Source organism: Micropterus salmoides, unplaced genomic scaffold, assembly GCF_014851395.1.
Source record: "Micropterus salmoides isolate LMB-PRFRI ecotype aquatic unplaced genomic scaffold, ASM1485139v1 Ms_hic_scaffold_8, whole genome shotgun sequence".
In the NCBI taxonomy this organism is placed as follows: Eukaryota; Metazoa; Chordata; class Actinopteri; order Centrarchiformes; family Centrarchidae; genus Micropterus; species Micropterus salmoides.
Genome location: NW_024044570.1, coordinates 24,457,425 through 24,601,603, shown reverse-complemented (window position 1 = coordinate 24,601,603; position 144,179 = coordinate 24,457,425). Strand labels below are relative to the sequence as shown.

At 41.2% G+C, this 144,179-nt stretch overlaps 1 protein-coding gene and 1 long non-coding RNA gene across 4 annotated transcripts; one reads left to right on the top strand and one right to left on the bottom strand.

Moving 5' to 3' along the window:
* Positions 1-30,502: 30,502 nt before the first annotated feature.
* Positions 30,503-118,825, bottom strand: ldlrad3 (low density lipoprotein receptor class A domain containing 3). 3 transcript variants are annotated; one of them, XM_038705471.1, is made up of 7 exons: positions 118,427-118,825; positions 103,714-103,823; positions 83,909-84,055; positions 73,640-73,765; positions 70,979-71,110; positions 33,669-34,065; positions 30,503-33,007 (listed from the first exon to the last, which is right to left on the bottom strand). In XM_038705471.1, the coding sequence occupies exons 2-7, from the start codon at positions 103,772-103,774 to the stop codon at positions 32,803-32,805; spliced, it is 1,068 nt and encodes a 355-aa protein (XP_038561399.1). In that variant the 5' UTR covers positions 103,775-103,823; positions 118,427-118,825; the 3' UTR covers positions 30,503-32,802. The 3 variants fall into 3 exon arrangements, with proteins under 3 accessions (XP_038561399.1, XP_038561398.1, XP_038561400.1); XM_038705470.1 differs by having other exon boundaries at positions 30,626-33,007; positions 70,979-71,113; positions 118,427-118,822; XM_038705472.1 differs by lacking the exon at positions 103,714-103,823 and having other exon boundaries at positions 30,626-33,007; positions 70,979-71,113; positions 118,427-118,818.
* Positions 118,826-126,216: 7,391 nt separating this feature from the next.
* On the top strand, positions 126,217-127,140 carry LOC119893113. The gene is made up of 2 exons (XR_005442756.1): positions 126,217-126,852; positions 127,016-127,140. It is a non-coding gene; the product is annotated as an uncharacterized LOC119893113 (long non-coding RNA).
* Positions 127,141-144,179: the final 17,039 nt, after the last annotated feature.

Here is a 144,179-nt window from a genome sequence, read left to right as displayed (position 1 = left end):
TTTGGGTTTTGCTTATCTCACTGTACAGTAAATAAACAGACAAGGCGTTGGCAGCAGACATTCAAAGTGTAGGCCAACCGCTCCGTCCCTCCAAGTGTGAAGCTTCCAAACACACACTCAACGCTGGAGCTGTAGAGGCAGCCCCTGCCAGTGTTTATATTTAAACCAAGCATGAAGGAGTCAGATACCCCCTTCTTGTTGTTGTGACACGCCGCCAAAGACGATTCCAGCCTGGTGAATAAACGAGATTTCAGTAACGACTTTGCATTTCCAGTTTATTGTTCTGTAACATCATAACTGAGGAGATCAGGGGAGACTCCTACCAGCACTTTTCTTGGGGTCAGTTCATCTTCATCTTATCCAAATTCAGTAGTTGACATTTAATCAAATGTATTCAGTCATCAGTATGAGTTATGCGTTTTATATGTCAGGAAAATTATTGAACTTCAAGGAATGTATTATGATAGTTGTGAGGCATGATTTATGAACTTGACCCTTGGCAAACGGTTCGCTTGCAGTTATAAAATGTATTAGTAGCTTAGATAGGAGTGGAAGCCATAAACTGCTGTCTATCTAAAAACAAATACACATTACCTGACCTTACTTTACAGTAATAGCATTTGCTCAACACATACATACAGTATAATGTCCCATTCACATGCACACAAACGCATATTAGAAGTCAGTTGGCAGTTAAGGACATTCTCTTGCTATAATTTAGCGTGGGATATGACAGGCAGGTCTGCTCACGTCCCAGCACACAGCAGAGAAAGAAAGTAGCCTGCAGCAAGGATGGATTTGACTCTCTGAGTATGTGTGTCAGTGTCAGCAGAGCGTTGAGAGGAGAACATAACGCATAAATTTTATTTTTTGCTGTCATTTGTTTAGGATAACTTCCAGTGCTTGTTCAAACTTCAGTCTGGTTACATTTGCTCTGTAAAGTAAAATGCCCAGTTGTGCACAACAGGTTCTGTCCAAGGTGCATTAGCGTGACTAGCACAAGGGACGGCTCACAGGGCCTCAAACTGTGTCCCACTCCACCGACTCACACTGTCAGATTCTGTATTTTTACAAGTCTACCCTACCTTTCTTTGTGTGGATATGTTGGTCCTTATGGATGAAGACACCTCCCAGGTCTCACCCTTCCATTCTCTGATGGAAGAATGCATGCCCTGCGCACCCGAAAGAGAGGGGACGAGCCGATGCGTTCTGACAGCTCCGTCAAGCACAAGAAATGGCTGCTGGCTGTCCCTGATGCTGCTGGGTACCCCCACCCTGTTCACACACTCGAAAGAGTGTGGCCGTACACGCATGCATTCGTGCACATATGCCCACACAGCATGAATAAAAATAAAATTTTGGATTTCTTTTTGCAAAATTATTTCTTAATTCTCATTTCAATAAATTATTTATTTCTCTTTCCTCTTTCCTCGCACATATGAAAACAAGGCAGTGGGCAAGTTGAGACAGTTTCATACCAAGCCAAAAGAAAAAGATAGCCGAAGGGCATGCATTATTTCATATTAATACTGGCAGCATACATGTACATATATACATATTGTGTGTGTAAATATAAATATATATATGTATTTATATATAGTATAGTATATACTGTATATGCAGTGTTATGTGTGTTTCCTTTTTTTATGTGCCCTTTAATAAAGGTTCATGCGAAGATGCCAAGTCTGATAAGAGGTAAGGAGTTGCTCTCTCTAGCTCTACCTGTCATGCAGAAACAAAGTGACACATGCAGACGGACAACTGCACGCGCACACACACACATATACAATCAAGCACAATTGGACAAGCTGTCACCAATTAGCTGGTCTTCAGTCTGAAATGCGTCCCTGAATGTACAGTTAGACCCCCCCCCCCCAGACCGCAGCTTCCTGTACTGTTGTGTGTGAGAGATACAGAGGAGATAAGTACAGGATGTGAACAGCATAAGATAACATTCCAGAGGACCATCCTCATTTTTCCCAGTCATGTTTGCAACCACCACGTCTTGTGATTACACTTTGGTAACTATAAATCACATTGTCAAAACTCTTCACACAGTCAGCGAAACCTTTACAGTTGCAATCCTCTTTAGATACGCATGGTGTTCTTGAGGTTTTACAATCTGGCTTTAAAGAGGTCATATTATGCATATTATGCTTATTTAGGGTTCTACCAGTACAGGTTTACATGGTTTCATTTTAAAAAAACACCATGGATGAAAGGGAAGCGGCTGGACTACAAACGAGCTGTTTTCAAGCAGTTCAGAGCAGAGTTTTCTGTGGGAGATGAGAACTCACTTTGGGCTGGACTTGGGCTTATTCACTTTGCAAACCTATTACATGCACTAAAAAGGTATATAACTCAATAAAGGAGAGGGAAAAAGCCAAAAAGCATAATACCTCCTCTTTAAATTGCGACTTTTCCGGGTTGTAGTTTTTTATACGTACAGCATTTTGGTCAACCTAGTTGTTTTTAAATGTGCTTTATAAATAAAGTTGGATTGGATGTGAATGGAAACAGAAGTGAATGTGGACTGTGAATCATTTCATTGCTTTCACACAAAATCTATTCAGTGACCACTTTCTCCAAAATCCATGATCTCTTTTGTCATTACTACTCCACTACCTGCAAAACATTATATTTCTGCAGCACATTTTTAAAATGCTAATACACTGTGTCCAAAACTGGTAAAAACACATTTAAAACAGAATGATGGCAAATGTCCTGCATTTCTTAAGAACCAGACTGGAATATATAGAAAATCTTAGCAGAATATTTACAGTAAATTTTATGTTTACATCTGTGTGCATGCAGAACTGTGTGTAGTTTCTGAAAAAAGTGTGGGGTAGAACTGCAGTCTGAGTGCAAAGCAGGAAATGTGCTTGCATTTTAGCAGAATTGTTTCAGGGGGTTGGTACATGAACTCCAGAACCAGTGTTACTGTGTAAACTCTTGAGAAAACAGTAATGTTGCAGCACTGACATTGTAGGAATTAGTTTTTTAAATAAACTTTTTATTTTTCACAAGGTAATGACGTCAGAAAGATAATGAAGTACTGATTTGTGTGAAAAATCATTTAAACCTCAAAGATAAAAATTCATAATTTATGTAATGCTCCCTGTTGTTTGTGTTTTTTAGGTCTGTGTGTTATGAGTGACAATATATGCTTTCTGAGTGAGAACTGTTGCCAGTGTTTGGTCGAATTAGTTTATTTGAGTGGTTTGAGTGAGTTTGGAGGTGAGATTTACCGTTTGGCCAAGATGCATGTTGGTAATGCAGGCTGTATGAAGAATTTTTAAAAAGTGGCTTCAATTTCGCCCTGCATGTTGCTTGCATGTTAGCACTTGAAAAAAAATGTGAGTTTCACTGAATTTACAGTATGACTCTTTGACTGAGGATGAAGGCAGCCTGATTTGGAAAAGTGGACTAAGAAAGGTGAGAGGAGAGGGGGAAAATGAGAAGGCAGTAACAAGAAAATTGAGTGACCCTACGGGCAGTTGTTCCTCTATTTTCCCACCACACATTTCTCAAGCTGAAGTATGCACCGGTGCGGAAATATCACAGATAACAGTGTCATCTCCTTTGCATTTCTAACCTTTTAACTTTCTCTCGCTGGCTAGCTTCGGGGCATGTCTGAACTCTAACTGAAAATGCAAAATCGGTGGCAGAAACAACCTCAGTTTAACAGACAGTGGCTTGTAGATTGTCTTTCAATGGCAGGTTCTCTATCTCATGGGTGATGTAATCCTATTATTGTTTTAATTGTTTGTACTTTAAACTATCCTATATACAATGCAGAGAAGTATATGCCTATATTAGTTTAATTTTTTTCTCTATTACGATGATGGAAAATGATAAAAACGCAATAGTGGCCAGCTTAAGATCAATTATTACTTTATTACTTCAGTTCAGTTTTAAAATATTTTCAATTAGCTGAGATCATTCTAATATATCCCCTAAACAACATATTGGTACATGGCAGAAACGTGCAGTTCAAGAAAAATGAAACATCCGGATTTTACTCATTTTATTGGTGGTGTTTAGAATATGATTGCAATGAAAATAAATAAAATAATAATAAAAATTAGCTAAAACAGGAAAACACAGCTCTTACTTTACAGTAAGAAAAAAAAATACAGGGGCAGAATTAAAACAAACTTTCATTAAATAGAAAGAGTGAATTCAAATGAATTAAAATAGTTAAATTGAACCAGATGTAATTGTTTAGAATCTAATTTTAAATCTAATATCTAATTGACTGCAGTTACATGTGATAGTGATTGAGATTATTAGTGCTGTGTGAGCACTAATCCCTAGTTTACTTGTTGAAGGCAGCCTCTATGAGCCGTGACATGCTGTGATTGACAGGTAACCTGCAGGGGAGAGGTCCAGGTATGCACACAGCTCTTCCCTCCGTCTCCCCATGTGTGAACACCTGATAGCTAGTGACAGGCAATCACATAGCCTTGACTTTATTCTCTGTGGGTCTGTTTGTGTGCATAGGTGAAGACCAACAACAACAATCACTGCAGCAGCACAAATCTGTCTTCATGTAGACATATCCACCTTTATGTAAATAATTGGAGTTGACAATTATTAAAATAGTTGGAGTCTCTGTCGGTGTCTCCATTGTTATCCATTAATGATTTTTCATTATCGCAAGAATAGCTTTGGGCCTGGTAATCCTTTTTTGTTTTTTTGTTTTTTTTTTAAACCTGTCCTGCCCAGCAGCCTGGTATAGAGTATAATGACCTGGATACCATATTGTGCCAGACAGATTTTACTTTAACAAGAGAGTATTAAAATACTCCTTTGTCTGTTTTATTATAATGCCTGGTAATCCTGACAGCCATTACCTGTCACATGCCAATCTCCAAGACAGCATGAAAAGGTCCTACACATGCACACACACATGCGCACAAGTTTTACAGAGGACACGTGAACAAAAATGAAAGTATAATTTACTGTTTGCCCCCCCTGTTTAGACAGAGTATTTGTGTTGACAGACGGATATCTCTTAAGTCTGTTTATATTAAACACATGTGCATGTGCACACAAAAACACACACACACTACTGCCACCGTTAACTGCTCCAGTATCCAGTTACAGGTACTGAAGGAATGGGAGACATAACAAAGAAAGATGGGAAAGGAGGAAGAATGATCACAGGTTTAAAGAAAGTTTAAGCCTTCCCTTTTTGCAAGGCAGCAGAGTATTCTGATTGACCCTCTCTTCCTATGACATTGTGCTATCTTGGTATATTTGAGGTTAAACATTGTCTTTATGCAGGCACAGACAAATTAGCAAGAATCTAACTAGACAGACAAACAATCAGATATGTGGCTGATAAGATTTTTAAGCCAATTGTCTGAAAACTGAATTAGAATATCTCTTGAATATCTAGGTATAAGTTTAGTGTGTCAATCAGTCCATTATGCACAGATAGCCTCCACAAGAACTCAGTTATGCTATAAAGGTGACATTGTGAAGTGAATGACAGACTATGTATAATGTGCAAAGAGATCACAGAGCTGTGAGAATGAGCACTGGCTAAGTAAAGTTTGTTTGGGTAGAACAGTCTTTCTTAGCTCCTCCCTGAGGGGCAAATCTGCAGAACAGCTCTCTATTTTAGAGTGTTTTTAAACCCCAGAGAAGGGGAGGTTTTAATAGTTTTTTGCCTGCCTTGCACTCTGCAAGGTTGGTTTCGCTGGATACTAAAAAAAGTAAAGTAAAAAAGTTTTGAAAACATTTACTCGTTGATATATTGTTGAGTGAATTCTAAGAAATAGCAGAATGCTTGCTCTCTATTCCAATCCATAATACCCCAAAATGAAGACAAGAAGATGAAAAAAGTTGATGTCATTCAACCTGTCATAGCAAAACCTCACCTGGGAGATGCTTTAGATTAAATAGTCATTTATGGTGTAAATAATACAATTAATGATGGCTGAATTCCATTTAATTGCTTTGGTTTCAGGGTCCTGATATTGTGCCTGCTGGCTCACTGTCACACTGTCATGACTTACTGGGACACTTGAAACTTGTGATTGTACTCCAAGCTCGCCCAATGTTTTTACTGTTTAAAAAAAGTTTTACTGTTGTCTTATTTGCAACTCATGTTGATGGTGGTGAGGTTAAGACAATTTTCCACATTGCGGACAATAACGTTTCAAACCATATCCACCTCACCATTGAAACACTGTTCTGACAAACTTTCTCTTAGGGATGCACATATCCAATCCAGCTACAAATACTTGTCTAAAATATGCGTACATGCTGATGAAGAATATAAAAAAGTACTCAAATGTTGGAGGACTCTGGTTGATGCAACATCAAGTCATATGTTATACATTATAGTTATCTAGGCTTCAGTGTGAGTTACACTGATTCATTGAATGAATTGTTCTTTTGAATCACTACCTCAAGCCTCAGGTGTGCCCTACTTTAATACTGTACCCACCCTGCTCTTTTGTCAAAGAGTTTTCAGAGACTTGAAAGTGTTTGTAATCTCTGTGAAAATATGATCCCCAGATGTGTTTAGTGTGTCAAATGGATTCAGGTACTTCAATACATGTCTACTGAGAGTTCAAATAAATCCATGTGTACTTAAAATGCATAAAATAGTTGCTCTGTTTTTTCCATACAGTTGTAAATCATTGATTTCTATTGATTTCTGTTACTGATATTTTATGGGTTTCTCCTCTGCTCTGTGTGGTTTCGGGTTGCGTTTGTTAGGCTGCAGTCGTCTGACCTCAGGCGATACCTTTTTACTGCAGCATTACACAGTCACACGTCACAATGGCTAACCTCTGGCCACACAGTTGTTTACTTTTCACATTTTGTGTACTACTGCGATTCAGCGTGGTTTTCCTCCAGTGGAGACTTTGATACCTGGCCAACTTCAGTTAGTTTGAAGCAGATAAAAAAACAGCCACTCCTTAGAAACACAGACTCCATTTCTAAGAGGTAGGCAAATGAGAAAAACACACACCTTTTTATTACTGTAGATGCTGCTCGGTTGTTTGGTCGGTGAACAGACTGAGCCACATTGATCCTGTCATTAAGGAGGATGTGTAAGAAAGCACACTGTGACCGATGATTATGCACATTAAGAGATGTGTTTCATGCTCTTGAACCCAGGTTATGTAATAGTGATTCATCTTATTCAGAGGTTCTGTCATGTGCAAACAGATCACCAGTGTGCTCCTCTCATGCACTGGTATGCTATTAAGATGACATACCAGGGCAAGGTGTCAACGTGAGGGATGTATGTGGTTCCATTTTCTCTCTCTCCATCTCTCTGACTGGCTCTCTCGCTCTCTGTGGTTGATGGAGGTTATGTGAAAGTAGACAGATGGGGTTGGCAGCCAGACAACAGGCTGTTGTCCTCTGCGTCTGTTACTGGGTTCTCTTTTCTCACTCCCATGTACCCATGTGCCCCCTCTCCTCTACCTCCTCATGTAGGCCTGTTCTCTCCTTACTTCCGTTCACACTCTTTTCTCACCAACACTACCACAACTTCCACCATCTACACGTTTCCCCATATGTCTCCCACTCCCTCTATTTCACCCCATTCCCCCTCTCTCCATTCTTTTACCCAGTGCCATAATGGCCCCATGCTAACAGAGGCCTTCATTAAATGTCAATTATACACCAGAGACCACACAGTGGAAGGACAGAACACAATGATTTCTGACCCCAAAAGGTCAACATGCTTATGGGCATTCAGCTCTTGTTGGAGCACAGTCTGTCTACTCTGAGGTCTTAGCAGACTTTAGCTGACCAAGAGCTGGACAAAAACCCAACAATCCAATATGTTGTTTTAAAAAATCATATTACATTAATATGGAGTATTATTCGCAACGAACACATGATGATAAAAACAGAAAATTCACAACAGCAAAAGGGGCTGCATTTTGAAGTGCCAACTCCAAGGACAAAAAAAACAAAAAAACATCACAGTGTCTCCATATGTGCACGAGCATGGGAATATTTTGATCACACATCTGTGCATTCTGTGTGCTCCCTAGCGAGTTTCTGTGCGTGGGTCTCATACCGCAAAGAGGACCAGGCCAGATGGTGAGTGTTGGTGGGGGGGGGGTGCCACATGTTGTGAGTCTCCATTCAGACAAGCTGTGCAGTGTGGACATGTCCCCAGCTCTAAATAAACCTGTGGCAGCACCCAGGGTGGAGCCTATAGCACAGAGAGCGGTAGGTAGGAGAGTGAGGCGAAGGATAAAGCGAGTTAAGAGATTTCACCAGGGAACACATAAAAAGAGACTGTTTTTTGTTTTGGTTGCATACTGCGTGCTGTCACATATTTTGTCCCAGGATCCATGTCGGTCTTTGTATAGTTTTTACCCCATTGTACGTAACAGTGCAGCTCTACATTACTGGACTTCTACATAACTGCCTCCATCTTCTGACCCTGTGTGAACCGAATCCCCCTTGTCTGTTATGCATCCAAACAGGCTATTTGCACAAGACTTTATGTGTGTGGGAGACAGAGACAGGGGAAAAAATGGTGTGCATTTGCAGAAACAGACAATGAGACAATAACTGTGAGGGAGTGACAGAAAGATAGAGAGCCATCTGGCAATTTTTAGCTGGCCGCTATGAAAAAAAGAAAGGGGGGGGATGGCAAAGAAGGATTTTGTACACAGCCTCACATGAGTGCAGGATATTTCTGAAGGGAAATAAACACAGCGAGATTGAAATTCCTTTAATTTCTGCCAGAGCAGGCTGTATATAGATAAGAGCACCTCTATCACTGGAGAGAAACTGAGAAAGTTCCTGGAGCACATGTAAACCCACCGGCACAGCAGTTTTATCTTTTCCCCTTCTTTCCAGGGAAGTACTCCCAGATTACTAATGCATCTCCCTGTCAGCAAGGGCTGAAAATAGGTGAGCGCTGACCCATTTAATCAGATTTGTACTGACCCTTAACTAAGGTGAGAGCAAACGTTTGGTCAGGAGCTGCAGGAACAGCTCAGATCATGCGCGCCCTGTGGTCTTTCATCTGAAATTAAAGTGAGGTGAAAATTACAGGTAACATCTGAATGGGGCTGGTTGACTTTGGGATAATCTAATGTTTCAACACAGAGGTCATAGTATCCCTTTTGCAACACTTTCCCACCCTCCCTGCTCGTTTAAAGGTAGGACTCTACCGATTTTAGATCACAGATTGTTTGTCCAGCTAACTGGTTTAGTGCTTTCTCAAAGGTAGAAAGAAGTGACAGAGGGTAGATTCTCGTGGGAGACTGATGGTTAAGTTCAGCAGGCTCACTGACCCACATCCACCCTCTCTATCTTTCTCTATGTGCTTCTGGTTACCCCTCTGTGGCCCCTGGTCGCCACCTCTGGCCCTCTGGCCCCTTACGTCCACCCCCAGTGTGCTTCTGTCCACCCACTGCATCCCCTCAAAGAGCCCCAGGGTCAAACCAGCAGCAATGAAGGTGAAAATGCATCTCTTTCCTGGCCCGTTTGTTCAAGGCTGCCATTATACTGGGTGTGATCAAGCAACCAAGTTCAGCGCCAAGATAAACCAACCCCCACCCGTCACCCTCTCTCTCTGTATCCCCAGGGAGATGCACCCCCAGGCAGAGTGTCTTCTCTCTTTCATGGCACCCCATCCCTGGCAGAGGACCTGCTCCCTGTTTATTCTCCTTTCAATACCCCCTCTTTTGTATCCTCCTTCTTTTTGGTCTTATCGCGCCCTGCTCTCTACTCTTTCTCATAACCCTTACCCATTTTTTAGTTTGTTATCCTCCACTTTCCCTCCTCTTTCACCCGACTTTTATTTCGGCGTGCCTCTTTATTCCCATCTCATCTTTTCCCGTCTCTTTTATCTTTAATCTTCAGTCCCTCTATCTTCTCTCTGATCTTCTTTCCTCCGTCTATCTCTCTTTCAGTGTGGCCTAGACACCCCGTAGTCTGGAAACGGGCCCATCCTGGCCCTGCCCCTGAGGCCCTCCGCACAGCCCCGTGGGTAATGGGCATTGTGTATTCCCACTGATCCCTGACGGGGCCATATTGTGCCTCGGCGGGATGTCAGGAGCACAAAGCCAACCGGCCTGCCACATTGTCTCACACTCCAAATGAAGAAGTTCCTCCTCTGGCTCCCAACACAGCCTTGAAATGTCAGCAGAGAGGGAGGAGGTTTAGGGTGGTGGTGGTGGTGGTGATGTGTGTGTGAGAGTTGGGAGAATGGATGTGTGTAGAGGGGTTATTGTTGGAGATGAGGGTTGTGTGTTACTCATTAATGCACCAACACTCCACTCATTTGGATCTAAATCCCACAGGGAACTCTAAAAGACACACACACACACACTCTTGGTTGCTTACTTATATACATGGGGATGAACGCACACACACATGTTGGGCTTGGATTCCGGCTGGGAAACTAATTTATGAATGGGAGCTGTTTTGCTTTGTATACTTTCTTGTTTCTACCTCCTATCAAAACAACATGAATTTTAGAGTCAACAGTCACTCAGAAAAGGTTAAAAGGCATCATTATCTTTTCACCCGTACAGGTTTTTCTTTGAACTTGAACACAAGTTCATTGGCAATCTATCTGCTCAGTCATGCTGTCACAATTGCACACCGTGACTATCAAAGGTATGATTCAGATGCCGCTGATGTGCTGCTAGATAAATAGAGATAAAGAGCTTCACAGGCAGGTCTTCGCCTTCACAGCTATCATAAAGCAGGAGTGATTGGGAAGAGACGTGCCGTTCAGACCCCTCTGTCTGCTGTGTCTGTTTAATAGAAGTCAATATTAACTGTCTGGAGATAAACTGCAACACAGGCCCTGCTCTAATTTCCTGTAGATTTTAAAATCTCTGTCAGTTTGACCTTGAAATGATTGATTTCAAATTGCTTATTGCTTTACTTTTATCACCCAGTATGGCAGAATTTTTTTTTACTTTTATACCCACACTTTATGGTGAACAAAATTCCTTTTGATCCCTAAAAGATTGGTGATCAAATGTAGCCATCATTATTTGGGGTAGAAGAATGGGTGTATAAAAAGGCTGACTTGACACTGTGGTTCATGTCCTGGTAATACCAACATGATTGTTTATAAATGTTCACAAAGGCAATATGTCCCTAATTTTATTGTTATTGAAAGGTTTTAACCCTAACCATAGGAGCTGTACATCAGAGAATGCCCATACAAGTAGTTTGAATAACCCAAGAAGTCATCACTATGGGGGCTTGTTGGGTTTTTCAGAACAGGGATACTCATTTGCAGGGTAACAAGATCATTTAAAAGATCATTCAGTTCACCAAATCACACAACAAAAACATTTTATCTCCACTTGCAGACAGCTTTATCTGAAATCTAAGAGGATGGTTGTTTCCCGATGCCAAAGTTAAATTCCGGTTTGATCATAGATTATACTTTTATTGTATTTTATTCTTCTTTTATTCGTTGCACCACATTCCCTTGTGCTTCTGTGCCAACTTAAATTTGTATCATTTGTATAATAAATATCTTATGTTATGTTATGTTATGTCATCTTATCCCTTTAAGATTCATTTTGGTTGTGTAGACATATGGATGCTTGTATGATGTACAAGCCAAATTTCAGAATTAACGGCAATCTCCAAATGCAGGTGTTTTTTTAGAATCATCTGTTTGAATGTTTAGTTCCTCGTCCCGTTTTGCAGCTATAATAGAAGGATAATTATATATAATTTTGAGAAGATATGTTTATTTGAAAATAAAAGATGTTATGGCTGGAGTAAGGTAAAGAAGAATATGTCTTGGCTAAATATACTAAGAGAAATCTAAATCACGAACCTCTGAGTTGCTAGCTTAAATCCTGTGTACTTTCTGTGTCAGATATTCACGGTTCTCTGCCATTTAGATTGCATCCCTTATGAGACGAGGGGAATTAACCTGTGAATGGCACTTTATTTGGTTTACTTGTCTAAGTGCTAAAACAGCAAAGCAGCCACTTAATCAAATTATCCCTGCCTGTTGACATTGCACTTTGCTCTGCACAGGAATGTTGATCTCACTTAAACATACTTTCACATACTCACTGCCATCACATTCCAATAAGTGGGTTAACAAGGATGGTATTTGTGTAACACACTCGTTATGTATGTCTGCTAAAGCCTTATAGGAATCCCACTAGTACTTGAATGGACCAAAAGTACATGTGTGTTTTTATTTGCGTTGCGCTTCCCCAACAAAACGCTTCCACTGCAGTGTTTCAAGAAGCTTAAAGTGATGTTTGTGGGTGACAGGGTAAATGTTTGTATTTGTCTGCCAGCTGGAGCAGCCAGGTCAACAGAATGTCTGAGGGTATAGCCTGCAGGTTGAGTAAACTGCCCCCTCTGAATCCAGTGTGTGAGCTGTTGACACTGAGCACAGTTAGATTGGCTGTGGCTATAATATGGACATGGCTGGGCTCAGGGGGCTTGGCTGCGGGTCGAAACCTACTCTGCCCAGCTGTTCAGACGCCCTGGAGAGAGCCTGTCAGCATGTCTGAGCTGTAGAGCGCTAATCCTTGTAGCACTGGCCACGCCACGGCCCACTCTCATAAATGTTCGTGTGTGTGCGCGTGTGTGGTAAAGTGATGGCAAATTTTCAGTCTTTTCTTCCTTTTTTGTTTTTTGCTGAAATGTCTGAAATAAAGTCCCTTTGTCTATCCTGTCTCCTAGAAGTTACATCCATACACAGCTCATTTGCAACAGCACATACATTTTGTAAAAAAAACAGAACACTTTTGGGGTTATGTTTTGTATCAATGTAGGGATTGATTAATTATTGAAAAGTGGGTATGGGGTTTGTTGAACAGCATGAGACATGGTGTGTTTATTTTTGTCTGATTCTCTTTTGGCATTTTTGCCTTCATTGGATAGATGACAGTAGCAAGGCAGACAGGAAACAAAGGGGATGATGCAACAAAGGTCCACGGCTTGATATGAACCCCGGACATTGCGATATGTGGTATGTGCTTAACCGTTAAGCTACAGGGGCACCCTTGTCTTTGAAGCGAAACCACATCCTTTCCCTAACCTTAACCAAAATGCCTTTGTTGCCTAAACCTAACCACATGCAGGAATCTGGATGCAAACCCGGGTCCTCTTTGTCAAAAGTCACTTCACCTTGTAGGCTCACCGTTCATCCCAACCACCTCTTCACATTAGCTTACCAGAAAAATTGTTGTCAGGGAACATAGTCCATGCGGTAGTTACTTTTTCCCTCAGAAAATGACTGGAAAAAACGAAAAAAAATATATAAACACGTAATCCCAATGAGTCAGGGTCATTGTTGCAAAGGAAAACTAAGTGTGCGTATGTCTTGAAGTACACTAAGTTGAATCAGAAAGTTGTGAGCATGATATGAGTGGTATATTTTCATTTTTGTAGGATATTATACAATGTGCTGTGAGAATTTATTCCTTGTTTAAGTCACTCACCATTAGTACGCATCCTCTTCTTTTGTAATCTGGCCTCTGTACACCTCTTTATGTCAAATTGACACCATCTCTCTGTTTTACATTTCAACTCTCCCTCTATTCTCTCCGTCTCTCTCGCCTTCTGTCTCTCTCCCTCTCTCTACTTCTCCTTTCTCTGACTTATCTTTCCATTCTGCAGTAATGAGCGTGCTGTAGCTGCAGGCCTGTCCGTGCTCTGTGTTAATCCTTCCTTTCAGCTGGAGGGCCATTTAGAGCACAAGCACCCCGAGCCTTTTCCAGAATTTAATTAAACATTCTTGGTGTCGCCGCGTTACTTTGAGACATGCACACATTTCTTTATAAGAACTTTTTTTCCAGACGATCCCCACATGACAACTTTTATGTATTTGCATGCATTATGTCATTCCCATGTCAGTGTGTATTCTTTACCCCCAGCATCAGACTGGTGGAACTGATGTACATTAAGTTTACCTTCTCGCATGGTTGAAAAGTGCAGTCATCTATCACGATCACTTCAACTGTTTAATTTTCGGTAAATAAAAAAAGATAACTATCAATACAAAAACTGCCAAAGTGACACCTTACAGGTGCAACTGGAAGAGATTCTCTCATGACTCAGTTCAGACAAGATGAAGTATTGCAAAATAGCTGTGTTATTCCTCTACTTAGTGATTAGAGGAGGGCATATTACTATATATTTGACTGCAAGGAATTTGCTCCTGGCGTCTTTGCAACCTCATATGGCTGATAAAGTCTGAACTCCATAAATCAAATCAGCGTTTCACCTCAACCCAATGGCTGTATTGTGAACTGCAAAACGCCCATGCATGTACGCATGTTTGAGAAAATACACAAAGGATTATCTCCAGTAATGGAAATTGCTGTCCGGAGAGTGGCGTTTTGGTTGTATTTAACTTTTGTGATTTGGCTTATGTGTGCGTGTTGTTTGTGTGGTGGCTTGGCTTCCACTCCTCTGTCTTTCTGCAAGTCTGGTACAAGTCTGGCAGGTTGTCATGGCTTAATGACCAAACTCTCTGAGCACTAAACCTAATCAGGAGGTAGCAGAAGGCTTTTCATTTCTGTCACACACGTACATGTATAAGGAGGCATACATGTATGTATGCAGGCTCTGTGCACACACATGAACACCCCAATGTAGGCGAACTGTTGGACAGTTATAAAACATGCCAGTCAGTTATGCTCATCAGCCAATCAGGAGAGCCATTCGGTCAGCGCTAGTTCCCCCTCACTGTGAGTGAGTGTGTGTTATCTTCCCTGGACTAACAGAGGCCCTCATTCATATTCAGGTCTTTATAACTGGCCAAAGAAAGACTAATTTGGGTGGAGGTTTTTGGTGGAGGGGGCAGTATGGGCGAGCTGTATTGTTTGCCTAATCCGCGGTGACTGGGAAGTTGTACGTTGTGCAAATAACGCATATTTGAGCAGCTCTGCGCCCGAAGTAAAGCCCCTTCAGCCCAAAACGTTGAGATAAGCATTGGGCTTGGTTTCATTCAGAAAGCAAGGTCTTAACGGTCACTTTTTTGACTCTCTCTCATGCCTTTTTTGTTTTCCATCAGAGCTGCGTAACACATCAGATCACATTGGATATACTGGCATGGGGGAGGATTTGAATGATATCTTGGAGACAATTGTGGAATTCTTATCTTACCGCAATCTATCTTATCAGTGCCTGATTATGACATTTTTCTTTTATTAGATAGCAGACAGTAGAGAGTGTTGGAAGAGTTACTGTAGAATGAAAGAAAACAGTGGCTGTAGGCCAGGTCAGTTTTTGTTAAAATCATCTCTTCCCCTCTCTTGTTGTGCCCTTTTTGTCTTCCCGCTTCTTCTCTCTCACCTTCCCCACTATCTGAGCTCCATGTCGTGAAACTTTCAGTTGAAAGTTTCAGAAAAGCTCTCCTCGGATTAATTTAGTGCAATGCACCAGCATTTCTGTCCGGGCAAAAGTTGAGCCAGGTTCAACTTTTTTGCTGGACGAACATGCCATTTTTTGCTTTTCAGTTAGTCAGTCTGCTGATTGGATGAGGTCCAAGTCCATCAGTCTCACCCTGGGAAAAGAGGGCAGGGTGAGATACCACTGCGATGTAGTAATGATGATTTTTAATTTAAACTTTGCTGCTTTATGAGGGTGTGCCAGGAAAGACAGTGGTTTATTCTCCGACAGTAAAAGGAACACATGGGTAAAACTGTGCTCTGCAGTGTGGGCTGTGGATTTGTGTGTATGAGTGGGGCAGTCATGTGTTTGTGTGTGTGACAGTTAGTTGGCATGGTCAGGCCTTGACGTGGAGCAGCCAGGCTTTTGCCATGGCCCCAGGCCGCATTTGGAGTGTTTTGACAATGCATCAGTGTAAATCTAAATGTTCTGACGCACTGCCTTCTCCACATCTTTAAGTTTCCTTTCACATGGCCCAAGGCTGACTTTACTATCTTGCCCACTATTTGACTTTCAGATTAGTCACTCTATTACATTACCATTGGATTGGTTTTCGAACACTGCAGAATATTCTGGCTTGGAGCACATAAGTCAAACAGAGTGCACCGAAAGGTTTGATAAGGAGTATGGGACCAACAGCTAAATCCACTGTTTATTCTATAACGTTTTAAGGCTCAATAAATTCAGACAGCTGCAGCAGTTAGCACCATTGTGTTACCTTTTGAATTATTGTGATAGATCTCTGTATGAGAACTTTAAAGGCCTTGTGTAGTCCAGGCCTTTCCTAATCTCCCGTCATCTGCATAGAACTGCATAAAACTACCGCTCACAATGGCAGTGCAGATCAACACCAACAAGGCTAACTTGTCCAACAAAGTGCTGCTTTATTTCAGCCACCCTTTAAAACCCACAAGCTATAATCTATGGGGGGGTGGAGGGTATGTTGTTGTTTGGATTTGAGGTCTGAATCTCTCAAAAGCAGTACTCCCCTTTCTTCCCTTTTTGCTGTATTGAGGAATTCCCTTATCTTGCCCCACCAGTGGCGTAGCACAGAAAAGAGCAGGCCGCTCCATTGTCAGCCCCTTAGAGTTCCAGTCTTGTTTGATAGTATTTTTCTGCGGGTCACTTGACACCCCCCTCCTTCTTTTTTCCAACACCCCCTCATGCCCCCTCATTGTTTGCCTCTTCTATTATTCCCCTAACCAGATTCAGGGTGGGGATGGGGGTATTGAGAGCTTCATGAAGGGAGGATAGGGAAGTTTGTCATCAGTTTGAAACAGTGAAAGGCCCCAGTCTGCTAGCAGCCAGCCAGCATGAACCAAAAAGCCATGGAACCATATGGAGCCTCCAGACAATCAAATTACTTTTTTCTCCTCTCTACTCTACCCCTCCTTCTCCTTTCTTTCTTTCATTTTCTTAAAGAAATTATCGCAGACCTTTGCGTTTGTCACCCCAAGGCAGGGAGGGCCTTGGTGGAAGATGTAGCCAAATTCCACCGCTCCTAATAAGTTAATGAAATAATGAGATCATCCCTTGTCCATCACGCCCTTAAGAATTCTGGGGGAAATGCCTTGCTCTAAAGGTGGGGGTCAAATATGCCTGACCTCCATAGAAAAACCTGCTCTTTCTAAAATACAAATAATACAAAATAATAAGCCTATTCATGTTAAATAGCATAATTAACATTACAGATAGATAAATATGAAGTCTATTCACCAACATATAACTCTCCACTCCTTCAATCATTATGTTATTCAATTAACTGAAGCAACTGGCAGTGAAAAGTTTTACACTACTATGAATATTTTAAGTTAAGGCTGCTGACAGATATATTAGATTATAGCTGATGTGAAGGATGACTGTATTTGTACCTGTGACTAAATGATTTCATTCATCTCCTCCTCTAGGAGTTGCTTTCATTTGCCGTGGTAACAAGCGTTACCCCCCCCACCAGTCATTTAAATGGCAAGGTGAGCGGAGAATAGCCAAGGGGTGTTTCATTGGACAGAGGCACATGCACGTGTTTTGGGGTAGAACTCACGCCAGAGTCAATGCCTGGGTGGCCAATTAGCAAAAAGGAAATAAAAGACCCTGTGCCATCAACCAATGATGGCTGGGGGAGTGGAGAAGGAGGAAGGTTTTTTTTGCTCTATTTTCCTCTCGCTTTCCTCCCTCCCTCTGTTCCTCTTTTACTCTCTAACTTTGTCTGTCAACTTGGTGTCCACAGCAAAACTCTGTCAGAATACCCAATGAGGATTACTAGACTGGAAGCAGTGGGATTTCAAGGGTTGTATGTGCCTATGTGCGTTTCTGTATGCGTGTGTGGCCATGTGTGTGTGTGTGTGTGTGTGTCTCACTTGTTTGTGGAACAAAAATGTCCTAGTGTGTCCCTAGACAGACATTTGGCTGTGTCCCATTGGCCATAGAGGATTACAAACCCTCTCTTTGCCTCTTCACACTGGCCCACAGTGCTCCACTCCCCCTGGCTAATGACCCAGTGAGACACATTCATTCCTTCAAATAGACCTCAGATCTGGGCTCAACCCTGATATTTCCTCTATATAAAACATTTGAGCACCAAAGGCTGATTACCACAAAATCAAGGAAATTCAGAAATCACACCCATGAATTTTTGTGCTCTTCCTTACATGTTGCACATCTGGCTGCTTCCGGATTTGACAAATTGAAGTTGCAGAAAGCAGCTGCTAAAAAAAAGTTGCTTTTGTTGGCTTTGCTGAACAATGACCATTTAGTCTGATATATGTTTAAAGCCCCACAGAGATGAAACTCTTTCGTTATCTCAAGTTAATGGCTCGCAGGCTAATATTGATACTAAAGTCGTTGTGGGAGGCCCGAACATAGACCACTGTGCTCCAGTTGCTGTCCAGCGTAGTGCATAACTGGCTGCTCTAATACTTCAAGGGATCAACAAGGTGGTGGTTTAAGTACCTCCCAGGCCTGCCCATTAATGATTCGGGAATACATGGAGTGTAAGAGAGACCTGTGGGAGCCTGTCTTTTACTCTCCTTTGCTTCAGCCTTCACTTTCTCTCTCTGCCCCTCCAGATATTCCACTAAGCTTCCTGATGCCATGCCAAGCCCTGAGCGTCTTACTCCTCTTCCAGCAATACGGCCTATTTATACACATCAGATTTATAGAGAGTGGAACGCTGCCAATAGTGGGAGAAGCCGGGTGCTGCAAAAATGAGTTTTGATCAAAGAGGGTTAATTTTAATGTGGAATGTGAATGTTATTTTCTTATACTTTAAATATATATATATATATACCATTTGTTATTACTGAAGGAACCAGGAGAGGCTTCCTGCACACGAATGGCTCATATAATATTGTAGGTACTGCTCAGAATGATCATCCATGATGCCTTTTTGTCTTGCACTGCTTGTGTTTACTCTGCTGCAGGGGAGTGTTTTTTGTGGCACAAGTGAAGCTAACATTAGCTGGCTTCCCAATTAACCTTTCAGACAAACTGGTTGTAAATGCGTTAAAACGTACTGCTGCATGTTTTTGCTTATATTTGCTAATATGTACAGCATGTGCATGTATGGCAATCAGTGTTTCTGTGCTGTGCTGCACAAGCAGCCCGCTTTAATTTCAACAGCCTTGCTGTTGAAATTGAGAATAACTAATGAGTGTGTGCCGGCGGGTGTGCGTGCGTTTCTGTGCAAGCATGCATTTTTGTGTGTGTCTGCGAGTATGGGTGCGTGTTGAGGAGCGCGGGCCTGGAGTGGGGTGCTGCTACTGCATTTGGGTCTTTGTGGCTGTCTGTGAAGCAGGGTCGACCTTGTGGGGCTCTCCTCTGGGGCCCAGACAATGCCAGTGCAGGATTATCCACCCCGGGACAAAGTGTGTGATTACCATGAGAAAACAGTCAGCTCCAGCCCCATAGCCAAGGACTGCCAGGCCTGCTGGAGAGGTGGGCCGCCACTCATTAGCTGTAGGGAGATGCTGAATGCAGACGCACACTCACCGCCTTACACGCACACACAGGGAAACACAATGACACACACGAACATAGTGGTACGCATGCTCACACTGATACACATGAATGTAGTCACAAATGCAATTCGTAGCTCATGCACAGGCACACATACACAACAGTCAGGTTTACAGAAACTACATGATTATAAACTTTTCATAATTTATCCACACGTGAGCCTGTTCTCACTGGAAAGGTATACTTATTTGTTAAGTATTTGTAATGGAAGAGAATTGTTTCTCCTACATTTAATTTTTCATGCATGTTCTTCTAGTATTACTATTATTTTATATCCCTTTGCTCGAGGCCAGATGCCCAAAGCTGCCCTAGGCGGCAGGTCTCTGGACCAGCTGATTTTTTGTTGTGGTACTTCTCTGTTATTCTCTTTTATTAATCAATTCTTTAAAGACAACGGTTTGTTGTAACTCAGTTATTTGCTCAATCCCTCATCAGCAATATACAACGACAAAATTTATGATAAATATAAAAATATCAGAGCTGTTAGGACTGAACCAGCCACAGAAAATAATTTTACAATACATGAACACAAAAACTTCAAGTCAAAATTTTACAAAATATATGTCATGTTGCAATTTCACCGTTAACCCCATGAATATACAGATTTGTAGGATTGTTACAAAAACTGTGTCACTTTTTGAACAATACAATCTGTACAAAATCCATCCATCCATCCATCGTCAACCGCTTATCCTGCGTACAGGGTCGCGGGGGGCTGGAGCCAATCCCAGCTGACATTGGGCGAAAGGTGGGGTACACCCTGGACCAGTCGCCAGTCCATCGCAGGTGATAATGATAATCCTATTCTCTTATTGTTTTGAAAAAGTCTGTTTTGCAATTAAAGGTGGGATATGTGTTCCTGGAGAAATCCAACACAATGACAAATACCATGCTATACAGCGAACAACAACACAGCAAATAATGAAACCAGCAGGTTAGCAAACTGTCGCTACAGTTGCTGCTGTGAAGCAAACATGCACAGAAGATGAGATGGTTTCCTAGAGCCAGCACACCAGCTCCAAACAGGGATACTCACAGCTCTCCTGCTGCTGTAGCTCACGTCACAACAGCAAATCTTGGCCAACTAGAAAGTAAGGTGTATATCCGTGGGCACGTCATCTAACGTTACCTGACACGCTAATCATTGCTGGAACAGCTAGAATAGTGTTGTGTGGCATGGGCCTAGCCACTTTGTTTATTTCCTATTTACAGTGCCAGGGCTGTGTACAAACACCAGAATGGACATCTAGCAGACCCTGAGAAGTTATTCACTGAATTTGAAAAGTCTTAGTCACTTTAAAAAGTAACTAAGTTGTGTATTAAGGTTTTAATCTTAAGTATTTCAGGAGTTTTGTCTAATGTAATGCATAACAGTGGAAGACAGTGTCCTCCATTGAAAAATACATTTTCTAATAATTTGCATATTATTATTATTATTATTATTATTATTAGTTATATTGTAATACGTATCAGGACTAGAAACATATTCTAAATAATATTTTTTAGGGAATTCAGCCATTTTGCCCACCCATGTCACTCAATACTCCATGCTATTTGTGTGTATGTATGTGAATGTGTTGCAACGTGTAGGCAGTGTTGCTATTTTAATGTGTGTATTTGCATAATGAGCATCATCACCTTGAAACAAGTACGCTGTGCGGTTGCAGCAGGAGTGTGTGCTCCACAATGCACTGACAGAGATTGGTGTCCCATCCTGCTGCGATGACCCCAAAGAACGCCACAGGTCTTTTGTAGAATTTGCATCTTAAGCCCCTGATCAGCAGATTCCCCACCTCTTCACTGAAGAGTCTCTCTGTCTAGCGTGGATTAAAGGGATGAGCTGATACTCGCCTATCTCCTCATCCTCACCCTCTGTCTCCTCTGAGGAGGATGAGAAGAAGACATCTTTTGTTGGAGGGAGGCAACCCACTCGAGTTGAGCTGGAGTGGGTCCGCGATGGGGGAGGTTTAGGGGAGGAGAGGAGCAGACGGAGGGAGGATGGGAGACATGATTATTGATGAAGAAGACATTTGAAAAAGACTCCTACCAGGAGGCATCTCAATCCACAGTCACAAGAAGACAAGTGGACATACACCCTGAGAGAGAGGGAGAGATTATGAGTATATTGTTTTAACTGGGTGGCAGCTCTCGGTCACAGGGGAGGTCAAGAGTTCGGTCCCCTGCCACTTTGACCCCTCACAGTTACAGCATTTTTTTGTGTGGAGCCGCTCTTTTATATTTCTTTGTCTTTTACAACTCTGTGCTATTTTACGACCTCTTTGTTTCCTCATTGTTGGGAGGGATAGAAGCAGCAGCGGGCAGGACGGATTGAGCTGGTGGCAAAGTGTTACTGAAAATGACTTATCTTGCTTTGTTTGACATCATCTTTATTTTTGTGCTTATTATCTAATCTAATCCAATCTTTTTCCAATCCAATTCTCATCCACTTTCATTCTTTCTAATGGCACACTTCTCCTCCACACTTCTTTCCCTCTTTCAATCCATCTCTTCTCCCTTCCTGTTCTTCTTTCCCTCTCCAGGGTGGGAGACAGGTCACAGCTGTAGGGGGATGGCAAGCCTGTCACGTGCTGCTTTGTCTCTGGCCTTCACCAAAACATACCTCAACAAGTTACCCTGGAAACTGCCTTTGCTTTTAACCCACCCTACTGTAGTAGTAGAGGAAATGGCAGAATTCTTCCTCCGGCCAGTATTCTCCAGTGACTCCCCAAAAGGTCACTTTGCCTTTTAATTTCTCTCCTCTGGGTATGATTCATGATTTGCTCTCTTATATGGGCCGGTTGATGTTTATATTTGACTTCTAGAAGAGCTAAAATAAATTCAAATCTGATTGGACACACAGCTATTTATCTACCTGGAGACGGCTGCCAAAACACTATTCGCTGAAGCAGGAGTTAGTGAATGTCACGAGAGAGAAATGAATCTTACCGTGCAGCTCTATAAATATTTGACTCTCCTTCCTCGAGCCCTCACCGTGAGAAGAGGCTCTGCCTACTCCTGCTCTCCTTACCAGAGGGAACGGGGTGGCAAGTCGCCTGATTAATTGACTTAAAGAGAACATAGATCATGTTTTTTGGGAGACCTAGAAAAAGTTTGGGCCTCTCCTCTGTATCCTACAGAACATCTTATTCAGCAGTAAATTTGAGCCAGTTATCAGTGAAACATTACACCGTTAAAGCCTGTCCCGCTTCTTCCCACATTCCTTTGCAGTCTCTTCTTTGAACTGAGCTCTGCAGCCATGTATGGGTGTAGATTCTCTCTCAGTATCCAATATTGCTTTATCTGTGGGGAAGGGAAATTTGGGTATTTTTCAACTTGGGTAATGCTAACTTTGCACTCGCCACCTCCGTTGCAGAGTTTCGGGAAAAGCAACTTTGCGGCTAGTTAGCTAGTTGTGCCAGAAGAAGTTTGCTATGTTGTTATCTACAATAGCTAATCCAGGGGGCTGCTTTTCAAATAAACTTAATTTTTTTACAACTCGTACCTGAGTCTGACTAAAAGTAAACACAGAAAGCAACCCCTTAGATTAGCAATTGTAGCTAACTGCAGCTACTGGATCTACTGCCGGCTAACCAAACTAGCAACGTTTCCCTTAAGCTCTACAGTAGAAGTGGAGAGTGCAAATTTAGCATGACCCGTCAGTCTGAACTGCCACATTTTCAAGTCCAACTCCCAAAAAACACAAATTCAGAAAATAGATGATCAGATTAATTGTGATTGTAAAAGTGTTGGTACCTCTGTCAAAGACATGTGGGAAATCTGTGTGTGTCTATATATTGCTCTACTTTGCAATTTGCTTCCTGAGAGAATTGCTTTCACTTGAGTGTGCGTTTGAGTGTGTGCATGTGTGTTAGGCGTGCACACTATGAGATCATCTGTGAGCATCACAGATGGCCTGGGGTCCCTTTGCTGACATGACTCCCATTTATAACCATCAGGGGTGGATGCTGCACCCTTGCCTCTCTATCCAGCTCATTCTCCTCTTTCTCTCTCTCGGTCAGACATGCACACACACATACACACACACAAACTATGGACTAGTGCATTCTACCTAGCAACGCTCGGCACTGAATGGCATCACACTGCTCCGTGGTCCAACTCTATAGTCAGCGGAATCAATAGACGGCTGATGTTTGAGGATCTGGCTGCTGTCCACAAGGCGGACTGTTTGTCTTTGCTGATCTATCATCACAATCACCACAGTATTATGACATATTCCATTCATTGAGATGTCCAGATTTAGCTGGAAATTAAGGTGCATAGTTAATACTTTTTCACTGTTCACAAGGTTTTGAGAAATGTTCTGCTTTTCTTTTGGCATTAAATGCATAAAAATGAGACCAAATTAGATATTCTTTTGGAAACTCATCCTTCTCTCTATTCAACAGTTACAATGAATTTTTGAATTCCCCCAGTAAGGGAACTCAACAAGCTGTTATGCATGTCCCCCCCCCCCTCAGCCTTCCGATCCATCCACACAGCAACCAGTGCTCATGGAAGAAAAAGGATCAGCTCCTTCTGGTGTGTTCCCTCGGCCCGTTTAGCATAGGTCCCCACCCTGGGGCCTTCGGGCATGGCTCTGTGCCCTGACACCGGAGTCTGGGGGAATGTACACCCTGCTGAATGCTTTCTAATGGTTGAGAATGGTCTTTAATGAGCTTGAAGATGAAGCTCTCCGTATGCCGTTGTTCACCTGGGAAAATCACAATCTGTGCACCCCAAGGACTGGACACAGGCCTACATATATAGCCACACACACACACACACACACACACACAAACAGAAAACATGAAACACACATTCAACTGGCTTTTTGCAGCCTCAGCCCACTATTGTCCTTTTAGTGAATAGATCTGGAACGTGGTCAGTCACGGTTCCATTAGGGTGTTGTGTGTTTGAGGACTAATGGGTGCTTGTGTGCAGGTTTATAAAAAAAATGTTTTTTGTGTTTTGTGTTTAATTTTGTGCTCGTTTTCCCCAGTCTTGCAGTTACATCCCCTTCATCTAACATCTTCAAGGAATAGATATTGAATTTATTTCATTACTAATATTGGCAGTAGTAGAATACATAGAATATATAAGACGCAAAGGTCCCCCCACCTCTCTTCATGCTGGTGCTAGGCGCTAATTAACAATAGCAGTGCCACATATAACCCCATTCGTTCCCTCTCTCCACCCCTTCAGCCCGCTTTCATTCCACCAGTCTACTATCTGCCTCACAAGTCTCAGGGGTCTCATAATCTAGCACACTGAATTTGGACACTCTAATATGTGCTTTGTTTCTCCCAACCAGATCTTTCTCCTCATTAAGAATTTCCCTGTCCTCTAACCTTTTATGCATAAACCTTTTCCTCCTTCCTTTTACAGGTTCAGCATCATTTCTTTCTAACTTAACTTAAGTCTTTTATTCTGCTACTTTCCTTTTATTCCTCTATATGAATATTGGTGTAAAATCAAGGATGTTTGTTGCATGGTTTTCTTTTGATTATTTCTGCGTCCTTCATCCCCTTCTTGAATCCATCTTTGTATACATCACTCTGTGCATCTGCTTCTGTTCTATCTCACTGTCTGTCTCTATCCTGTCACCTCCATTTGTACCCACGCAGCTGCAGGATTCTCTAACATCCATGACCAGCAGTGAGAGGTGCTCTATCAGCAGAGGGTGTGAACGTGACCAAGCGGGGACTTCCCTCTCTTCCTTTGGGCCACAAAGGCAGGACGGCCTGCAACAGAACATCAGCACCAACAGAAAGGCACCCGCTTTTGTTTGCATTTAATGGATGCTGCCCATTCACTTATCCTCCCCTCCTTAATCTTAGCCCTCTTTATTTTTGGTTTCAGTCTGCTTTTCTTTAAGCAAAGCAGTGCTATAAAAGGGTTCTTTCTTTCTTTCTTTCTTTCTTTCTTTCTTTCTTTCTTTCTTTCTTTCTTTCTGTGCTAGCAGAATAAAATCTGCGCTCCAGTAGCATTACAGTTGAGTGCACATATCACACAAAAGTCAAAGGTGTCTTTGATGTCAACCTATGTAAATCTCCTACTTTATCCATCTTTCTTTCCTTGCAGATGTGCACTTAGCCCCCCTCCTCACCTGAGTTTCACTGTTCCACTTCACAGAGCATCAGTGGCCAGGTCAGCAGAGCACGGTGAGCCTCGGCTTGCGGGCCCCTGAATCAGGATTTCGGGGCCCCTACTGCCCCCCAGAGGGAGTGCCCATGAACGCAAGGGGACGGCCAGGGCCGCCCTGTTTGACAGCTCAACACACAGGGTCTGCTGGTGACCAGGGGGCCATCGAAGGGGCCAAACTATACTGCTTTAGATGGCACCACACCCCGGTTCCATCCCCCAAGCCTCCAGGCTGTTGTTCCCTTGGAGAAGAGGGTGTGTTTGCAGGAGAGACCAGGCGAGGAGAGGCAGGGTCCGGGACAAAAGACGGTCCTCCGGCCAGCACTGTTCTGCATGGCAGCGGCTGTATTCTTCTTCCGTCTTTTTTGCCTTTTCTTTTCTTTGGGTCAGCTGCCTTTGTGGGGATGTGATGGAGGCCGGGGGGCAGATATGATGGATGGAACTGGGGGGCCGCAGGGAAGACGGGGATGGAGGGGCCCAGTGTCGTGCTCCCTGTCTGAGAGGAACGTGCGAGGCCCTGGGTGGTAGGCGTACTTGGGCGGGGTGGGGGGGGGGGGATGGTTTCTACGTTGTGTGTTTCATTTTGAAGGAGTGTGGATGGGAATGGGGGTTGGGTGAAATCCTTGGTGAGAAGGAGCGTGTAAGGGATGCAAGGCTCCACGCAGTATCTATAGATGAGGACATACGAGTGAAGAAGGGTGTTGCTGCGGGAGGGGTGTTGTTGGAGATGAGGGTACATGTTCAGGAAAAAGAATCGCTTTTTAGCATCGTGGGGGATCCAGCTTCCCTGATGACTCTGCAAGAAGTCCACCACAAGCAGATCTGTTCTCAAGTGAATAAATATCAGCCAACATTGCAAAAATGTTGTATATGATGCACTTAAATATCAAATATCTTCAATCTATGATATTTTAATAGTGAGAGAGCAGGGACTAGTGTGTTGCACTGCCTGTATGTGTGTGTATGTTTGCGCTCATACTGGGTGCTGCTGTATGTGGAGCTCAGTTCTCTGGGGGTGGAAAGACAGATGAGGGTACAGAGTTGGGATATGGCCACAATATTTCATCATAGACAGTATAGAACCAGGGCTGGATAAATTGTTTAAAATAATCATGATATGGCTGTCCTTTGGCCAACAACACATAATACCACACACACGGTACATCATGTTATCAGTTTTGAAGCTTCACTCTGCTCATTCGTGCTTATGTTCAGGAAATCTTCCTTTTCATTTCATCACATCATATGGATTAGGAATACTGGTGTTCCCAAGGGATTACCATCCTCCGATGGCCTCCTTACTGCACCTTGCACTGTGGAATGTCCTCTCAGCAAATCATTGACAGCCTCGCTTCCCTCTCCCACTGTCCACCTTGCAATGTGGAATGTCCTAATCCATGGAGATACATGAACAAGTTGAATTTATAACCCTGGGACACCTTTCAGCAATTTGCATAAAAAAAAATCAACCCCCATTCAATCGACACCATTCAACTCAGAATTCCTTGTCATTTGACAGGTAATTGGAAAAATGAATGTAATGTCAAGTGACCTGTTTTTATCACTTAACATAAGCAGCTGGTGCCGGTACTTTATCTTATAAAGCAATGAATTGTTTTCAAATGCTTCAGATTGTTGTCAAGGTCACTGAATGGGGTTTTAAAACACTAAGTACAAGGTTGCTATTTTTGAACAAAAGTAGCAACCTTATACCACTCCCACCATCATCACATTAACTGGAGGTCTTTGTTGACACATACAGACCACCTGCTGCATCACAAAGCGCCTCTATGCCACACTTTCACTTTCCTCTCACCAAGAAAGATAGCAAACCTCCTCCTAGTGCATCACAGACAGGAACAAACAAACAAACAAAAGGGAGACGAGGACATACGCCAATCTTCCGCCCATCAGATACCAATCAGGGCCTGGCAACCTGCTGGCATCCCTCTGTAGGACTGGATCAGTATCTGGCAACATGCTGCTTGTCCAGTAGCCGGCAGCCTGGTGGCTGTCACCCAGTGCCCAGAGAGAGACATCCTCTTAGGGCTGGGACAAAGGTGGCTGGTCCTCAGGGATTACCCATTAGCATGCTAGTCTGTGTGTTTAACACTGGCCTGAAAGGAAAGGACAAGAGCCAGCACCCTGGCCTATTCTTAAGCAGGGAAGTGTTACTGTTTCAGCTGCTAATGCTGGTCTGACTTATGCATATATATGCATACATGCATATATATGAATGGAATTTTTGTTTCTATCGGTATGCTGACTGACATAATGACAACTCTACTGTCTGAGGTGAAATCTGATGGAGATAAAGTTGCATTGCAAAAACTTAAAACTTACTGTTTAGTCAATAACAAGTTCTTTTTTGTTTATTTAGAAAAAAGTAGTAGTTTTTTAAGTTGCATCCCATGAGGCTTTAAAGCTTGCATTTCATGGACCTTTCCTAGACTTTGTCCTAACCATGTGGCTGGCTGCCCTTTTGACCGTAGGCATTGGTCCTTTAGCGGTTATCAGACATCTACCAATTTTGGAGCAAAAAATACGGATTGTTTGTTGTCAGATGTGTAGAATCAGTGGGATTAGTACCTTTATGGCATGAAAGAATTGCATGAATCTCATAGAAAGGCAAGATGAATTTATGTGTCATTTGTCCCATTCTGGGATTCATGCCTGAAGTTTGAACACATGAAAGGCAAAGAAGCTGAAACCACGTGGTAGCTGAAGTTATTGCTGATTTATTCATTCAGAGAAACTAGCCAATTTCTCTAAAATGGTGATTTAGCTATGTGTGAGTTGAGGTAATCATAGTAAATTTTTTCTGTGTGTTAGCCTAATGATGCGTAAAGACGCCTGTATGGAAATGTGTATTTGTGAATCTTTGTGATTGTCCTCAGTGATTGTGTTTTTGTGTGTATGCGTGTCCGTGATTGTGAGAAATGCTCCTCTTTTCGTGCTGCTGTGTGTGTGATTATGTGCTCAGACTTGCTGGCTGGTGGCTGATAATAACACAAGAGGCTGTGTGTTTGTGGATCTTTTAGCTGAGGAGATTCCCACCGTGCTCAGCGTGTCTGGGCTCTGTGTGTTTTCTGAGGTTGCACGCGTGACTCCGCCAGCTGTTCTATTCTCCTGTTGGCCCCCTCAACCCTACCCAGCCCTTGTCCCTTGCCGACCCCTCCTTCCCTCTGAGGCCTGCTCTTCATCTGATAAGAGCCGCGCTGGCCAAACCCTCAGCAGAGCTCCTCAGAGCCCCTCAGAGCTGCTCCATGCTAACAATACACCCTCCTTCCCCATCCACGCTCACACCATTTACATGTGAAAACACTGGGTCTTATCTCCAGTTCACTGGAGCTATGGCACAACAGCCAAGTGCGCGTGTCTGTATGTGTGTGAGCAAAAGTGGCCTTGAGAGAGAGCAGCATGAGTGAATGCAAGCGAACGGTGAACTGGACACCTATGTGGCTAAATCTGTTTTTATATCCCTACTAAAACTTCATATCTCTTCCTTTTTCAAGCAGAGAAATATTGTCAGAAACCACATGAGCTAATTAAATATAAAGTGACCTCAAGAGTCTCATTCAGCAGTTGAAAGAATTAAGGTCTTTATTGTCAGTGGGATATAAGCCAGCTTTATCGCACTTGCACTGTATTCAGTAGCTAACGGCTACGGTAATGCCAAATGAAAGACCCCCAAGAGAGGAAAACTAGTCTATCTGCTCTGTCACCTTGGAATATTGCCATGGTGTCTGTTAGCAATAATCCTCATCTAAATGAACATTAATGTCACCAGTTTCCTCACTACTACGATAACAGCTGACTCCTCTTCCTATTGTCATCCTTTGCATCAGTTTTACTGTCCTCAGCATCATTACCCACAGAGGGCCCACATGGTCTCATCTCCTATGGGGCATAACTGAAGGGACAGCATCCTCTGCTCCAGCAACTCACTGTTTTGTAGGATATTTAGAAACTCCCTTCTGCCAATTCACCAGCTGCCGGAGCGCACAGAGAAAGGACAGACAGCAAAAGAGAAGCGTGTAGGCTTTTAATTAAAGTCTGTGTAGTTAAGGGCTCGGGCTAAGCAAACATGGGCCTCCAGCATCAGAGTTTAAGATGAGGTAAAAGAGAGCGGGGCGATGAGAGAAAAGCTCCTAACATTGGATGAGGGAGGAGGGGCGAGGGGAATGAAAATGAGAGATGTGTGAGTGTGAGAAGATAAAAGATGAGCAAACTGGGATAAAGGACTATTAGGAAGCGAGGGGCAGGTAGAGGGATGGGAAGGAAAGGAAAGGGGGGGATGCTTGTGTCCCCCGCTTGCGTGCTGTCAGAGATGGTATCACAGGTTATCTGATGTATCATAATGTGATACGGATATTGGGGTGGGAGGGGCAAGATGAGATGCAGGGTTTGGGGGGACATGACAATGGAAATAGGGGGCGACTGGTGAGATAATATTAATTCATGTATTCATTGAACTTAGTGACATAAGAGATGCAGATAGTTGCCATAAATCTAAGATATATGCAGCTCTTTACTTGAATGCAAACAATTTTACACACACAAAAAAGAATCAATAGCTACTTTGAGGAAAGTTAAATTTCGACATATTCAATTACAACAATGTAGCAGGACAGAAATGAAGAGCTTCAATTTTGCACCTTGGCTGATTCTGATCTGTGCTTTGTCCACTATGGTGACACGGCGACATCTATTGGAAGAAATATTGAACTGCAGTGCTCTGTTCAGCTGCCACTATAGTAAAACATTAATGCATGGAGGAAAACTATGAGTAGAGTACTTCACACCAGCAAAGGCTTTCTAAAAGCGATTTAAGGTTTCCAAATGTGGAAAGTAACAAAGTAGATTTACTAAAGTACTGTACTTAAGCACAATTCGGAGGTACTTGTACTTGTATTTCTATTTTATGCTGCTTTATGCTTGTACACCACTACACTTAAGAGGGAAATATTGTACTTTTTATTCCACTACATTTATTTAACAGATACAATAACTAGTAACATTGCAGATGACTTACTTTTGATACTTAAAGTACATTTAGCTGATGACACGTCTGTACTTTAACATTGTGGTATGCTACTCTTTATTAAGTCAACGATCTGTATACTTCCACCACAAACTGTTTCATTGTTTCCACCCACAGTGTAGATTGCATTCCTGCTACTAAATCTTTATTATTTATTAGATCTCCAGGAAGACTTGTACTTACAAGTTCTGAGGCAGAGATTTATATTACTTTCAATATACAGAATACAAGGGATAAAAAGATCATGATGGGCAATGTCACAAACCTCATGAGATTGAATCAAGATTAAAAAAAGGAATTTGATATTAAACATTCCTTAAAACACAACCAAGATATAAAGAACAGAACAGACAGACTGGTATACATTTTGTCCTGAGAAATGTTCTCCAGTTTTACGGCAAACAACATGAAACCCATAAACATTTGCACATTTTAATATAATAAAGATATAAACAGTTGTGACGCATAATCATTCCTTTGGAGGGCAATATCCTTGGGTTAAGGTCAAAAATGATCGTCTTTGGTTTGATTGTTTTTCTTGTGCCTGCATTATCACCGCTGGCTCTAGAGGAAAAGTAACTACATTTACACATTCATGTCTCACTTTAAACTCTACTTTTAAATAGATTTTGTTACTTTCCATATCTCCTATGTACAGTGTCAAACAAACCACTTTGAAATGAATGAACAAAAAGGTCAAAAGACAATAGTACATTTACAAACACTGATCCTTCAGGTATGGATTTCATCAGCCATTGTCTAATACTACTGAGGATGCTTTCCCAGAATGACATACAACCAGTTATATACATTAAAAAAAAAGTTCAAGCATAACTTGAACAATGTGATCTAAGACAATATTATTTTCATGTGAGCTAACTGTAAAATCTCAGACCAGGCTGCTGTTTCTTGAGGTTTTAAACAAGTGATTTGTGCCCTCAAACCTATCACATACAAAGGCACTAAAGGGCCAAACTGGCACAGAATAAGGCCTCAACAAAATCATTTGTATTTCTTTTTTCTTTTCTCTACATAAAAAACACTATTGGTCTTCAAACAGAAATGTAATAAAAATTCATCTTTGCTAACAGAGGTGGTTCTTCTGTGTAGAGGAATGATTTATGCTAAGAATATATACTTCTATATAATTTCTGCTCAACATTATTTGGAAAAATCCCTCTGGTCCTCTTCACGTTTCTAACTTGAATTTAACCAAATCACATAAAGAAATACTGTGAAACATATTGTGAAAAAAAGTACAAGAGTCTTTTAGAAATGTCTCTTAAATCAACAACTCAGTGGAAACATGTTGCTAATATGGGTTTAGCTTAAAGTACCATTAAAGAAGTCACAAGACGTTAATTTGTCCTACAATCAGTTCACTGTTTACACAAACACTGAAAACCAGATTAAAAAGTTTGAGTATCTCAGATTCAGCTGCTTTTGTATATCACAAGTGCATCTATACAGCACTACTGTATTGTCTATACGTGTATCAACTTCAGTAAGAATAAGCCAACATGTCATTGCTTAAAGAGTACAGTAAGTCATCAAATGTAGCAGTAATTCTCAACAGTACAGATTTTTATCTAGTATTTAGGTAGTTTACAATTTTAGCACAATAAAATCTCTTATTATTTCTTATAAACCCCACTATGGAAAATACTGTAAATGTGTAAGGTGAAGTGCAGTATGTGTACAAATGGTGCATGACTGACTCAGCTGTCCAAGCGCTACCACTTTACCATGATTATACCATAACACAATGACCATTTCAGGTGCTGCCATATTTTGCAGTTATCATTATATGATATGTTAATGAATGTGTTAACGAGTGTCAGTTTTCTGCCTACTGCTTTGGAGATGCAGGTCGTGGTCACTGATAAGTATCATGCACAGTATTTCTTCAAGGGGAGCACAATTCAAGTGAGAACTGATGAAAAATTAATTAATGTTTAAGGTGTAGTGCAGCCATGACCCCAGCTGGGGGAGCCAGCATACAAGATCAGTCTAGCCGGATGAGCTCGTCTCAACAACCGAGGCTGGAGCTTAGGACACTGTTTATCCTACAGTCTCTTAGTCCCTGTTGATTCTCCTCATCAGGTGCTGTGGACTGTCCTAGCTTCACGTGTCCCTGCAGCCTGGTCCTTCAGTCCTGCAGTGTCTATGTTCTCACTATTGCTATCAGTCAAGGGAAGTCAAGGGAGTGGCTACAGCTGGTCCGACTCCTCTCTGGAACTCCAACTCGGCGGCGTGCTTGAGACCACAGTTCTGGGTGTGGAGGGTGCAGAGGGATACCCTGCGGGGTGGCTCAAAGGGTCCTGTGGGCCCTCATATTGAGGCAGCTCGCCCTCTGATGGAAGCTCCCCATCTGAGAGGTATGGGGGAGGAGGGAGATCAAACCAGGGAGGCCGACTAGGAGGAAAACCAGAAGAAACAGAGCAAGAACATGATGTCAGGGCCTGAGCTATTACATAAGGACTGTACAATGCATATTTTCTGACTGGGACCAGAAGCTAGCAAAGATTTAAGATGTAAACCACATTCTGACAATAATAACATGATTATCAATATTTTAAGGTTCTGTCATGCATTGATTTTTTTTAAATGTTGCACATCATCATAAAATTTATCATTCTGAAGCTGGTTAAAGCAAAATATAGTGATTAGAATATATTAATCAGAATATACTTCTGTTCATCAATATAATTGGGCGTTTCAGCAAATGTTCATCATCTTTCTGCGTTTCTTTTTTTGGGGGGAATATATGATCAGCTTTTTAAACAGCAAAATTCCGCTTTTGTTTTAATAATAAATGAGCACTCAGCAGATTAGAGGATTCATTGATTGTGCATTACAAATCACATAAAAGCACCACTGAGACAGATTTATGATAGCATCTATTACAACAGATTTGGTGTGTGTCTGAAAGATTGTATTAGAAAAAATAGCAAACAAGTAAATTACTTTCCAATTGTATTATGTTGTATTAAAATGATTCACTATTTCTGCTTTAAAGCTAGCTTTATGGATACAGACAGTAGATTATAGCTGTTAGAATCACTTTTCCTTTCACCTGACATCCAGAACAGCTTGTGAGTATGACGGAGGCGAGTCCATGGAGAGGCCGGGGGGATACAGGGTCCCAGACAGCAGTCGCAGTGCCTGAGGAGTGGAGCTGTACTGGCCAGCTGCCATCGGGGAGCTGGGGGAGAGACCTGCACCTCCCGGATGGACATGGCCCCTGTCCAAGATGACCAGACGGGACAGCAGCAGAGGCTGGTGGTGGTGATGTGAACTCCCTCTTACGCCTCTGGGCAGCAGGACGCTCCGCTTCCTCTGGTGATGGAGCACCAAGGCCAGCAACGCCACCACCAGGACGAAGATAACGGCGCTGCCGATGACGGCATAGGTGATGCTGGGGTAATAGCGGAGACGGTAATCCAGTGTCACAAAGTCCTGCCCTGGAGCTTCTGTGGGGGAGAGGAAGGAGATGAAGAGCAAATTGGGGATGGATGATGTAGGAGGTTGGAGAAAAGGGAGGATGAGTGGTGGTGTGGAAGTTCAAAGAAGGGAATGGAGGGAGGAAGGAGGAAGGAGGGGGAAGAGGGAAACAATTTAAGGGAATAGGAGGTTGGGGATGAGTTGTGGAGTTGCAGAGCCAGGGGAATGGATTGAAGAGGGGGACATGAATATCAAGCAGTAGCCTAAATTGTTTTCAGGTTCATTCTGAAATGTGTTCTGTGTGATTCAATAGACTTGGCCTCTCTTGGAGATGAGAGCGCGACATAATAAGCGTGACAGCAGTGTCACTCTCCCACAAGAGCTTCCAGAGTCGAGGAGAACAAACGGAGCATCGTGTGCAGTGCAGAGGCTAGCTTTGAGATCCTCAGTTCACAAGTAGGGACCTCACGCTCTCTCTGAAGAAAGTGAAAGAACAGAGGGGGCTGAATAATACTTCATGAGGAGCAAACAGCTTACAGCAGTTTTAGATAACAGGACTTGAGCTGCTCAGCACTGAATATGAGAGAAGGCAGAGGAACACCAGGGGCCGTCACAGATTACCATGTTTGTCGCAGGGAAGAGGGCTGCAAACTACTTCCCAGGAACTTAAAGTTCACAATGAGAGCCGTGGCCAGCAGTAAGAAATGCAGAGCAGCCAACTCGCTGCCTGAAATGAGGAAAGGGACTACTGTAATGCCAGAGAGCACTGCAGCTTATTATTCCAGATGGGATGAGGGAATAGCACTTAAACATTTCCGCTGACTGATATTACAGCGTGAGAATTTCAATCAGGCACTTGGGGTGAGGCTCATGTAAATGCTGTTTCTGCTGCTTACCGGCAGACAGTACTGTTGTACTAAGGAGAGAGGGAGGGAGAGTGGAAGGAATCCTATTTATTACGGCGCTGCAGTAAGGCTTGTGCTAATGAGGAATGAGCTACATAAAAGTATTTTACAGTTGCCGTTTCTTTTCAAATTACACTAATGCCTCAGGGGGCTGTAAACAACAAACCCCAGTGTACCTCCTAAAAAACACTCACTGGAATACGTTCTGTGTTTGAGGTTTCTCTGTTGCTGTTTAACACACTATGTGTATTAACACCTAATATAAACTTAAAAGGACTCACATGTCTGTGTACTTGCCATCATGCAGACAGTTGAGGATACTGCCCAGAACGCTTGCCAGAAAATGACCATTATGAGATATCTCGAGGTTGAATCAATAGTCCGAAAATGCTGCCATCTGTAGGGATTAGATCACCTGAAACTGCAAAGCATGCAAGCCTTTTTTTTGAGCTTTTTGAAGTATTCCAGGCTTACAGACTTACAAGCTCTTGGGGGATATTGTGTTTAGCACAGAGTAGAGATTCTCCCCACATGTACAAGCTATAGCGGGGCATCAGAGAATTAAATGAAACGTGTAGAGCTCCACAAAAAGTCAACCAGTGCGACCCTGTTATACTGAGTTATAGGTCTGATCCACAAAGCTGCACCAACTAAAATGCCTATAAAAGGGAACTCCACATTCTGGTTCCCAATACATTAAGTAATATACTATTTCTATTAACTGGAATTCAAGTCATGCATTGATAGAGGTCACAATATGCTTTTTCACTTTATGCGGAGTGTTAGCTTAGGTAATAAAGATCGAGCCCATGCTCATGGCTGTACAGTAAATATGGAGCTACAGTGAGCTGTTGGCTAGCTTAGCTTAGTTTAATGACTGTAAACAGGACAGGGGGGAAACAGACGGGCCTAGCCTAATCTGTTTGTTTAATCTGTGAAAAACAAAACAAAGGACAAATTGAGATTTCACCAGACTATTTCTATGACTGGACACAGTGCTTTCCTGGAGTCCCTACTGGTTTTTATGTTTCTGATTTTGTACAGATTAACCAAACGAAATATAAAGCATTAATTTGTGGGCATTAGAGGTGCTCATAAACAGATTCTGTTTCCAGTCTTAATGCTAAGGTAAGCTAACCAGATGCTGGCTTACATTTACATTTTACTTTTATTCATTTAGCTGATGCTTTTATCCAAAGCGACTTACAATATTTTCTTCATATTCATATTTAACTGACAGATATGAGAGTGGTATCAATTTTCTTATCCAACAATGAGTTTTTAGCTTGTTTCCTCTGTCTACCTGACCTTGAAGGCCTGTGGGAGTCCTCACTGGTGTGTATGTGTGTGTGTGCGCGTGCACACATACTGTTAAATTCCCAACAACAACTAGCCTGGCATACAGCCTATTCATGTACCAGTGTGTAGTCAGGGGCCCCATGCCTTAATTAAATCTAATCTAATTCAGATGCTCCACCCGCCCGCCGCCCCAACCAGGCACCAGCCAATAAAACAAGCCCCCTCGACCCCTCCCTTGTGATTTAAAATTGGCCAGTCCTTCACGCTACCAATTAATTATGAACTGGCCTCTCAGCAGAGAAAGGCCAAAACAAAGAAGAATTATTTCCATAATTACCTAGTTAAAAAAAAAAGCACAAATAAAGAGATCCCGCCGCTGCCATCCTATGCTGCCTATCAGGTTTCAGTGCAGTCCTCTAGGAGCAGAGAGAAACACACACAAAAGGAACTCATAATGCTGTAACATTAACAATGGGAGCCTATTCGGTACATTAGCGATAGAGGCCTGAAAGGCTGTTTCAAATCACACAGGAGATGAAAAGACGGAGAGAAAGAGACTGAAGCAAGTTCCTTTTCTGTCAGAGGGGAGAGGTCCTGTATGTGTGTGTGTCCCCCCCCCGTGTGTACTGTTCTGTGTTTCAGCTCATTTTGAGCTGTTAGTTGTAGTTACGGCACAAAGAAAGGTGTGATCACCAAGTACAGGTGAGGGGGGTCTCACACTAACAATGGTAATTCTGATTCATAAGAAAAAAGTCCAAGAGTCTTACGGACACATGCACATTTTATGTTCTTTGATAACATAGGAAACGGTATTTCTATCTGCTTCTATCTGTACATTTCATCTCTTTCATCAAAGTCTTGGATAGCTGAGCCAGGGCTTGCAAGTTGCCTTCTTCACTGTGTTTCTCATTTGTTTACACACTAACACTGGACACAATGACCACAACCTGTAATTCATGTACCAGCCCTCTGAACCAATTCAGCTAAAATACAAGCACATTCCCTGCTTTACACTCAAGACTGCAGTTCTGAGCCACATTTTTCCAGAACACTACACACAATTTGGCACTGTCTTCATGATTAAAATCTTATGTGTTCACATGGCCATTCAAAATGCTGAATTTAAATGCCTTTCTATCCACTCGGACTCCTCACATGGGCAAACACATGTTGCACAATAGGCAATCAGAGCTTTAGCAATAAAAAGGGGCACAGGTGAGCTCTTCTGTTTTTGAGCAATAGATGCCAAGATAGGAGAGAGAGAGGCAAGTGGAGGGAAAGTAAGAGTAGGAGAATGCAGAAGTGCAAGACCAAAGAGAGCTGTAATCGCTGATGAGATCTGGACCCCTGTGGTCTAAGAATGAGGGAGGCTGGGCTGAGAGTGCAACTAAACTAGTGCAGGTTCACAGTAACTGTCATCCAGACTTTCCAAAATGAGAATAGGCAGTAAATACAATACTGTAATAAGAGTATAATATCACATATCAATACAATATTTAACATTGCAAGTAAGAAAGTATGTTCTATGTATGCATGACATTGGGAACTGTATTCCTACCTACACATTATTTACTGCCTGGAGATGGAAGGACTATGACCATGACCCCCATACATGTATACTATGGAAGCTGCATGTGCACATACAGCTGTAGGAGTTTTTCAGGGCTGGAGTGGCCAAGCCAGGCAATACTTCTCCTGCTGCTTGGCCAGGGACAACACTGCCTGCGATGCTGATGAGGTGCAGTGGCCAGACCGAAATAGAAGACAGGATGCAGCCAAATGTTCTTTTTCTTTATACAGGAGGCTTATTTTCTTTTTTCTATACTTTGTTACATATGAAGAACACCAACTGTGTTTGCTGAGATGTATACACTTTTTCAGAAAAAAACCCCACTCTGTTCTTGTATTTGTGTGTTTTATATGAGTATAAAAACACAACAGTTTAGTGTACAGTGAAAAATGCAAAAGGCCTACTGATAAGATTACGATAGCAGTGTTTTCGGCTCATCTGAGTTTTCCATTGAGCACATCAGTGTTCAATTGGTTCTTTGAAAGATCTATTCATTTGATGGTATGTATGTGTGTGTGTCAGTGAAATTTGAAGACAACATTTCACTTTGAGAACCCATAACAACAAACCCTCTCCTTTATTGAGTTATATACCTTTTTTGTGCATGTGATAGGTATGCAAAGTGAAAAAGCCCAAAGTCCAGCCCAAAGGGAGTTCCTATCTCCCACAGAAAACTCTGCTCTGAACTGACTGAAAACAGCTCATTTGTAATCCAGCTGCTTCCGTTTCATCTATGTGACGTCACAGGGATGAAAGCAAAAATAATGCAATAACATCATATAACGCTCGCCAAGCGGCTAGTCCTCAAAAACACGGTGGAAAAACACTGAGCTGCAGCACACACCTCCTCTCCTCCTCCTCCTCCTACAAACACTAGCTACCCTCCAGGCAGTCAATGGACATAAAGTTGTTACTGTGATGTAGAGACAGAGCTCAGTAATAACTTTATGGATGAAAAACACTTTTGTTACAGATTAATAACCCACCACTCTGAAACTCTTGCTCCAGTCTATGTTGCCAAGCTGGTCGGCAACATGTACAGCTGAAACGAAGTGGTGTTTACCGGCTTCATACCGACCCGCCCTTCTCTGCTTATGATTGGCTAGTAGTCCCATGTTCTGGTACAACCCCTAAAGATGATTTTGAACCTCAAAATAAGCATAATACCACCTCTTTAAGCAATTGAGAAAAACTGTAAGATTAAAAAAACAGTGACCTATGTCTAAGACAGGTAACTAAACTCAATGAACACTTTAAACTTTTACCGTCACCCAAATCTCTTGTGATGGGTGTGCTCACACTACATGTTACTCAAAGTGCCGGCTAGCATCTCTGACAGTGTTATTTTGTATCAAATTCATTTGATGGAGGTGTCATGACCAAAGTTGAACATCAAAGTATATTTGTGCTGTCGATCAATAGCAAAGTTGCTTGGACACTGTTTGTTAAAGAATATTCTTAGGTGTCTAAATTGATGTAACAGGGAAAGGTAAGACAGGTCTAGCTTAGAGACATTAGCTGACCCTACAAGTGTTCACAGACCTTCCAGCTCTAGTTATTTCTCACATGTAACTGTCCTTGTTAAGGAGTTAGACTGTTAAATAGTTGGACTGATAAAGTAGAGACAGTAGCTCAGGTGTCAGGCGAGCAGATCGGTGTTCTCTGGGAATCTGGCAAGTTTGAGTCTTACAAGAATGTTTACAAGAACTCAATGGCTACACAGGTTAGGGTTTAACTCATGGATAGAACAGACTCCAATATGACGAAGCATTGGAGTCTAAACATAAGATAGATTAGTTGTTCTTGGTTAAGGCCAGGTAAAGATGACCTAATAGGGAAACCTACAGGCACAAGGGGGAAGTCAGAGACATAAAAGGGACCAAAAGATGTTACCTTTCAGATTTGCTGTAGGCATTTGACATGTTCACATTTCTAAACACTGTTGACTTCAAAACGGGTAAAAAAAAAAAAGTCCAAAGTGAAGGAAGCCTTCCTTTTAGCTCATTCAACTTCATACAAGTGACATAACAAAAATTCTTGCTGCATGCCATGCCAGGGTACATGTTGAAGTAGATCAGTGATTTCCCAACCAGGGGTAGTTTTTGAAGTTGCCAGGGCAGAGTAGTCTAAAAATAATAGTTTAAACATTCAGCTTCTGCCAAGTGGTAGTTGTACAAATGCAAACTCACACAAAAACCAAACTTTCCTAAATATTGACATTTTAACCAAATAAAAGTTAATTAAGTTAATTACTATTGATGGCTAGACCCTTGCTTTGAATTTGAACACAAGTTTCCAAGAATTTGTTTTCTATTGTTGGACTTCAAGGCTGCTTGGAAGAAGTACAGACACTGTATTTCTATTGTGTGTGTACTCTGACCTCTTTTTGAAAATGAGTCTAATCTACCAGTGCTTTTATTACATGTTCATTATCATGTAACTTTCTCACTGAGCGCTACTAGCATTCGACGAGTGGATCAGTGAGTGGCAAAGATTAAAGGGAAATTACCAGCAATTTCATCTTGAGGGGGTGAACATTTTAGAGCATTTTCTGGGTGAAGCTGAATGTTTAAAATTGGCTGCCCATAGAATAACTGTACTTGTGTTTCACATTACAATAATAACTCACTCTGCAGCTCTCACTGTGACATTGGCACCTCTAACAGTGCTACTATACTGTATTCATAAACATACACAAACTCATAAACCTATATGTGGTGGCTTGGGGAGGTTTGAAAGGTGCAGCCTTTCAACTCAGCCATTTTAATTACACCAGAGTGCCTTCTCCCCACATCTCTCCTCCTCCTCTCCACCAGTCCTGTGCCATTTGTTCCCCCCTCTTGTTTCCCCTCTAATGCTTTCCAAAGCTCCCTCCTCTCCTCTCCACTCACCATTCCCCTCTGCTCCCTTCTTGTTGGTAATTTACTGTCATGGAAATGACATGTTCCTTGCCTTTATAATACACAACTGCACTCAGCCTGGATTACACACTCAATAGAAGGCTTATCAATGGCAAAAACCTATCAAATCTCTCTTTCAATCTTTCTCCACTTTCTCTTCCTATCCCTTTACACTCTCCCGCCTTGTTCCCTCTTTCACTGCCTTTTCTCTCTCCAACAGTCTACCACTCTTTTTTGCATTTCATTATCTCTCCCCTGCATCAATCTTATTACCCCTGCATGAGAGGAGAGAATTATAGGGACATAGAGGCCACAGCCTGCACAACAGTGGATAGAGGAGATGGGTTGAAAGAGGAAAGAGGCATGTGTGGACATGTCCAAAGGGAGTTTGAGGAGAAATAAGCATATACTGTCTTTTGAAGTATTGTGTGCACACATCTCACCTCCTCTACCACAGACTAAGAAAATTAAACTCCACACATGCTGCTCCAATCTAGCCTCAAATCTATTAAAAGAGACAGAGTCACACAGACCCCCTGCTGTATGCCTTCAGTACCAAGAATGCACTCTTTTTGCCTGGATCCCTTTTTGTGCCGTCTGGTCTCTTCTTCATCTTTGTGCCATACTTTCTAAATGTGTCTAACAACTTTCTTTGACAGTTTTCCCTTTTTCTTCTACTTTTGTGTGAAATAAAATGAACTAAAACGAGTACTGGCATTTGGGTTTAGGCAGGACTCAGTGAGGTCATACCAGGTAAAAACTAGAAACAGATTTATATATTGGTTTGTCAAATATTACTGGCCTACTTAAGCTTCTCATATACAGTGGGGTACATCATGGCCGATAAGTAAAAACAAAAGTTATACAATACCACAAAAGTGGTTTTGTATAATAAGCAGGGTTAGCTATTCAGCCGAAATCACATCAGATTGAATAAATGTATGTAAACAACTAGATTTTGACATGAAAATAATATTTTGGGTAACATATTTAGCATGCAGCCAGAGATAAATGAAAACAGAGACATACGATTATAGCTCTGAAATGTATTCCTTATTTCATTGTTAAATAACCACAGTTAAGGGATCCTTATCAAAATTGTGTTTGGATATGGCATGCTAATGCCACAAAACTATATCAAGATACAGTTTCTTTGGGCTCTAGTATATACTCATTCCTCTGTGATTTCTTCGCAATTTAAGTAGTATCTTATTCAAATTAATCACTTCAAATTCAAATCACATATAGCATGATAATGTCCACATGATGAAAGTGAAATGACTATCTCTAAGAACACAACTGTGTGCACCCATGTATTTGTGTGACTGTGTGTTTTTGCGGTATATGCTACTTACTTGCCAGCTGTGTAGCTGTGCTTGCTAGCTGTGCTACTTTACTGTAGCACTACTTTACTTACTTACTTTACTACTTTACTTTACTGTAGCACAGCTCAGGAGTAATAAGAGAGGAAGCTTTCACATCTAAATATCTCTTAGTTGAAATACAATACATACACATGCACACATACATTCCCACAAATAGGAAATTGTATGCAGCTACTGAAGCAAAGTGAGGGCCAATGTTAGTCCACAATAGGCTATTGAGCATGCAGTGATTAAAACAAGCTCTGAAGTACTCCGCTGTCTGTCTTTAATCAAACTATGCTGCAGATAAACAGCAGTTGGGTTGCTGAGATACAAGTTTCTTCTTTTTTTAAATGGAGCGCATTACTTTGTCCTGGTTGGCCTTAACTGTCAGAAAACGCTCATCTAAAGATGAAAGACCAAAATAAAATTAAAAGACATCGGGCTAATAACAGACTCTACATGTCTTAATTGCCACACTTAAAATGCATCTGAATAAAGGGAATGGAGATATTTCCCCCCTCTGGCTCATTCCTGAGGGAAAAGATAGTGCCTGCACAGATGTGCTGTACTTTCCCTGTGCACTGAAGACTCATTTCACATTCACAAAGTGCCATTTTTAAGTCCAAAGTGAGGGGGGAAAAAGTAATCATCCTGTGGCTTCGGCATTCGAGGGTTTGCTGTTACGTGTTGAGTATGGCTGTTTTTAGCTGATAAAGGTTGGTCCCTTATTGCATGCACATTGTCTAACGCTAATTACAGGTGTGGGAATGCTGGCTCATGTGGCAGCTCTGTTGCCACAGTTACGCCCATAACGACAGAGTGATAACATGAGGTGCAGATCCAGTGACAAGCCACGCCAGCTCATAGCTCAGCGCATTAAGTCCTGCATGAGTGAAGAGACCATGAGAAGAGAAGAGGTGAAAATTAAACCACTAGGGGGCAGACATCTCTCATGTTTATGTGGCAACACACACACACACACACACACACTTCATCAGTTAGTATTGGGCAGGCACTCAGAGCAGGGGGAGGGTGTGCATTAGGTTGAGAGGTGTTTGTTTGTTTTTGTTTTTGGGGGGGGGGGGGGTTGCCATCTGGCTTAAAACACCAGCAAACAGATGCGGTCGCACGCAATTAACATGACTCCCGACTTAGAGTGCATAACAACTAGGAACATACTGTACATTCATAAGGATATCTTACAGTAAGTTCATGGGAAATAAACTCATCCACCCACACGTCCACACACAGACTGCTTTCCGATGCTCATATGAGTAAAAACAGCAATGCAAACAAAATCCCAGAAATCCTTTCATCCTGGTCCAGAACGAACTAACTAAACCCATGCCACATGGTGGTGAAAAAAATGGGAGGGGGGTGGGGGTGGGGGGTGGGGGGTGGACTACAAACAGCAACTTGCGGGCTGTTTGGTGCACTCGTGCCTTTGGTGCACTCATGCCTTTGGTGCACTCATGCCTTTACTCTCTTCAGACTCCAGGCAAGGAATCTGGAAGACGAAAAACAAACTCTTAAAAGTGACTGTGGTGGCTGTAAACTTCGCTAAAAAGGATTATAAATCTCAGACTATGCCGCTTTTACCGTCTTTCTGACCCAATTTACACCTGCTTTTAAACTGTCTGCATCTGGAATATCACACAATCACGCCACTGCACTTACTCCTAGCAATTATTTCTTTCTTGTCGTCTGCTTTCTGCCTGCATTGTGATTTGCAAACATTTGTTTATGCACCCTATGCAAAGCAGGTGAGTAGGTGGAAAGGAGGGAGGTTCATCTATTGTCAACAAAAAAACATGTAGGTGGGGTGAGGTTACTGTACAGACTGTACCATTTCACTCTCTACAGGAAATGCCCGAAAACAACAAGTAGGTTTTACAGCAATTGTGTTCTGCTGCTGTTGACTCTGGAGATGAGAATTGTTCTTTTTTTGGTACATCACCTTGGCTACTAGCGGAGCAGAGCTTGTAATTGTAATTTTATTTCTGATTCATGAGCAGACACTGACTAATGTGATCCAATCACTCTGCAAGCCAGATCAACTCCAGAGGTGGTCTAGCTAATTCAGTCACATGCTGAATGTGTTTGTGTGCATTAGCACCATCCATTAACATACAACTTTCACCATCTAAAGACATCCAGATACAGATCAAACTTCCTCACATAAATGGGGTCCATGCCTCAACCTCCATCCCAGTTCACGCTTTCCCTATTCCACTTGAGATGTCTCATATAATGGTATATGGTGTTTGTTTGTGTGCTGTACCTTGCAGACGAGACATACCCACTCAGGCAACACTGATAAATGGCTTTTGATACAGGCATCCTTGCTAAAATACTGTGATACGCTAAGGTACATTTTATCTAGCAGAGACCTGGAAACACTTTATGTTCTCACTGCATGTTAGACCGAAGACTGTACAGGTCCAGTGTCCTTAATGAAAGGACATTAGGTTTTTCATTAGGTTGCTGCTTGACACAATGTATTTGCAGAAAATGAACTACTTTATCACTCTGACCTGCCAAAGCCTTTTGAGCAACTGCCTTCATGCAATCTTTTCAGGATGCATGCATTTTAATGAGAGAGGGAGAGAAAAAGGGGGCACAAGCTGGTTGTAGAACTTTTAGGAGTATTTAATCTCTATCACCCTTAACTTTAGCATGTGATCACCCTCGTTGTCCTCTGTTATGTTTTATTGTTTTTACAAACCCTTGCTGCCAACAAACTTCCCCCTGGTGTTACATGAAAGATTGATTGATTGAAAGCCGCTCTGCCAAGCCACACTGGAAAGTAGATAGGACTGTTCCAGATCCCTTCGGCAACCCGGTATTAATATTCATGTCCAATGCTGTCACCCCGTTCCTGTTGCTGTGCCCTGTCATGTACTATATGTCTGTTCTCGTTAGCATGCACAGAATTAATAGGCAGGCTGTGTGTGTAGTACTGTATACGCCTGCCTGTCTTTTTTTTTTATCGAAAACTTCTGCATGTCTTGATGTCTTGTATGAGCAATACAAGTGGCAGTGTATTTTCCTGTGTTTGTCTGTCTCTAATTCTGTCCTTCCGTTTGTCTGTATATCCCTCAGTGTTTGTGTGTGTTTGAGTGGCGCTTTGGGGAAGGGAGGTTTTCATGCTTCATCGGCTCTCTATTTGCCTGTCCTGTAATAACTTGTCTGCTCCATTGCTTGCCACTATCAGGCCCCCCCATAACACTCAGTCACAGCTTACTGTGGGCTGCTAGGAGAGTGGAGGGGAGGTGGGTTGGAGTTAATGGATGACTTCAGCATCTGGAGAACATCCATAGAGGAAGAGGAGGAAGGAGAGAGTAGAGGCATACATGTGAAGGACATGAAAAGGAGGCTGAAGAGAAGGTGAGAAGACATCTTTATGGGTTCCTCCTGTATATATGAATGTATGTGAATATATGGTACAGTATGTCCTTATAGATCCGTTTCTATATTATCTACTTGGATGGTGTCTTATAACCCAACTAGTGGTGGATTGCTGTCTTGACACAAAATACATTTCAATTTAGAAACGCTTATTGCCAAGAGTTAGATGAGAAGACAGATAACACACATCTGTATGACATATTGTGGTTTTACAGGCAGTTATATGCTGCACTACTTCTTGGCTGGGCGCAGCGACTTCACGATGTCTTGTCATCACCGTGACAAAGTTTTTTTCTCCATCAAATGACATACAACGTGCTAATTATTGCTTTAGCAGTGCAGGCTTGCTGTTTTCACCTGCTTCTATTGATCTAAGGTAACTGGCTGCTAGTTTCATATTTAGAGTACAAAAATCACAGTGGTATCCATCTTCTCAACTAACTCAGCAAGAAAGTGAATAAGTCTATTTCACAAAAATGCCTAACTATTCCTTTAATTAATTAATGAATTTACTCTAGTGATAAATTAATTGTTGTTATCATGATTGTAGTATATTACTAGTAGTTGCAACAATAATATCAGTAGCAGAAATATTATACGTGAAGAACAGGGAAAGAAAAACCTGGATCCAGATGCGTGTAGTTGTGTTAATGAATGAACAGGCTTTAGAATATTGGTGACAAGATGGCCTATAAATATCACCTTTGCTTGTGTATCACAGAGAATCAGACTTGGTAGGAGCTGCAAAAACAAAGACGCGTCACGCATTGTTCTATTTGTAACACCGCTGCATGCTTCAACTGAGGCACATAAGTAAATCCGGTGGTTGTGAAGGGTAGGCTATTTTTCCTGGAAGAGAAGGAAGAATAGGGAGGGTCAAAGGTTGCTCAGGATCGTTGGGAGGCTTTCACTACGAGCCCGTCCCACCAAACCTGATGAGTATGGTCACCATGGCAACTGTTCTTTGGGGCTGAAAGGTGAGTTAGAAAGAGGTGGAGGCTAGCAAGAGGGTGGACACAAACAGAACTCGCATAAGCCTGACGCATGCGCACAAACAGATAGAGCCCTTTGCCAAGATGTGATGGAGATGAGTGATAAGACTGTGGAGATTAAGAGTCTTGTTCAAGCCTGGGTGCATTTGCAGGGATGGACCGCAGGCTTTCACCAGCCTCCCTTAGGAGGGACAGGAGACTATTACAAACTGTTCCCCGCAGTTAGACTGACAAAACAGCCTGAAGGACGACATGCAGGAGTCACAGAGGAGACACAGACTCTTCTGACAGCCTCAGTGACAGGAGGCTGATCCGGGACAACTGATAGCTGAGGGAAAATTAGTTTTACTGACTTTTATACAATACTGTAATAATGTAGAACTAGTTGGAGTTGAATGTTCAAGAACCACTCTTGTTATGACAAAACAGAATATGAGTTTCTGAATGTGAGTAATAAATAGATTTTTCCTTCCTCTCTGATATATATTCTTGCCATGAGGATGATGTAACACCATAAAGTGTGCCATAATATGTTAAAATTGGTGAGAACAGAATTATGTAAGCACAGTAGTGAATTTAAATACCCTGCTTTCACATGTATCTGCTGTGTGTTCCAGAGGATAGACGAGAGCTACACAAATATTATGTAAGGCCTGTGGATGTGCGTCCCTAACCATAAAACACCTGAAATCTAAGTAAAACACCACATTACCTTTCCATTACAGCTGGCCTCTAATATAAGCTGGATTTATTAGAAGTCAGATACAAGGTCATCGCAAAAGGTAAGTAGTACCTGACCAAAAAACAACGTGATGAAAGACTGTGTTTGAGGTGGGGGAGGATAAGGCTGAGTTCATCAGCAAATGATGCTGTCACATGATTATTTTGAGAAAAACAAACTATTTTAGAGGCACACGGTAAAGGACTATTTATTTAAAACTAAACCCTATTACTGAGAATCTGGCAGCAGCAGCAGCAGGGTGTAACAGGAGCAGTCTTTTAATAACTGGTTAGTACAGGGTCTGTGCTGTACTGCCAGCGTCCCTGAGTTTCATGGACAGAATGACGTTGTTTCTTATTTCTTTGTTCTTATGTTCTCAGATGTTTTGTTCTGCTCACCACTAATTTAAATTTAACTGTAACCCAAAAACCTTTTTTTCCCCCAATGCTATTCAAAGCATTCAGATGATTATGGGTCATCAAGAGCCTGCACTGAAAGTATTTTTCATCTTTCAATCAATCAAATTAGACATAATGGCTAAAACTTTTCCAAAACACAAGGTTTTAAAAAAAGAAGTCTTTTTCTTGCCAATGCTACACAGGAAAGTTGAAACAGGTGAGACAGGTGGCGTTTGTGGTCACTGTTTGCTATTGCTGTGTGGTAATTTAACTGTCCATAGGGAGTGTATTTAAACCTCTTCATGGAAACCACAACATTTGAAGCCTGGGAGTTATGTTTTTGAGACCAACCCTGGAAGAATCTCACTGAGGTGGCATGAAAAGGTTAATGTGAATTATTGTAATTTCTTCCATTGAAGCATTTGCATTTTAGCAGCTTGCTCTCAGTTCTCTAATGGTGTCCTTGACTACACTAATAACGAAGCATCATGTTTTGCTAGGAAATCAATCTAGAAACGTGTTATGTTTACAAAATTGGTCCAGTAATGTGTGGTGTGCAGGAAAGGCCTAATAATTGTAAAACCAGTGGCATAGTCCTTTAAAAAAAAACTTGCTGTAAATATATTCATTCAGTACTGTAGCTGTCACTGCTGTCACAACATCCTTGTGTAAATGCCTGTCGTTAGACTGCTAGTGCTGATCCAGCTCTCTGTACTGTAGCAATCAGATCTGCACATGGTAACGGCTGCTTGTTTTAAGTTGAGTGTGCGAGCTTGCTGTGTAGATGTCACTTTTATTGATCACCTAAGTGGCAGTTAAGCCATCAGTCATTCTTAGGCTGCCACTTTCAGGTTCACCTGCTGAGTTTCTTCCCAAGTGCCCTGGTAGCTGGCAGGTCTATGGATGAGATTAAAGCTGGTTAAAAAGGGCTGCTGTGGTGCAGCTTATTGTATCAGTTTTGACATTTTCACACTCAAAGAAAGATACAGTGTCTGTCTTGTCTGTCTCCCGCCCTTGTGTACCTCGTGTTGGATCTGTGAAGCAAATTAGTGAGTATTATGGGACATCATTTTTTTTATTTTAAATCTTTTCTCCCTTAAGGCCTACCTCCAAAGCCACCCAAAACACACGTTCATGCACAGTGATTGCGCGGTCAGAGTGCACACAGGTAGGCAGGTAGGTAGGTAGACAGGCATCATGTCATTCAGACCAAATTAAAGTATTAGCTGTGTTTATTACAGTCCTGCAGCAGTCACAGATCTTTTCATTTTTGCGTCAGGGCATTTGATTTATTGATTGCTGTCGTGATGTAAAGAGAATTTCAACAAATATAACTAAGCAAAAAATAAAAAGCTTCTGAAATAAATTGCCTAGCCCAGCTTTAAAATCCAATATTTTTTATATTCAGTGTTCAATGTTCAGAGTAAAATAATGTAACCACATTTCAGCATCTATCAAAAGCAGAGCTTAATGTTCCCTTTCCAAATACACAAGATAATGTGTGATGATAAATTATATTCAATCCACACACAAACAGCAGAAACACAGAATACTGAAGAAAAACTATGCAACTGTCAACTTATGTTGGATTTTCATAGCATTACTAGTAACTGCTGCAGCACTCTCAGGTTTAACTCAGATACACTATGTGCACTCAAGAACACCACACACACAAACATAATCACACACAAGAACATACATGACCACACAAGCAATACATTCCACTTCGTAACCTTATCTACAAAGAAGTGGTGGCAACAGGAGGCTGTGTTTTTTGTAAATGAAGTTCCAGATGAGAGCATTTGATTTAGTTCTAATAGTGGAGATCACAGTTACACAGACAGGATTACTTAAGGTGTGCAGAGACCCTCTTTCTGAATTACAGTGTAGAAAACGGATAGTTGTAGAATAATTCATGTTATTTTCTTCTCATTAAGAGTTTATCATATCTCAAACCTGCCAACAACAGATTTTATGATCGACTGTCACTATGGATATTCTGGCCTGCTTGAGTGCACAGTAGGCAAGAAAATAAGACACAAGGTGGATATATAAAACTCACACACACAAACCCTGCTTTAGCAATCTATGCACACAGTTTGTATGTTTGCTTATGTGTGCATCCATAAGTATGCAGAGGGGCCAGTCAATGCTGTTCAAGGCCAAAGGCCGGCATGGACAGCCTGCTCCAGGCTTATCTGTCGAAGATACAGTGAACAGCGGCTCCCCACTCCACAGGCCCACTTTATCCTGGCAGGCCACGCTACGATAAGTCTGAGCTCAGAGAGCAGAGGGGTGCAGCGAAGGTTCTGGCTTCTGATCAAGTGGGATAAACCCTGCAAAGACACACACATACATACATACACATTCATACTGCACATACACACAGGAACAGATGTACAGACACGCAAACGAAAGATGTCTGCAAAGAGCATTAAAGTCTTTTGCAGCCATGCAGACACACGCACATAAGATCAGTGCCCACATACAATGCCAGTGCTCCCATGGTGTCAGTTCTGCCCTGTTCTTCTCCTGGTTAAGAAACAGAGCAAGACCCCTGATGCCCATTCCACCATCTAATCCCCTCTCTTCAACAATAGGCCTGGTCAGACTGGTGGAAGCGCGAGGAACCCTTGCGTGCGTTATCAAAGTCAAACAACAGAACAACACAGCCCATTGCTAAAGGTGTATGGCTGCTGCTCACATCTCTGTGTTCAGCTAGACTGGAAGCAATGGCCTCTGTCTGAGTGATAAGAAGTGGAGCACGATGGTCAGTTGTGCAGCTTGTACACATTTGCTCCGAGGGTGACAGTTAGGGCTGAGGAAGCATAGTAAATATTGGGGATCAGAGCCTAAGAGGGAGGCTGGTACCTGGAGGTCAGAGATAAGGCTGGTCCCAGGGAGTACTCTGAGATAGGTGTTTGAAGTCATGACCTTTTATGTATGAGAAGGCAAGTGGAGCCAATCAGTGAAGAATGCTGGTCATGAATGCTGTGCAGTCTGGATGAACAATGAGGAGCTGTGCTGACGAAATTAAGGAGGGAATAGAAAAAGAATATCCCAGCGGGAATCCTGGTTTGCCTCACCAGAAGGAATGCTAAGTATGTCACTATCTCTGCGTAGTCTTTTGCATACTGCCTACCTATTATTGTATCTCAAAATTTCTCCTGTCTCTCATCCTATTTTTCTCTCCCTGCACATGTATTTGCATTCTTCTTCTTGCACATCAAATGGAGCGCACAGGTGGAAATAGCTGACTGATGTGTTCTTGAAGACCAAAAAGACTGAGCGGCAATGTTCAATGAATAGCTAAGATGTGACGAAACAACATTCTTTGGCACATCTTCTCCTGGCCATTCACAGCACCACAGCTTCATTAACAAGAAGAAAGTAAAAGAAACTTGTCGCTGAAGCGCAAAGCTTGAACACAACACAATGCTCAATGCTTCTAAAAATCAATTATGCATGCACTATACTGTATGTGCTATATGCACAAGAGCCCTGTGGCTTGTTGGCTGAATTGAAGCAGTGGGGCTCAGTGTGTGTTTAACCTTTATGAGAGGGAAAGGCAGATTTCTCCTCCTACTATATAGCAAGGAGGAGGAGGATGCAAGTATATTTCGCTCATTCCTTCCCTTCCACTCTCATCCCCCGACTGCCTTTAGTTTTTTGTCCATCTTTATCAACAGCCTTATTTCCTTACTTTGATCACTAAACGCTCAATGAATGCTTGTTTTGCTTTCTCCCTCCCAGATGCCTTTGTTTCCCAGCTTGTATCAAACATTTCACTTTCTTTATGTCGATCCTTTGTACGCCTTATTCTCAGCAGGAGTCTCTTTTAATGGTTTAGGCAGCCACATTAATGGGTTCCACCAAATCAATACCAGCCAGCCGCAGTATATGGTAACGTACACTCATCATTTCCAACGTAAGCGATCCCCGTCCAGGCAACGGCACGCATTTGTTTCGTCGCTGTAATTAATGCTTTTGAAAGTATGCCCATTTACTTGAGATCCCATCCATCAGCACCAAGCTCAGGCATGAGTGCACATATTCTGTAACACAGAAACACAATCTCTCACCCACGCAACAACGAGACAGACCACACACCAAGCTGTGGCACACAGTGCAAGTGAGTCAACTTTATGCCTATCTAATTAATAATGCAGCTTCCAGTTATGCATCATATGCAACCAGAGGGAGTCGCATGATACTGTGCTAGAGAGTGTGATTATGTTGCATGCTGTGGGGTTTGTGTGTTGAGGCACAGCTTTCACAGCTGCAATTACAGTCACAGAATGCAGCAACACGACTAAAGCTGTGTCCCAGTTCCGCACTACATGCTACTACAGTATAAACACTTGTCCTCATAGTAATGTATTTTTGCAGTTAGTGTACAAACAGAAAAATATTATACTGTGTGCTAACAGGTGTCAATCAGTCAGACTTTGTTTGTTTTTCCAAACATTTAATACTTTCACAACCTCCCTGTCTGATCAACATAATTTTTTCCAGCAATAATTAGCTACTCAATTTTACTTTGTGCATGTGTGATGCACTGTGCTGAAGGATCATTTTAAAGATAAAACAAAGGAACACATGACATCCTCAAAACTCAGTAAGAACTAGCATGTATGAAACACAAGTCAAGATTTAGTTAGGCTCAGGTCTATATTGTCAGACTTAAATTGACTTTGATCAACTGTCCTGCAGGCACAGCCATGCCTTGAACCACACTGCTTGGCCAAAGCAGCATTATAAACTAATGGGGGTGATATGATATTTAAAAAAAGGAATAATTCTTTCTATAAGGTGAATTACCAACATGCTGTGGAGTCAATGCTTTATGCAAAATAAGCCCTGCTTTTAGAAGATGTGTAACTTTTTAGGAACCTGAGTTTTAAATGTTTTCCAGTAGATGTAGATGCTGCTTTGAGAAACTAGGCTAGCAACTATAAAACATCACTCGAAAGCTGTCCCTCAGGAATACACCCAGTTGGACTAAACATCCACATCTATTGTGCGCAGTCTACAAGGAAATCACCCATAGCTCAGCGCATACAAAGCAAAGGCATATAAAGTGTTTCAAAACAAGATGAGTGAATAAATGCGCATTATAGCCTGTGTGAAGTGCACAGTGTGTGGTTTTCTGTCTTATTGAAACATCTGAAAGATTTCCACTTTTCCAAATGCTATAATCCTGCAGTCGAAAAAGAAAAAGAGAACAGCCGTCCGGCTTCAATCTTCTTATACTTTCATCTGAGATTCTAGTTGGCTATGGGGCTGCTTTTGGAACCCACACACATCTGGATGACAGCTATGTAAGAATTTCTCATAGAGGGGTGGAAATTTGACCCTATTTTGGTATTTTTGTTCAGTATTTATACTGTCTGACATGGTTTTGTAACGCACTACTGCAGCCCTGTTTCCTGTTGCCCTGTCTACTGACAATCAACTGACCAAAGTCTGGCGAATTCCCAATAATGTCGATCAGAGCAATAAATGTGTCATCCACAAGTACCTTTCCATAACACACACTTAAGACAAACAGAATCACAGCCTTTCTTTCATCAATATCTCGTCACACTGACGTTACTTTACGGCTATTATAAGTAGCCAAAAACCAAGTGGACATACATGCTCATCAACAAATGTAAAGTTAAATGGTCAAAGTGCAATTATGTTTATGTGTGTATGAAACATATTTTTTAAAAAACAAACAGAAAGAACAAAGAAATATAGGTGAGATAGTTTTAGCTTTTTCTATTTTTTCAACTTAAATAGTTAACCAGGATCGCCAGTTTTCTAAGTGTATTTAAATAATTTACAAATGTACTGCATCAGATTCTGATTCTTATGTTGCTGATGATGTTTCCTACCAGAGGTTTAAGAAAGGTCAAAGTTAATCTGCACTTCAGCCAAAGGAGTCTTTAATCGATATGGTATCAAACTGCTCAAACTCTGCCAATAAAATTTAGAAGCTATTCAAAGTATAGTTGTTTAGAAATTCATCCAGTAATCATGTCTAAAAGGTCATGCAGATACATTTTACCGGCCCTCTTCTTGTAACAAAACTGATCTACTGTAAGTTTTATCATTTATAAAGCACTTTCAAAACCCTGGTTACACAAGGCATCGAATTGAAATCAGCGATACAGACATTTCTGATAAGCAACTCAAGCAGTAAGAAGGTTATTAAAACAGCAGACCAAAATATACCTGTCACGCCATACCGATCGATCACTGATAAGTATTGGTGTTACTCGGTGTACCATTGTTTCAAATGGTACATATATGTTCAGATTGTTACCAACAGAAGATGAGTCACAACTGTAATGTCAATACGTGTGTATTGTTGACCAAATAGGCATTTAGCAGAAAAATAATATGCAAAATGCTGCAGCGCAAAAGTGAGTGACTAGTGATGTACATTGATAGACTATACTGACCCTCATTACAGTGTGTTACTCTCATTGGGGCTCAAATTGTTTATTAATGTTATATAAAGCAATAAAAGATGTGTATTTATGAATGTAAGACTTTTTTTTGAATGTGACAATAATTAAGGCATTTCCAGAGCAATGCATTTTGTGCACAAAATTTGTTTTTCTATCTCCGTCTCTGTTGCAAACATATACTGCAATTTGAACTGCCCAGAAACTAACATACATTTACTACATATCTGCGCATACTTTTGTCCTGCAGGCTCGCTTGTCCTTGCTTGCACATTCTCTCCACCACACTAAAGCTGCTTTAGAGAAGGACCAAAGGTGAAACACAGCACAAAAATCTCTTTCTATTGCTCAGTGGATCTCTTGTTCTCACTTGCTGCTGGTCTCTCCCCCTGGCTCTCTCAATCTCCAGCATGGTTTTAACATGCCTCTGGCATGTGGGTGTCCATATGACACCATCAAACAATGAGAAGAACATAAAGAGAAAGAATGGGCAAGGAAGAGACACGGAGAAAAAAGAATGCAGAGGGTGTTCTAAGGGATGTTATAGGAGATGATATAAAAAAACTGCAGGAACAGAATGGTATTATCATCTCAAGCGTTGCGTTAAAGCCTTGCCCATCTGAACAAAGCGACAGGAGATTGCCAGAGGAAGCAAGAGCAGAGAAAGAGGCGAGAGGAGAAAGACCATGATGAGAGGAGTGTGGGAATGGGAGCCAAACGCCCAAACTGAGAAAAGTTGATGGGAGGCTAATGATACGTGAGCCAAGTAAGACAGAGAGACAGAGGAGGGAGCAACTAAGAAAGATGGTGCAGAATTCAATAATTACCATGAATGAGACCACTGTTGCATGCAGGGACTAATCTAGGCCCCCTATTCAATCTCTGAGCTTCAAGTATGACCCCGTTCAAAATCTCATACGCTGTAGTTTTTCTCTCTTTCGTCTGCTCTCCTGTCATCATTCACCCTCCTGTTCTCAATGTTGTTTGTGGTTTTCATCCTTACTTTCTCTTCTTTTTTTGTCTACTCGGCTTTGTTTTATTCCCACCTCGCCACTCTGACTCGACTTCAATCCACTCATCTTGATCACTCACTTTGTTGTTTCCTGTTCCCCACTTCCTCTCTGTTCTGCTTTTACCGTTGCTTCCTGCACCTGTTTCTCAGGTTTTTGCCTGCTTATTCCCATCTCTGCAGTTCCTCTCTTTACCCTCCTTAGTGGTTTTTCTTTCTCTACCAGCACCAATGACAACTTCTAGCTACCGTTTCCATCTCCCTGTTTTCTTCTGCTTCTTTCCTTCTCCCTTGATTCCCTGTCTTTCTACACAATGAATCCAGAGGGTTTTTTATCTATTTTCCACAATGGCTTTGCCACTCTCGCTAATCCCTCATCTCCATCAGCTTCCTTCTTGCTCTCTATCACTCTCTCCCTTGTGCTTTCCCTCCTTCTTCTGCTCCATCGTCTTCATGCTCACATTTTCCTCTTTTTTTCATCCCATATTCTAGCCCCTCACCCCTCTGACCGTCCTCTCACATTTCTATCTCTCACACTCTCTGACATGTAATCCCTCTTATCTCTCCAGGGGACTCTCCGTTTTCCTTCTTGCCACTTAAGCCTTCCTTCTGCATGCATTTCCATGATGGATGCACGCACACCAAACACATATGTGGACGTTCAAAGCTCCAAAACATACACGCACCATTGCACCCTCACCTTTATCACCACCCAAACACACACCTGCAGTCGATCACACCTTTATAATCAGTGTTGGGAATAACACATTACAAAAGTAACGCGATTACAGTAATGTATTGCTTTTTGCAACATACATTGTAACATAAAAAAATTTAAAAAAAAATGTAATATAATACCCATTACAATCTCAGTAACGCGCATTACAATGCATTTTAACCCGAAATTAAGTGGGGTTTTGTTTTTTTAATAATTCACCAACACCAAGAAACATTTCGGCACCAGAAAAACAAATCCATGAGTAAAAGAATAATGTTATTTCCTGTTGCAGGAATCTGATGGTCAAGACTGTAGGCTCCTCTTAACAAGACGGTAGCTCCCCTGATGGATCATGCGTAAATAGATTTCTATAGGCTTGTGCCTTCTATGTTTGTGCTTTAACAATTTAATTTCATGAGTAGAGAGGCTGCTGCCAGTTCAGCCTGACAGATCCTGTCTGAGAGTAGGGAGATTAAAAATAATCAATGGCAAGGGTTGATCCTGATTATTAGTAACCAATTAGACCGATGACTGATATGTGGAACCGATATGCATTTGCTGTAAAATGTTTGTGAACAGAAACTCCAACACAAGACTTTGTTAAAAATAACAAGATTAAAGTTAATTGTCATGTTTAATCTTTATAAATAGTAAATTAAATAAATTAGAGATCCATCCCAGAGATGATAAATTATCATAAACTTTGTATTTATTTTATATCGTTAGGATTTTATTGATACATTTACTGATACTATTTATTGGTTATGTTCTTCATCTATACTCTTATTGGTTTTTCATTACTAAATAACTGCCTTTAAAAAATGTTATTTAAAAAAGAATCAATTCAGAACAGTAATCAAATTTAATATTTTATAGAGCACTGCGCTCCCAAAATGCAGGGTTACTTGTGGTTCCTAGAGTCTCCAAAAGTAGACTAGGAGCCAGAGCGTTCAGCTATCAAGCTCCTCTCCTGTGGAACCAGGTTCCAGTTTGGATTCAGGAGGCAGATACCATCTCCACATTTAAGAGTAGGCTTAAGACTTTCCTCTTTGATAAAGCTTATAGTTAGGGCTGGCTCAGGTGAGTCCTGAACCATCCCTTAGTTATGCTGCTATAGGCCTAGACTGCTGGGGGATTTCCCATGATGCACTGAGCTCCTCTCTCCTCTACTTTCTCTCCCTCTTGCTCTTGGTGGGAACTGTTGGGCTTCGGTAAATAACATCAGAGTACGGTCTAGACCTGCTCTTTTATGAAAAGCGCTGTGAGGTAACTGTTGTTGTGATTTGGCGCTATATAAATAAAACTGAATTGAATTGAATTATAACTTACTGTTTTTAGAGCAGCATCAAAAGTAAAGTTTAAGCAAAGTCACCTTTATAAAATCAGTATTTCATTGGAAACAAATGGAACATGTCAAATAAACTATATTCCTGACATCAAAATACTAAGTCAAGTTTAGATTCAAGACACCAGTCAGTTTCAGTCTTCCTCCTCCCTCTGCTGCTGCTGGTAGAGAGGAGCTGGTTTCTCTTAACAAGCAGCTGAAATTTTGTTTTAGCTTGTTTATGACAAACTAGCTACTCGCAGAGCTAGCACATGTGCTTGTGTAAAACCAAAGCACAGCTGCGCTGGATGAGACAGAGCCGATTAAAATACTGTTCTGTACATGTTCCTGCTTGTTGTTCTGATGCAGTAAAAGACTTTTACTAGTACTGCTGGCTTTGCTGCACTTACAGTAACGAGCGTAGTTACGGTCAACTTGTGTAATATACACTGATCCCCGCAAACTAGCTCTCCGTGTGTATGTAAGCAGCGCGCTGCTGAGACAGGAGGGAAGGGGCTGCAGCGTGATGGCTCGCTCGTTCTAATGGCTACTTCCGTGCAATAGTCAGTGTTAATAGGCTATTACTCAAGACTTGTAACCAATCAGCTTGTACTGTGGGCGGGACATTGCACTCACCACTCCGTGGGCTGGAGCCACAGTCCATGGCTCGAGCAGACAGAGAGCGGAGGCTGCATCAGAGCCGAAGGAGCGCATTTTTTAATTAATTAATTACATTGGCTATCTGTTTTTAAAATGACCGGTGCAAATTATTGGAAAAATGCTGAATATCGGCGCCGATAATCGGCCAGACCAATTATTGGTCGACCTCTTTTAAATAGCATTTAAAATGACTCAAAAGTAACGCAAAAGCAGTGTAAAGCATTACAATTCAGAGACAGTAATATTGTAATCTAACCAATTACTCTCAAATGACAGCAACTAGTAATCTATAGTGTATTACGTTTTGGAAGTAACTTGCCCAGCACCGTTTATAACTGCCATGGCTCTTTGTCTCTCCAGCAGCACCTTCAGCTCAACCATATCACGGATGAATGCACACTTACAGTATTGGAAGAAAATGCATTTGCAGAAAATAACGCGGCCCATTATAGTGAGAGCTATCTGACACCTAATGCATCACTCAAGGGCGTCTATCTGTTTACTCCGAATAGCTGCACACCATTTTGGTCTATTGTCACTTCAGTAGATGCATGTGGGGATCATGCTGCCTCTTAGTAATAATTAACACTGGATTAGTTACTGTCAGTTAACCAATACATACATTCATGTCAGGGAGAAATCTTGCACGAAAAGGTAATGCAGCATTCATGAAACAAGAAGGTGTTCTTAGTGATCCAAAGCCCCAGCAACATGACAGCCAATGAGTGGGATTTTGTAGCATTTCGGAGTGACATTTAGGGGGCCAGTTGTTTTGATAAGATGCAAGGGAGCACCTGTTGTCAGTGTTGATTGCTCCCATTTTATATCTAGTCTATATTTCAGCTTCTGTTATTTGCTTTAATACACTAGTCTTTCATCCCTGCAAAACGGTGACACCAAATGGATGGTGGAAATTATACTGAGCTCTGGGCATATAACCGTGTCTTAGAACTGTATCTAAATATCGCCAGCATTCATCAAGGCTATCAAACAGAATTAAGTCATATTCAGTGCACCTCTTTTTCTGCTCTGGTTTCCTAATTTTCACCATTTAAAATTCAATTTAAAAATGCAAAAACAGCATTTTTCCCTTCTCTTGGGCTCCAAAGAGCCAACAGAAAAAATGTCTCTTGTACAAACTTATGGAAACATTTCTCAGAGAAACCAAAAACAAGGACTGATTAAATTTTCTTTCAAGTTCTTTTTACTGCACACTGAAGCTATTAAGGACTTCATTAATAATTGGTAAACTTTTGCAAAGAGGTAGTCAAAGTATCTGCTACCACCACTTTACAGCTATTGACGACTTTAGCAGGGTGACAAACGAGCAGCCAATATCTAATAGTGGTGCAACACTTCTTGGTCTTTCTTTAATGTGATACTGTTCAAGAAAGATAATGACCGTGTGAGCCTCATTGGAGTTTTCACAATGCAGACTTTTCTAAAATAGCTAGAGCGCTGTGAAAAGAGTGGAGGTACTGTAAATGACTAAAGTGATTTTGACACATAGAAATGGAAAGAAAAAAGTAAGAGAGGGAAAGCTCCATTCACGCACACTTTACATCGTGATCTCAACTCCTTTCTGCTGTCAGCCAACCAGTGAGTGTGTATGAGGGGCCAGAGAGGGACACATCTTTCAAGCCAAGTGTCGATGGAGCACGGAAACGTTGCAGCTGAGGCCAGGCTTAACGCACTCTGATGCAAATTTGATGCTCAGAGCAGCACAAATCAGTAATAATGAGCTTGTTTTTTTGCAGTTCTACATTTTATAGAGTTACTTAAGCAATCTAATGTCTCAAAATCAGATAATTCACCATGACTCAGTGTTTTTGGCTGGTGCATGGCCATCATGGACCAAGCCAGCTCAACCAGAGATTGATACGTGTGCTATATTATCTCTTAAAGGCAAACCTGAACTTTCCTCTTAGTCATCCATCCAAAAAGCAATTAAAAGTAGAAGTGCAGTAAGAATGGCAACAAGAATTGATGGGGAAAAGCAATCATGGAGAGACACAAACAAACAAACAAAAAAGCACCCTCATTCCAAGTACAACTCTACCCAATAGCAACAGTAGAGCTATTGTTTGGAGTGAAATTCCTCCACTAGTCTGTGGGTGCAGGTCGTCACTTGACCACCATCACCATGGAGACTGAATGAGGATAAGTTTAGGAGGGAAAGGTTGTTAATTTACAGGAGCTTTTTTACAACAGCAACGGCTGACTGGAAATGATTCAAGGACGGGGATGATTCATGCAGACTCTGGTCCCCGGAGTGACCCCCCTGTGTGGCCATAGCCAATGGCAACAAGGCCCTTAAACAACGGAAGCACTGAAAAGACTGACACTTAGCCTTGGTGAGTAGGAGAGAGGGAGGGAAGGGATGACAAGAAATGAAAGATGAGACATATTCTCAGATAAAAGAGCAGAGAACACACACTACTAAAGCAGAATGCACACAACAGATGGGCGGATTAACTATGGTGTTTACTTCCAGATAAGAACCCATGGACAACAACAGTGTACTGTACATGCTAAATGATACTGCCAGACCTCCCAATTTAAAATACACTCTTACTATACTAGAAAATTATTCTATCTACAATTTAAATTACGGAAATAGGAAGCTACGCCCTCTCAGTTCAACGCTGCCAGCAGCACCTAACAGCATCTTTCCAACTGCTTGTCTTTCTCTCCTGCAGACCCACAGCCGAGAGCCCCTAAACACTGCTTTGTGAACATGCTTTAGGCAAACAAAAGCAAAAACCTGAAACCTTTCCAGAGTTCAAATCCATGGGCGGTGACATGTGCAACTTTCCCTATTTGTGCCTGTCAAATGTGCGTTGGCTCTGATAAACTGGCACCATTACATTCTCCTCCCACACCTCAGTCTACACTACCATTATATTCCCCAACGCCATTTCATGCTCCCTCCCACATCTTTCTCTCTCTGCCAGCGCTCTGAGTGCTACTGACGAAGGGCATGAGCAGACCAACATCTCAGCGTCGCACACGTCTCTACCACAAAAATTGCACATGGATTAACTTGTCATTTTAATCTATAGCACCTATATTATTCGGCCCCAAAGTCTGGCAGAAATCAATGGGGGGGGACGTGGCTGTGTGAGAAGCTATTAGCAAGCTAAAAGGATACTAACAGTGAATACAAACTGAGGGACTTTTAATCACTCTGACATTCTTTGTTCTTTATATATCAGACTTACTATTTATTAATGTCTAGTTTACTGGCGACACTAATGGAGAGGCAGGAGTTACTGCTAGATGTCAGTAGACAGTCACTGTATATACAGCCCTGTCTGAATTACTGGTGTTTATTGGCCCTGTAAATGGCAGGGCTGTGAAGACAGGTTGCTGAATACATAGTGATTATGCAAAACAGCAGATGTAGTGCTAGTAGATCTATGGAGTAGTTCTTATGCAGCCTTAGGAGGATATAACAAATAGAAAGCTGCAGATTACCCTCTGTGGGAGGGGAGCATCCCTGGAGTTTAAAATGAGGGATTTGACTTCTCAGAGTCAAAGCAGCACTCCATACACAAATCAGAAGGTTAAAACTGTGTTTTGTACTGTTGGAGGGAATAGAGAGTTTTACTAGATATGTAGTGATGGAGGCCGAAATAAAGCTTGTGATCATATCAATGTCTATGAAGATTCTCAGTCATCCAGGTCATAGTTATCCAACGAAGGTTAAAATCAAGGGCAACTGGACTTGGTTGAAGATACTGGAAGACGTTTCGTCCCTCATTCAAAGGACTTCTTCAGTTCTGACTGACTGGCAGGGAAACTCAGCTATTTAACCTCAGTGGGGTCGTTGGCCCGGGTCATCGATACCGCTGGTTCGTTAGTGTTCCTTGTTGCTGTGACGACAGTCGTTACAGTCGTTAAGACTACCTGTGGCCAAGACTGAACGACCATCGTTGGTATCTTCACCTGAGGTCAATAGGTTACGTTTGTAGAGTTTCCTGGGAAGTGATGAAAGGACAGCATTGTAAGTGGGGGATAAGTGGTGGCGTAGACCCCCTCCGCTGTTCAATGACGGCTTCTCAACCCTGGTGTAGATGCTTCCTTGACACCTCTTTCAAACCATCCATCTTCTCTGTCTAAAATGTGCACCTGGTGGTCCTCAAACGAGTGTCCTCTGTCCTTCAGATGTAAGTAGACTGCAGAGTCTTGACCTGAGGAGTTGGCCCTTCTGTGTTGAGCCATGCGTTTGTGTAGTGGTTGTTTAGTCTCCCCAATATACAGGTCTGTGCATTCCTCACTGTATTGGACCGCATACACTAGATTGCTAGATTGATTGTGATCATATCAATGTTTTAGCTGGACAGACATTGTTAAAATAAGCCAAATTCCCTTGACATGCACTGTGAAACAAGTGATGCTTGCTGAAAGGTCTATCAAAATGTCCAAAAGAAACTGGCAAGTTTAATTATACAGTCATGTTCTCCAAAAAGGCTTGCTGTTGCTTCATTGTGCAGATATTGTACCATATTTAGTGCGGGACTTAATTTCCATCAAACCAATCTGGGTCAAGGGTGATGTCAGCTGCCAATGTTTTGACAGTCCATTCATGTAGCAGACTAATGTTAATTGTCAGCTTGCTGCCCAACATCTCACTCTGACTGACAGGTCTCTGAGGATCTGTTGACCAATGATTACTCTGATGGGGTCACTATTAAAACAACCTAATGCAACAAAATGTAATTAGCAGCAGACGTTGTGTGTCACACTTAAAATTGCTCCCCAATGTACCAAGGAGTGGGCTAGGGTTGGGCAATCGTCTCTATTTTCATATCGTCTGATCATGGCTACTTGAGATCACCGATTAGCGATCTGATTGCCAGGCGGGCAATGTTATGTTGCAAGTCAGTGAAATGCCAGCATGGAAGAAACGGGGTTATTAGCTTTAAGAGAACCAACCAGAAACATCTGTAAATGCATAGTTTAATTAATTACCGTGTAAAGGCCCATTTATACTCCTGCGTAGGGTCTACGTGCGTACCTATGCTGTAGGCTATGCACGTAGCCATGCATTTATACTTGTGCGTAGGTGTGTCCGTCATTCTGCAATTACACCCCCACACGCTAGTCGGCAGTAGCGCTACCGAGTTGACTTTTGCCGGCCGAGCAGGCTAACTTCCGGTTTAGCGCTCCGCTAATGTAAATGAGGGTAAAATTGTAAACGTGCTGGTGTAGCCTTTTCAAATGTTACCGACCGAATGGATCACATTCTGATAGCGAAACGACGCATTTCGCTCGGGTTTCGACGGTCAAATATATTGATTCACTGTGTTACAGCTGCTGTTTTGGCCGCTTGTAAACGTTACTTCAAAGCGCTGGGTACTTCCGGTCGGCTCGGAGGCATTGCGAGGCTACCCAGCCGACCAATCACAGAGCTTATGGTCCGCGTCGACTCGACGTGTAGTTACATTTTTGAGGAGGTCCACGTCAGGCGACGGCGTAGCCTCTGTGTAGCACCGTCACCTACGCTGTCGATTCGACGCAGAAGTATAAATTAACCTTAACAGTAGCGCCACGCACGCACGGAGGGGAGAAGGGCCTTAACAACCCAGCTGTATTCTAACGTTAACATAACAGTCTCCGACACTGACAGCGTCGTGTTAAGAAAATAGATAGACTAACTTCTCAGAGTTAAGTTTAATGCATTCGTTTTTCTATAAACACACAGCTCTGCTTCAATGCGTTTGTGTGTGTGTGTGTGAGAGAGAGAGACAGACAGAGAGAGAAGAAGTGAACAAGCGGAGGTGCTGAGTGATTTTATGCACTGGCCGCATCTCCACAATGAATTATGATTTTACTCTTATTAAATAGTATGTGGCGGTGGTCAGCATTGATATTGTGGCGTGTCGCCACAAATAAATCAATGAATGCGAAACACTGCAGTGTGGTGCAGATTATAGAGACTGTTTTAATGTCATCTTAGTTCTGATAGTGAGTTAGTTAAAATCACCTTAATATCACATGAAAAACCAATCGCTGATCATCCCTTCAATCATTGATAAGCGTTCCAATCGCCAATCGGAACAACTCTAGGGTGGGCGTTAGGGGACAGGCAACAGGAGGAGAGAGTGAGAGTTTAGCCGCTTTCATACGGAAATCAGCGTGTAAAGAATATCCGCATATGTCGCAACAGTTACAGTTTTCCTGTGTGAAAAGGCCTTTATCCCACAATCATGTGTGCTTTCACATTGCGGTCCAGCATTACAGGAACCAGCGGTGTGCCGCGGCATGTCGTCTGTGCCTTTTCGCAAACAGATCGTTCCGTCTTTCTGTCTCGTGTCTGTCACCAACTTTCCCTGCTCAGAGGCGGATAAAATCTGCTATATCCCATAAAATGCAGCAAGCCGGTAGATTGGCGCAATACCCCTGTGAAATAAGGCAGCGTGAAAGCTAGTGTTAGAAGCTAATTACAAACGTTGTACTAGGAGTGTTTTTAGCTTTTAGCTGGCTTGTTGGCGGTCAGTGTCTGACACACTGTCAGATCTTCTAATGGTCCTGCTCTCCTCCCCAGAGCTCAAGGAGAATGATCCATAGGGCTGTATAAAAAATGCTGATCCCACAAAAGCTGTGATGCTGTAGCACCTGGACTCTGTCAGAACCAGGAGGCCAGAAGAGGGTGACTATAGAAAGTGAGCAGTCTGAGGAGGAGGTTTAAGAGTAAGAGTAAGCATAAGTATGAAGATTTAAGTTGAATGATTAATAAGCATCTTGTAAGTTTATAAAACAATTTGCTGTTATGTTTACAGTACATTTAATAGCAATAATATAATTTTGCTTCAAATTTCACTCTGACCTCTTCTTTAAGTTTGTATTTGACATAATTTGCCAGTGGATTTTTTCATCTACCAGCCACCTTGGCAGGTGAGCCAAAAAGTTACTATACATACACATTGAGGCAGTGTGTAAACAAAGGCTTCTTTTATTATTATTCCTTGAGCAATAATTTTGTTGAAAATGCACTGTAATTTAAATCCCATGTAAACACATTTCTCCAACAAACAGTGTCAATTTCATCCAAGATATGTCCTGATTGTCAACATTTTACTCTGCAGAATTGATGTTGCGTCTTAGATTCAAAGAAGCCTAACTGATGTTTTGATGCTGTGAGCCACAGAAGGTGTAGTCTTTACGAGTTTAAGGATTTATTTGCCTTTTATTTGTCCAATTATTGCACTGATATTAAAATAAATAGTCTGGAGGAGACGCAGCAGCAAAAGCATAAATCTTACTCATGTGGTGTTAGAAAGCTACACTACATCCAGACACGTGCAGGATTGTAGAGCTTTACTGTCACAGCATTTTTATGCACAAGAACATAACCAAATGTGGACATGTCTATGTCTTGTCCATTGAAATAACACACTGAAACACATGCACACACACAACCAAAATAAATGCCATTGAAGCCTTTGACCGCACAAAGCATACCTTATCTTCAAAGACACACAAAGCCAGTGAGAGCTTTTGAAGCCCTTAAACCATCCTCTGCCCCCCTGTTTCTACCGTCACATCACTTCCATTTCCCCCACTCTGTTACTTTTTCTCTCCCAGGACAACTTCAGTAAAGAAAAACGCAGAGATGAAGCATCTTTCTTTGAGGTAGAGGTGATGTGAGAAGGAATCACTATCACAGTCACCACGCCATGTGATACTCTTTGTCTGCTTGTGTTAATTAATGCGTAATGAGAGATGCGTGCATTTTAAATGATTGACTTTTCTTAAATGACTCTATGGGGGTGATCACCCTCTTTTCAAAAAGCATCAGTCCTTATGTCCTTAAACTTGTCAGTGCCATGACCTTCAGAGAGTTTCTTCTGGAGGTTGCATAGTTATTTTTTGCAATTAAATATGCAGAATAATCACTGTGATTCTGTTTGTGTGTGTGCTCATGCACTCACGCACATGCTGCCTTGGATATGCAGAGTGGCTCTCCTGTTCTCAGCAATAGCTCCACCAGCATCTGGCCAAGTCCCTGTGTGCCCTGCGGCGGCGTTTCAACAACAATTTGTAGCGGGGGCAAACATGCGCTCCATCACGGCACTCTCTATCCCCTGCTATCCGCAGACTGGGAGACTGGGGAGAGCAAAGAGGAGCTCAGCTTTGCAAAACTACCTTTCATGTCATTTCTGTTTCTTGAGTTACACTGCTCGGCCTCGGGGCTCGACATGAGATGGATGCTGCTCTCATCCTCTCCGGCTTATCGCTACCCCTCACTCAGTTCTATCCAAATCCCTGCCTTTCTTTACCAAATCACCTGTCTCTCTTTGCTAACCTCCATCTTCCTGCCTAATGCTATTCTCCCTTTGTGGTTCACTACATTATGTTTATGTGGCGTTTGGTGCTTTCCATTTCTTTATCTCTGTTATCAGTTACAGGCTCCCCATCCCACTCCTTCTATCTCACTGTGCAATGATTGCACCAGTGCACTTATAGAAGATTGTGTATTGTTACATTGCACTGTTTGCCACCTCTCTGCTATTTCAAAAATCAATTACCCATCAAATAAAATGATAAACAGTAGAAGCAGCTCTGTGCTGCTCTGTCTAACTGTCCCAAATTGTTTAAAATCATTCTGATGGTAAATAAAAACACTGGCGGCATAGAAAAGCAAGGAGGATGGTGCTGCTTCTGTAGATCTAATTATCTGACACCTCTAGGGCAGGATAACCAAACGCTACTCCATATATGCCATGATGATCTGTCCGCTGACAGGCTGCTGCGTGCTGATCTCTCACTAGACTTTTCAAATCAAGCAACCAAATGTGGAGACACCGAAGCAAGTAATTATGGGTAAGGAGGAAGAGGAGTTGAACAGAGGGAGAGGTACGAGAGAGAAAGTGAGGAAGGAGATGCTGTGCTCAGGTGGCTTAAAGCGGATATTGTACACCTTATCTGTCACCTGCAGGTCTGTGCTTATTAGCACAGAAGCAAAGTCAGAACAGAATGTAAGGTGAGCATATGTGCGAGTGTGTGTGTGAGTGTATACAGGGATGAAATGTAGAGTCAAACTGCAGTAATGCCTTCACTCCCTCCTTAGCACAGAGAGTGAGGATAAAAATATAAATTAATAAGTAAAACAACAAAGACAAAACACTGAGCTGCTCTCCCTTCATATTCTGTCCTCAAGGTCACAACAACAACTTTATGTGGAGTTTTCAGCAGCAAAATAAGCGGCAGGAACATTTAGGTATTTTGCGCTCCATACATACAAATACTACTATAAAATCCAGGCTGATAGGGAGTCTCTGGGAAACTAACACTTTCAAACGGGGTCAGGTTAGAAGCAGGTGCACTGGTATGCTTCTGTGGAAGCTGAATTTAAAACATGCAAAACTACTATGCTGCTGCAGAGTTGTAAAATCTGGCTTTTTTATGATAAGAAAAAGATAAAACTTGGTACTCTATCACTAGCCACCTGAACACATTTTAAAGATGTAGGCAGTCTGAAAAGCCTCTCAGTCAACCATAGCAGGCGTTTTCACAAAATCACTTTCTTTTTGAAAAAAATGAAGTAGAATAATTGTGCTCATGACTGGTAATATTATGTATCATAAAGCACTCCTTAGAACTTCACTAAGCCTACATAGAAGTGCAAAAATATTTTATGATATAATGTATCTGATTTGTGATCAATTGAATATTAACAACATATTAGATTTTCTTCTAACAGTGAACTGTTTGATCGTTTAATCCAGTTGTTGTGAAGACTGCGTTCTGAGATTGCCATAACGAGACACATCTACATTCTGCCAGCCAGCACCAGAGATGGTTTTGTTCACTTGTCAACAAGGAAATGGAGTGCAGTGGACGCAGATATGAATCAATATTTCTGCATCACTATACGGTTCTATTCAGCATTCTGTGGCTCGGCATTGAGTTGTGGAATCTGAAAAGGATGGCCTTGTGATGATGGATAGTTTCTATCTCTTTCTGTCTTTCTCGCAAACACACACAGGTAAAAGTAATAATTTTACTAAATCAGCTTCACTAATTAGGCAAAATTAAAAAAATGACAGCATATCAAATTTAGATTTGTGAGGTAATAAAATAGTAGGCTAAATTATAAGAAGCAAAATTATCATAACATCTACCCCCCCTTACCAATTATTGTCAAAATTTGTGGATATTGATGAGAAATGTGAATTCAGTAAAGATGAAGATGAGACGATTCAACATTTATTTTTTGAATGTCGTTACACATCGGGATTCTGGAAAAAAATTTAGGAATATTTTGTAACTCAAACCAACCATTCAATTAAACTAGAAGGCAAGGATGTAGCTAATATTATACTATGAAAACATAAATCTGAAAATTTGTGAGATTGTTAACTTATTAATGTTATTAGATATGTAGCACATCCACAAGTTCTCAAGATCCCGGCCATCTTTCGAATAATTTAGAATAGAACTCAGAAAGTATTTTGATTCTGTCCATTCTATAAACAATAAGAAAAGTGCTTATATACTTAAAATTGTACAGGAACTCAATAGAAATATAATCTTGATTCTGCTGCCTTCAGTATTATGCCATTATTTTATTCATTGTGTTTTTTACTTCTACTCATTTTCCTAATTTATACATGTGTATTGTGTTTATTTATTTTTTATATGTGTTTATTTCCAGTATTATATATTTTCTCATGCATGTAGCATTTTACATCATACATCATAATGCCGTGGTTTATTTGCTTTAAGAAGGAAGGTGAACTTATCTGGTTTTACACCTCATGTTATGATGCCTAACTCTGTTATTATCCTGTGAATTGAGTTTTAAAAAAAAGAAGCAAAATTATCTCCTGCAAACATTATCCGATCTGTAGCAGTGTCAATAGTGTCAGATCAGGAACATTTTTCATAGCCGAGGAAAAGCTGAAGAGTTTTATTTTATTTTAGAAAATAAATGAATGTTGAAAAGTTTCATCACGATTTACTGTGTTCATATTCTAGTTTAATGTACCACTGCCGCAGAGCTCCTTTCCTGTTTATCAGACATGTTTCGCATCTTGAGTTTTGATCAAGTTTCTGCTGACTTTGCCTATCTCAGCATGGGTAATAACATTACTGTCTTGTGAGCTATGGATGACAGGTTATTGTCTTTTTTTACTGTACTTTTAGTTTTGTTATTTCTGACAGACAATGTTTTTTACTATTGAGTAAATCAATGTGACAGCAGCACCCGGACAAAAGGATACAGCGATACACTTAAACAAAAGAAAAAACACTGACAGCGGTCCACATTTGGTTGCCTGGGGTTTTATTCACATCAGGGGTGGACTGCTGGCAGAAATCATGTTGGCTTGCCAGTGGAAGTACAGCTGAAGTGTTGACAGAAGCTGACTGTTGTGCCTGTGAGAAGTGAAGCCGCCAGTGGAATAGGAATGGTATGTAAGTGGTACCTGTCAGTGAAAAAGACTCTATACCAGAAGACATCAGACTAACTGTCAGGGATGATATTGCTGCTATTTGTGTTACAATGCAAAGTCTAATGTCATCAAAATCATTACATTTCACAACATTACACTGATGATGCCATGGCATGTTTTTTTGTATTAAATAGATCACAGCAGCTCATGTCTTCTTCGGCATGAAGTTGAATCTGTCAGTGGCTCTGCTGTATCTTCATGAAACACAAACTGCAGGATATATTTCCTAAGTGATGTTTTCAAAAATATGTGACATATCTACCGTCATTTTATCCAGTTTAATAGAAAGGCTAAATACCGTCTACAAGTTCCCACCTCTTCTGAAATCTGCTGCAAAGTTCACTGCTAATATTTCCAACAATTATCGCCTAATTAAATTCAACAAACTCTAGTTTGTCACAACAGATGAAAGGGACAGTAATTACCACCAAGAGTCCTCTCCAAATTGTTCACATTTGTGTCGCTGTCGTGAATGAATTCTGAATGAAGTGAATAAAGTGCATGAAGATGGAGATTACTATTTAAAGACTTCCCCTTTTAACTGTGAGAGAAAACTTATCTTACTCAACCAGCACAATTGGTGTCTTTGCAGCTATTTGCAGATAACAGCATGTTACGGCCTTTAGTGCGCCGTGCACAGTGTATTTCCCACTATCTCCAAAACTCTCCATAAACAATTATCATCCACATGACCATTCTTGGTATTGTGTAATTACAATACATGCAAAATGGAGTGATCATTGTTATCTCCAAAACAGGTGACTGCATGATGCTACTTTCTGAACATTCATTTTTTAAAAGACATTTTCACAGTCTGTCCTTTAATTCTGCAAGATATATACTATTCCATCTCATAAGCATAAGTTGTTACTGGTATCTTCGACACAGTTTTCAAGGTTTCAATGTATTCCTTCACAAAGTGTAATATATTTGAGAGATAATGAACAGGCATCAATACACATATTGTCAGTTTTTGTGGCACATATGGTCCCTCCATCTGGAGTCTGTGATTAAGCCTATAATTCACATCCCGAAAGCTGCACATTCTGTGCACAAATTAGCTACTTCTGTAAAGTGAATTTATATTTCACTTATTAGTGTATAGTGTTATGTCACATGCAAATGCCTTTACACTTTCTGACACTATATACTCCCTTGCAGACCATTAGTCTAGTAGGAATATAGTATCATAGTATATGTATAGCATAGTATATTCATATTCTAATTTGCTACTTATTGCATATACATATAGCATTTTTGTACACATTTTGATATTCTCTCACTGCCAGTGTTTGGTATTGATTCATTTTAATTCAAAGTCGAAGTTCTGCTGCTACTTTTGCGTCTATTAAGCACCTTGTTAATCAAAAAAGTCCTACTTTACATGCTCTGGTTGTAGCTTTGTGATCGATTTTGCTGTATCCTTAAACAGATTGCTTCTGCAGCAGCAGTTCAAGGTGCTCACAGGAGTAATTCAAGTTTCTTAGCGTTTCAGGTGCTTTTTTCTGTATTTAGAATTTTGGTGAAATGTCTCAGTTAACCAACCAATAAAAACAGTTTGAAATGTGTGAGTTAAAGGCTAATCAGAGGGATCAAGAATGTCTCTGCAACATGATCTGCTACAATTCATCCTCAGCCTCAGCTTGCCCCTGTGTCTGACTGTCAGTGGCTGAAAAGATATTCCATTTCCAGTTTGAAATATAACTTTCTATTACAATACACAACCACTTCATACATTTAACTTAATGACTTACCTGCTGTAGTTAGGCAGAGCTCCTCGTCACTGTTGTCCTGACAGTTGTCCTGGCCGTTACACAAAAAGCTGCGGTCTACACAGTGGCCATTTCGACACCTGAAGCGAGCCTCCGAGCACACCAATGGGTTGCCTGCTGTGGTTGAGTCAGACATTAAAGGTGAAGTGTTAGCGCAAATTAATAATCTGTAGTGGCAGTTTGCTAGAAGTTGTTTTTGTGTACTTGTTGCTCCCATCCCCTTTACATCACTTTAAAAGATAAACATGGCTATTATGTTTTAATTTCATTGAACACTAAAAACAGTGCGAGTTAGTAAAGCATGTGATATAATGTGATATAAGGGGATCTAATAAAAAAATCTAACTGAAACTCAACAGAAAATGTCTATATTTTAGCACTACCACTTCCTTTTAGCATATTTTCTGGTTTTGTCTTTGTTCTAGTTTCTGCAAAATGAGCCAGAATTATCTTGTGAGAAGATCCAGACAATTACACAGTCATGACGCAGTATCTGCTGGGAGCGTGGAGCAAAGCTCCATTTAAATGACTAGATTAGATTTGCGAGCATGGGGCCCTGCAGGCTAGGAACATTGCCTCCGACAATGGTGAGTGATTGGCTTGATGCGAGCTCCCCACTGGGAAAGCAGGGATGGGGTCATGTGAGGACAAACTATATGCCTAATAATATAGACAACACCCGGATCCTGGCGTTCCCCGTGTCGTTCAGTTCAGTACGACATGGGATTAACCTCTGAAAAAGACAAAGCCAGACCTAAGTGTGCAGAGTCAGGAGTAACGCAAACACATAAGGATGATTCAAACTTGTTTTTAAAGTTCACAGAATTTGCTCCATGTGTCATTGCAATACAATTTGCCATATTAGAGGGAATGATCGTTTTCACATAATTATTCTCATTTTCATTTAATTTTCTTTTTAAATGATTATGGTGTGTTTTTGCATGGATCTGTACCAAACAAAGATGTTTCCTTAAGTCTGTAGAATATGATGTGTAGGCCAGGACATCTCTGCAGCACAACAATCAACGTTAAATTTACAATGGTATTGGTGACACACATTTCGCCTTCAACAAATATTGCACCTTTCGCGATTTAAAACTTGCAATAGGCTAGGCCATATTGTGATTTCAATAAGATTTTGATTAATCGTTCAGCTCTATTCAAAACTATCATTATCTGCTTTAAATACAAGATTTGATAGCGAGTGGGAGACAACAACAGTGTATACATTGCATTATTTATAGGATGACTGTTAGGGTTGTGGCTGTACTTCAGTAAATTCCCACGTGGTTCCCGCTTCCCCGTGCTCCTGTTCTGTCTCTTTCTGTCTATGTGTGTGTGTGTGTTGCCGTGGGCGTGGTCCTCCCTTCCCTGCTCTCCTGTCTTGGCATCGCCTGCACACCTGTTCACAATCAGCTCATCACTTCTCCCAGTCTGCTCACCTGCCTCTCAAGTCGTCTATATGTAGCTCGTTAACCATTCTTTGCAGATTGTTGTTTAAGCCTCTGTAGATACTCGCCTGCCAAATACTCCGTAGCCTCCAAGCTAACCCCTGCCAGCCAAGTGTCCCCTCATGCTAGCTCTTCCCTCACCATCTCCTACTCCTGCCCCTACCAGATCCCCATCCCAAGTTACAATACAGACCCCTTTCCTATCAATTACTCACTGTCCATGTCCTGCGTTTAGGTCCCACTTGAGTTCTTAGCAATGACATTCTCCTTCATTTTCCTCTGAAAGGAAATCTGTGTCACGCTTTAGAAAGTACGAGTAATACTGCTTTGGCATTACAAAAACTAAAGCAGAACAAAAGTAAAAAGGTTGAAATAATAACTGTAGTGATAGTCTCTGACCCCACTGTTCATAAATCTAAAAAAGGCATTGGTTACATGATGATCATGTGCATGCTGTGCCTCTGGAAAAACACAGATCTTTCTTTTTAAAGATGAATCCAAAAATGGAGGTTGGGATTGCAGTTCAGTTTTATAAGCAAGCTTCACATTTTTTTTGTTCACAGTAGACTGCTATTTGTCTAAATATCTTTGCAGCTCCTAAATAAAATGAATTAACGCATTTCAAGTGTTGTTTTCCATCACTGTGCATTAGCCCATTCAAACTGTGTGCAAGGTTGTTATTTTTGTAAAGTTCACTGATGACGCATATTTCTAGCTTATTGCGCTTCCATAATGTTGTTGTGGCAGCTCAAAAAATAACTGTCACAATTGACCCTTCGCAAAGCCACACCCCCCTTAGTTACTGTTGCTAAGTCCCACAAACTGTCGGAGCTGTTAGACTTTTATCAGGGTGCTGCCACTGTCTATTACTGCACTCCCTGGAGAAATATTGAGAAATTTGCTGGAAAAAGCGATCTCAGAAAGAAGCAGACAGTTTTGCATTACACATTTAAAGGTTGTATTCAGGCTGTAAGAGTGAATGCAACGCAGCCATGAAAGTGTCGGTCCACACCTAAATTGTACTAGTAAAATACATATTCAGTACTCAACCCACCACTGGCTACATGACCACTGCAGTAGCTGCAGTATAAGCTGCTGGGAGACAGCACATCATTGAACGGACCATGACTTCTAGTGGCCAAGGCATGAGACAGATTGCTATTGTTGGAAATGGTTGTCGTGTGAGACTCACCGCAGTTCTCCTCGTCACTCCCATCAGGACAGTCACTGAAGCCGTTACAGCGGAAGCGCCCGATGATACAGTGGACGCCATTAGCGCAGGCAAAGAATGTAGGGGCGCACTTTGACTTGACCTTAGCTAAAGACAGATGAAAGGTTGAGGGAAATGGTGGAAAGAAGAACAATGGATTAGTTTATCGGTGATGTGGCGATGATGCAGCAATTTTCAATGGACTACTTCATGTTTTATGACTCGCTGTGATGTACAAAGTACAACGGTGTATTAGGGCCACTGTGTGTGTATGTGTCTAATATATATATATATATATATATATATATATATACACACATATATACACACACACTGAACAAAATTCTAAACTTATAAACGCAACACTTTTGTTTTCGCCTGCATTCATCATGAGCTGAACTCAAAGATCTGAGACTTTCTCTATGTACACAAAAGGCCTATTTCTCTCAAATATTGTTCACAAATCTGTCAAAATCTGTGATAGTGAGCACTTCTCCTTTGCCGAAATAATCCATCCACCTCACAGGTGTGGCATATCAAGATGCTGACCAGACAGCATGGGCATTGCATAGGTGTGCCTTAGGCTGGCCTCAATAAAAGGCCACTTGAAAATGTTTTATAATTGCTAATTCTGCCATAAACATTTTGGAGCCGGGGGAGGGGCGTAATAGTCAGAGAAAACACCTCTGATATTCTCTCGAAAAAATTGTGTCATTATATATACACAAGACATGAGGGACTACAGCAAAGCCACCTGTAAGCATGTGTCACATGGTCATTTATAAATGTCTGAAGTTCTTCCCCAATTTTTTATGCATTTGGTCTTTGAACAGAAGGAAGTATTTTATAATACAGTGAAAGTAGCTTACATGTGATTGTTTTTAACATCCACATACCCTGCTGAGTACGGAGCCTTTAATAACACAAGCACATCTGAATAGTATTTTCTTGTAGGTTTTTCTCATAGTATTTTTTCTCTGAATATTACCCCACTCTACCCGCTCTATTTTTTTTTCCTACAATGGCCCTAATACGCCATCGTAGAACAGAAGCAACTCTATGTTATAAAATTTACAGCAAACCATTGAACCATGAAACACTGTACAAGGTTCACACCTGCTTTGGTATAAAGACCAATTAATTACTCAGCTCATCTGAAGTATGACAAGTAAAGGAAAAGATCCCGAGCACAAATCACTAATAGGAGAAGAAAACAAGTTAATGACAAAGACAAAGAGAGCAAATTGTGTGGGAGAGTGTTTGTATGGATTATGCCATTGATCAGGCCTAAGACTGAGAGTGACGAGCCTGCAGAACATCAATGCTTGGCATCCTCCGTTTAGCAACCCTTGGTTTTAACTCAAACACATTGATCTTCCCTGGCAAAAGGAGATAAACAAGATAGCAGGTAGATGCAAGCAAAGGCACCAGAAAATAAAGGACAATGCTTCAGCTCAAGTTAAAATTTTCAAGCTTGATGGCAACAATGAAAAATAAAAAAAGACATACAAGACTTTGCAGTACAGCCATCACATTACAGTTTATTATAATGATCTGTGTGAAATACAGTATCCTCTATCAGACCTCAGTTTCTCTACTCCGACCATTGTTAAATTATTCCCTCCCAGTAATTTGCATTATAATACGAAAGCTTAAACTTGTAAATTTGGCTTTGTGTGAGAGCTACTCCTGTTGTAATCGCAGTTACTGGAGACAGAGAAAGGAAAAGCTACACATTACAGCGGCAAAATTGTTGTGATACTAGTTAAATAAGACTATAATTTAATGCCAGTGAGCAAACAGCATTATAAACATTTTAAACACCACAAAGTAACAAAGGGATGGAAACAACCCACACACACAAACGCAGGGAGGGGGAGAGTGAGTGGGCATACTAGACATCTCAAAGCAAGCCACCAAACAGTTTCTGCTTTTTCTCTATACTGAATACAAAGGGTGGAATTGGCCTGCTCATAGGTTGGCATTGTGCCGTCTCAAATGCCAGGGGCGCACATTTTTCCCTCTACAATATATTGTGGTAGGCTGATTTATGAGCTCTTTCAAGCTGCGGCGATTATGTGTAGCGAGTGGGGAGGGTGAGGCATAACAACCACGAGGGTTTGGAGCGGCCGTCTCCAGGATGAAATGTAATCCGCTGAATGCGGGAGGAAGCTGGGATAGTGCCCGATCTCTGTGCCTGTAGCCTGGGAAGCCTTTGTTTACCTGGACAGCACAGGCCCTAACCACCCAAAGCTCATTTTGCATGGTATATCGCATTCATTAGAGTCCAGGGAGAAAAACAGACATTGCTTCGAGCTGTAGCAACAGATTTAAAAAAAACATCCAAAAACATGCTGCAGTGGAGGGGTAAATTGAAATCCATCTGGCCACAAACAAAGGCAGTGTCATCCTTTATTCTCTATTTTTTTTTATTTATTTTGTTGATTATTTTGTTTTGCACTTCTTGTGGGAAATGAAGGACACATGCTCTGTTACTACATACACAGCTTCTTTTCTGCATAGACACGGATGCTGACTGCTTTTGTTTCATCCGCCAGGCGGGCTGGGCTAAAAGGACAGCTCTGAGATTCCTCGTTCACTTCCTCCCTCATCCAAATCCTCATTACCACTTCTAATGCTGGCAGGATTCATCTGACCCAATGTTTTTGTTCCAAATTAGCTCAAAAGTCAAATGAAGGGCAAGCTTATGAAGGGAAACTCGTGGGTGGGAGAGACAGTGCTGGTTGGAAGGATAGCACTAATGTGCTTAGCTGTATTTTGGGGGATGCATGGCCCTTTATAGCCTGATTTGAGCAGTTTTCATTGCAAGACAAAAAATTAATTAGAAAGACAATATTGAGGGTGGATGAGAAAAACACAAACATAAGTTTCCCTTGATAATCATGTGAAAAAATAATCATGTGGACTTCTACTGTTCAAATTTAAAGAATGCTGTTGATCCAGGTCGTGCTGTCAGCACATTTACATTACAGTCCATAAAAGTTGCACTTGGACCTGCTACACAGACCTAACGTCACGTCATAGAAGTTTGGCTTAGCTTCACTAAAAACAATAACAGCAAACCGCAACACCTGCAGAAAGGATATTTTGTGCAAGGGAGGAAGCACATCCAATATAACAAAGCATTAACACGTCATGAATCTGAAAAATGCAACATGTTCAATGTGTTGAGGTCCCAGCTACAATGACGCCCCATACAGCTAACGCTAAGAGTAGCAACGTCTCAGGCTCAGGTACAAAACACAAGTGAGCTGACATTGACCTTTTATACTAAAGATCAACGAATGATGTCTACAAATGATTCCAATATATATTTATCTTAGATAGAAGTCCCCAGAGACCCCTCTAGTACAGAAACTCCTTTCACTTTAGCCATTAAGGGGAAGATGAACGAGGAGAAAGTGGATGAATGTCACCGAGCAGTGACAAGATTTGTGGTGAAGGGGTTGAAATCAGAACCGTGATTTGATAAGTAGAATCAGGAATCGATAAAATTGAAATGATACCCAACCCTAGTATTCATCCCTCCTGTCATTACTCTGTTTCTTTGTTTGAACTGCTTTAGTTCCATGGCAATTCCTCTTCTCTAAGCCTTTGTAGAAGCTGTTTACAAAAAAGCAGGCAGGGAGTTGGATGGCTTCCAAACTTAGCTCCAGTGTTCAGCTGAGCAGCACAAATGAAAACGAGGTTAGCGGTCGAGCTGATTCCTGGAGGTAAGACTATCACTTGCAGAAAAACGTGGCTGGATCACACAGAAACGCACAGTTGGAGGACACTAAAACACACACATAAACATGCCCTCTCTCTCTCACTTTCTCTGTTGCTCTCTTTTCCTGTCTCCTATACAATTACATGCACACACACCACACTTCTCCTTCCTTTTCTCCCCCTCCTCGGTTCCCCAGAGAGCAGCATAACTTGTTCGGCACAGGTAGGCTTGGTCGTGATGGGCATACATGACAGACAGGGTGAGGAGAAAGGCTGGAGGAAGAGACTAATAAGAAAGAAAACAGAGGAGAGTGAGCGGGAGGGAATACAGGCAGAGGAGGAGTACAGCAGAGTACAGACAGCTGAGGACATCACAAGTTTCTCTGACCTTGCTGAGCATTTCTGAGGGGAGGAAATCAATAGGTAATGGAGTCAGGGTGTAAGCAAGAAGGGCAACGGTAGTTTCAGTCAAGAAGGCTTGGGGATTAAAATAATCATTCCGTACCTTTCGCTGTCTAAGCCCTGCACGCTAGTCGTACAATAATATAATAATACAATAACCTTGTGTGCAGGAAGAGGCATTGCAACATTATAGAGCTGCCTTCATCTCAAGGGCCAAGCGTTTACGGGCCAATGGTGTTCAGCAAAGCCATCAAACTTCATGCTAGATGAGGAAGCAAGTGCGACTCATATACCATACAGCAGGCACTGTATGTGCAAATATCAGTAATATTTCAACAACTTCCGATAAAAGGAGAGGGAAGCAAGGGCATATGGTGAAAAAGCAGCAAGTGATCTGTCAGATAATAACCCTGCTGCAATATTCATCATAGAAAGCAACGTGCCGCGAAAATTGCCTTGTTTGAACTGGTAGCACCCAACGTTGTATTGTGAAGCGAAAAGGAAGGATTTTTTATTCCTTTGAAGATCTCGAAGCAATCATTTTGCCTAATTTGTGACAATCAATCAGACAAGGACAGCCTTCATTCGAAAAAGAGAAAACTAGAAGAGAAAAAAGACCCTGATCAATATTTCATCCCTGTTTCTTGATATTAATTACACCAGCTCATTGATCAGTCAACCATTACGCACATGGGATGCACCAGACTCCCAGTCCCATTAAACCTTCCTCTGCAGTACTTACTTTTCCTGCTATTAATGCTCCATATTCACGTCATTTTCTTCTCTTCTATTTTCTTTTTTGCTCTCTTGACAGTTTTTTTTTATCCTGAGCTGGGCTAAAAAAACAAACACAAACCAAAACATACTCCAGTGTAAGTGTCCCCAAAACTCCCCCAATCCCACCTGTTGTTTCTTACATGTTGTCCTCTTAAATGTCATACCAATATACCAACAACACCAACAGCAAAGAACACCTATCCACAATGAGGCAGCACAGAACTGAGCACAAACACAAGACAACAGAAGAATAAAAACATATCTGTCAGCAGTATATGGCTCTTTGCGTTACAGTCAGTGCATTGGTCACTGCCCTTATCACATGAACACACACTTCTAATCTTAGCAACCCCTTCCCTTCCCATGGTGGGTTTGGTAAAGAGTTGGCGGTGCGTGAGCCTTGATATCTAAATCATAACCAATCTGTCTCAAGAGTCCTTTTTAGCTATTTCCACCCCTGCTGTTTGAAGAGAACTTTGTTGTTGATAAGCATTTAACGGCTCTTTTTGAACTCAATATCTCATGGGCATTTTGTGGAGGTCAGTACAGAAAAAAACAAAAAGCACCATTGATGTTGCTCCAGGCTTGGCTGCGTTATGACTGCAGAAAGCAATACAGTAATATTCGAGTAATCCAATGAACTGAATTTTTTTTGCTGCTAATTGTTGTTGTGAAGAGCTAACAGGATCAATAACGAGTGTATCAGGTAATGAAAGCTCCAAACGGTTATATTCTTCATTGTTATGAAGTATTAATAGACTTTTAAACTCACTGACAAAACATCAGCACTTGTGTCAGCCTCTAATTTGCTGTGCTTCCTGTGTGTCTCCCAGTGATTGATTAAAGCCGGAGTGAGAGCTGCTACTGGCCTTCACATAATGTACTCTAAGTAGGTCCGATTTTGCAGCAAATCTTACTGCATAAAGTATTCACAAATTGTTTTCTTTAAAGCAAGACTATGTAACATTTTGCTGAACAGTGTCACTGTGGCCACAGGTGACAATTAATAAATACTAAATAGTGTAGCTCAAGTAAAGAATTCATCAAGTCAGCTTACGCAGCAATATTCATCTAAAGTTAGCTAACACTGGCCACCATAAGCTACTGGCCATACAGTGTGCCCTGAATTGAGCAATGGTTCATTTTATTGTTTATAAATTCAACCACTCATTTGAAGCAGAAGATTGTGTTACTTCTTTTTTCAAAAGTTACACAGTCTTGGCTTAATGCCTGAAAGGCTAAAATGAGCCATTATTTCACAAGAACAAGGGAATTATTATGAAGAAGCCAAAAAAAACCAACATTTTATGTAGAAGAAAAATCTTTTAGAATTATACAACACAGAAGACAGTTATGTCCATTACAATTTTGAACAAGTGGCACGTCATTATCCATGATTAAACACATGTTAACATGCATACTTGATTGTGAGCAGAATATGAGGCGATGAAGAGTTCTTTCGTTGTTCTTTAAGAGCCACTGGCCCTGCTGGTGGCCCTTCTAGTCCAAATCAAAGTAAAAGTTGAACTTGCACAGATGTTTCTAAGTGCAAAATTCTGAATACATGGATTCTTCCACACAGAGAGGCCACGGCCTCAGCCTGCAGGAGTGTTATTTCAGAACAGTCATTTCTTTGAAATGTGCTTCTCTGTCTTTTCTCTCTCTCTCTCTCTCCCAACTGCGTTTCTGTCCCCCCGTCTTTGATTCCCCACTTTTTGCTTTATACGTCATGTCCACTCACCCTTTCGGCCCCACTACGCATCTCTCTCGCCTGCCCATACCCTGCACAGACAAGGGCAAAGAGGCTAATCCTGGCTCTGAGGCCCAGTAAGCTCAGTCAGCTCTCCTCCTTCTCTCCTCTGTCAGTGTCCATTTTGTCTAACACTCTCCCAGGCTGTTGTTATGGACACCAGAGCATGGTGGTACTTTTGACCTCTTTGTGTGAGGATCTAGTCAGCAGCCTGTCTTTGAATCATTGCTTGAAGACCCCTCAGACCTGCCAACACATATTCATACAAGCACACCCAAATAGAGCAGATGCTCAATATTGGAGATACCGTATATACTACTGATATGTTTTCATCTAATATTCAGTTAAATTCATGTGGAGCAAAGCAGAGGTTAAACTTCATAAAGAATTCGACTTGATAAAAACCATCTGTATGGGGGGGCCCTGGCCTCGCGCAGCAGGACAGTAACGCAATAAGCTGCATCTTTAATGCAATAAGACTGAGGCTGCAGATACTGCATCTCTTCTCTCAGCCCAGACTGTTATTTAAGAGCCAGCAAAAGTATTTACATGACTCAAGTTGACCCCTGTGCTAGAGGGGACCGGAAGAACAAACAAACAAGAGAGAAGCAGCGGGCCTTGGGAGGAAGGGAGAAGCCTGTCTTTTCTAGGTGAATAAACATTCCCTGACCATTTGAGAGACAATCCCTGGCTTGTGAGGCGTAGCAGACTGGGACACATCTACAATAAGTAAATAATCAAAGGCCAGGTGCAGATGATGTTTGCATTATTCTCTTCTGAACTTCCTCACCCACTGATAGAACTGCAATAAAAATACAGTCAGGTCAACAACAAAAGGTAGAAAGAAGTTTCTTTCTGAGGCAAAGCAACTTGTGGTAAAAAAAATAAATAAAATGAAAACCTGCCAGAGAGTCATCGTAAATTCATGTGTGGGTGGTTTCTGACTTGCAAAAACACTTTTGTACTGAACTGATGCACCCAAGAACAGTTTGTGCAAGTGAGTATGCTTGTTGGTGCTGTACAAATAAAATTTTTACATATTTTGTACAGATTCAAAAGAAAACTGATCGTGAAATTGATTTGTTCTCCTCTGTGTTTCCCCGTTAGCTACATGGTATCCAAAACAAAATTTCCTTAATGAGACACCAGGGAGACATCACCACATATGACCTTTACCTCAGGCTCTTATTCCTTGGATCAGAGACACCCACATCAGCACAATCTTCTGGCTAAACAGCATGGGCTTACAGGGGATCTACTCTCTAATTACAGCTGTCTTCTGGTGCAAATGTTCATGGTAAAAATAGACTGCTCCTGGAGCAAAAGAGTTTATATGTTCACACACATATATATGCATACATGCAAAGCAAACACTGTCCATGATTGACAGCGGCAGAGAGAGAAGCATGGGGTTGCTAGTCTCATCCCATGCCACTAAAAATGAAATAATTAAAGACAGAAGTGGTCAAAAGTGTTAAAAAATGCTTCCACACTGATGGACAATTAAAACACATGCGCTCATATTACAGACGTGAGGAAATTTAATATCCTGCTCTGCCTTCATAGTAAGGACTGTGATTGCAAAGGACAGACAACATCAGATACATTGCATGTTTTCCTACTTGGTTAAGGTAAAAAATATTTAGCAATATTTCAATGAGGAGTTGGAATTAAAAAACACTACGCATGTAGCTCACTGACATAAGGAGAATAAGCAAGGCAAACAAACTGTCCCCATCCCCATCTGTTAAACATATATAAAACTACGAGTGTGTGTGTGTGTGTGTGTGTGTGTGTGTGTGTGTGTGTGTGTGTGTGTGTTTTCTTAGAGGGGGGTGTCTAATTATGATTCTACAGAGAATCCAGTGCTGCAGTTTCAAAGTTCCCAGGCATTGTATTCTTCTCAGATAAAAGACACCCAGACAGAACTCCTGCTGTAGCCACCATAATGAGTCCTCCTCTCCTTCCCCACTCCCTTGTTTCCCATCCCTCCGTCTGTCTGACTGTCCCTGCAGACCCCCTAATGGAGCCAGGGGTTTGTCTGGGGACTTTTGTGAGGCAGTCGCCGGAGATATCGACTGACAACTAGCCATCTATTTGAGGATAATAAGGCCCACTTATGTCAGAGCAAATAATGTAGACGTCGACAACAAACACAAATAGTACTCTGACAACTAGAGAGGCAGGCTGAGTGCGATGCTTTATGATAACTTGCCTTTATCTTTAGCAGTATAGCATGTAGTGATAGCAGCAGACAAATAAAATCTTGCTTATCTGTAGGTTCAAAGTGAAAGTACATGAGATAAATTTGAGTGAGAATGATACTCAGTCAAATTTATCGCATGAACTGCGTGATTAGATTGAACACTTTATGTATCTACAGTAATTCTGATGCAATTAGTCCAAATGCATCGGGATATTATCTTTACAGGTCTGACAGTTGCTGACAGTTTAAGGCCATTGAGTGATGAGAATCTGGGGCACAGAGCACACCCGTATAAGTAGTTTATTAATGCACTACACTTTCTTTAAGTTACAGGGATGTCAGTAGTAAAGGTGTACTAAAGAATATTGTCTAGGACACCACTTTTTTCCTATGTGTATATATAACAAGACATTACAAACTAAGAAGATTGATGACTGCAAGGTTTGTAGGCTGTGTGTGTGTGTGTGTGTGTGTGTGTGTGTGTGTGTGTGTGTGTGTGCTTGCATGCCATGGGACACAACTTTGTCAAGAGTAGACGGCCTGTTCCCTGAGCTGCCAGCAAGAGAGAACAGAGAGCGAAGTGACTACTGGAGGAGAGGAGGGGAAAAGAAGAAAATTAGAGAGGTGACAGAATGGAGGACAAACCGTATGTGATTTATTTATTTTTGGCAGGGAATTAGCTGGGTAAAAAGAGGGCTGCAAGAAGAGGGTTATGTTTTTTTTAATTGAAAACATGCCTCTGTGAAGAAAATTACAAGCCAAAAGCCAAAAATCATTGGATGAGATAAAGAGGGAAGGCGCAAGAGGGGAGTGAAAACAGGCATGCGAGACAGTTAGAGAGATGAATATATCGGGAGATGGGGGTTTCCAGTGTGGCAGGGCCTCATAGTCAATCTTCATCAGCAATCCCATCTTTGTGTGGAGCTCTGGCTGAAATGGGAGGGGGAAGAGGAGGAGCAGCAGACCAGAAAGATCAAAGCCAACTAAAAGTGAGGATCAAAACTGAACTATTACTGTAGCCTTACAGTAGAATTATGCATGCGATACTATTCCTGCACACAGAAGTAATCGGCCTTTGCTTTGATGGTATTACGTTTTGCCCTGGTGCTAAACTGGGGCCGAGGGTCTGGCAGGAAGGAGGAGGGGTGCACGCTGTGGGGGAGAGAAACCCAAGGATTGAGGAGGGAAGTTCATTTAAGTTGGCAGAGAATTAGATTTAAATGGCCCTTATGGCTCAGGAGAAGAAGCACAACTGTAATGCTGGATACAGAGTTCAGTAGTTGAGAAGACATGACGTGACACTAAATAAAGCACTGGAGCCAGATAGCATAAGACACAGCTAAGGGCTAAAAGAGGGTTTTGATAATGGAGTCCAAAGTGAACTTACGACAGCCCTTCTCGTCGCTCTTGTCAAAGCAGTCGGGCAATCCGTCACACTGCCATCCACCTGGGACACACTTGCCATCTCCACACATGAAGTTTCCAGGGATGTTGCACTCGGTGGTGAAGTTATTCCCTGGGAGCAGCTGGCTCTCTGATTGATAAACAGACAGAATGACAGACAGTAAGATAGAGAGAAAGAGAGGAGGAGGACAAGAAAGAGAGCAGACTATCATGGTCCCATTCCATGAAGACAATAGGTAGAGGGCATTCCGGCAATATTCATCACCACAGTCAAAATACATTAAAGGCAGTAGCTCTATATAAAAAAAAAGCTATATTAATCTATGGGCAAATAAACAGAGGATGATCTCATGAAAACAAAAGCAGAAGTGGCCATTCAGTGTTGTGGGTGTAAGCCTGACTTTAGAGCTGGGCGGTATCATAATCAGGCAGACAAGGATACAAACACCAAAGAACACATTTATGTCTTAGACATAGATATGCACACACACACACTCGATCACAAATAAACACATTCAGCAGAAAGCATTGCCCTGAACTAGTTGAGGGCATTTCTAGTTGACGCAGTGCAGCTGCGGCATAATGGGCTGGACTGTGAAACATGGCCTTTTGGCTGAGGTTGGACATTATGCGGTGAGCAGCTTAGCTTGTAAACAAAACAATAGGGCAGTAATGAGGAGTCCCGAACAGACTGGGAAACACTTTGATGCTGCAGTGCTGAAACTGGGTTCAGCTGGTAGGGCACTTTATTACACTTGAGAGAAGGAAGCAGGAGGTGTACCTGCTGCCAAAAGGTGTGGACCTTTAAGCCCTAAGTGAGGGTGTGTTTAACCTGCAAAGTGACTGATGGGGTCACGCTATAGATGTCTCTTTCTTACACAACTCCAATTGAGAAAAGCAGCATGTAAACCTGACAAAAGTGCTTGACTGAACATTTTTGTTACATCCATATTAGCATTACTACATGAACTACTATAACTTTACACTAAACAATTGAGACTAAGGATAGGACGACTTCTACCTCACACAGTGATATCTAATGACACTAGTAGGTTTTTAAACTTACTCAAATATGAGACTTTCTATGAACCCCATCCTAAAGAAGATAATTACTAACTCTTCTACAGCCTTTTTTTCCTTTTTTTTTGAAGAGGATGAGAAGAGGATGATTAGAGGATGATTGTGTGCCTGATCGAGTGGTTTATTAAATGTAAAATTCATTATTGGAGACTAGTCGTGTCACACTTGTATTGTATAATGTAAATACTCCATCCATCCATCATCCTGCGTAAAGGGTCGCGGGGGGGCTGGAGCCAATCCCAGCTTACATTGGGCGAAAGGCGGGGTACACCCTGGACAGGTCGCCAGTCCATCGCAGGGCATAATAAACAAACAACCACTCATATCCACACCTAAGGACAATTTTGGAGACACCAATTAACCTAGTCTGCATGTCTTTGGATGTTGGGAGGAAGCCGGAGCACCCGGAGAAAACCCACGCAGACACGGGTAGAACATGCAAACTCCACACAGAAAGGCCGGGGCAACCAGGGTTTGAACCCATGACCTTCTTGCTGTGAGGTGCCCTGTAAATACTCTATAACACATATTATATGACCATTTAAACATGTCATATTTCATAGGGAGGCAAAGTGTATAAATATACTACTATAGTGCTGTTTAAAGAGAAGATGCTGCCTCTGTTCTTCCAGGATTACAAAATAAATCAGATAAATGAATTCACTTTGCACAGAAGAAACAGGGTGTGTTTTCTCCATTTAATCATTACAAGGACGCATTCTCGACAAGGCAGCGTTCATTACCATTGTACTCTGGTACAAATAGAAAGATTTGACCTTTGAGTGTTTGTGAATTCATAACCAGAGCTCACAGGTTCAACGCAGTTAGTTGATATTCACTTAGTAGATGTAGCCAGCTCCCAGAGCACAGCTGAGTAGACTATCCAACACATAGAAATGATCTGTTCTTACATCACCCCTCTCTTTCTGCTCTTTAATGGCAGCAGGTTGTGGAAACCATGTATGGATCTCTCTTTTTTTTTTTAAATGAGACAGCACGACCCTTCTGATCCTCAGTGAGGATGATGCAAACCCCTCTTTTGTCTCTTGCAATGTAGAAAATGGGAAGTGAATGATAAAGAGAAAAGGCTCTTGTAATTTATGAGGCGCGTTCCAATCATCATTTCTCTTATTGGTGGGAGGAACTGTCAAACGCAACTTTTAATGAATACATGCAATGAAAATTGTTACGCATACTTTACATATTAGTGAATATAACCCTGACAAAACAAAAACAAATAGTAGACTGCTTGTACCTGCTTCTTAGTTCAAGTTTCACTTGTGTGGTATAATTATTCGGTAAATAGAATAACACCAATCCCAATAGTGTTGCAGGGACCATTTCTTGTAGACAGCACTTTACCATGGTGAGCCTCTTGGATATATAAATAGTCATCCAGGTATGTTTGAAAACTGCCAAATGTCAATTCTTTATCTATCTGAGAAAACACCACCATCTTCACACAATCTCCCCTGGCTCTTCCCCTCCCATCCTTGTTTGTTCGTCTCTTTCTGATAAAGCAACCTAGAGATGCACAGAGAAAATAGAGAGACAGAACAACAGCACAGTAACATTAGAAGGCGTAAATGAAGCCATTGCTGTTGGTTAGGCTTAAAATACAGAGAAATGTGTTTAAATGTATTTCAAGAAAAGAAAGCACGAGAACAAATGATTAACCTATTTACAATAAATAATAATAAATAAATAAATGAACCAAGCTGACACTGAGTCCATTTGTTGTCATCTTTGTGATACATGCAACAGGCCAATATTGAGCCCAAATTGGCAGTGACTTGTTCTTGTAACCACAATGTGTATTCTTCTTACACTTAGCATCCTATAAATTCCTTAGCAGCCAGCAGCCTTTATAAGTGTTTATAGACCTGCAAAATTACACACAAATAAGTGTGATTAGGGCCGCTCAATGTCGACAACTGAACAAAACACCACGTAAATGTCCATATAGCCCAACACAGAACAAGTGCAGGAGGGAGCCATGTGAAAAGACTTCAAAGAGCTGGTGGTTTGAGAGGCATCGGGTTAATTGGAAAGTTGCTTTGAGAGCATGAGGGAGGAAGAGAGAGAGGACTGTGTTGTGTATGTGTTTAAGAGGCAGACAAAAAGAGTTAAGAAAGAAGGCTGACAGATAGATCATCTTTTCCCACGAGTCTCTGACATTGCCAGTAACAGCACGTTGTTCCTCTTTTGGCAGGCTCGACACATCTTATACCTATACCCTTGTCATCCTGTCGATACAGTAATAAGCCTGAATATGTACAGCGGTTTACCGTTGAGGTAACCAACATGCCCGCCTCATTACCACAGTAAGTGTGGCTACACAGCTCATTACAGACTGCTCTATGAGCTTGTTACCAGAGTAATAACTCACTACACTTCTCTGTGGGCTCTGCAACACTCCCAAGGTGACCTGGAGAATTCTCAGGGACATGACAGTGTCCATGCACTGTGACTCTATCATTCATCCAATATGCTTTACCTATTATGTTGTGGATGGCCCGGGGCATTATGCACAGCTGCACAACACTGCTGTGTACAACTGTGGTCACGCAGTGGGTGTGTGGGTGGGAGAACTGGAGGAGATAAGGCAGGGATGACGCTGGACGCCTGTGTATCTTGCTGGGGGAAGTGTAGACCAATTACTCAGGGTAAATATTGACTATACTATCCTTGCCTCTGCACACCCATCCTCTGCCTTCCACCCTTTCCCACCCTCCCCCATGCTTGTGTCACCTAAGTCCACATTTAGACTGTTAAATCATAGAGGATAGAATCTTTCAGGCATCATCTGGATACTTTTATAATTAGCATTTACATTTTCTGTTTGTGCTCCTTCCAAGAAGTTTCGCTGGTTCACTCAGGGTGAAATCCTTCCCCCTCCGTCCTTTAGCTCAACTGCTGTTGCTGATACTGTATAACTTACAGAGTGAACCTCTCATACCTCAATTATAATTTGAAATAAAAATGAACTCCCAGCATAAACACAAGTCTAATTTCCCAGAGGTTCTGAATAATACTGAAATCAAATTTAGAATATTTGTTGCAATATTTTCTAAAGGCACAATCCTCCCTAATGCGGTCTTTCCTCATAAGTGACATGCTATATGAACACGACTGATGTGCTGTGTTAGATTACATTCAGAACATAAGGGCACTAAGGAAAGCAAACATCTCTCATATTTACACAAAGTTAAAAAAGTCCTAATCGCACATGTTTTTAAGACACATAAAAATATATTTTTAAATAATAGTTTGTCTAATATGGTTTTCCACATAAACGTTATATTACGTTGTTCAAAACTAGTCTTAAAGTCAGCCTACTCTTTCTTCCTCATTATAAAATCCAGATCTATGTAGATGCAAACATGTCTTGCTTCACACAAGATGTCTCCTACTTCACTGTAAAGTTGCTTCTCAGGGTATGTGCAACTTTCCACATCACACTTTAATGGGCATGGTGGATCACGATTGGCTTCCAAAATAGTTACTACGTCACAAAATTGTGCATGTGTTAAACTGAGATTAAAGTCTGAATTCTGAGATCAAAGTGAGAATTCTGAGAAAAAAAACTCAGAACTCAAACAGATTGTTCATGTACATTAACATGCTCAACATGTTAATGTAAAATAAATGTAAAAATTTACTTGGTTTACAAGAAAACTCCTCGGTCAATAATCAAAACAAATTAAAATTAAAACTTGTTCAAATGTTGCCCATTTGAAAAGCAAAAATCAAGTCAATGCATATACGGCAAGCTTCCAACTGTCATTCCAACATTTTCCATGGGGACACTTCATTCATAATGACTCTGGAAATGGCAGTCTGGAGACTTCAGTACAACCTAAGCAATTCTCTGAATATGCAAAGATGGGCTGTGCTGCGGTCCAGCCACCCACATCTGCCACTGTCTCCCAGGTCTTATGAATATTTTCATACCAAATGGCAGTATACCGCCCAACACTGGACAGGTAATTTGGTAATAAAATCTATATTACACTTGACAGAGCCTATTGAAAAATTAATAAACCTTAAAGAGCATAGATGCCCCCCACCCATAAGACCCTCTGGGTATATCTGGACTTCGGGTTGTGATATTGGAAGCACCACAGTAACTGCGGCTACAATACCCAACAAAAAGTACTCTGTGGTGGTGGGGGACCAAATAAAATGCTTTGAAGACTTAACACAACAGTATGAAGGGATAACATGTGAGGACTCAATAAGGAATAGAAGAGATGAACATGAGTAGATAAATAAATTGGAGGGGAGAGAAGACAATGATACAGCTGGACATGGAGTAGCGTGGAAAAAGTGTGGAAGAAAAAGGTAGAGGGGTAATAAAAAAGAAACAGAGAAGTAGACAGTAACATAATTTTCTGCCCCCAGATTCCTAGTAATGGCCACCCTAAGCAAGTTCTATTCCCTGTGGTCTGTGCATGAAAGGTCAGTGATATAACTCTATATCTGAGATGACTATTTGGTTGGCTGTTACTGCCTTAACCCCATCTTCCTCAGCAGGCTTAGATATCTGACCTGCATTGATTAGCCTTGGGTGAAAGGCCGAGCCTCAGTTTGAAACCGCATCAGAAAATTGATTGGGCTGTCTTTGTGTACTTTGTTAGCTACAGCAGAAGTGAAAGTGATAGGAAGGCTATAGGAGTATCACAATAAAATGTTTGTAGAGGGGAGGTGTTGAGTTCTCGAAGGGTAAAAAAAAATTTTTTTCTTCAGTAATACACCATATTGTGCAAAACGGTCTTCAGTGAAATATATGATATTCAGTTTGAAGCTGAAAAAGAGCAAGTCACGTAACATTACATTCTGATAATGTCAATACAAACATGGGCAGCAGGGGCTGCTTGTGTTGGAGGATAAGAGAGGAGTGAATCAATATGGTCTAGCTCTGAATAAAAACTATCCTTTTCAGGTTCAAGGATAGAAACTGATTTTCCAATTACACACCACTCTTAATGGGCCGCTATACAAGCAAGGGAGGGGGGTAATTTTGTCTCTTTCATTGTGTGTGTGTTTGTGTGTGTGTGGTGGAGAGAGAAACAGCTTCCCAGAGAGGAGAAAAAGATTGTCCATTCTTTTCCAGCTCACCGAAGCGTCCAGTATAAATAAGTACAAGTGTAAAGAACCTGGCTTGCGTCAATTAAAGACCCCCTACAGCCAGGCAGACACATAAGCAGGGCAGCATAAGCACAGAGCAACAGAGCAAGCAAGGCCTTAATGGGGAGAGATTGAGGGAAAGGGCAGTCATGCATGGAAAAAGACAGTGAAGCCTGAATAATATGATACTGGCTGCATTTAGGCCTGTGCCTCTTTCAGCCTCTAGCAGCCACATGGAAGCTATTTTCTGGGAGGAGGTTCTGCGTGTTTGAGGAGGAAGGTCCACAGGCTTCCTCACCTGCTATGTAGTTACTTTATCTGCAGTGTCAACTCTACACAGTTCCATGCTAAATGCTTTTGTGGACGTAGGTTGACTATTCGATAAGATACAATGAAAATACATTTTACTTACACTCATTCACATCAATCAGCTGTGGTACAGCTTCATGAAAACATTCTTATTAGACACAAATATTAGAGATATTTGTTTACTCATTTCTCATTAAACACACCCAGACAATTTGGTGCAGTGGGGTAATGGGTTCATTTATATATTATTATACTGTTTTTTTATGAAGGAAATTGGTATTTGCTTTGTAAATAAAACAGCAGGGGAGAAGGTGGACCCTTGTGGGGAACTCCATGTAGATTTTATGGTTCCCACTCAGTTATTACAAAACACAATGATAAACAAAAAAAGGTTGGCAAATTTGGGATTAGGCTTGGGCAGTATAGTATTTTCACACCTTCCTGAAATTTCACTAAAGTATAAGGTGAGACGATGGTATTTGTGTAAAAAACAACAACAACAAAACTACATAAAAGCTGAGAATAGTCAAGGGATTGATGTGAGTCAGTCTTCATGCCAGAGGCATATTCTCAGAGTAGAGGAACATGGATCTAAGAGGCCAGGACAGCTCACATCTTCCCTCCACATTCCTCCGATACACTTGTGACATCAACATCACAACAGATTTAAAGCACTAAACATTACTTCATCCTAAAAGGAAAATTTACATTTTTGTACATTTGCATTGCATTTGTCTTTTCAATTTTTACATTTAACAAACACTTGTGCATTTTCGTAGTTTCATAGACCATCTATTCAACATTTCACAGGCCAGTTTCATTGACACAGCTAGAGACGTGGCAGCGCTGGCAGTTGCAGCTTTAAAATAAAGCCCAACAAGGTAACCAACACGAGTAATCCGACAACCGTTAGATGTTTAAAACACATACCCAATTTAACCAGCTGTATGAAGCACACATTTGGAGGTGAAAACAAAACCCCGTACACCTGAAATGTCTTTTCAAACCACTCACTACTATGGTACAGTGGGTCAAAGTTAAAAATGTGAAAGGAGGACATTTACAGCAAACTGTTTCGGTAATAACCAACATTCACATTCATTTTCACTTCACTGATGATGGCCCACAACTGTGAAGACACAGTTTTTAAAAACATTGGTCACCACTGGCCACCTTACCAATCTAAAAGTAATGAGACCAAATCATCTCTGCCTCTGGTACACTAGATAGCTTTATTTGCAGTGACAGATGTGAGCATACAGTTTGTTATGTAATCCCAATTACCATTATCCTAAAAGTGAGAAAATGAGATACAGTTCCAAGGCAGCATGGTTTGTCATTTCTAATCAGATCTAAAGCAGAAGGCTTTTTTTAGGGGATTGGTAATAGAGACATGTTGATCTCTCATCTTGTCCTCCTCATTTGTGTTTATTAAGGGAGTAAAGAGAAGTCACTCACACAAAGTAAACTGTGCTGGTATTTTGGAGTGCACTTTTCAAAGGATTCAGAGGATGAACATTAATTTATGATTTAATATACAGGTCAGAGTGAAGACAAACACCACCATTAGATATCTAAAACGTTTTGAGCGAAGACAAATTAGATAACAGTGGTGACAATGCTCGAAAATTAGCAAAAGGTCCATAGGTCCAATTTAAGACCTATATCATGACATCAAAAAAGAAAACATACAAAGGAAATGCAGTCACAAAATTACTTGCAAAGTAAATAAATGTATTCAAATGTAACAGTACTGAACACAGGTCAGATGCATTGTTGTACAAACATGTTGGTATGAGTTTGTGGATGCGTGAGTGAGTGAGTGAGTTAGCTAGCATACTACATTTATCCGCACTGTTTCTGCACTGGTGGTGTGATTCAGACTGTCGAACATCAGCATGAACGGTCCCATCTTTTCGGAAATTAAGTATGTCTTACTAAAACCCGCTATTCCAAGGCGCGTAATGTAGGCACTTTTATCTTTCCCTCACGTGAATGAGTTAGCAATGTTACGGAATGCGTATGTCTGAAAAAATTCCCTGATTTCCTCATTTGTGTTCTAGGATTGGTGTCTAGTCACTGTGTGGAGGACCCAGAGCACCTCCGCTCTTTGTGTTGGCTCTGATCCAAAACACATACATGCAAACCCAGAAGGGATGAAAAGGGTTACATGTTTGCAAAAAAATCATCCTGGTGTATTCTGAGAAGAAATACAGATTTTGAATAAACTATACCCCAAAAGCTAAACTTGCTAAAGATGTCTACTGGGGAGGAATTACCATTGGATCTGGGAAATATAATTTGGTTAGTATTAATGCTCTCCACAGTAATTTTACATTCATGGCACAGCACCAAGCCGTTTTAAGCCTCAGCTCCTAAACCTTATAAACGCACGGGAAATCTTGTTAATATGACCTCAGAATCATTACAGATAGGATCGTTCATGTTTGCATTTTGTCTTAATTTACAGCTTTTTATATTTGTAGAAATTAACATAAAAAATAGGTAACCTGATAATTATCTCCCTTTCGGATAATTATCAAGCATTTCATACATTCAAATGTACATTAAAATCCAAAAGAATAATCTCCTCATTAGCTTAAAAGGACTAGTTTGCATCCCTAATTTGAATACCCAATTCCATTTGAACAGCCTGGAGAGGGCTGCAGACAGACCTGTGCCACCTCCTTGACACATGGTGGTGCAGCAACTCATTTATACCATCCATTACCTTCCTATAGAGTGTTCACTGTTGTTTTGTCTAAAACAAAGTAGGGACAAACTGTAGGTATAAGAAAGTACAGATAGGTCATGTCACTGTCTTCGTATGCATAACCACATACTTTGTAGGTAGACCTGGTACAGTACCATTATTTACAGTGTGAATATTTCCTCTTCTGTGTTTGACATTGAAGTAGAACATTTCTGTGCAATGAAAATGTCTTTTACATTGATACATTTTATCAGGGTAGCATGCATACCTGCACATAGCCAAAGAGAGATATAGACAGAGTGGAGGAAGCAAACTGAGCAAGAAAGTTCAAGTTTTTTTGTTTTAAGCTTAGCTACAGTTCAATATTCACTGCCAGTCTATTTTTAACGGAAGTCAAGCAGCACAGAGCAGATGAAGGAAGGAAGTCAGACACAGAACGGCATAGAGAATCCGGTTGATTTTCAAATTAAAACACACTTTGCAGACTCCCGATCGTATATCAACAATAAGCACAGTTAAACAGATAAAAGACAATTTTACTACATAGCCTACTTAACCATAGTCGAAGCACAAAAATCAAGGACAACTGAATATATACATATATAGCCGACTTAAACAAAGTCAGCAAAATCAGACAGGCAAAACGCTTTTATTCTGAAATGCTCCATGCAGCCTGCACAGGGCGGAGTGGAACGGGCTCACAGAGAGCAGTTTTTTGTAGTTGAAGCACACAAAATGACAAATTAACAACACGTTAACAACGTGTAGGCTTCACTTCACACAACACTTCAGTAAAACTGCAGCACAGCCGCTGCCTGTGTCGGTTCGGCTGACACCATTATCCCACGTTTTCTTGTAGTTTTGTTTGTTGTTGTAAAATGTACACGACCTGTGTGTGTGTCTGATTGGTGAGTAGGACCCAAGCGGGAAGCTTCCGGTCTACAATATGAAGCGAATGCGAAAGTCCCTGAAACCTGCATTCTATTGAAAATCCAGCTGGGGCGACTCTTCTGGTTCCAAAAAGAAGTCCAGCTCCATTAGAAATAATGGGAAAATTACCCTACTTCTCAGCTGAATAATTACCCCAGTAAATACTTTCCTGATGAGTTTATGGTCTCTGTCACTAGTTTCAAGTCTTCTTCAATACAAAATGATGTTCATTTAGTAAATTATGGTCCCATTTATTTTAAAATAGACCACAAAGCAGAGTATGTTTCAGGGCGCGATTATCTATGATTGACAGGTCGTTATCATGGCGACCTGTCAATCAGGCTAGAGCCGACTCGTAGCCACAGCACTGTGTAAATTTAACAAGCGCAGCTGAAAAAGCTTATTAGGAGTTGGCTGTTCACTTTCTCTGGTGAGTACATTTAGTTTTAAGACTGTTGTTCGCTAGACAAAATTATCAGCCCTATTAAAATGACAGTTAATGTGAGTTACAGTTGCACCTAGCTAAGCAAGCTAGCTAGCTCTGCACACGGCCGTTAGCTCCGCCGTATCCTCACTTCCGGAACTTCCTGGTTCCAAAAACTCGACATCGGCCAAACTCGAGGCTTCAAAACGGTAGTCCACAAACCAATGGGTGACGTCACGATGACTACGTCCATTTCTGATGTATGGTAGGACCGTAACAGGAGGCGCAAGACCCTTCTGATTGCCAAATAGATCTGACAAACAAGGATGACAACAGAATTAATTTGTAACTGCATGATTCTTTAAAACGGGTCAGATGCGCTGTATAATTAAGCCACATTTTAATCACTGTCTTCACGATTAGCTAATCGCGTTTTTTCAAATCGCAATTTGATTAATCATTTAGCCCTACTAAACACTTAACACAAATGTTTACAATCAGAAGTTAAATGTTATCTTTGAAATGATATGTGCAGGTTGAGCAGCTGTGTTAGATAGTTAACTGTGTTCACATCAGAGTACAATTAGACCAGCAACAGTGGTGGGTGTGACGCGGCGTGCCACTGCGCCTGAAGGCACCTCCATATTTGCATATTCAGAGATTTTGGAATTTTTGATGAGGACGGAGGAGTAATCCTTTTCAGTAGTTACTGAGCATGTTTTTGTGGAAAAATACATTTTAGATCAAATATTATTCGATGCAGTGTTATTTTTATTTATGTACTAAACTTACATAATATTAACCAAGAAGTTTGTCCTTTGCTTGATTAGTCAAAGTTCGAGAAATGAGATGAAAGAAATTGCTACAGCCGAAAAGTATGGCCAAAAAAAGTATTTTCAAAGTCCAACCACCTCCATGCCAGTGAGCAATTTAATCTCATGACGTAGATTGCAAGGCTGGTGGTGCATGTGATTTACCTCCTGCAGTTTGTTCACTAATTTTTAACTTCAGTCACGAATTTTTCAAGAGCTATTGCTTGTCTTGCTACTTTAGCACATGAGCAGACAAGTTGTTTTGATAGTTTTTTGCAAAGTGAGTGACTTAGCATACTTGATATTTTCTGCTTATCATGTATCTCACACCCCTACTTGTCATGAGCAGATAAAGACAACCAGGCTGATTCACCAAAAAGAATTAAGAGTCCAAGGACATCTAATAAGTGTTTAGCACAAGGAGAGAGTAATTAATTCTCAACAGGATACAGCATTGGTCAGCTCTTACATGGGGCATCAGCCCAAAGCCCCTGCATGCATCTGGAGAGGAACAATGGACCACAAGCATGTCCTCTCTATAGGCTAAAGCAGGATTAGTCACCACCTATGCAGCAGATAGCGAGACAATTGTTTGGCTTCGGGATTTAGCAGTTACTGTTTAATGAAATAAGGGCACTGGCTGGAGAGTGGAAGCCTAGTCTTGTACAAAACATACTCTTCTATAGCATCTCACAGTAGTTTGTTGTTACAGGGATCCCACACCTTCCTAAACATCAAATTCAATGACTTTTCAATGACTTTCCAGGCCCAATTACCTCAAATTCAAGGACCCAACATAGCACAGTCTGAGACATGGATCAAGGTTAATTACTGTTACAATACTGAGAATTTTTATAATGAGACCTAGTAGGCTTTACAGAAGCTCACAGACAACAATTAAAAGAGAGAGAGAGACATGTGAACACATCTCAACTGTGCTGTGTCACGTTGCCTATTTACTAACGTTAAGAAAAAAGAACATACACTTTCAAAGATGTTCAAGGCCTTCATTTCCCCCTTCAAATACACAAACTTTCATGGATATTAAGGATCCATGGGAACCATTAATAGAAATGTCGCAAAGTATTGAGAACTAGCCTTAAGTAATAATATATTATGTTTCCTTTGTATGTGTTGGAGCCAATTTTTGTGTTTAATTCTTTTATAATTTAGATGATTTAATTTGAGAATAGTCATTTGGATTTATTAATTGTTTATTAATTTAGCTGTTAACCTTGCTGATTAACTTAGATTTTGGTCATCTGTGGAAAGAGGAAGAGATGTATCTGAAGAGGTCCTTTTTGTCTGAACCTACAGGCAGACACTAACGAGAGAGGACTGACACAATCTTTGACCTCATGTTTAGTTTGACAGCCTTTTTGTTGTTCATTTTGTTTTAAATAAATAATCAAAGGAAAGTAGCGACTCAAGCCTTATATTTTTGATCATTTAAACATGTGAGTCAGATGTAGAGCCCTGTAACCTGGCACAGCAGTTAAATAAAAAATGGTAAATTGAAAATGGACAAGACAGTATGCAACATTAATGGTACACATCTACATTAGGCTGAGTTAACTGTAAAATACTGAACTGAAAATAAAAAAGTTTACACACTGCTTTAATGGCCTAAAAAAATGACAAATGTCATTGGCTTTTCATTCTTCTTCATGTAATGCTTTTCTGAAAACAAGGATAATGTGGCAACATCACAACACAATTATCTCGGAGTGTGTGTTACACGTCAGACGTCATTTTTGTTTTTCTGCACTGGATCTACCTTCTTGGACTCACATCAAACACAGTGCTGTCAACATGCCTGAATAAATGGAGGTTCCCTAACCTCCAATAGCGTATGGCATTATCACAGACATTGAGGGATAACAGTGATTTCAGAGAACAGACTATTTCCTCAAAACCCCCTCCTTTCTGCATAGAAATATCAAACTAAATATATTCAAGTACAATACCAACTCTATAAAGGATACAAGGATAATGTGGTAACGGTCACAGCGATACAGCGGCTGTGTTTCTTTAGTTACCATTTAATTTTTGCCTACAGCTATGCTGTCAGTGCTCAGTTATACGTCACTGGTGAGACAGTGACCTCCTGCCCTGCCAGCATTAAGTGTTTCCCAGCATTTGTGAGATTCAGATGAAAAAGGCGTTGATAACGATATAAATTTTAAAATGTCAGTGAGTTTATTTCTGGTTTCATTACAAAATCAAAGCTTTTTTCTACTAGGATGCAGCCACCCAGCCAATAGCAGGCATCTCCAAGGGAGGGGCACAGACAAACCCTCTTAAAAGCCTTGGCCTTGTTAAAGAGGCTGCATTATTGATGCATTGGTGGGGTGAAATAGTACCAGAGCGAGACAGAGAGATAGAGAGACAAAAATAGAACATCAGCTTGAAGAGACAAACTAATGCGTCAGAAAGCAACTAAGATTTTCAGATGATGTAGACGATGAAACATCGGAATGGACGATGTCATCGGGTACGCGTCGTACTATGTGCATGTGTTCTTGCACAGACTCACTCGGTAACAAAATTGGTAGACTATTAGCGTTACAGGTTGCGGTAAATATTTTACGCACGGACCAGGTAAAGCAACAGTGAACACACAGAGTGCAGATGTTGGATTCAGTTGTTTGATAGGCTGCGTCATTAATAAGCAGACGTGCGGCTCACCTGCTGCCGTGACAATGGATCGTGGGTGGAAATATACAGAAAAAAGACGTGTTCTCAGTATTTTAGGCGACTTTATAAAACATACTGCTGATGGAGAAAATAGAGCACACGGGGGGGGGGAGAGAGACAGAGAGAGGCGGGCAAGCCGGGGTGTTTACCTGAGTGTGAGTGAGTCAGAGTGTGGGGAGAAGAGAATCCCAAGGCAGGTTCAAAGCATACTTCAAAACAATAATAAGAATGTTTGTGGTCATTACAACCTGCTTTCATAGAATGGGGTATAATGTGAATGTTTTTTGCTGGGGGGCGGGGGTTTTCAATCACGATGCCGACTCAACGTCGTGATGTCTGTCAGCCATACGCTCTTAGCTATAGTTTGTGGCTTGCCAAAGCAAAATGTAAACTCAAAACATTAATAACCTTACCTCTCTTCTGATAGGAACTGCATAAAAGTAGTGGCCGTGTATGTTTGTAACAGACAACTCAGCTGTCAGATCAGGTAATTATTCCCTGCAGCTATTTCTGTGTTCGTAGGTATGGACACACAAAGGTTAATGGAAACACAAAGGCTACGTTCACACTGCAGGCCTTAATGTTCAATTCTGATTTATTGGATCCGATTTTTTTTTATTGTTTTTTGACTGTTTACATTATTTTTTTAATGTGGCTCAAATCAGACTCCAGTGTGAACTGGCAATGGTCTTAAAGTTACCCGCATGCGCAAAAGAATATACTTCACACACAGCACGTTGTCGTAAGGAAGTAAACATAGAGGCCACAGAGGTTAGCATCTACGGTTTTATTTTTAAGTTGATTTAAGGTTGACGAAAGGGAATCCACGAGCTAATGATAATGAGGACGAGGAAGAGGAAAGAAAGCCACACTTTTTATTACGGCTTTTTGTGGAGCAATGGCTGCTACTTCTGCACGGAGGTGTGTTTATATGCAAATCCCATGAATTCCAATCTGCCTGTCCAGATTCAGGTCGCATTTTAAAAACTCAGACCAGTATCGGATTTGGACCACATATGAAAGATCAGATTCCGTGTGACAAATCTGATTTGGGTCACTTTGGCCTGCAGTCTAAACATATTCAAAGAGGCTTTGCAAACAAAAATGCACACACAGCTCTCTGGCAACATGAGCACAGCACTGATTGGTTCATTAGCCTCTGCCTTATTATTATGTGTTCATTTAGCAGCCTCTCCTTTATCAAATAGGCCTCGCAATGACTGCCTTTGGATCTTTGTAATGGTGGCTGGTCAAATTAGCCTAGCTTGGCTAAACACACACTGGTCTCCCATTAATCTGGGATCACAAATCTCACTGAGCCTATAATCCCTTAGCACTGGATCATTTTTGGCTGTTTATGAGTCCAAATTAAAATGGAGATCGACACAAACGACACAAGGCACTTTCAGAAAAGTTGTTTTGTTGCAGTTTTCTTTTAACCACTTGGCTTGAGCTTTAGAGAAGCAATAGTCCATCTAATCCTCTAAGAGATGACAGTGGCATTTTCAACAGCATCCCAGTCTATTAACATCACCTTGGGATTACCTTCACTGAGAGGAGGAGCTGAGGAGATAGGGAGGAGGAAGGATAAGGAGGAAAACGATGACTAAATTAAGATATAGAAGATGGCACTGTGGGCAAGCTTCTCACATCAAATACAGACAAAAAGAAGTCTTGCTTGACACACAGACATACAAAAATAGACATGAGAATGCACACATAGTATGATCACAGAGACGTATATGCACAACGCCAGCCAGACAAATATCTTTTCATGGGCTTGAATTCCTCATCAATCCCAAGGACGAAGCTTCTCCTGTCAACACGACTATCCCATTAATTCTGAATCCCCACATTCGCCCATCACGGCACAAAACTTAAATGTCAACACTCCCCTGTGTCTCTTTCATCACGCAGTCGAGTGTCACAGAACACACCGGTAAACAGCACACACCCTTCATCCACCACTACGCCGCGGACCCCTTACTGAGCAAACTGGCATTTCCGCAGAGCCAGCCGACGCCGACGCAGATGCAGATGCAGTGAGAGATGCAGACAGTGGCACAGAGGGAAGCTGCCAGTTCTGACCTTATGTTACACCTGTGAGTTTTTTAGTTTGCATCTAGTCACAAGTCACTACATGATAGAAGAAATATTTCTGCAAACAAATGAATCAAACCCAAAAAATACTTTCCTTACATATGGTAAACAGCATTTATAAAGCAGTTAAGGTTTGTAGACGCTAAATGAGCCAGATCATAGACTGTATATAAGAAGTGGGCATAGTCATCGTAACGTCACCTGTTGGTTTGGGTACTGCCGTTTTGAAGCCTCAAGTTTGGCCGGTAGGGCACCGCCATGTTCCGTTTTAGCAACCAGCGGCACCGGACATGACCATATTTGGACGAGATGGTGGAGCTAACGGCCGCGTGTGGAAGCTAGCTAGCTTGCTTAGCTAGGTGCATCTGTAATTCACCTTAACTCTCATTTTAATAGGGCTGATAACTTTATCTAGCAAACAACAGTCTTAAAACTAAATGTACTTACCAGAGAAAGTGAACAGCCAACTCTTAATACGCTTTTTCAACACAGCTGGTTAAATTTACACAGTGCCTTGGTACGAGTCACTCTAGCCTGATTGACAGGTCGCCATGGTAACATCTTGTCAATCATAGATAGTCCTGCCCTGAAGCATACTCTGTTTTATGGTCTATTTTCCTCTAAATGGGACCATAATTTACTAAATGAACATCATGTTGTATTGAAGAAGACATGAAACTAGCGACTGAGACCATAAACTCATTAGGGAAGTTTTTACAGAGCTAATAAATCAGCTGAGAAGTAGGGTCATTTTAGCATTTTTTCTAATGGAACCAGACTTCTTTTTGCAACCAGAAGAGTCGCCCCCTGCTGGCCGTTCAATAGAATGCAGGTTTATGGGACTTTCGCATTGGATTCACGTCTCAGACCGGAAACTTCCCGCTTGAGCCAGATACTTAAATGTCATATGAATTAAGTACATTTAATTTCATAAAAACATTGCTTAAGATGATAGAAATTGAACTATTAATTCTTCTTAGCACAGACAGGCTCATTATGCATGGTGACGAAGATGTACTGTAGCAGAGGGTACGATGAGAGGAGCGAGAGAGAAGGAAGAGAAGTAGCACCCATTTACTCAAACAGTGCCTGGGGAGAGAGAGAGAGAGAGAGAGAGAGAGAGAGCTAAAATGATGGAAGCGGGGAGCGCTGAACAAAAAGGCACAGACTGCCTTTGTCTGTCTTCTAGTCTGTGTATTAGCAAGTAATGAGCTCCTAATTGTGTAGCCAGGCCATCGAGTCACTGCAGGGGTTGAAAAGCAGTGGGAATGAACTATAGCTGCCAAAAACACCAGGGCAAAAGACAGCAATAAAGGGACAGAAAGAGAGAGCACAAGGTGAGTGGGAGAAGGAACAAAGGGATGGGAGACAGAGACATTACAATAAGGAGATGGGGGGGGGTAAAGGGGGAATGAGGGCACTACAATGGAAATTATTTATTTCAACAGAATGCAGATGAGGGAAGAGTGCCCGTGGCCCCTGTCGTTTTCACTACATCTGTCTCTTTTTTTCTCTATAATATAATATCTACTCATCCGAATGGTAATGAGTCACAATCGTAATAAGTCAAATGGAGGGCCTTAGTTTAAAAGGTACAGGGTGCCTGAATAGTTCTCAACATGGCCGCTGATGTTGTAACTAAAGGTCATTCCAATAAGATTCCAGTCTATGTGCTATCTGTAAAAGGCCAACTTAGACAGAGACGCAGCGTGACAGGAAAAGACATGAACGGTGATGAGAAAGGTCACAAGAGTACTAGGTGACCAATTGTTTTCCAACTGGTGATTACAGTCAGGGCAATGAGTTCACAGCATGGGGATTTCTCACTTTCTGATACTCTCTGAGAAGCTTTTCTCTCTCTCTGCTGTGTAGACGTGTGGGAGATGTTAATTTGTGTGTTTTTCTGTGCATTCATGTGTTTTACTGCGTGTACTTTAGCAGGTGTGCACGCAGCATTTGTTCACCTAAATCTATCTCAACATCACAGTGTCGATGGCCCCCCTCGTGTCTCCTGGTTGCCACTTAATTCATCTTCGCTGGTGAGCCTGCATCATCTGGCTTCACCTCCCCTCTGAGCGATCGGCTGCATTACTCCGACCCGTAATTCTGTTATATTCACTCACGCAGAGCCCCAGACTTCTAAGTTATCATGCTAATGGCTAAAAAGCACACTCACACTGCGTCGAGATAAAGCTTCTTACGCTCATAGGGTTCATGTTATGGAAGCTGACAATTTCCTCCTCTCTGCATCACATCTGTGCTCCTGCTGCTCCATGTCACATGCAAACTCACGCCCCGAGCTGCAGTACCGTGACACCTCTATGGCTTCCCCTGGGACAATATCACCATCTACTCTGACATTCTTCCACTTGCTATTGTTTCTGGTGGCCTTTGCTCCTTTGCAAAGCAAGAGATAATGCAAAAAGCAGTGCTTTAGTGGCTTGTTGACCAGGTGAATGAACGTGCATCAATGATTGATGCACGTTCATCTGCACCAGCGATTAGCGCCATCCACCTCATTTCTCTTCACCGCAGCTACCATCTGTGCTAATGGAATGAGGGGTGGTGGTTGTGTGGAGGCGGAGGTGGCTGGTCTTACAAAGACACTCAAAGTGCTCTGCACGGCACCGGTAAAGACACCAAGCCAAATGATAAGAAATGGCCCCCTCTGAAAGCAATGCTTGTTTGGGTTTGGTTTTAGGAGGGTTTATTTGCTTTCATGCGAGTTTGAGGTGAGTTAATTGGGTTTGGTTCAAGACCCACACTGGTACTGATACTAACTACTGGTACTAACTAACCTGCAAAAGGGTCAGTTACAAGCAACACTTCAAGGTCTTATGATGTAAGATGTGGTTATGCATACGCGTGTGTGACCATATCACACAAAACTGCGCAGTGTGCACAGTTTTGTGTAACTTTTGTGTGTAACTTGTATTTGTGTGTTTACACTTGTCTGTTTCCATAAATGTGTGTGTGTGTGTGTGTGTGTGTGTGTGTGTGTGTGTCTGCCTGCAAGTGCAGTGAAGAATGTGTGATTGGCTGCAGAGGTCAGTCAAGGAGGAATCTATCATAATTCATCATAATCAGCTGCTGCGCCGTTCCCTCAGGACAGATGAACTCCTGACCCATGGCGGACACGGTGGAGATGAGAATCACATGAGGGTGAAATACGATGTTTACCAGCTTGACTGGTTTCTGTGGAAGACTTTTTAAAATCTATCGGGGGCTGCGTGAACAACATAAGCAGGTCAAGGCATCTACAAAAGCATGTGGTCATTAAGTGAGCATATCAGTTTTTTTGCACACTTTTCCCAGCCGATGCACATTTATCATTTTTGGATGTCACTTTGGAAACTTCATCAGGAAGATGACCTGTTCAATGTTGGACTAATGGAGTGATGGACATGCCATTATCTGTGCATTAATGTTAAATATTATATGTGCAATTTGGCATTTTCGTTTTAGTATAATTAATCAGCACATACAGGAATTAAAACAAATAACTTTGCACGCCGCTTTTGATTAATGGCAGTCACCGTCAGGACATCAAAAGTCTTGGACTGTCATTACACAAGTCTCCAGAGTGCACTAACCTTTTAAGTATATTAATACAAAGCTCCATCCAAGTCTTTGAAAATCCCTCCAATTCTTCATTAAGTATCTGGAGTCATTAGGCACAGAACGGCCAGGCTGACATGTCGTCCTGGGCATAAAAGAAATTAGTCAAATCTTAGCCCTGCAGTTTCTCATTAGAGCAGGCTGTACTGAGACAGACTCAATTACCATCTCTGACACACCAGACCCTGGCAAGACTAATGGCTGTGGCCCAATAATGACCTAAGCCTGGCCTGAACTTACTGCCCTCTCTCCCACTCCACAACGAACACACCTCCACTTTCATTTTCCCTCCCATGCCTCTCTTCTGCTCTCCCCAGTTCAAAATATCAGAGGATAAAAATGGGTTTCTGGCTTCTAATCCTGGGGGCCAAGAACCGCCTTTTGTCTTTGGTATTCATTGAACAAGTGAAAAGAATTCATCGTGTGGCTGCTGCCAAGCCATGGTTGACAGGGAAGCAGCATTAAGGCAATTAACATGGGCTTTGCGTTTGATTTTGGCTGGCGAGACTGCCTCTGTAAACAGCGGGCGGGATCAGGTGATTAGTTCCTGTGTAGATGAGTGCCTCGCTTCCCATGGTCCCTGTCCAAGAGAGGATTACCCTTTGTACATACTGCGCATAGACATTGCACCTTATACACACACAAACACACATATACTCTGACTCAAATGATCTCTACTCGATAAGAAAGAGAACGAGCATAGGGAATCAAAGAGCGTGCGCACTTGAAACAAGCTGCTGACAGCTAAAGGGGTTAAGCCATGTTTGGGACATGACATAGGTGGAGTCATGTCTCCTCCAGCTTCATCTTCACTTCACCTCTCCTTCTTTAAACAGACAGGGAAATTATCCCTGCCTGCCTCGACCCTTTTATCATCCATTTAACACAGAGACTAATTCTTTGGATTCAGATCCATTTAATGAGCAGGTTTTCAAGTATGTCATAATGGGAAATTCAATATCAATATCAAGGGGTCCTAAGTCAAAGCCCTGAAATTAATAGTGACAAACAGGCAATTATTTCAAGTCAGCCGTATTGAGATTGATCTTATTTGTTCATTTATGCACTCGCCTGGAGAAGTAGCCTCAAGTACATAATAGCTTTTAAGTCCCTAGATTGGAATTTCACCTGAGAGGCTGCTAAATCAAACGTGTGTCCGTGTGAGTGAGCGCGCAATAATTGGTGAAGAGAGTTCCATTGGCGCTGTCAACAAAATGTCAATCCGGCGCGAAAAGAAGGACGGGTCACGTCTCTCCCTTGTACTTTTTGCTTTTGGATAGGGGTGGATAGAGAGTAACTGGGGTTTTAGCTGTCTTCTACTCTCTTCCATCATGCCTGGCCAAATACTTGTGCTCTCAGAATAAGGTTCTTGAAACAAGACACAAAATGGCATGTAAAAGTCTCTGTGGCACAAATACGGCATGCGATCTCCACACATGGCAAAGAATCTGTCAGATTACTATCAATAACACATACAGCTTTAATGTGTTCAGAGGGGGAAAGAAAACTCAGTGCAGTCTGTGCAAACCACTGAAATTTCACACTATACGGCACCTCAGTTATAATTATGAGTTTCACTTCAGCAAATGACTTCTCGCATCAGTCTCGGCGTTAGAGTTTGCCTCTGACCTATTGAGCAATCCTAAATCACTGCAATGTGTAATAGAAGGAGAAAACTGTTTCACTAAAGGTCTCTATAATCCTAAAGATGAATCTAATCCTGCAGATAAATACATTAGCAACGCTGTGATTCTTAAGCAGGTTTCACCTACAACACTTTTGAGAGATTTGGCATATTTAGCACACAGGACATTGAATGCTTACGTGATTGCACTTGGCACACAAAAAAAGAGAAACGAGTAAAACAAATGGGTGTGTGATTGCAATCAAAAGACCGTGTCTAGCCAAAATAACCTTTTACTTATGAAGAGACATTTGGAAAATTGCATCTAATTACAGCATCCAAAGCTGGTGGATGAAGCTGGGCCACTCACTGGAATGATGAGACTGCCAGAGCTGTATCAAAATTACAAAACAGTTATGCATGAGGCTAAATGTCCACACCAATGTTTTTGTGCAGCATAATCATCACCACAGGTATTTGGGAGCTGATATATACAATCTCCCGATGCAGACAAAGAAGGACTGGGCATCAATGGAAATAAAGTAGGGCTGGACGATTTTACCTAAAATCAAAATTAATTTTCCATTCCATTATCCAAATGTTAATTAATAAGGTAATGTTGACGTGCACAATACAGAGACATGGTTCCTGAATTATGACCGATGCTACTAAAATTTCACTTAATTGTAATATTTGATATAAACAATAACGTGCAGAACAAATGCACACTGTGTGAGCACAGTAAATCACGCAGCTAGCTTCCTCTCCTCATTCATCAAAGGACATCTACATGACAGGTGCTGTTATAAGAGCAGCAGAGTTAGGTCTTTGAACTGCAGCGCAATGGGTTTGCATAGCAAGTGAGTGGACTAGCAAATGAGGGAGAGCGAGTGGCAGAAAGTGACTGAAAGCGAGCAAGTAATAAGTTGTCAGTCTGGCAGTAAATGTACAGTGTAGGTCACAATGTGTCCATTATTAAAAGTCTGTCGGTTGTTTCCACAACTGCTGGAAAGTGAAGGCGGTTAGAGCTAGCCACCATTTCCCTGTGCTTCAGACTCCGGTCTGATGGCTGAGCAGGACTGCACGGGGCAGAGTCACATGACGACACATGCAGTGTTTCAAGGGGAAAGTAGCCTACATGATCACACAATATTACCAGGATTAAATAACCAAAATAACCAACATGGGGAAATAACGTCGGTTAGATGTTCTGAATTTTGGTTTCGATTATTTTTTATTATTTTTATTTTATTTAATTAATATTCCAGCCCTAAAATAAACATGATAAAAATACAATATAAGTGTAGAAAATATTACGATTTCAGCAGCATCTCCTTTTAAATAGTCACCAAAGACCAATCCCCCTATTCCCTTAATGGACACATTATCCTTTGTAGCTGATTTAGACTGAAAACATGAGAGATCCTTTATTTTGCCTCACCAAATGATAAATTGAGTGGTCTTAATGTTTGCTTAGTGCTTCTTTGAGTTGAGTAGAACACGTTGAGTCCATTTTCAAGGCCATAATCGTCTCTCAAGGGACAAATCAAAGCCATTTGAAGATCCAAATGAATAAAACCACACCCACGCCACGTATATTTTCACCCAGGTCGACAAACAAACAGGGGATCAGCTGCCCTGATGTTTCCTGTGTTTCTCCCTGGGTTTTTGTTGACCTTTAAGGTACCGTTTGTTTGGTTTGACAGAGGGATGCTGGAATTTCAGTCCAAAATAGCCTGTCAGTGTCCACACTGCATGCCACAGTGGCTGTGAGACAGTACAGCAAATGACTGCTGATCACAGGGGACAGCAGGGGAGCCAGCTGTCAGCCTGCCAGGGTCCGTTCTCTGTCTGACAGCAGGCAAAGCAACACAGGGGACACATACAGCGGGTCATTCTCCCCTCAGAGGGGGCACCGTGGATGACCATAAAAGTGGGGAAACCAAGGTGATTGGCCAGGGCTACAGAACACAGAATCCATAACTCTATCCCATTGCAAAGTTCAGATCCTCCAAAGTCTACATTTCTACATCACAACAGATCAACAACGTCAAGGTCAAACATTTCTAAAGGCTCAAAATATTGGACAAGACTCAAAAATAGACAGACAGCAATCCAGCTAGCTGCTGACAGCTCAGCTCCAGTCAGATAAAACGACTGTAGACAACTGTTTTAATTAGAAATATTAACATCAATCCAACTTCATCAGCTAGCAAGACTGTGTAATTACAGTCCACTGTGAGAGTCTTGTTCTAGGACCTGCATAACAACCTTCCTCCAACTATAAAGTAAAACAACAAATTGAACAATTAAGTGTTCAATTAGCTTAATTATATAGGTAGAATCTGAGTATATTAAAAAGCTTAACTTCCCCCAGGGTGCACAAATAACAACTTTTATCCATTGTGATATTTTAACAACAATAAAGAAGAATGGGCGTGGCGATTAGCTATCACGTTCATCGTACACTGTCTTTCAGTGGATCCAGCGGCCACAGTCTGCCCGCACCTTATAACCCTCTTCAATATTTTTTAAGCATTTGAAAGAATATACAGTTATAAGTTATTGACATTTAATTTGTATTGAAACAAAATGTTGGTGATGCACATAATATGGTGAGGACATACACCATGAGGACACTGAAGACACCAACATGGCGAGGCTGTCAGGCTGATGATACATCCCACAAACCTTCACTTGTGGGCAGATCAGTCATGCAGTTTACTGCTTACCTCCATTGTTGCTGCAGTTTATATTCACAAATAAAACGGATCAGTGCAGAAACTACATCTGAAACTGCATCTTAGCAGTAAATTCACTTAATTTACATGAAATACACGAGAAAAGTCAGATGTGATTGGTTATCATTGCGATTCTCCAGCCCTTTCAGTCACAGTTCATTTAAATGCTTCCTTCTGCTCTGCCTGGTCATTCCTTGCTGCTTTGCAAAGAGACTGAATGAGATGCTGCAGCTCCACCTATCTCACTGTGTACAGTGAATCTCTACCCTAAAGGATTATTCTAAACCATAAAACAATGGGATATCAATTATGGAGAGAGAGGCTGTTTCAGTTGATAAGAGGGGTATGACTTCTGGAAAAAGAATGGGGCTTTTAAGTTCATCCACCTTTTCTCCTGTAAAACTGAAAACAGTGGGGTGGAGAGTTGACCATTTTCTTCCTTTACAACAGTCCACTGGCTGTCCTCTCTCTGCTGTGCTCTCTCAAACAGTGTGTGTGAAATGTGTGTATGTGCACATCTGTATGTGTTGCAAAATACACTGAGAGAGTACAGCAGTCTTAAAAACTACTTGGGCTTTACTTTAAAACAAACTTGTCAGTACATCTCAAGTTACCCTTCAGGTCTGGCACTGTAGACAGTTAAAATCAATATCTAGCACCACCATGGTTTCCTCCAGTATACCCCCCCCCCATCTACAGCTACAGAGCTGTAGTAGAGTGTGTCAAGCTTCAAGGTCCTTTGCTTCCTCATTTCTGATGATCTCATCTGGTCCCTAAACTCCTCCACCCTGGTCACCCTATCGAGCCTTAAAAAAAAAGTTCCCCTGTGTCCATGGATCCTGTTGACTTCTACCGCTGTACCGCTGAGAGCATACTCACAGACTGCATCTCAGTGTGGTATGGCAACTGCTACGCATCAGACTGTAAAACACTACTGCAGGTGGTGAAAACTGCCCAACGGATCACCGGCACACCAGTTACCCACCATAGAAACAGATCTCACAAAAAAAACATCATCAAAGATGCCTCCCATCCTAATCGTGGACTTTTCACTTTCTTCCCATCCAGCAAGCGTTACAGGAACCTAAGCTCACGCACCAGCAAGCTCAGGAAAATCTTCTTCCCTGAGGCTGTGACCCTGCTGAACTCCACACATTAAATCTAATTGAACCTTTACATTCATACTGCACTTCTCACAGTACTTTAATGTCCTATGTTTGCACAGACTGATCCCCTCAACTGTTTAATAATGTTACTGCACATATATCCAACTTTGTATACATTGTTATACTCAACCTACATACTTAACGAAATGCATAGTTTCTGTTCATTCTATGTACATACAACCTTATATTTGCACTCCATTCTCTAATAATATAACATTTGTATATTAAAACTCCTGTACAGTACTGAGTAAACACAAGGTGAAAAGCAAGAGTACATAAGTCAACAGAATCCAATGGCTAGTATTCTCAAAACTAGAGCACGACTGATAAATTGGCATGCAGATATTATTGGCTGATATAAGCTAATTGCAGATCAATCCGTAACTGCGTTTATAACACTTGATAAATCACAATTAAAAAAGAAACAGAGAGACGAAGACAGAGACGAAGACAGAGACGAAGACAGAGACGAAGACAGAGACGAAGACAGATCCTTCGATCGCTTTATGAGTGTTGTAAATACATAGTTTGTCCATAAGAGGGCACTCTGCAACTCCAGTGAAGGCAACACCACAAATTCACAAAAAAAAAAAACAGCAATAAGCTGATTTTAAAGTGCATATGTGATGTTATCTTGGTGAGGTCTCATAACTACACAAAACAAATGTTAGGGATAACCTTTATGTTATGTGTTTCTGAAAAGAAGGAAATATATGAATATCGTCTGATATATCAGAATCTCAGATTTTAAAATCCTCAAAACTCGAGATCGGTATTGCTCTTAAAAACAAATAACTCTCTTCAGTAAATAAGCAGATTTCTCCAAGGCTGATGTTTGATCTTGGCATCCAAGGACGTGGTGGATCAATATAAGGCAACCATCAATGATTAACAAAGCTTCTGCACCACTGCATGGCAAATTAGTTCAGATCAATCCAAAATCAATATATAATGAGCTGTCTTCTAACTTTTTTCAGTACATTTTACTCCTCTTTGTTTCTCTTTGTCTCCTCTAATCCATATATCCCAGGGTTCATGAAAAATTTTGCATCATTACAGATCAAAGATGCTCAAAGCAAATGGACATGGAACCTGCGTCCCACGAGGAAAGAAATACAATGTGATTCATACCTAATGGTCAAAGATCCTGACACATACAAATGTGCTTCATTTGTCGTAGCCATAAAACATACATACATACATGTGTACTTCCGTTTGACTGATAAATGCTGAAACAGAATCCACACAATATGTGCTTGCAGTAATTAAAGCTCCAAGGTCTGAAATGTGACTCCAGTCATGTGGCTTTGTTTAACAACTCTGGGAACTAAAGCCTCACTGGCCTCCTTAATCCCAGGCCTTCTCTGTGTGACTATGGCTGGAAGCATATCAACCATGTCAGCCAGCGCAAAAACACAACAACTCTTTCTCTCTCTATTTCCTGTTCCAAAGACACGCAAAGATAAGCACAGACACACAGCGGTTTATTGGGCCAACTGGCCTGTCTCTGGGAAGCCACAGTGCCGAAACACAAAGCACAATAAGCAGGAGACAGTGTGATTCTGTCTCCCTGTTTAGTGGGAGGAATGACCCGAATAGTCTGTCTTTGGTTATGAATGAAAATATCCCACCACTTGGCCTGTGTGTGTGTGTGAACTGGTAACACAGAGCAGGTAATGGAGCGCACATTTATGTTGATTGAGGAGATGCTTAAGTATGGCTATGTCAGTCGGCTAACTGAGCCATTTTAGAGGCAGGAGTGTGCATGGTATGGTCTTTTTCACTCACGAGACACTCAGAGATTAGCTTTGATAGTCATTTTGCAGATTATACTGTGCAGCTGTGTTCGGTAGGCAGGTGAATTGAAACTGAACTGTTCCCCTCTGTGAGCATAACAGCAACATGTAAAGCATCACGGTTTCCTCCAAAATTCCTCACTGAAGCAAGACATGTGCTTTCAGAGCTCTGTGAGCTTTTCATTCTAGATGAATGGTAGAAAATAGTCATAAGAGGGTGTTAATAAAAAATGAACAAGTCATTTTAAAGCTTAAACATATGAAAGTTCAAACCTCCTCCTGCATTTTAGTCGTGCATATAAATAAAGGGGAAAGATTCTCATTGCCACTACGTATTCATACGCACACATCCAGTAAGAGCAGAAAGTGACAGACAAGAACAAGAATAGCTGACGGCTTGCAGGGAGCAATGATCTGAAATAAACTCAGCAAAAAAAGAAACGTCCCTTTTTCAGGACTGTGTATTTCAACAATAATGTTATAAAAATCCAAACAACTTTACAGATCTTCATTGTAAAGGGTTTAAACAATGTTTTCCATGCATGTTCAATTTACCATAATCAATTAATTAACATGCACCTGTGGAATGGTCATTAAGACCTTAACAGCTTACAGAGAGTAGGCACTTAAGGTCACAGTTCTAAAAACGCAGGACACTAAAGAGACTTGTCTACCGACTGTGAAAAACACCCAAAGAAAGATGCCCAGGGTCCCTGCTCATCTGCGTGAACGTGCATTAGGCATGCTGCAGGGAAGCATGAGGACTGCTGATGTGGCCAGGGCAATAAATTGCCATGTCCGCACTGTGAGACGCCTACGACAGCGCTACAGGGAGACAGGAAGGACAGCTGATCATCCTCGCAGTGGAAGACTACGTGTAACAACACCTGCACAGGATCGGTATATCCGAATATCACACCTGCGTGACAGGTACAGGATGGCCACAACAACTGCCCGAGTCACACCAGGAACACACAATCCCTCCATCAGTGCTCAGACTGTCCGCAATAGGCTGAGAGAGGCTGGACTGAGGGCTTGTAGGCCTGTTGTAAGGCAGGTCCTTACCAGACATCACCAGCACCAACGCCGCCTATGGGCACAAACCCACCTTCGCTGGACCAGACAGGAATGGCAAAAAGTGCTCTTCACTGATGAGTCACAGTTTTGTCTCACCAGGGGTGATGGACGGATTTGTGTTTATCGTCGAAGGAATGAGCGTTACACCGAGGCCTGTACTCTGGAGCGGGATCGATTTGGAGGTGGGGGGTCCGTCATGGTCTGGGGCGGTATATCACATCACCATCGGACTGAGCTTGTTGTCATTGCAGGCAATCTCAATGCCTTGCGGTACAGGGAAGACATCCTCCTCCCTCATGTGGTACCCTTTATGCATGCTCATCCGGAGATGATCCTCCAGCAGGACAATGCCACCAGCCATACTGCTCGTTCTGTGCGTGAGTTTCTGCATGACAGCAATGTCAGTGTTCTGCCATGGCCAGCGAAGAGCCCGGATCTCAATCCCATTGAGCACGTCTGGGACCTGTTGGATCGCAGGGTGAGGGCTAGGGCCATTCCCCCCAGAAATGTCCAGGAACTTGCAAGTACCTTGGTGGAAGAGTGGGGTAACATCTCACAGCAAGAACTGACAAATCTGGTCCAGTCCATGAGGAGGAGATGCACTGCAGTACTTCAAGCAGCTGGTGGCCACACCAGATACTGACTGGCACTTTTGATTTTGAGCCTCCCTTCATTCAGGGACAGATTATTCTCTTTCTGTTAGTCACATGTCTGTGAAACATTTTTCGTTTATGTCTTATGGTGTTGACTCTTTTAGTGTTCATACAAATATTTACACACATTAAGTTTACTGAAAGAAAAAACAGTTGAAAGTCAGAGGACGTTTCTTTTTTTGCTGAGTTTATATCAACTAAAAATTATGTCTAAACAACATCAAGAATGTAGCAGAATGGGTGTGGCAAATTATGTGTTACAGGATAGGCAGCCCTGGGTGCTATAAAGTTGCCATGCATTATATGACAATGCTGATCCTTAACAAGAAATAATCATCCTCAGGTGCAGGGGGAAATATCTGATGCAAAGCTAATTCATCATTTATTGTATGTCAATTTATTTATATCAATTACCCCCGGTGTGTGGCCCGAGCAGACCAGCTTAAATATATTTTCAGGCTGCACACCGCAGTGCAATAGGCTTGCCTTGTTTGTAACTGTATTGCAACATTCCACTGTCATTGGGTCGTGTGGCTAAATCTCATATTACATAATAGCACTGATTTATCTCATGTAGCTTTGAGGCCGACTGCAAGGCTGCAAGGCTAGGAGCGAGTCCAGTCCAGTGCCATGGCAATTATCTACAAAGTCTTCAACCAAAAGATATGAAGTTGTAAAAGAGGGGAAATTAGAAAGCGGGCAGTGCAACCTAGTCAGATATATGTAGCAAATGACCAATATTTTGTATAGGCTAAACTGTGAATGCCATTTTACTTGAAGTTAACTTGGGCCAGTATGTTAAACATCGTGTTTAATATCACAGCCATTCTCTGGTGTAAAGACAGAATTTGCAAGGATCACTTTATATTCCATTAGCCTATTTGTTTAGCCCAACGTTTACTGCGTTGTCATCCATAGATTCCATTCACCATTCGGACACTTCATCTTAGTTATTGCATAGTAAAATGTGTGCAGGAAATGATCTGCACTCACATTATCTGTTTATTCATTCACAGCTGCAATTATGTGTAGGTAGCAAAATATTTAGAGAACACCGAAGCTTGTGCACAAAGTATTAGTCTTATTATTTTTAGCGCAGTGCAATGTTCCCATATCTTCAAATATTATCATTTTAACAGGTATTGCCCAGCCAAGACCCAAATAGATTTTGATATGAAGATTTCAAATTAAATGCAAAATACTGTGAACTGAACACCCAATTTAGACCTAATATTATTAGCTCATAGTGTTAGCTACAATATTAGCCAATATCAATGTCCTGTCAAAGGACAAAGCTGGCTGATAATATCTATGCTCTATTCTAACTTATACATAGGACAGCCAGTTGGCACTTTACGCCTTTTAACCATGCAGCTTTTAGAGCTGATATTCCAATGAGTGACATCAAAGTCTCTGAGTATCTGAGCATCTGAGCTAGAGTCCAAGTCAAGTCTCAAGTCTCACGTGGTTATAACGAATGTTGTATCACCAGCTATGTTCAATCCTGTTTTTTACTTACAGAGCAATTAATGACAGCTTATTAACTTCTGTAAATCAACACCCACCCCAGACTCTTAAACCCAGTGTAACATTAACTAAATAAAATTGTAACGTTATATGGTCAAAGCTGTAACCTGTTTTTCACTTACAGAGCACAACCATGTCAGCCTAATGTAGGATACAATGCGTCTGCAATTGATGACAGCTTTTTAAATACTGTAAGTCAACACACCCCGCAGACTCTTAAACCCAGTGTAACGTTAACTAAATAAAACTGTAACGTTGCATGATCAACAATAAACCTGTAGCCTGTTTTTAACTTACAGAGCACAACCATGTAATGTGCAATACAATCACTAACAGCTTAAACTCCTGAAAGTCAACACAACACCAAACTCTCAAACCAGTGTAATGTTAACTAAATAAAACTGTAACGTTACATGATCAACAATGAACCTGTAACCTGTTTTTCACTTAAAGAGCACAACCATGTAATGTGCAATGCAATCAATGACAGCTTATTAACTACTACTTATGTTAATCGACCACCACAAGTTTGGCAAGTAAATAAACGCTCATTCATCTTTTCATAACGAATGACAGTTGGACCTAACCTCCCATAGGTCATAGCTAAAGCAAGAAGCAAGCTAACGTTAGATGGCCAATGCTGAGCTAAACATGTTTATTAACCTCAGGTTACTAACCTATTTTGCATTCAGCGCTTCTTTGTTTGGTTCCAGTTGTATGAAGTTTTAAAGCCAAAGTTTATGATGAATGGCATAGCAGCTTCCGGTGATTGTTGTCCTCTCGCATGTGTGGCCGCGCATGCGCAGCTTATACTACATATTCCGTAGGCAGGTTATATGTAACGGAGGGAGAGGAGCAAGCTCATCAGACGTTTCCTAAAAATAAACATCTTTCACGAGTCCCACACCTCGAGTCCGACTCGAGTCTGAAGTCTTTTGAGGACGAGCCTCAAGTCGAGTCTGAAGTCACTGCGTGTGCGACTTAAGTCGGATTCGAGTCCGAGTCTCAAACTCAAAATTTACCAAATACCAAACAAGTACATTCACATTTTTTCCATTTATTTTGCCAATTTTTTTTTTATCATTGCATAAATTAAACAGTCAAAATGTGCTTTTTACTCAGGGTTTCTCACAGGATCTGGAGAGAGTATGGTGGGTGGGTCCGAGGCCCAAGAGCATCCGGTAAAGTAAATTACATGTCTATTTACTTTTAATGTACACATGTAATATGTTTTATACTTTCTGTGAATATAATCCAATTAATCTTATTTCCATCCTGTATAGACACCTTATTTTGAAAAACGTTGTCACGAGTACCCTTGCGCTAAATTCATCAAGTCCGACCCAATTTGATAAATAATGTTATATGTGGTTCTCGTATCGCGCAACATGAAGACTTCATAGCCTCTCTTCAGGTAGGACTCTCATACTGCAACACTTGTCTTTGTAAAGAGAGAAAATGACAGGATATGGGCCCGTGTCCACCAAAGCTGCTCTTCTGAAAACACCCAGCACGGACCGCTAGCGGGCGTTTTTGGAGGCGCAGCGTTTTTTCCGACTGCTTCGGTTGCTATGATACATAAAATCCGTGAAAGTGATGTTGCAAGTAGTTCTAACTAACTTCACTGGATGTAAAAAATGTCAACACAGAGTAGAGTACTTGCTCTGGCCCTTTTGTGGCCGAGGAAACATCTCGGCGAGTACCACCGTTTGGACCAAGAGCTGAGGCTGGACAAAGCCCGGTTCCAGGATAGTGACCGTTGCTACGGTGCGGTGTTTGTCCCGTCCCTCCTGCACTGTGATTGGACGGCTGGGTAAAAAGTGACAGTGACGAGTGCACGCTCAGTGCCTCGTCACGCTGCCGGCATTTTTACAAGCTTGTAAAAATGCAGCACTCCCTTTGCAATGGATTGTAAAAAGATGCTGGCGTGAGAAAACAACGCCTTGGTGGACACAGGCCCTACAGTCGCTAACCTGCCTGTCAGCTCGCACTAGTCAGTTTCAGTGGATTTACCATAAAGGCTTGAATACATGTGCACTCCAAATTTAGGAGCGGCTAGCTTAATAGCCTTCTCAGAAACGAGTGACAGAAACACTCAAAGCGGGTCACACCGTTTGTTCTAAGAAGTCAGCCACAGATGGAGTGGATGTGCTAGGAGAAAATTCAGCAGAACAGTGTCTGCAAACGACAGTGACGCTTTAAAATGCTTCCACACTGCCGACATGTCAACGTAATTGTTCTGTAAAATTTATTCGGTCTTCTTACATATTAGGTCAAACACCAAAAGTGCTTTTTTTGGATGATTAATTTCGGTGGCCGAACATTTGGTGCATAAAGCACAATTTGTTTATTCAAAGCTGACAACACATTGGACAACAAACCACAGTAATATTCTGGAGTAGATCAATCATGTGTATAGGCTCCTTTGCTCCAACAGAGCAAACTAGGGTGGGGTTTGGCAGCCCACACTAAATCTCTGTTCCACAACTAATACACATTAACTAAGTATATATTTCCAGTGTTCAAAAACAAGTGTTCAATTTTAAAGGTTTTTTTTTACGCGGAGTACAAATGTCTTTTTAAGCATATCCTCAAACTAAAACTGCAGCACTGGGCCTTTCTAACAGCAGACACATTGACTCATAGTAGGAAAAGCACAGGTGTTACCAATAATATTAACGATGGCTCTGTTGTATTCAAGTGTCCCTGTAATACCAGGACAGTGTAACAAGTGAACCGGCATGCAAAATACCAGGACTCTGAAACCTAAGCAGCTATATGGAATTCAGCCATCATTAACTTTATTGTTATACCTGCTCTTTTCCTCCTGTGGCATGTAAAAATGTCTTCCACAAACACCTAAAGTACAGAAAGCATCTCAGTGGTTGTTTTTTTTTGAAACACCAATTTAATGCACCTGAAATACCAGTTTAGTGCATTGGATGCACTCAATATGTTGTGACTATAAGTTCTTGCTCAAACCATTGTGAGAAAAAAAGTGGCATCAAGTTTTTGCTTACACTCCATAAAATGCCCCATTATAGACAGGAAAAGTAACTCTTAAATGTTTACACTTGGTATCTAATTGATGAACTAACTTTCCCCATGTAGGAGGATTACGTATTTTAAAGTTTACCCCACATGCATGTACGTGTACATCAATATTAAATGGGTATCATCAGGAGGAATTCCAACTCACCTAAACTTGATTTGCAGAGCAGCAGAGTTCACTCATGCTGAGCCTGAGATCATTTTTGATAAAGCATGTGCAGGTAGTTACTTTAAGTGTAAAAGATCAACACATTTTCTTTTCTCCATTAATTATATAGTCCCTTACCTTATCATCATGATCATACATAGGCTTCTTTGAGGCAGTTTGCCTTTGAATCACTGATTACCACAGACCTGTTTCACATTATGAATTCACTGCAGACCATCACTGAAATGGACACTTTTCACCACACTGTAATGACCAGTGGATAGATGTCACCAGAGACTTTGATGTCACTCATTGGAATATCAGCTCTAAAAGCTGCATGGTTAAAAGGCGTAAAGTGCCAACTGGCTGTCCTATGTATAAACTCCTGCACAAGTGTCCTCCACAGGGCCCCAGCTGTCATGGCGGGGCTGGAGAACAGATTGACTTGTCAACACTGCCCTGTCAACAACCTCTCGGTCACAACATAACCCGGAGGAGCCTATAACCCTATCTCAGTAAAACACACAGTAGATGGATATTACACGGAGGGTGTCTGTAGCAAATTCTCACTCAGAAGTGAAGGGGACATGCACCCAGTGCAATGCATTCGATGTGCACAAACAATTCTGAAACCGCTGCCCCGGCTGCTAAAACTCCCATTTTCCAGACAAAAAAAAACGTTCAGTCGATGGAAATGGAAAGTCGGGTAGCTTCTTTTCATAGAGGCTGCGCCAGTAAGTTTCAGCAAACTCGTCGAAGCAAAAAAAATAAAAATACTCTGCCGCACAGCGAGCACTTCAAAAGATTTTACAATGCACCCCCCCCCCCCTCTAACCCACCCGTACACTGAAGCTTGTCGGCGCCGTGACAACAACATTAGTTTTCGTGTGCTATAAAAAACTTACCAACAGTTCTTGAGCCTGACCCCGAACCAAGCAGAAGGTACCAGATCCACATCATACGGTCTCCTTTTCCCCCGGCCTGACCCTTGCTATCTTGCCCCGCCGCGGGGCCAAAAACTGAGGGGGGCAAAGAAGAAAAACTTATCCGATACAGCTACTTTTCAATGTGGCCTCTTTTATTTCTTCCGGCAAAATTAGCGGTGCACTGGGCGTGAGACAGGTGGGTTCGCGTTGGGACAGAAGTAAGAGTGGGAAAGTACACAAGCAGAGCTGGAAGGGGTTTCGTCGTGGCGGCAGGCAGGCTGGGGTCGGTCGCAGTCTCGTGTGTTTGGTGCCGAGAGAGGCGGAGTCGGAGGCAGAGAGCCGGCGAGCGGAGGTCGGCCACTCCGGGACAGCGGTTCCCAAACTGCGGGCTAGGGACCGCTAATGGCCCCCATTAGCAAAACCGGGAGTTGTGTCATTGTATAAGGTGACCAGATTTCTGAAATGAAAACCGGGGACATTTTTGGATTGGTGGTCAGTATGTCATTAAAAAATACATTATGTATTATATGAAAATAAAAAGGGAGGACAATTTCAGTTTTACAGTCTGTCAAATATAACTCTTCTGAATGAAATCAGGTCATTTTTAGACAGAAACTACCTTTCAGTCAATAGAGGCTGCAATCACTTTCGGGCAAGTAGAGAACTGTATTTTATGTGTTGTTTTGGCCATTTAAAGGTATTTTAAGAGGTAAAAAGCACTAGGTGAGTTATAATCTGTCAAATATAACCCTCATGAATATAATCAAGTAATAGAAATACTGAAATAACCTTTCAGTCAGTAAGTAGATGCAGCAATCACTTTCTTGCAAGTAGAATACTGCATTTTATGTGTTGTTTTGGCCATTTAAAGGTATTTCAACAGGTAAAATGGACTGGATTTATTGGTACACAGTCAGTTAAATAATGTAAGGATAATTGCAAGAGAGATCATGTTTATTTTATATATAACTCAGCAGTAAGTCATGTTGATTATAGGTTACATTCCGTTTTCCAAATATAAACAAGGATATTAGACATAGGCCTACCAAACACATATTCCATCGGCAACATCAGGCTTCTATTATTGCCTAAAATCACGTAAATGTCATGCCTGGTTACCTATAAACATCAAACACTTATTTGGCTACATTTGTGATTATTCAGTAAAAAGAAACGTTAAAGTATCACAAAGACAAACCTTTGCTATTACCACGGACATAAAGTGATGTTTATTTGCACGTTATGTCAAAAAGCAGCTGGAGTCGTAGAGACTAGGCGATACAACTTTAACTTGCTGCGTGCGCTCCCGCGGAGGGCAATTGCTTTTCGGCGGACAATCAGTTTTTGGCACAACACCTGTATGCTCTGCTGTCCAGTCTTTCTGGCCATGTAAAATCCGATTTCAGGTGTGTTAACACCTTATATAGTCTACGTAGTGTGATTAACACACAGTTAAAAACGGGGCCATTTCCGGGGACAGCTCCAGACGTTAGCTAATAGCTCTGCTAACGTACATGTATTCAACAGGGACGGCACGACTGAAAATAAAATGGGGACGGTATAGTTAGGACAAAATAACATCCAGCTACAATATGAGTGTCAGAGCTTAATACCCAGCAAGCAATTTCACGGTTAAAAGACGTCTAATAGACGTCTAAACAGAGCTCAAGTTAACAGATGTCTAACCATAGCCCAAGAATAGACCAAAATACACAGCTTATAAAGGACTACATATCTACCTCTAATAGACAACAGAATAGTGGCTAATGGATTTTTTTTGGTTGGTTGGTTCTCACAAATGGTAATCTGTCCAAACAAATTAAATATAAAGATTTTATTAAGAAAAAGGATTACAACGTAGACAACTTAAGATAATACAACATGATGAAAATATAAAGGAATTATTGCTAAAATATTATAAATACAAAACAGTTCATATATATATATGAAAATACAAACAATTTTAACACATAATAAAAACATAAATAATGAAAAAATAAATTGGTTGGCTAACGTTACATCCAAATCTAGATCATCTACGCTGCTACTTGATGCAGCAAGAGCATCAGATGGGTCTCTCGGTTGGCGCCAGTCTCTTGGGTAAATTGGATCCCTAACTGTTGAATATGTAAGAATATGAATATAAATAAACATTATATTTTGACTATGTTCACTGTTTTCCCATAAGACGTGACTACTATCATCAAATGATTTTAAATGAAAACATATAGTATATTTCTAATTATCATTCTAATGAAGGTTTAAAAAAAAATCATTTATAACGGTTTTTTTTCTTTTTAATTTAAAAGTATTTATTACTGACCCATTTATCTCTATGGAAAATATAAAGATACTTGAACAGGACACATGTTTTAGCCATGTTGCATTAGAACAACCAAATAGAGAAAGTTGCTTTTATTCTCTATTATCTGAGAGAGCTATGTGCTGTGAATGTAAGTGTTCTGTTCTGAATATTTATTGTTTGCTTTGCTGACTGTATGCTGGAGAATTTGCAATAAATATTTAGTGTCAAAAGTCAAAAACTCATATTTTCATATCATAATGATCTAGTGAGTAAAATATGTGTGGCTTTCATTACAAATTATAACAGGTAAGGTTGCACATGTTTTATGTTCACACCCTCTGAATTCAGATAATATAGAGTAAGGGCACGAGGAAACCCGTGGGTATCATGGAGTAACGTTACAGTAACGTTAAGTTACACTTGCATGCAGCATGTTAAGCTAACCACAACGTGTCTTACTCTAACGTTACCCGCTGAAATGTCACGGTTCCTACTCGTTAACATATAATGTAGATAAATAATGAAGTCATGTCAAACAAAGACACAAATACTTACAAGACCAAAGTTAATGTCTTTTCGCTTCCAGTGTTTGCACTAAACTCTCGCCCGTTGCTCGCTGAAAGGCCGAATTCGTAACGTATCCCTCGTTTAAAAATGGCGGATGTGTTTATCGCGAGATCTGGCAACTCTGATGTATACTAACTTTGAAGTCTCGCGTTGCGAGGAGTCATGTGTCAGTAGGGCTACAGCTGCCATCTAGCGGTTGAAAATTTTTTTTTAAATTAAAATGAAAGTTAATGTTGTGAACGTTAGAGCGAAAATAAAGATGATTTAAATGTTTCAAACGTTTACTTGCATTTGATGACATTATATCACGCACCTCAACAGCTGCATGGGTGAAAACTACATGTAACCAATTTGGTCTGAAACAGGGCTACAGCCAAGCCGTTGATTTTAGACCACTGATTGCCTCTATGTCGCCAGATTACACGTAGCCTGTCCAAATAAGAGCTAAATCGTGGCTACAGATAGACCTTGTCGATATTATTGACATTGCAAAAATAATGGGATAGCAACCATCTCACGTGCTGCCAGGGCAAAAACCACTATTAATCTTTTTTGACTAAAAGTGGGCTACAAATAGCCGGTCTGTCTACGAGCTAAATGGTGTCTACGCACAGGCTGCACGTAAATCATGTGAAATGAAACAAAAAACTTTGTAATCACTGTAGACCTTGCTTAAATGATGGAATATCATACACATTGCAAATTATTTTGGCAAAAACGTCATGTAACCACATGTAAAGCTAGAAGTGGGTTACTCATAGCCGGACTAAATCAGGTCTATAGTAAACCTTGACGGTGAAATGACGGCTATTGCTTGCTGGGCAACATCACTGCCATGGTTCCTTCATATGAAAAACATGAGGGATGCCTGGGCGAGGACCATTTCCAGATTAAATTCCCAAGAACTACCTGTTAATCAAACTTTGCATGGGATGTGTCTCAAAACACTAATAGAAAAAGGGAAAGCTAGACCTAAAGAGACAACAGATCACAGCATTGACAAAATGCATAATATGAGATTAATAATCTCACTGTAAATTCCAGTATGAGGATGGCCTATTATGAGAACCACACCAGTCCAAGTCTATTATTTTATAATAAAGTTGGCCCACAAAAGGTATCTGTAAAGTTACATAACACACTTTCCTTAATGGAATATAATACTGTTCGGGAAAGCAGGGTGATTTGAGCTACCACACATTTTTGAAAAATAATCCATTTACTCACCCTGTGATAGAGAGACCCATGGATAAAGTGATAACCACATTTAATATATTTTTAAAAAGATATTTGCCATTTAAAGTATTTTTTTTATGTTCAATGAGTCTTGATTCGTGTGTCTATACGTTTAAGTCTAAGAAAATCTCCCAGTGTTTTAGGAAATTACAATATGAAGCTATAGACATGGCTTCAACTCCTCTTATGGATTTGGACAGAGTAGTGGGAGAGGTACAGGATGGGAAGTCCATACATCAGGTGGCAAGAGACATGAAGATGAACAGAATGACTTTAAAGAGATATATTCAACTAGGAGACATATCAAAATTACAGCTGCAATGTTTCACTAAGTGCAATGAAATGTTGAGAACTAACAATTGAGTTGGCACAATGGAATTACATTGATGTACCTGACTCCCTTGTGGCTTAGTCCTCTCACTAGGCTCAACTTACCCCTTATTGGGCGCAAGTTGAGACAATAAGAGACCACTTTTTTTGGAAAGTCATGTTTTGAAAATTGTTTAATTTAGATCCAAAGTGATTATTCCCAGTGATGCACCACGTAAAAATGAGAACTTGAAATTGCTCATCTTAATTTATATTTATGAGTAAACTGAACAAATAATACTTAATGGCACTGTAAACTTTGTGCCCAAAGTTTCTTCAAATAAGTTGGTCTCAATGCAAAATTTATTGCGGCACAACTTTGAAATTGTAGTTGGAGCTGAGCCAACTCAAGTTGATGCCAGGTCAAGTACCCTGTGTATGCTTCACGCTAAGAATGGGGTTTCCTAAGCAGTCCTGCAGGGGTATTCATCAAGATGTTAGTGTTGGAGATGCCAGGACAGCTCTCCTGTTTTCTTCTGGAGAACCTGAAGTCAAAAAGGTGAGTATTTTGTTTGAATATAGCACTGCAAGTCTGGCTTTGCAGTAGTCACATGTTTAATTTTTTATTTAATCGTGTGCTTGATGCTACACAGTAGCTTGCCTACTAACTAAATAGTCAGTTAATGTTAGCATGGTAAACATAAACTTACTCGGTTTGATAAATTTTTTTTGTCCACATGGATTATGTTGGTTAAATCCGCTGGACATCCTGTGAGCAGGCATACCATTGACGAACCACCACTTTCTGGTCGTATTCCAGTCATTACCAACACTGACTTTGCTGTAGCTAACCTTAGCTACACTGCACACGGGGGGTTCAGGAAAGGAAGACAACACCCATTCTCTGGAATATTTATCTAAATATATTTTGAGCTTTATTAATGCTCATGGAGCGTCAATGACAAAACAGCAGATTGTCACGGTCAGAGAATTTTGAACCACTATTCGTTTATGTATTACATCAAAATTAATACTGCTAACTAGCGCAATTTTTTTTTTATGGCCATATAGCCTACAGGTTTTCCCATAAATGTATTTAAGTGTGCCCGACCTACCATGTCATTTTGTCAAGGCATTTATGCTACACTCTTTAGAAATGATTAGGTCCACTTAAGACAAAACTAATGCAGTGGCTCTGCATTATAACCTTTCTGTAACAGGTATTGGTATTATGTTAGTTAGTTTATTTAATCTGTTTGAAAGAGGTATTTAATTATTTTAATAGTCAATTTGGAGGCTGTTAGTCAACCGCACTAGTTTATACTGGGAGGTGTTCTTAACATTTTTTCAACTGTACTTTTTTATCTATGTATAGGATGAACTAAATACTTCTCAGTGTAAAGTAACTAAGTATGCCATGACTCAAAAATTTAAAAACTCATAATAGTCCTCATAAAGAAAGGATTTATAATTTCAGAGCTGTTGTATTACACTGGATTAGTTGTTGGTGTACCTAATAAACTGACAACTGTGAGAGTGTATCCATTACTTCCCAACCCTTTAGGACACTAAAGGGTTGGGAAGTAATGGATTACATGTAACGGCGTTACTTAATCAGGATACAAAAAAAGTAACTGTATTCCCTGAGAGAAAAAATAAGATGTAATCAGATTACAGGTACATTTTGTAAAATTGGGGATTACTCATAGGGATTACTTTAAGAAACAGAAAGTGCAGTGTTATTTGCCTCCGTATGTTTTTTAATATACAGTCTATATTATATGTGTTTCTGTGGAAACACAAAGCTAGGGAGGGACGTGTCGCTGACATTGATTGGCGTTTACAGTCGCTAGTAGCGCTGTATGCGTGTTTATGCCCCCTCCCCGTCATGCAGACTGGTTTCAGCTCTCAGTGAGTGAACACGGCAGCCGGACCGGAACCGAGCACAGCATACACAGCCTCCGAGACCGACAGAGGCCAGTGGGAATACAGTCCTGATGTGGTTTTCTTGCCGTGTTTGGCTCTTGGCACCCGGGGCTGAGTAAGCTAACTGAACTAGCAGCACGGCTAATCGACCAAGCTAACATACAGGTGATAGGCTACAGTTTGCGGTTTAGCAAAAAGGAAAGCTATCCACAAGGAAGCTCTGTGTAAAACATCTCAGTACAGGATTCCCTGTTGGTCTCTGAGACTGTGTTAGGTCTTGTTCATGCCGTGTTCACTGGGAGGCTGCTTAGCAAGGTTTTGTTGGCCACTCGCCAGGCTCCGTTCCCAATCAGGAACCGCACAACTCCATCATTCCCTGCTGCCCCCCGCCCCTGTCATGAAAACCGGCAGTTACATTAACAGTTAACTGAGCTAATAACAGCAGCTAGTTAGCGGTTAACTAACTTAAGCAACAAGTAACGTTGAAGCTATCTGTCCATCAGGAAACTCAGAGTTGAGGCAGAGCAACCGGAGGACATCAGAGAGAAAACTAGAATATATTTTCTCCATATTTCTAATATTTCTCCATCAGATATGATCCAGTTTCACGAAAGTTTTTTTTACAGTACAGTAATCCTGTGGGGCCCAGTCCCAGAAACACCGTGCTTCAGCAGTATTATATTGAGAAATCTTTTAATTGGATGCTAAATTAATACAAGTGCAGAATGAGTCATCAACATTTTAAAATGCTATTCCAAATGACAAACTGTTAAATATCATCAAGAATACCTACAAAACACCTTTTTTGTCATTAATGGGTCAGATACTGCCATAGTGCAAAGCATAAAAACATTTAAACATGGATTTTGATTTCATGGGAATGGAAGATTTTGTATATGTTTTCTTTAAATATACAATGAGCAGAAAATGCATCAGTGATACTCGTCTTCATTTGCCTGTTTGGCACTGAAGTAATCCAAAAGTAACTAGCAGTCAGATTACATTACTTTTATTTTGTGGTACTTGTATTACGTTACTAATACATACTACATTTTTTAGCAAGTAATTTGTAATTGTACTGGATTACATTTTTAAAGTAATCCTCCCAACCCTGGTGTTCAATACATTTGTGCATTTTTAGGTTCACAACGCTGACCCTGCATTCCTCACAAAATGTAAAACAACTAATTTGTTTATCTCTAAATGTTTTATTCTTACTGCAGTTGTCCTGTGAAGCTAGATGCTGCTCCGTGGTCAGTCCCACCGGGAAAGGTGTACTGAGGTTCCACCAACCACAACACACTCTTGTGTGATAGACAGGTACGTACATATGCGTGTTGTCGTGCATTTACATCTATAATAAACTCAATTGCCAGTTTATAAGGTAAACTTAGATAGAACTAATGCAGTATAACACAACATTCCTGCAATGATGTTCAGTTTTTATTGAATATGTTTTAGAGAGGTGTTAATTTATTGTAATGGTCATTTTGTACTCCTATAATATGTAATGGTTTCTACACTGCATTCACCAATTCACACACATTTATACAGCCCTTTCTATGCCCTGGGCTTCTTAATCGCACAAAAATTCACACCCTGATGGAACAGTGATCAGAGGCAATTTGGGGTTCCTCTGTGCCCAAGTACACTTTGACATGCGGAGCCGTGGAATAGAACCACCGACCTTCCGATTAACGGACGACCCGCTTTACCTCCTGAGCCACAGCCGCCCAAAATGAAATGGGATGAACAGAATATAAGAAACACCTTTCAGTACATCCCAGAATAGTTTAACAGCAGCACTAATTACAGCCTCCAAAATTACCATTCAAATCATTTTTTATAATTTTTTTTCGGGACACACACAGAACAGACAGCTAGCAGACTGTAAGTTGATGTACACAAAAAGTGTATTGAATTAAAAATTGTAAATGGGAAATAAACGTAAACTTTTTGTAGACTTCAGGGAATATCTCCTCGCAGTCTGCGAGCCAGAAGCCAGCGAGTGCGAAAGAGATGGTAAATCAAGTGCATTCGAACATGCTACACAATAGAGAAGGTAAGGTGTGTGTTTGTAAGGAAATACAGTATATGCACAGCCTGAATAGAAGGCAGTGTGGTCGTGCACAGTATACTATTAAAGTGTGTAAAAATATTTTGTTGTATAGATCCATTAAAAGTAAATCGACTAATTTGCCTTTTATTTCTCATTGTCCTTGCAGTTATCCTATGAAGTGTGGGTTCTGCAGTTGTCTCAGCTCAAGTCAACAAGATCTATTGAGCCGTAGACTACGACACGGAAGAGCTCACTGGCCCTGTGTTGCATTAAACACACTTTACCAGATCACATTGCAGGACTGACATCTACCTTTTCCTATGAGTAATGTGAATTTCGAGAAACTTGGACTAAGCGCAGATTTTTCATTCATCTGGCACATCATTTAAAAAGTCAACAGACTGTGCATTGCCCAGAAATTGCTAAAAATGAAACCTGTACCATTGACACTTATATCATTGATGGTGTTGGGCAGTAATGCAATGTAATATGGCTGGCTATATGGCAAAAAGAATACAGTTTTTACCTGGGAAATGGACATGGACCCCTGCATTGACAAGAAAAGAAAATGCAGAGTCATCCTGCAACTTTCTTTAACCTGACTTTGCTGCATCAAAATGAAAGATTATGTGGCAAAGAACTGAGTTAGCCAATCAAATATCTTTTAAATTAGACTAATTGTATAATATTTCATCATTTAGCTTCTATCTGAAGCAACATTCCCACACCAACACAGACCCTTGTGTTTTCTCTCAAGTGTCATTTTTGGGGGTTGAGACAGAATTTCAGTCAGGTACTAAATAGTTTAAGAACCATAAAGTCTATGTCATTCAACCATCTCATCATACATTTATAATAGCCTTTAACAGAGCCTATGGTGAAAAATGTTTGCACTTAATGCTGTAATAGATCTACAGTTTTCTTGGATTTTGATCACTGCCAATCATTCTGAAATGTTTAAAAGAAATCTGAGATTAAATTGCTAAATATACATATTCATTATAAAATTTCACAGTCACAGCTGGACTAATGCACTTTTCTAAAACAGTACACTATCCCTCCTACGTTGCAAGTCAGTGCTAAAATATTATCTTTCATGTTAAAATGTAAATGTGAAATGGTGTCCCCGCGTCCCTGTACACACATCGGTTGACGATGGATGGATGGATGGATGGAAATGTTGGCTCCAGTTATAGCAATGTAGTATTTTTTTTTATCCCCAGTATGTCTGATTAGCAAGCTAGCAATTGACTGCAGACACACAGTATCTAACAGTCAAGTCTTTCAAATCTATTCAGTATAAAAAGTCAACATACTCTTGAATAATTCAACAGAAATATGCAAATTGATAACATACCTTGAACACCAACTTTTGATTAGTTTGCAAAGTAATGGCCATGTAAACACTTCTCACAAACATGTGAAATGGGCAGAGTTAATGTGATAAATGTATTTAGTCTTTACCAGTTTATTAGGTACATCTAGCTTAATATACAGTCTAATCCAATATTCATGCAATAAATCCTCCCATCATGAAAATGATAATGTTCAGATTTTGTTGCAACTGTATGATCATTTGGGATCACATGGACTGGTGTTTCTGAAATTTTGTCCATCCCATTTATATCAGTGAGGCCATGCTAAATAAAAGAGACTCAGCTGTTTATCAATACAGTTCACCAGACTTCAAACTACATCTGCCAAAATCAACAAATAATGAAATAAAATTTAAATAAAAACTGAACATTCCTCACCAACCTTTATTACCACAGTGGAAAAATGTTCCTTTATACATACATATTACAGTCACTTCAGATGAGGCAACTTGTGTCTGCAATTGAAGGGGTGAGGGGTTTATTAGGTTCACCGCTGATAAAATGAAACATTCAGCCATGCATCAACACTATTTCAGGACACATCTTACCGAGATGTCTTTGGAGCTCGAGGAAACTCAGCGCTCAGGTTCACTTGAGAGGACAGATCTATTAAAACAGATTACAACTGATATAAGTTAAATATAAACCTATTAAATACTTATCATACAAACATAATAATTACACATTAGTGTTTTTACGTATCAGTGAAACTAGGCTCTATATTGTTCCACATTATGAATGTTTTGACTTTTTGAGGAACCTTACATCTTACTACAAACAATGCGTTTAGACACAGCTTATTAACTTATATGAACGCAGAGCTTGACTGTCTCCACAGTAACGTTATAGGGCTAAAGCAACGTTAACTAAGTTAACAGCAGTTCCTAACAGTGCAAAGTTAACGTTACCTTAATGTGTTAGCCAGAGAGCTTCAAGTATAGTCATGGCCAAAAGTGTTGGCACCCCTGAAATTTTTCCAGAAAATCAAGTATTTCTCACAGAAAAGTATTGCATTAACACATGTTTTGCTATACACATCTTTATTCCCCTTGTGTGTATTGGAACAAAACAAAACAAAGAAGGAAAAAAAGCAAATTGGACATAATTGCACACAAAACCCCCAAAATGGGCTGGACAAAATTACTGGCACCCTTTCAAAATTGTGGACAAATAAGATTGTTTCAAGCATGTGATGCTCCTTTAAACTCACCTGGGGCAAGTAACAGGCGTGGGCAATATAAAAATCACACCTGAAAGCAGATAAAAAGGAGAGAAGTTGACTTAGTCTGTGCATTGTGTGTCTGTGTGTACCACACTAAGCATGGACAACAGAAAGAGGAAAAGAGAACTGTCTGAGGACTTGAGAACCAAAATTGTGGAAAAATATCAACAATCTCAAGGTTACAAGTCCATCTCCAGAGATCTAGATGTTCCTTTGTCCACAGTGCGCAGCATTATCAAGAAGTTTGCAAGCTATGGCACTGTAGCTAATCTCCCTGCACGTGGACAGAAGAGAAAAATTGAGGAAAGGTTGGATGTGGATAAGCAGCCACAAACAAGTTCCAAAGAAATTCAAGCAAAAAGCAAGACTACAGTTTACCAAAATGTACTTGAGTAAGCCAAAAGTTCAAGTTCAAGTTCATTTTATTTATATAGCACGTTTTATAGCAGCCACTGACTGACCAAAGTGCTTTACAATACCATTGCATAACAGCACAGCATAGAAAAGTACAGCAAAGTTAAGAACAGCTTTAAACAGGAGTAGCCAAAGCAGTATCAGACTCGTCAACAATAACAATAAAAAACAGAAATGCCAGTATTAGACTTAGATAGAAAAAACAGCATCATATTCCAAGGAGAGAAAAATTAACAAAGAAAAAATCCTTCTGGGAAAACGTCTTGTGGACAGATAAGACCAAGATAGAGCTTTTTGGTAAAGCACATCATTCTAGTGTTTTCCGAAAACGGAATGAGGCCTACAAAGAGAAGAACACAGTACCTACAGTCAAATATGGTGGAGGTTCAAAGATGTTTTGGGGTTGTTTTGCTGCCTCTGACACTGGGTGCCTTGACTGTGTGCAAGGCACCATGAAATCTGAGGATTACCAAAGGATTTTGGGTCGCAATGTAGGACAGTGTCAAAAAGCTGGGTTTGCGTCCGAGATCGTGGGTCTTCCAGCAGGACAGTGACCCCAAACATACTTCAAAAAGCACACAGAAATGGATGGCAACAAAGCGCTGGAGAGTTCTGAAGTGGCCAGCAATGAGTCCAGATCTAAATCCCATTGAACACCTGTGGAGAGATCTTAAAATTGCTTTTGGGAAAAGGCGCCCTTCCAATATGAGAGACCTGGAGCAGTTTGCAAAGGAAGAGTGGTCCAAAATTCCAGGTGAGAGGTGTAAGAAGCTTATTGATGGTTATAGGAAGCGATTGATTTCAGTTATTTTTTCCAAAGGGTGTGCAACCAAATATTAAGTTAAGGGTGCCAATAATTTTGTCCAGTCCATTTTTGGAGTTTTGTGTGCAATTATGTCCAATTTGCTTTTTTTCCTTCTTTGTTTTGTTTTGTTCCAATACACACAAGGGGAATAAAGATGTGTATAGCAAAACATGTGTTAATGCAATACTTTTCTGTGAGAAATACTTGATTTTCTGGAAAAATTTCAGGGGTGCCAACACTTTTGGCCATGACTGTAACTTTAGCCTTTCTGTTAACATTTCTGCGCATGAAAACAGAACTTTTTCACATGTAACAAGGAGAAGCCCCAGATGTAAAAATAATAGGTGTTGATGACTGTCTGGAAAGGTTTCAGCCACTGGTGATACCTGACGCTACTTTTTAGCTAACGGTAGCTAATGTTAGCATAACAGTAACGTGGCAAACTGCCTCCACATACTGACACGGTTATTCCAGTGCACGGTCCAAGTCACAGAACAAAAAAAAAACACTTTCACACTGTAAAGAAACTAGGTTTTATCAAACTTTGTAATTTACGTTATTAAGTAACAGTTTTGCTTCGTTACTTGCAAAGTACGCAAGACGAGTTTTACAGGTGAAAACTTGGTGAAACCTGCTCTCTTTGTTTCCATCAGGCCGGTTTTCCAGTCAGGTAAAACCATTCCTTAAGTATCCTCAAAACTAGAGGTCCTTTTCCACAAACGTTAGCCTTGTAAGCTTTATTTACAGGTGAACTGAGGCAAAAAACGAAATGTGAAAGAAGCTTTATCTCAGCATTAAAGCAACATTATGTATGATTTTATGTACGAGTGTAATTCAGCACGGTTGTAAATAAGGACAGCTGTAAGGTAGTGCGGGGTGAGTTAAACCAGTATTTACTTGAGGCATCTTTAAAGTGAGGACATGATAATAAGGTCTCCATCTAAAATATGTACATTTTAGGATGTGGTGCATCCCTGGGAATAATCACTTTGGATCTAAAATGAACAGTTTTTAACTCAACTTGCCCCCAGTGAGGCGTGAGTTGAGCCTAGTGACAGGATAAGCTGAGTCACATGGGGGTCAGGGACATCAATGTCATTTTGTTGTGCCAACTTCACAACATTTAATTGCACTTAGATCAGGAAATTTTGCAGCTAGACTTTTAATATGTTTCATATCTGTGTATCTCTTAAAAGTCATCCTGTTGATCTTCATGTCCCTTGCCACCTGATGTATGGACTTCCCATTCTGTACCTCTCTCAGTGAGTACACACATTTAAGTACAATTTTGTCTTTTTAGGGGCAATACTTGTTTAGCTTGATAGAGGACCACTAAAGACGTATTATTGTTTCTGTTTCATATCAGTAATTTAATTTTATCATATCTGTTAATTAATTCTGTCATTTTGTGTTTGTGTCTTATTTTGAACTTTATCGACTTTGTTCTCAGTAAGCACAACAGCAGCATGTAGCCATCTCAGGGTATCCTGTGCCATTCTGTTAAATAAGGAAATTTTTATGGCACATGTGGCAAGCCATAATGCCACTTTCCTGCTGTGTGCCAGCAAGCGGCCAGATATTGCTCACTTGCTGAGGTGTTTTTGATAGGGATGAAAATATTTAGAAACTGTAAAAACTAGATGTGGAGGCAACAGATGGCACAGGGGAAAACTATTTAGAGCAATCTTTTGACAGATGGTTTTCCTTGATGAAAGTTAAGAGGCAAATACTTGCAGAAAATCAAAGCGTGAAAGAAATTTAGGGGTTGCGCAGAAAGTAAGAAATAGACGCACAGAAACAAATTCCTTTTTTAAAATTGTATTTCCGGTTTTCTGATACAAACTCAGCTCTACAGTAGTAACTTCCACACAGTGAGGGCTTCAATATTTAACAGCCCAGATAGAGCACAGTCCAGGCACTGAAACACAGAACGCATACATACAGAGATAAAAAGCAGAAAGCAAGAAAGGAAGTATCCTTATGCTTTGGTGTTTTCATGCCAATTTTAGTTGAAGTGTATTGGAGTGAGACAGAGAGAGGGACGGATGGACAGGAGGCTTCACCTATCAAACCTCTCTCCTCTTTATCATAGAACTGCAGCTGTGTGCAGACAGACAACCTCGCTTCGAAACAAGCCTCTCCTTTTGATAGCATGCTAACCTGGAGGCATATGATTGGGATGAGTCCCAATATCAGGCTCCTCCAGCTCACTTTATATTCATCTACACACTGCAGAGTCAAACTCCAGGGGAGGGTCTTGGCATGTCAGTCGGATCTGTTTAAACCGTGCCAAAGATTCAAGCCTGATAGCTTCTGCAGGGGCCTGTTGTCCTCATGTCCCCTCCTTGTTGCCTGTAGGGCCTTATGTATCTGTTATGATGACTCTTGATGTTGAATGGTGGTGCATGTGCACTGTGTGACCACTTTTGAAAAGTCTGTTGGCAGATATGAATATTTTAATGGCTGCCACAGCAACAATAAAAGCAGACACCAGTCTCCTCAACACAAATCCCGAATACAATCAACACTAATAAAACTAAATGCTTGTTGACGAGGAAGAAAATTTGTCACTCAGTGTTAAATGGATTTCATTCTGCTCCCCTGGAGTTATCATTAATGTTAATGCTGAGCGGTTTCACAAATTATACAGCCTGATCCATGAACCAGAACAGTATAATCTCTTCTTGGGGGGGCTCTGCATTAGAGGGCTGCAAGTTAAAAGCAGAAATGGCCTCAACTACATTACTGATTGACACACAGAGGTTCAGTAATGCCCATCAATTAGTTTAGGCTATCTATAAACAGTTCCGACCTAATTAGCCGCTGGCCAACAAATGGACTCATTAGGGGACATTAAACTCTAATATGAAGGTTGTTATTGACTTAATCGCAGGAGAACCCAATTAGTGGCCAAATTTGGAAAATGACTCTGAGGTAGTGAGACGCTCTGACTGGCGAAAAGGGGGGGGGGGGGGGCAGCAACCTGGAATGACTTTGCCTGTGGGTGAGTGGTGGCACTGTGAGAGAGAGCGAGAGAGAGAGATTCAGACAGAGATGTACCGAGAGGTAAGGGTAATGTATAATGGGAGCAGCACAAAGGGAGTCTATGTGAGTGTGTGCATGTGTGGGTGTGGAGAGAGAAAACAACACTAATAGAGCAGCAGGGAAGGAGCATGAGTAAGGCAGCCAGCGGCAAGAAAAGTATCAAGGAGGTGGATAAGGAAAGCCAGCGATGAAATAAAGAAGGTGTGAGAAACAGAACAGAACAGAGGATGAATCAGGAGAGCATTGATTGAGATAGCAAACGAGAGGAATGTAATGTATTATATGCAAGCTGTGTGTATTTCTAAAAGTAAATATACTGTAACTTTGCCAACATGAGCCGACACTGTCTGTGAGAGCTTTGCTAATGCATCACTTTATCTAATGATAGTGTGAAACGAGGGTGAGAGAGCAGTAATACAACTCATGAGTGCTTCATGTCCTTGTCATGCCAGCCTGCTGTCGAGGTAGCTGTGAAATGCCATGGCCCCTAAAGGACCTTGACATTCATCTTACATTTAATAACCAGTGTACCGATGTGAAGGACATCTTTGTGGGTAAGCGCCTGAGTCAGAAAAGTAGAGAGAAAAAACAGAAAGGAGGACACATCAAGGGACAACGCGCTAATGACTTCAGCAAATGCTTCTACAGGCCGGTTGACTTTGGTGGCGAATATACACACCTCACACCACACATTGACATGCAAGCTTATGTGAACAATCATGCACAAACACACAGTTATACATCCTTGCATACTTACAGAATTTTGCCAGCACTCAGGTTCACCCAGAGTCTCATTCATGCTCCTCCAAGAGCATCAATTTAATAATCATTCAATTATGTGATCAATGCCTTGCTCCCCTGACATTAGTTACCGAAGGTGACGTCTGGCCTGGTGATCAGATAGGCATCAACAATTGAATCAGAGGAAGATGGGAAGGGTTGTGTGTGTATGTGTACGTGTGTGTTTGTGTGTGTGTGTGTGTGTGTGTGTGTGTGAGTGAGTGCACGCTGTGTGCGACTGTCAATCTATAAGGCCCAGGCTGAGAATCAAATGAGGAACAGATATTGATTTGGGATTTCAGAGGCAGGGGCCAATAACAATTTGATTGAGAAACGCCTGAAGCATCAACAAATACTTTCTTAATTAAGCTAGACAAAATGATGTATAGATTGGAATGCGTTAACATAGCAAATTGCAAAACACAAGGATGATAATAAATATGACAACTATAGAACTGGCACAACATAATTGTAATGGACAAATATAGTCACATGATTATCAAAATATAAGATTAATACCTGGACTATTTGAGTAAAACAGCTGGTGGCTTAAACTGCTGTATGCAAATGGAAATTGTGAATTAGGTGAATTATACCACAATAAGAGCAATAATAATTTTGCAATTAAATGTAATGATTTACTATAACACTTCTTTAACAGGAAAACACACAGGGAACAGGACTGCGCATGCACGTCATTTAAATGGAAACCAACCAGCAGTTTTGTCTGACGGAGTAAAGATCCAAATGAACTCGGACATAAAGATGGAGGGGACTGGTTTTCTCTCTGTGGTGAACTGGCTCTCAAGGCCGCAGTAGTCACATTTGGTCTCCAAACAACAGGCTGTGGCATTTCTAAATAACAGCCTCAAACAAGGTCAAGTCCAGCTGAGCAATGGGCAATCTTCTCTCATTTATACATGATTTGTAGACACTGGTTAACTGTGAGCACTTATCAAGGTTTCATCACTCAGATTCCCTCTATTTAGGTAAAATATAAACTAAACTGTTGCTTGTATAATGATGAAATTATTGTCATTTCAGTTTAAACGATGGTTGATTAGAGAGAGCAGATACACCAGGGGCGGTGTGTCAGACTGCCACTGTCCTCTGTGAGGCTCTGTTCAGGGCCAGTGGAGCTTAGAGCCAAATGCAGTACAGTATAGCTGAGGCAGATGGGAATGTCATTAGTTTTGCAGGTGTTAGGTCGTAAACCAAACTATTGGACAAACTGAAATTCAGACCTTATTGTGGCATTATATGAAAACTCAGGGGCACACCAATGTTAATATATCTAACATACATCATAACATATTACCACATGGGGAGCATAAATGTTTGTACCAAACTTCAGGTCAACTATTGAGATTTCACACTGAACTATAACTCTCAAGTTGCTGGTGACGCTAGATGATGGATTTGCCAATCCATCTAGTAAATAAAGATATTTCACTGGATAAGTGACAACTTTTGACCTGCTGGGGACACTAGATGAAGAGTCAGTGGACCTCCAAAGTCATAGGATTCATCTTCTTGGGAACCTGAATTCATAACAGCGGTCAAGTGCCATTTCACACAAAACTAAAATGATTAACCTCATGGTGGCGCTAGACGAAATGTAAAGAGGTAACCAAAAACTCTCAGGATTCATCCCACTGGGACCATGAATGTTTGTAAGAAATTGCATTATCCATCCAGTATTTGCTGAAGTAAATCAGTGGTGGACTAGCTGTCCAACACTGCCAACCATGAAGCCTCACCGATAGCATCACTAAAAACAATAGCATTGCTGGTTTGTTCAGACTTAGATAACAAAGGTTTGCATTGCAACAGTCAGCATTGGTTGTTTGGTAGTTTTAGTTTCCTAAATCTAACCAAACCTTAAACATTTGCAATGGTCATGTTGTTTTAGAAGGCACAGACAAACATTATTTTCCTTTCTTATCTGTGTCTTTTTGGATTGGTTTATGTATGAAGACTTTTCAGTCAAAACACCTTCTGGTCAGTAGCTCACACGCACCAGAATTCTACACATTAAAAAAGACTTCTCACAAATTAAAACAATTCTTTACAATTGATTTTTGGCTGGTGTCTTGCTTCTTTGATACACAATGTCCGCCCCGTCAATTAAATTTCTCTTAGCCTCTGCCAGGCATTGCTAGTGTCATCTATCAAAAAGGGTGTTCACATTAAAGTCAATAACCCTTGTTATCAAAGGCAACATTAAAATGAGCCAGGGATTAAACAGAAATAAAGAACTGAACCTATTCAATTTTGCTTCACTTCACATTGTGGGCACACGTGACCAACTGCACAGACAAAATCTTATAAAATATGGAAGAATAGAAGGAGTGTGAATATCACAGAGGGTGAGCGGGGGGGCAGAAGGACAGACGAGAGCATCAGGGCCAGAAGGTCATGTGATGGAGTGAGGCCAGGATGAAAAGAGGCACCAGCCCTCCCAGCAGGCTTGGCCTGTTTTATAGCAATCATTTTGGCTTGGCCCACTGCTCACACCCACAGACTGCCTTCATTTAGTCGACCACCAACTGTCGCAGGTGTTTTTTCTTGGGCCAAAGTGGGCCACTCATTCCCTGCCTTCCCTGCCATGCCCTGGCCCTATTCTGCATTTTTCATCAGACTGCTCGGTGCTCCTGGCTATATTTGTGTTAGATAAAAAAAGACCCAGATTTGCGGGAGGGTAACATTGAGAGTGACCTTGAGAATATTACAGCAACACTGTATGTCTACGAGATGCTGGAATGAACAAATATGCACAGTGCCGGCGAGTGAGTGACGCGTTTGAGCTATTGAAGTGTGAATTAGAATAGAAGGAGCAGCAGACAGACATTGAGGACAAAAGTTGGAGAAAGCAGGCAAGAAAAAAAAAATTGGTTCATACATAAGATTCAGCAGTCAAGTGCATGAATATAGATGGGTGTGTGAAAAGGGTGTTAGGAGGAAAGGGAGCATGAAATATCTTAACTAAACTGAAAGTTATGGGTGTTAAGAGAGATTTTGTCAAGGGCGTGATACAGTGGACTATGTGTGCAGTTCAAAACTGTTCAAGAAACTAAACACAGGGGAGGATCACAAGAGGGACCAGCACTGTGACTGCCTAAAGGTTTCCCAAAACGCCAGGACTGAAAGAGATTCTTTAAGTCTGTGTGCTGCTTAAGCATGGAGATTGACCATTAGAGGAAGAGGTTGGATTTGAAGGGGTAACAGTCAGCACAGTGAGGGGTTACCAGAAGGGTGGGACCAGTAAGATCTGCTAGACTCTGGGACAATAAGCAACACCGCCACTTGGTTATAACTCACGCATGGTTGCTCCGGGCTGTGACTGGAGCAGCGAGGAGAGGGGAGGGAAGGGAAAATAAGGGGAACGGCGAGAGGGTGGTTGGCAAGCTTGCTGAGACCGAGGCCTTTGATCACATCAAGAATTACCAGCTGAATGCCCACTGCTGCTGGGCCCCAACCCCAAAGCACCATGGGAGATGTTCATATTCAAAAATCAACCGCTTTCTCGCCACACATCTCCAAGTCATTTATTGGCATGCACATAGACAGACATACACACACATAGGCGACAGACACGCGCAAAAAAAATTAAGACTCATTTGAGTCACCGCTGGGGAAGCTATGGGACTGTAAAATACAGTGATTGAAAAGGAGGGCGGCTGTCAATAGCGGGGGAAAGGAGCAACATAGTTCAAATATAGGACATCTTTTGTGAAGTATAAAGATAACGTGATCCAGAGTCTAAACATGTCTCCAGCTGGACAACATGGAGGGAATTATTCAAATCCAAAACAGTGAGGAAATTCACCTATAAATGAGCCCCCTGACGCAGACAGGACGAGGCTACAAAACACACTGAACTGTCATGATAATTAATGCGCAGTAAAAAAAAGTTTCTAAGCAGTGTTTGCTTGCATCCGAGCATGCCTGAAGCTTACCCTGCTGGCTGACACAGAGGTGTGCGTGTGTGGGCTGATTGGGGGTTTCCCGCCTGCTGTTAAGAGGGAGGAAATGTGAGCATGGAATGAGCATAGCTTTGATCGTTTCTAATCCTCAGATGGGAGGGGCGGGAAGGGGGAGGTGGGCGCCTCAGCACGTTGGAAGGGGAAGGCCAGATCCAGCATGTGAGAGGGTAGGGGTGCATGTTGGCGCATTGTGCACTGCTGATATAACAACTTAACTACTCACACTTGAAATTATTATTTATGTGCTTCTCGTGTTTGCGATGATAATGATTTTTTTGAACCATAACATTTGATGGGGCGACAAACTGCCTTCCATTGCTAAAGTACCTTTAGGTACCCAGCATGTCCTATAAATGTCAGTTGGGAGCAGAAAGCACTGGCCTCCGTCTTTGTTTCCCTGTGGGTAATTTAATTGAGAAAGTCTCATTAAATACCACTGCTCGTGGCGCCTGGGCTTAGACACATGCTGAGCCTGACCTTTCATCATAAGAACAATTAACATGACTGGATGCTCGTTTAATCAGACAGCCATTTTATTATTGTTATCTTAATGGCGACTCATTTATCATGGTTAAAGTCAAATCCAGTTCACCAAATTGTGGCCTCCAGTGCGTTGAAGTGGGCACAGGGTTAAATGAGCATTCTGATTGACTGCAGCAACTGCGGGTTTGAAAACCATCATCTCGAAGCGGCCACAGAAAGGCAGAAAGTAGATGTTAAATATGTGGGAGAGGAGAATGTTTTATTGTACCCACTCGTTACTCCACTCAGTCATACACAAAGCTTACACAAGGAAAGGATTCTGTGTACAATGCAACTATGACTCAAGTGCAATGTGAATAAACAGAGACTGGCTCTTTAAGAAACAAGCTGTTTTTTTTTCTTTTCCTCTGATTCAACAGGTAGGGTTCTCAGTCAGTGTGTTAGCATGCATATCGTTGCCCTCTTATTGCCCACTATCTGTCATGCAGGCCCATGGTAATGGAGATAGAGTGGCCACATTTGAAGTGATTACATACATTTTTAGAGAATGACCTTTGGAGGTGGAGTTTTCTCAAGGGATGTGTGCAGGAAGCGCAAAACAGATTGGAAGAGGGATGCAGGTGTCTCTGCAACTATGTATATGAAAGCTTACAAGCGCATTCATAGATTGTTTGGTATTCCACCCATAGGTAGAGATCACAAGGCCACTCTGAAACAGTCCATGCTACCTTTGGGACAGCTCCAGCTCTCACTTCACAGTCCTCCTGTATACACGCGAGACCCTACAGGGCACTCAGAGGGGTGGTTAAAATTGGAACACATTCATCTCAATCCCTTGCCTGCCAGCACTAATGGATGTTAGCCTGTTTTGGAGAGACAATGAAATCGAAGAAAGACAGGATTTCAGCCTCCTGTGGCGTAGGTGTACACGAGTGGCAAAAGCACACACACATTTAATCCCTTTGTGCTACCTGTGTGTATTATACATGATTTGAATTCAACATCAGCCTCTTCTTAGCCTTGAAAGCAAAGCTCACTTCCCTCCATTGTTTCACAGTGGCCCTGATGTGTCAGTTTACTGCAATCAGTTTGCAGAATAGAATTACTTTTCATTCTTCTCCATCTCCATATTATCTGCCCTTTGTTATAAGTCCCATGTCCCATTTCCTCTACGACAAATAAAATATGCATCAATATTGCTTAAGGATGATTGAACACAGACTACTAGGCTACTGACAGAAAAAGTAGCTGGGAAAGGTGTAATGAATAGAACTGGCTCCTTGAATGCAATAACACCAATATTTCTGCTTTGAGGTCTGTCTACACATCAAAAAACATTTTCTATCTGCAAGAGAACTCCGATCCAGGTGCAGAACCTGCCTCGTGCCCTGTTTACAGTTTTTATTTCTCCCACTTCTCAAAATGCACCTCATTTCACACATTATATATTATGCTCTTTGTAATGTGGTCCTGTCTTTTTCTGCTGAAAAATATTGTCCCCTCGAGACCACACCTTTTATTCTCTCCCTAAAAAAGGAGAAGCTAAATCACAAACATAACACACTGAAATGTCTATTCTGCCAATTTGCCGCTCCAGTGTAGGAGAAATCCATCAAAAATGGCAAGACTCCCAAGGTAAAAAAAACAAAAAAAAATTCACCATTTCTCTTTCATCTCTTTCAATTTCTCATCCTGTAACTTACTTTGTAAAATTAATGAACAGATGTCTACTGGGGGTTTGTGGGCCACAGTACTGGCCATCCAGTATTACTATGTAACACTATGGTGTATTGATTGTAGTCTCTTAGCACCAGCATCTTGAACACATCTGCCATACCTGCAAGTGTTCGCTCTATAGGTGCTTTAGAGAACAAGCGTAGCAACGCCACAGAGGTGACAGACACACCAACAGAAAACAGGAACAGAGGTGTTAGAGTATGTGGCCATGACAGAGAGAGAAGGATGAACAGCTTCAAATAAATTCATGTTTTATTTCTTATTTTATACTCAGTTCTACACAACCTCCACTTGAGAGGAGGTTGCAGTTCAGGGAAAGACTCCTGTTTAGGGAGAAAATCTTGTGAAAATACATAAAAAAGTGCATGTTTAGTTAATGTCTTATCATCACAGCATGCAATTAGGATCTGATTTTTAAGCTGCTTGTCATCTTGATTTAGCAGTCATCGCAGTCTGCAGAAGAAACATTTTGTGTAGGCGGTAAGTACGAGGACAGAAAGTAAAATAACATGTCGGTACAGAACTAAATGGATAAAATCATGCCGACTGTAGACATTCTTACTGATAGACATACCTGTGTTTATATTTTCTACACAGTTTCTAGTTACTTTTTTAAACTTTGAATTCATTTAGAATCCCATTGCTCCTCACAAAGAAATCCAAACGCACTTGTGAAACACACTTTGTACACTACTGTACAAAATAGTGTACTAAAATATATTTCCCATCAGATAGTGAGATAGAGTGCATTGTTAAACTGTGTTAGAGCGAGCATACTCTCATTTCACAACAAAGGTTTTTATCACAGCTCTAAAATCACAATCACATTTACTTGGAAATCACTTCTGTGAGTGTAGTTGCTGATTCGGTGCAAAGATAACTACTTCAATTTTAGGCTGCCACAGCACAACCCATGAGCACAAGCAGAACCCTCTACTGTGGAGCAGTGCTAGTTTGGCTTATCAGAGCAAAGCCATCAAGCCCACACCCGGTAGTGGTTGTACAAACAGCCGTTTGCATACCATGTCTCTGACTGCTTCAGCTCACGCAATATCAAAAGCAGGGCAGAACAACTCTACATACTCCACATATTGCATACGGGGTAGGGGTTTGGTGGATTTGTCCAGTGCACGTGAATTTCAATGTGCCGTTCCACACTGGAGGGTGGCCGTTGTGCAGCCGGGTGTGAAATAGAACAGGTGAGAAAGGTCAGGGTGGGGAACAATACTGATCATCTTAGAGACTGGAATCCTGAAGTTGAATTTTCCTGGTTAAAACAAAGCTGACTGATAACAAAATAGCTTTCATACATTGCTTTACAAAACTTATTTTTACTTAAGCACACTTCAATAGCCCCCCCCCCCCAAGTTGCTTTTGGCAGCAACTCAAGCAACCTTGAAGTTGAAAAGTCAAGCAACACCTGTTTTGTTCTACTTCATTAATCACTGTGAGTAAATGTGTCCTCTGTATTTGACCTATTTAGCAACAGTAGACAGCTGTGTTGCAGCCCCAAGAAACCAAATCAAGGTCTAAAGGCCAGCGTGTTAGTCAAGGATAACGTTAAGTGCATTCCCAATACCTAACATGTATGTCTCAACAGGACCCAGGACCTACTTGTTGTAACCACTGAACCACCTTGCCTGGTTTGGGCCTGTTGCCTTAATCACATCCAATTCCAGTTGCCTTCATTGGTCTTAATTGTTCTCAGTACCACAAGTGTTTCTTAAGATTTCATCTTTTCCTCCTTTCTCCATTCACCTTGTGTGAGTGTGCCAGAACCCCAACTCGACACAACCCCTGAAACAAAGATATCAACTTCTGCTTTGGTAAATTTCAGCAAGGTATGCTAACACAGTGCCATGCTTTCTTTTAAATAAACCAAAATGCACCACTTTGACTGTTTTTATATATCAGTGGTCAAGTGATTTCACAGGTTTCCCGCCACATGATGTATTTAGGATAACATCTCCAGTCTTTTCCAAAACAGCTTGATGAATGGGAGCCACTGACTCTGAGCTTCTAACGGAGAGAAAGCTACTTGTACAACAGCAGGTGTTTAAGTATGCAACTCTCTTGCATGTGAGTCTACAAATTATTAAAAGCGATGGCATTTGAGCTCCCTGTATTAAGGTGAGGAGAAACAAATAAACTGAATGGTTAACACAGTGCCCCTGCTGTAATCTAAAGGTCATCACAACATTGTACAAACTGTTTTCCAGCTACTATACTTCCAAGAAAGCATATATGCCATATTTATACAGTATCTGTAGCATTACATTTATATCCAACATATTATGAACTAAAATATTCTGGCAACCCCGATGAGGACAGCAGTACAAGTTTGATGGTACAGTCTGCCCCTGATAAAACTGCTAATGCTATCCGTCTCATCAAACATGGAAGCATGTATCTAATCTCGTAGCCTCGGGGCAGACCTGGAGGCCAGGCAGTTGTACCCTTCCTCTCCTCAGGCCAGGCCAGAGCAATTACTACTGCTGCTTCACACACAGACCTGTGTCACCAACGCAATTAACAAGCTCCGGAGGAGCCTGGGCAACCAGAAAGGGACAGACTGTGTACACAGCATGAATGATGAGAGGCATGACGAAGGATGGGGAGCGAGGAAGAGATGGAGGGGAAAACATGAGTGGATTAAGCCAGGTTTCGGTAAACAGTTAGTGTAGGCGGATGTCAAACCCTGTGAAAGGAAACACGAGGACTCACACCTCCAGGATTTTAATGCAATGTAATCATTTTTTGATGTCATAGACATTTAGACATATTCGTGTCAAAAATAAATAGAATACTCCGTTTTGATATTACACTATAGACATATATTGTTTTAACTTCCACATACCTTTGGGCTGAGATTTTGGAAAGCGAGCCTGCAAATGTTAAATCTTTGCCTCCCACTTCTCTACATTCCACAATCATCCTTGTTGTGAGGATGATTCATCACAGCTGTGACAGAGAGAGCATAATGTGTTACAGCTCCCAGAAGGAACAGCAGTAGGTGTTATCTAGGCGGGATGTTCATTTTATTCAGAGGCACGTTCCATTATCAGCTGGAGGAAACCAAGGATCCAGGCTCCTTTCCACTGCATCCCTGCCATCATGATCCCCATCTATTACCTCACATGTGACCAGGTTTATGTCTCCCCATTGCGAGCTTAATGCTAAACTCTTATCCTCATTCTAAAACCTTGTGTGAGTCTCCTTTCTCTTCCTACCCTACAATTCCTTTACTTGTCTAAGCAGGATGCTTAGACAGGAAAAGATTGCCCAGAGGTTAGAGACAGAGGCCTTTAGGTGTCTTTGCTGTAAGAGTGATGGAACCTGTCGAGAGGAGAGATGGATTCCCCGGTCATCTTGTCTCCACCCAGTCATTGTTCATGAGCCAGGGCTGCCAGACAGCTGTCTGTAGCTGCCGCCTCTGACAGATGCCTGCTGTCAGTAAGTCTGGGATGGTCCACAATCTGCAT

What these genes read in the sequence shown, in the direction of transcription:
- ldlrad3 (XM_038705470.1), bottom strand. Translation starts at nt 103,774, where the DNA reads ATGAAGAATTGGAGGGATTTTCAAAGACTTGGATGGAGCTTTGTATTA. An exon ending in TGTATTAATATACTTAAAAG is followed by an intron (nt 84,056 to 103,713) that starts GTTAGTGCACTC and finishes TTTATCAATCAG; the next exon opens with AGAGCCAGCTGCTCCCAGGG. An exon ending in GAGTGACGAGGAGAACTGCG is followed by an intron (nt 71,114 to 73,639) that starts GTGAGTCTCACA and finishes ACTCAACCACAG; the next exon opens with CAGGCAACCCATTGGTGTGC.